The 142,119-nt window shown below is 45.9% G+C and overlaps 6 protein-coding genes, 6 non-coding genes and 2 pseudogenes across 12 annotated transcripts; 6 read left to right on the forward strand and 8 right to left on the reverse strand.

Annotated features, from left to right (window-relative positions):
• Positions 1-3,524: 3,524 nt before the first annotated feature.
• On the reverse strand, positions 3,525-8,976 carry Prss16 (serine protease 16). Its single transcript, XM_021260775.2, has 11 exons — positions 8,710-8,976; positions 8,141-8,240; positions 7,928-8,057; positions 7,361-7,484; positions 7,202-7,279; positions 7,084-7,131; positions 6,361-6,651; positions 5,596-5,737; positions 4,052-4,231; positions 3,829-3,974; positions 3,525-3,739 (listed from the first exon to the last, which is right to left on the reverse strand). Exons 1-11 carry the CDS (start codon positions 8,974-8,976, stop codon positions 3,668-3,670), a joined length of 1,578 nt encoding a protein of 525 aa, XP_021116434.2. The 3' UTR covers positions 3,525-3,667.
• Positions 8,977-13,098: 4,122 nt separating this feature from the next.
• Trnai-aau (transfer RNA isoleucine (anticodon AAU)) lies at positions 13,099-13,172 on the forward strand. The gene has a single exon. It is a non-coding gene; the product is annotated as a tRNA-Ile (tRNA).
• Positions 13,173-15,781: 2,609 nt separating this feature from the next.
• Positions 15,782-15,854, reverse strand: Trnav-aac (transfer RNA valine (anticodon AAC)). The gene has a single exon. It is a non-coding gene; the product is annotated as a tRNA-Val (tRNA).
• A 2,153-nt stretch (positions 15,855-18,007) lies between these two features.
• Trnal-caa (transfer RNA leucine (anticodon CAA)) lies at positions 18,008-18,090 on the forward strand. Its single transcript has one exon. It is a non-coding gene; the product is annotated as a tRNA-Leu (tRNA).
• Positions 18,091-29,699: 11,609 nt separating this feature from the next.
• Trnav-cac (transfer RNA valine (anticodon CAC)) lies at positions 29,700-29,772 on the forward strand. The gene has a single exon. It is a non-coding gene; the product is annotated as a tRNA-Val (tRNA).
• A 7,006-nt stretch (positions 29,773-36,778) lies between these two features.
• Trnat-agu (transfer RNA threonine (anticodon AGU)) lies at positions 36,779-36,852 on the reverse strand. Its single transcript has one exon. It is a non-coding gene; the product is annotated as a tRNA-Thr (tRNA).
• A 6,936-nt stretch (positions 36,853-43,788) lies between these two features.
• LOC101709003 (histone H2A type 1-H) lies at positions 43,789-44,264 on the reverse strand. Its single transcript, XM_087181701.1, has one exon. The coding sequence runs from the start codon at positions 44,214-44,216 to the stop codon at positions 43,830-43,832; it is 387 nt and encodes a 128-aa protein (XP_087037827.1). The 5' UTR covers positions 44,217-44,264; the 3' UTR covers positions 43,789-43,829.
• A 219-nt stretch (positions 44,265-44,483) lies between these two features.
• Positions 44,484-45,028, forward strand: LOC101723940 (histone H2B type 1-K). Its single transcript, XM_013073209.3, has one exon. It carries the CDS (start codon positions 44,539-44,541, stop codon positions 44,917-44,919), a length of 381 nt encoding a protein of 126 aa, XP_012928663.1. The 5' UTR covers positions 44,484-44,538; the 3' UTR covers positions 44,920-45,028.
• A 1,732-nt stretch (positions 45,029-46,760) lies between these two features.
• On the reverse strand, positions 46,761-47,159 carry H4c9 (H4 clustered histone 9). Its single transcript, XM_004847806.3, has one exon. The coding sequence runs from the start codon at positions 47,132-47,134 to the stop codon at positions 46,823-46,825; it is 312 nt and encodes a 103-aa protein (XP_004847863.1). The 5' UTR covers positions 47,135-47,159; the 3' UTR covers positions 46,761-46,822.
• A 2,963-nt stretch (positions 47,160-50,122) lies between these two features.
• LOC101708299 (histone H2A type 1-J) lies at positions 50,123-50,616 on the reverse strand. Its single transcript, XM_087181702.1, has one exon. It carries the CDS (start codon positions 50,569-50,571, stop codon positions 50,179-50,181), a length of 393 nt encoding a protein of 130 aa, XP_087037828.1. The 5' UTR covers positions 50,572-50,616; the 3' UTR covers positions 50,123-50,178.
• Positions 50,617-50,842: 226 nt separating this feature from the next.
• On the forward strand, positions 50,843-51,272 carry LOC101707572 (histone H2B type 1-K). Its single transcript, XM_004847803.4, has one exon. It carries the CDS (start codon positions 50,874-50,876, stop codon positions 51,252-51,254), a length of 381 nt encoding a protein of 126 aa, XP_004847860.1. The 5' UTR covers positions 50,843-50,873; the 3' UTR covers positions 51,255-51,272.
• A 13,703-nt stretch (positions 51,273-64,975) lies between these two features.
• Trnas-gcu (transfer RNA serine (anticodon GCU)) lies at positions 64,976-65,057 on the reverse strand. The gene has a single exon. It is a non-coding gene; the product is annotated as a tRNA-Ser (tRNA).
• Positions 65,058-75,517: 10,460 nt separating this feature from the next.
• LOC101723578 (vomeronasal type-1 receptor 1-like) lies at positions 75,518-76,405 on the reverse strand (annotated as a pseudogene).
• A 7,441-nt stretch (positions 76,406-83,846) lies between these two features.
• LOC101723221 (vomeronasal type-1 receptor 3-like) lies at positions 83,847-104,538 on the forward strand (annotated as a pseudogene).
• The last annotated feature ends 37,581 nt before the right edge of the window (positions 104,539-142,119 follow it).

Here is a 142,119-nt window from a genome sequence, read left to right on the forward strand (position 1 = left end):
GAGATTCTGAATGATTTCAGCAGCTAGCTGGGAGAGAAATTAAGTTTATATAGGGTTTGAGAAGTGGCCCATAATCTTAAGGAATCGGAAGTGGAATGTTTATGATTGAGGGTCCGAGGACAGTCAGCACAGGTGTGTATATAATACTGGAGTCTTTGGTGCCAGGGAGATTGTATATTCTGTCCTAAATTTTCTTTATGGCCATCCATTCTGTTTGTCCAGGGCAGCCTGCTGTTTGCTGAGGACTGCATGAGTGCTATGCAGGTCTCATTCAGGCTGGAAACAAAAGTTCTAACTCACATTTTTCTATTGACTAAACAGGTTGGGCAATGTTTTCATGTGTTTATTGGCCATTCATTTTTTAGATTGAAATAGTTACTCAAGCACTTTGCCCATTTGTTATTATCCTCTCTTTTTATTATTGGTTTTCAGAAGTCCTTTACTTAATCTGGATACAAGTCCTTTGTCACATATATGTGCTGTTCCTTCTTCCCCTCAGTTTTTTGTCAGTCTTTTCATTTCTTTTGTTTTTGGTACCGAGGATTGAACTCAGGACCTTGTACTTGCAAGGCAAGCATGGCGCCACTGAGTTAAACCCCCAGCCCAGTCTTTTCATTGCTTAAGATCTTTTGAGTAGATTTTAACTTTGATAAGATCTAGTTCATCTCTTTTTAAGTATTTTATTCTATTTTGTCCTCTCCAAAAAACACTTGCCTGGTGCAAGTTCATGAAGATATTTTCCCATTTTCCCCTTGATACTTGATGGTGGTGGCTCACATTTAGAGCTCTGTGTGCTGTGGATGGGTGTGATTAATTCCTTTCCCCAATTTTATCCAGGTGTTCTAGGATCCTTCGTTCAAAGGACTTCCCTTCCTTATGGACTTGGATCGGTGGCTTTATGGGGAGTTAGTTGATCATGTGTGTAGGGTAGTTTAGCTGTCTAGGGGCTAATACCCAACCACAGTGTTCTGGGTACTGGGGCTCCACAGGAAATCACCACCACCTCTGCCGATCACTGGGGGCACCCCGATGTTTGCCACTGCAAGCCTGGGCTCCAGAGGGAGCACCAAGTGGCACCAAGTGGCACTGCTCAGGCCCTGGGGTGTACACTGGGGAAGTGGGTGTCTGGATTCAGATGTCTCCCAAGCACAGCGCTCAGGGCGAAAGTGTCACTCAATCGTGTTTAGAGGTGGAACTGTGTGAGACACATCAGGGATCAGCAAGACATGATGCTTCCACTGCTGTTAATTCAAAATTTCCCATATTGTTGACATCACCCATAAATGAAAATAATAAACAGGTAAGCCACAGATCTACCAACCCCTCTGGTCCTGCCGAGAATTTTAAGGTCTTTAACCCAGCAGCCTGACAAGCATGTGGAGGAGAAGCCTCTGTGCACCCTATAGGTATGAAGCAGGGAACTCCGGGGGATGTTTACCAAATGGGCCTCCTGCTCCTTTCATGCCAGTCCAGGGTGCTGAGCCAGAGTGAGACATGAAAGAGGTAATTTTGGATGATGCTTGTAAAAAATAAAATAGCTAACGTGAGAGGGAGTGACTGGGTGTGAAGGCAATCAGGGTAGGCTCTGGAGGAGGTGACATTTGAGTTGAGTTCAGTGGCAGAAGCAGCCACTGCAGGGTCTTGAGAGGGGCAGCCCTCTAGGGAGAGGGGACAGCAAATGGCAGGAGGAAGCAGCTTTGGATTTTAGATCACAGGCACATAAGGTCAAGTGGCTAGCAGGCAGGGTTCAGGGGACAGGGTGGAGGGGACAGGACTGAGCTCAGAGGAGCGCTGGAAAGCCAGAGCGACCAGGGCTGTAGCCCTGGGGGTAGGGTGGACATCACATAGTTGTGTGCAAGGGATCTGAGCATGGATCTGAGCAGGGGATAGTGTGTTTGATTTATCTTTAGGAAGAGTCACCATGGCTGCCAAGTACAGAGCGGACAGTCTCGGCCAAAGGCTGAGCAGGAGCATCGGAAGGAAGTACATTGAAGTTTCCCATCTTTTTCGATACAGATGCAGACAGAAAGTAATGCCGGCTGTACAGGGATTGTGGATGAAAAGTTGAGATGGCTCAGCCCCCTGAAACATTAGGCCCCGAGCCCACCTCAGGCCCATGGTGGACCCCAAACACCAGGACAATCTGTGCCTCGGCCCGCCTTAGAGCTCGGCCTGGTGCTGTAAGCACACAAGAAGGGACCCTGAGAAGGCCAGCCCCGTGCAAAACCCAAACCCAGCCAGATGTCACACTGAACAGTCCTCTGTGAAAAGAGATGAAGAGAAGCAGCCTGGAAAATGAGGTGGGAACCCGAGAGCAAGCCCAGAATGTGGCTGGACAGAAGCATTTCACTTCTCAGTAGGCCAGAGCCCTTGGTGGGTGTCAGCCCTGGGGCTGCGTAGGGAGGGACTGAGTCTGACCTCAGCCTGAGGACTGCAGTGAAATCCAACCAGGCCTAGCTGGCCCCGGGAGCCCTGGGAGCAGGGCTCCGTCGTCCTCACTGGAGATCTGAGCTTCCAGTTTAGGAGGCAGGAACGGCAGGCGCCGACCTCACAGATCACGTTCACAGCTTCTCTCCCAGTTTCCAGCTGGCAGGGCTGGTGTCTCCTCCTGTGGCTACCCTGGTGACGGGACCTGGGGACCTTGGGATTGGTCCCCACCCCAGCCCTGGGGCAGTGAGAGAAGCCTGGCTCCTCCAGATGGAGGACGACACAGCGCCAGAAGTGGCAGTGGGTGACACAGGGCAGGAGACAGAGTGACAGAAAAACTGAGACAGAACCTTGGGGGAGGCGGCTATGTGTCCCCAAAGCCCTGTGTCTCGACAGTGCCCAGGTGAGTCCTGATGGATCCTGAAGGCTCCGCCCTCAACCAGGCGGCCACGCTGGGCTTCAGGAGCGGGTTCGGCCTCCCCCAGCCCCCCCGGGGCACAGCCCCTAGTTTTTGGCCGCCGTGGCCTCTGCACCACGGCCAGGCACATGCGTGCCGTGCGGTTCACCCGGCTGTGGTGTCCGCTCCAGCTGCACAGAGCGGCTACAACAAGGATGAGGAGGCAGCAGAGAGGCGGGGAGACAATGAAGGGAGGGAACAGGCAGAGAGAAAGAGGGAGGAGAGCCGAGAGGAGCAGGGACCACTGTGAGTCAGAGGCCCGGGGCAGAGCGAGCCGAGCGGACAGAGGAGCTGAGGAAGGGGAGGCGGCGAGGCGAGGCCTGATGTCCACAGAGAGGCCCGCTGGGGCAGGCAGAGGCGACAAAGCCCAGAGAAACAGCGGCCCGGGAAGACGAATAGCGACAGACCCGGGAAGACCAGACAACCGAAACTAAAGCGAAAAGGAAGAGCCCGGGACTGGACAGACGCAGTGTGGGGCCGCCAGGACTCGCAGGCAGGACCCAGGGGCCCCCAGGCGCCCAGAGGAGGAGCCGGGAGCTGAGGCCGGAGTTCGGCGAGGCCCGGGGTCGGAAGCCACAGTCGCGGGCTCTGCAGGGAGAATGGCGGCTCGTCACCCACTGAGCACACGTCTGCGCCGGCTTTTCCGTAACCTTTACTCGGGCCTTGCTGGGCTTGCATACAGGCGGGGTGCGGGAGGGCGGGTGCTGAACCCGGGTACGGGTTTCCTCCTTAGACAAGCTGCTTCCTTTTGTCCCGCGGTGAAGGAGGGGTGCGGTGTGGGCTTCAGGCTGGGACCCCCACCTGCCTCTCCTCCTGCGCCTGCCCAAGCCAGGCCTGCAGCTGCCGCAAGATGCTCTGCGAGGAGGCCAATTCCAGCTCAGACCCAGGGCGGGCGGAAGGAAGGAACAGGGGAGCGTGCGGCACCAGGGCCTCTCCGCACTCACCCGGCGCCCCTGGCGGAGGCTGGCGGGGTCCGAAGGCCTCTCAGGGGCCATGTCTGCGCAGTGGGAGGCCCCCGGGATGAGCAGGGCAGCCTCCGAGGGTCCCGAGGGCCTCGTGACGCTCAGCACCTGCCAGGGGTCTGTGTCTCCTGCGGGAGGGGCGGCTGTTGGGCTGGGCGGGGCCGGGGAGAAGCCTGCAGTGCCCGCGGGCGGGCGCAGTGCTCACCATTGACAAACAGCACCCGGCTGGCTCCTGGGGCCTGGGCCCCATAGTAGGCGTTTGTCTGGGCCACAGCCCTGGCTACTGATGAAGCTGAGAGCCCGAACACCTGCTCACACAACTCCAAGTGCGAGGCCAGTGCCGGGAGCTGGGAGAAAGGACAGCCAGGGTCCTCGCAGGTGACATCTGTGGAGGGAGACACCTGTGAGTGTGAGGACCCCGGAGCCAGCGCCCTGTCCTCCCCAGCGATGCCCTCGGTGGCCTCACAGCGCTGTCGGAGAGACCCCCACTTCCCCAGATAGACCCATCCTAGGGTTAGGAGCTGTGAGACACACAGGCCAGAATGTGGGGGTCCCCGAGGGAGTGACATGGGCTCAGGGATGGAATTAGGGGAACCAAGTCAGCAGTGGGAAGAGAGCAAACAACAGACAGAAGAACAGGATGTGCAGAGGTCCAGAGGTGGAGGGCAGGTGTCTGGAGTGACCGCGCCTGCCCTGCTTACAACCGGCAGCTCCCTGTGCTGCCCGGGCAAATCCAACCCCTGGCCTCACTCCAGTCCCTTCCTGCCTGCAGCACTGTGAGCAGCAGTGGTGTGCTCGGGTCCTGGCACCTGCTGGCAAGCAGAAGCCACAGGCTCTGCTGCCACAGGACTCAGGACGGACAGGCATGGGCAGTCAATGGCCCAAAAGCTCCCGGGAAGGCTGGGAGCTGAGAACGGCCAGGGGGTGGCAGGGATCTCCAGGTGGTGGGAGGTTTGGGGCGGGAGCTTGTGCTGCAGAGGAGGAAACTGGCCGAGGAAGGCAACCCAGCCAAGCAGGTGACCACACATGCAGCCTCCCTCTGCTGCCAGGGCACCTGTGTGTTAAGAGCGCCAAAGTGACAGCGAGCACTCATGCAGCGCTTGCTGTAAACCATGTCTTTCCTATCATGCTACACCTGACACTTCCTTCAGTCCTGGGAGTTCTGTACTGTCCCACTTCTGTTGGGAAACCCAGGCATAGGGAGGTCACGACAACCTTCTTACAAGCAGCATGTGTATGTTCAGATAGACAAGCTGCTCTTAATACATGCAACAATTGCTGACATTGTTGGTGTTCTGAAACTTAAATTTAGTTGTGCATCCTGCATTTTATCTGGTAACCCACCCTCGGGCCACCGAGAAGGCAGGAGAGCAAGGTCACCTTTGGGTGCTGTGTGGAAGTGGGGTTGTGTGGATGAAGCAACCCCTGGAGACCAATGAGGAGGCAGAGGAAAGAAAAGGAAGGGGAGGGAGGGACAGAGGCTGCCCCGGACGGACGGGCAGGACGCTGACTGAGACTCTGTGGATAGCGGAGGAGGCCTCTAAAAGGAGGCAGAGGGTGCAGACACCCCGGGAGTGAGCATACTTGCACGGTGCCCGCCCCTGCCAGCCCAGCAAGTGCGGGTGACACGGGCCTGGAGCCCGGTCGTGGTCCTGAGCAGTGCAAAGGAGTCCCGGCCGCCTGTCAGGCGTCTTCCCTCGGGCATGGCACAAATGTACGCCCGGGGTGTGGACGAGGCCAGTCACTCACAGAAGCCAAACTCTGTACACGTCTGGTACAGCCACTGCCGGTCACCCACGCCGGACTCCGGGGGCGCCGAGGCTCTCAGCTGGTTCACCGTCCGTGCTCGGGAGAAGCTGAGACACCTCTGCCCCAGGCTGTGCCTGACGACCTGGGAACAGCAACGTTCACTGCTCTGCGCCCGCAGGGCCTGTCCCGCCCGCCGGACCACATGAGTTCCGAGCCCAGTCGGGCTTCAGGCAGCGCGGCACGCAGGTCCCAGAGGGGTGAGGCCTATCGCCCGAGCCCTTGGGCCAGGGATGGTCCCGGACCTCAGTTTCCACTTCTGCCCACGGGGACAAGGTCGGCACCCGTCTCCCGGGAACCCAGTGAAACACAGGTGCAGTGTCTCTGACGCCCGGGCCAGCAGGGCCGGAAAGTGACCGTTGGACGGTGACCGTGGGCCCAAAGGCCGCGCTGGTCCCCGGAGAACCCCGTTCTTGGGCTGCAGTTATTAGTTCTTTAACTGCTAAGAGAGCTCTTGCTGCGCGTGGGCCACTGCTACACACCCAGAGGAGAGGGCCGACAAGAAAGGCAGCGGAACAGTGTCTGCGATTGGCATACTGCGCGCCAGAACGTCAGCCCCGATGGCGTCCTGTCCATTTTACAGACAGGAAAACTGAGGATCAGAGGGGCTACTCGCTCGCCTAAACTCAGAGGAGGAGGTGGAGCAAGAACTCTGGGCCGGTATGTGGACAGGTGCGGGGCGTGTGCGTGCGGGTGCAATGTGCTCACCTGCGCTGCCTGTCGCAGCCCACGGTAGGACTCGGGGTGGCTGCCGTTGTGCGCTCCCTCTAGCAGGAGTCCGCAGAGCTGGCGCACGCCGAGCGGCGCCCCCGCCTGCCCGTCGTACTGCACCGCGCCCCCGACCAGGGCCTGCAGTGCCTCCAGCAGCTCCGCGCGGTCCTCGGCGCGCGACAGGGAACCGCAGGCGCCCAGTTCGGTGCGCAGCGCCGCCCGCGCCGCCCCTCCCGCGCGCAGCCGCCGCTCCACCTGCTCGAAGGCCGCGGACACCGCCGCCAGGCACTGCAGGCCGGAGTGTCGGGGGCGGGCGGTGGTGTGGCCCCAGCCCCTGGCTCCGCCTCCAGCCATCGGGCCCCGCCCGTGGCCACGCCCCTCCCGGCTCCTCTTCCCCCCAGCTCCTCCCCCTGATCGGGGATCCGCCCTCCGTAGCCCCAACCCACCCGGCTCATCTTTCCCAGGCCTCGACCGGTCTAGGCCACCTCCAGGTGGCGAGTTCCGGCCCACATCACCGCCCATCTGGCTCCTCCCCCAGCTCGGCCCCTCCCATTCCCCCGCCCCTTCTGGCCCCTGTATATAAGGCGCCCCTCCGGGGCCGTGATCCGCGGGTCTTAGCCCGGAGGTCTGGTTGCAACGCTCTGGTCCTCTCCGCGCCCGGCTCCCACACCGGCTCCCACACCCTGCCCCTCCCGGTCCCTGGGTTAGGGCAGCTAGTACCTGGGGCGACCCGCCGACCACCGGGCTCGCCAGGCTCCGGGACACCACCTGGGGGCGCGGGCGGTTAGGGGCGCAGGAGGCCCGCCCCGCTCCTCCACCCAGCCTAGGCCGCGCTTACCGCGTTGTACTCAGCGAAGTCCAACGTGGCCCGCACCGGGGCGGAGGAGGCCACGGCGGCGGCGACGAGGTGCGGGAGCTGAGGGCGGGCGGGCGGGAGGGAGGGTGATGTCCCCGGGGCGGGACCCATGCCCGCCCGCCCGCCCAGGGCGCCCCGGACCTTCAGCCGGGCCCAGGCGGCCAAGGCGCCGGCGTAGGAGCCCCCGAAGCAGACCCAGGAGCTGGCGGAGGTCACGTTGAGCAGGCGCGACAGCGCCAGGCGGGCCGAGGACACATCCGCCAGCCTGGGCGAGCCGGGCGGTCGTCGGGCTCCAAGGACGTCCAGCCGCCCGCGCTCGCCGCCTGCATCCCCGGAGCTCGCGCCTGTCTGCCCTGCACCCTTCCGGAAAGCCCGCTTCTCCCGGGTCGGGTTGGAGGGCAGCGACTTCCCAGGCAGTTTAGATACCGGGAGGAGTTGGAGGCGAGCCGGGAGGGTCAGGCGGGCAGAGGCCCGCAGCGGGATGCGTGCGAGCCCGAAGTGGAGCGCCCGGAGCGGACAGAGGCACCCGGATGCCTGCAGCCGCTCCCTCCGAGGCCCGGTGGCTTCCCCACCCCGGGGATGGTTGCCGCTGGAGCCGGCTTAGCTGGGGAGCCTGCGGTGCGGACGCACCCGGAGGGAAGCGGACAGCGGACGTGGGCAGTGGGGGACCGCGCAAGAGGTGGCCAACACCCGCCCCCGCCCACTCACGCGTGGCGGCTGGACAAGTAGCGGAGCTGGGCCAGGCCCAGGCCCCCAGCCGGTACACTGAGGCCGTAGAACCGGTGCTCCAGGCCGATGATCAGGGCGCCCCAGGCCGGGGCCAGGGCTGCGGGGTGCCCTGGGGAGAGCATGGCCGAGTGGCTTCAGGGCCCACTGCCCTCAGCTGCACATGCAGCCGCCCGCCCTGTCCCCGACCCTCACCTGTCATCACGGAGCCAGGGCCCAGGCTGCCCTCACCCCCCAGGTGCAGGAAGACCGGTCGGTCCTGCCCAGCCCAGTGCCGGTCGTTGACCCAGTACCGCTGCAGGGGGCGGAGGGAAGGGCCTACTGAGCGCCCGCCGCTCCGACCCGCGCCGGGCAGGCAAGTGTGTGCTCATCCCTGCCGAGGCGTCCCGCCCCAAAGCAAGTCTCTTGGGCCTGCGGTCCAGACTGGGGGTGGCTGACGCCCGGAAGGCCCTTCAGGTTTACTCCTGAATTCCGGGGGGTTTGGGGGCTGGGCCCAGGTGCGAAGAGGGGGTGGGAGTGGGGGTGGGGGCTGAGCAGCGGGGTCCGTTCTTTCATCCGGGAGATTCCGATGCTCCCTGAGCTCCAGTCTGAGTCTCACTTCTGCTAGCGTGCAGGCCAGGATTTCGGGGTGATCTAAAGGACAGGCGGGGAGGCGGCACGGAAGGACAGCGAGAGAGGTACAGAGCGAAGGACAGAATGGGACCAGAAAGCCCGCAGAGTGAGGGGACAGGCGAGGTGCGGGGGGACTGGAGCCAGAGCCTCACCTGCAGGAAGGTGCGGCCGTCCGACGCGTTGAAGGGGTCCAGCGGCTGCTGCAGCCACCCCTCCCTGGGGCCCGGGTCCCCCGCGCTGCCCGGCAGCCGGCGCACGTGCTCGCCCAGGCGCCGGAGGAGCAGGGCTGCAGGGCGGGCCGAGGCAGAGCGGCTCAGGCCGGCCCGGAACCCCGCGGCCCGCAGCCCCTGCGTCCCCTGAGCCAAGAGCCCGCAGAGCCAGGGCAGGAGCAGAGCGCGCAGCCAGGGTTCCCGGGCCATGCCGCCGCGTGCGCTCCCTGGCGGGCTCTGGTTTTTTATCAGTCCCTCGGCAGAGGCTCGAGTTTCTCGACGCCTCCAGGGTCAGGCGTCTCTTGGAATCGCGACCGCGGGACAGGACGCGGGCGTCCGTACCCCGTCTCTGTGCCGGCCTCCCCTGCCCCGCTTGTCCTCCGGCTTCAGCCGCGCTGGCCCCGACGCTCCCGCTCCCGTCCAGCCTCAGCACCCTCTCGGCCCTGTCTCCCCCATCCCAGTCTCGGGTCTCACAAGCCCCTCCGGTCCAGCCGCCCTTCTGGCTGCTCAGCATCCACCAGCCTCCGTGCCCCTGCAGCCCACTGGGCCCCTGGGCAGCTGCTGTTTGTCCAGGAGCCTGGGGTCCCCCAGTCCCCTCGCCTCAGTGGCATCTCTGATGTTGTCTGTTCGGAAAGGTTCCACAATCAGAGTTTTGGAAATGTCAAGACCTGTGGCCCTGTACTCCTCTACTTCTATTCTGTATTCTTTTCCAAGGCAGTTGTCCCTATGAGGAGCAATCTACATATTTTTAAATTTATATGGTCATTGTCTCTCTTTTACAAGGAAGTAAGCACCATGACAATGGGGACTGTCATCTCTTTTGTCCAATATTTTGCCAACCAGCTCCTAAAACTGTGGGCGTAGTGGCCATTGACAAATATTTGCTGAGTGAATGGATAATCCATCAGGTAGCATTGCTGGTTTTATTTTAAAAGTATACACAGAACTTGATGCCTTCTCCCCACCTCCAGTGCTGTCAGTTCTAAGCCACTGTCTTAGTCACTTTTTTCATTGCTGAGACAATATATTGGACACCCACAGGAGGAAAGGTTTCTTCAGCTCACTGTCAAGGTTTTGGTCCACAGTCAGCTGGCTCCAAGGCAGACTGCCGCGTGGCAGAGGGGCATCGCAGAGGAGACCGCACAAGCAGCAAGGGACCTTACCATCTTCCTGCCCCTTCTATCTTATCCAGGCTACCCAGGGTGGGTAGTGCTCATGTCCTTACTCCTAGTGCCCTGGAGCCTAGTATTGCACCAGGATTCAGTTCCAGTGTCACACACTCTAGACCCAGCCACCTCTGAAGAAGCCCCACCTGTGACCGCACGAGGCTTTGGGCGACGTCTAGACACAGCCACAACAGCCACCATCATCGGACTTGGAGGATCCTAGGAAGCCCTTGAATTGTCTTTCCGCTCATGGGGCCCCACTAAACTCTTCCTGCCTGTGTGCACTCAATTCCCATTCCCACTCCTCTCCCTAGACAACCACGGATCTACTCTCTCTGTGGGTTTGCCTATTTGGAACATGTCAGATGTGGTACTAAGGATTAAACCTAGGGCTTTCACACTGAGCTACACCCCAGCCCCTTTTTATTTTGAGACAGGTTCACTACGTTTCCAGGGCTGGGCTCACACTTCTGATCCTCCTGCCTCAGCTTCCCAGAGTGCTGGGAATACAGGTGTGAGTCACCACTCCAGGCTAATGTGTGGTCTTATATGTTTGGCTTTTTTCCACTTTGCATAATGTTTTTGAGGTTCATCAATACTGTAGCAGGTATTAATTTTTTCTTTCTTTAGTTTTTTGTTTTTTTTTTTTGTACCGGGGATCAAACTCGGGTCCTTGCGTTCTCAGGGCAGGTGGCAGAACCACTGAGCTAAATTCCCGGCCCCTAATTTTTTCTTTTTATGGCTGAATAATATTCTGGTGCATGACTATATGACATTTTATTTATCTGTTGATCAGTGGAGGAACATTTGAATTATTTCTTTTTGCTGTTTTGAATAATGTTACTATGAACATTTATGTACAAGGCTTTATGTAGGAATATGTTTTCATTTCTCCATACATGTGGAGTTGCTGGATCATATATTAGAATTATATATAACTTTTCTTGTTTTTTGAGACAGGGTCTTGCTATGTAGTCAAGGCTGGCCTTGAACTTACAGTGATCCTCCTGCCTCAGCCTCCCATGTGCAGAGATTACAGGTGTGAACCACCACACCTGGCTGTATATAACTCTTTAAGAAACTGCTGAACTGTTTTCCAAAGTGGCTATGCCGTTTGTGTACCTGCTCAGACTTTGGAAAGCGGAAGCAAACAGGAAGGAAGGCCACATCTCCACACACGGACCTGCTGGGAAATGAGACTGGAGAGATATGGGGAAGGATCATGGAGTGGAGTCAGAGCGGCCGACTGTCCTCAGGCTGAAATGGGCCTGCTCACTGCAGGCCGCGCCTGCGCTCGAGTTCAGCAAGTCACCCACACCTGGGGCACAGTCATGAGGTCACTTGGGAGGGGCAGCCTATTCCCAGGACTACCTGTCAGGTCAGACCCTGCAAGTGGGAAAGTGCCTGATGACCTCTGTCAAGCTCATGAGCTAATGTCTAAAACCGGTTTGCTTGTTTGCGTTGAAAATCTCTCATCATTTTATTAAGGGTTTATGAAGGCAAGGAGGGGCATCCTTGTGGCCTAAGGCCACCATGAGAGGAAGGTCCATGGGGTGTGGCGTGACTGAGTAGTTCAGCTGGGCTCAGTGTGGTTCTAGCAACTGAGAAGTTTCAAGTTTGCTTCCAGCACCTCTGCGGGTTTTGTTCCCCTGAACTGTGGTTAGTGTTGCTAGTGGACGTCATTTCTCAGTTTTAGCTGTGAAAGCAGGAGCTGTCAATTTATCTCCTGAATGAATTTTCTTTTTCACCTGTTCACAGCCCTCTGTACCCATGCCCTCTGAGGGCTGGAAGCATAGTGCAGTGCGTTTTCGCCATGGAATCCTCAGTGCCTCATCCAGTGCACTGGCCTTTTGCTTCGTGTGTTTCCAAGAGACTTTGATTTCCTCCCAGCTGCTCTCCACCCTGCATCGAGGGAAGGAAGTCCCAGGTGCAACTCGAAGAAGGGAGACCCATCTGTCTGACAGCACTTCCCACCCCTGCCTCTTCCTGTTGGACTTTAACCAGGGTCGCCCACTCTGTGCTTGGGCCCTGTTTTAGGTCCCCTCTTCTGCATAGAAGCTGCTGCATTCTTCTCCAAAGCCTCCAACCTCCTGGAAGGCACTTGAATCTAAATGACTTCTTGTTATTGTGCAGCTTCTGATTTGCACCTTTTCAATGTAAGCCAGTGACCTGAAAAGGAAACAGGACTCAAAAAATAAGCCCTGGGATCCATCTGCAGTGCCTGCCAGGCGAACCCTCGTCTGGAGAAGACTGGAGCGGAAGCGGGTGTGGGTGTGGACAGGTGATGCGGCACCCGAAGCCGCGCGCCCCATGTCTCCGCCGCTCACTCACATTTCCTTCGCTCTGTACTAAGCATGTATGCAAAGGACTATATATGCATGATGTATTTAATGTTGCATTGTTGATTGATGTTCTGTGGAATATCTGCGACCCTTTTTGCTCCCAACGAACTGATCTGCGTCGCTCCCTGCTCCCCTGTAACTCTTTAGCTGGAGGGAGCGCCGAGGCTTGTTTCTGAACTCTCTTCCGTGGCAGGGCCGGGCCCTCTTTCTGGCCGGATCACGCTCCATCGCTCCATTAAAGGTCCTCATCCGCCTCTCCCCGCCGCACGCCGACTTCACTCCCGCGCTTCCTGGGTCCTGTTCGCCAGATAATTCATGTGTTTCCTTGCCTTGCTGAGACTGCACGAACGCCATAGGCACGAGTGTGAACTTGTTTCCGTTCTGATTCCCAGTACTGGCCCGGGTCACCTCCTGTACACCTGGCTGCCCGTTGGCCGTGGACCCCGGCGGGCCCGCCCTGTCGGTCGGAGCCGGGCGCGGTGGCGGGGCTCTCTGCCCTGGGGCCTGGACTCCGGCTCCTCCCGAGAGGCCGCCGGGCGCGCGGGTGCCCTGCCCGAGCCCACACGCACCCGCCCCCACATACACCCATCCTCGGGCTAGGCTGCGTTCGCCCGGGTGCAGCAGGAAACCGCTCCTCGCGTGTGCCGGGGACAGGCGCATGCTCCACCCGCCGCGGCGCTCCGCGCAGAGCAGTAGGGAGACGGGAAAGAGGTTGGGCGAGCGTGGCGGAAACTAGCCGTTTTGGGAAGAGGGAGAGCTTGCTCTCAGCCAGCCCAGATTATGCACAAACATTCCCAAATTAGAAGAACGACAATCTCACACATGGCCGGTTAGCTCAGTTGGTTAGAGCGTGGTGCTAATAACGCCAAGGTCGCGGGTTCGATCCCCGTACGGGCCAAGGTAGGTTTTTCTTTGTAAAAAACTGGCCTTAAGTTACAATTTAGAGTGAAGGAAATAGATCAGAGGACTGAAGAGGAAGTATTACTACTGGGAGTCACTTGCTTGCTCATCTAAGGTTTTCGTTTTCATTAAAAATTCATTTTACTTCAGCGAGGTAACTTTATTTGCTATTCCTCCAAAACACGGAGTACTCTCCACGTCCGGGTCTTTGGGGCACTATTTCCTGTCTGAAGGGCTCCCTTGGACTAATTTCTTTCCTTCAGATTTTTGCTCAGATATCACCAGTATTCTCTTTCTTTAGAGGTGGAAGATCAAACTCAAGCCCAGTGTCTATCCTGACAATTTTTCTCCTTAACATATGTTATCACATGATCTAACAGTTTACCTTCTTCTTAAAAAATTGCTGTAATTTTGCCACTAGAAAGAAATATTTTTTTCTGCTTGGTTCACAGGTATCATCCCAGGCCTAGTAAGCCCCATACACACAGAGCACGTCTACACGGGTTCACTGAATGAATGGTCAACTTCTTCTTTGAGGAAAAGAGCACATTTGCTTAAAGAGGGAGGGAGAGGGGAGCAACATTACCTGAAGCGGGGCCCTTCACATGACCCGTCCACTGGCAGGCAAAGGCAGCTTCCCTTTCTGAATTTCACAGGAGGGCCCACTGCTGTTAGCTCCTTCCGGTTCCCTTCTCTCCTCCCAGGATCTGGACCCCAAGTGGAGCTGGAGTCACTCCAGCTGGAAGGGTCTTGATTTCACAAGATCTCTAGCGGGTCTTGACCTCCACTGAGGACAGGAGTTTGCTGATCTGTTTTAGCAATTGGGATAGTTGGGAATCAGTAAATGTCCTGGGCTCACATCTCCAAATATCTCGTCTGGTTTCTAATTATCTTTGCTTTTCTGGTTCCACTTCCCCCATGAAAATCCACAAGGACTCTACCTCATAATCGAGTTTGGGGGGTGAGGCATGGTTTGTAGGTCTCCTTGAGGGACTACCTTTGAGAGTTGTGAGGCGAGTTGAACGGTCAGAGTCCCCTGTGAGGAAATAGGCCACTTCCCCAGAGCCTGGTCGGTCACTGTTGTCACAGGAGGCAGAGGCGAGCAGCGTCTGCTAAGTGGGATCAACCACAGGGCAAGCTGGTGATCACCAAGTCAGGTCCAGGGCAGACTCCTCACGAGCTTTTTTACATTTGAGCAGAGCTATTCCAGGGCCAGCCTTTGCGTCTCTGTCCTGAAAAGTAAAAATAGAAGAGAAACGTGGAGTGGAGCTGGATGGGCGACAAGTTGCTCTCAGAGTTCTCAAAAGTTCCTCATCTCCTCAAGGGCGTGTGGCTTCTCACGCCGGCTGTGAAGGAACTGTGGTTTGACTTCAGGACAGTTTGATCCTCACTGCATCCAGCAAGTTTATCCTAGCAGTTATTCCAGTGAACATGCAAATGTGCCGCTTGACCCTGTCTTTTAAAAGCTTCTCTGGACTCACCCTCTGCCTCTAGGTAATGGCCCATTTCTCCGATGACCTCTTTAACAATCTCTAAAGAGTTATCCACATTTACTAGCTGTGTTCTCTCCTGTTCTTCAAAACTTTCAGGATTTTGGTATCACCATTGCTCAGAGACTTCTGGTCCAGGTCACCAGGGAGCTTGGGGTGTGGCTGGCAGCAGAGTGCTTGCCTAGTGGTCACAGGCAAAGAGCAAACACAGAACAGGGCCTCCACCCCTAGTCCTGTCCTGTCTTCTCGAGACAACAGGTACTTTACCCTTCTCAAGACATTTTCTTTAGTTGACTCCTGAGACACTGCAGCCCTGCTTGTCTCTCGCCTTGCTGGCTCCTCCTCCTCAGTACCCTGGTGACAGTCCTGTCCCCTCCGATCCTTTGGAGCAGCCACCTTTAGCATGGGGTGTCTCAGGGTGTGGTCCCTATACCCTCTCTGGCTACCTCATTTATCTGCCCGGCTTGGATTATGTCTGCCGAGGTGCCGCTCATAATTCGAGTGCAGCCGACCATTCCACCGGACTCCAGCTTCGCCTGTCCGACCTGTCCATTCCTGCCAGACAGCGGGGTGCATGTGCTGGTCCGCAGGTCCCCAATATCCTGCCACTCCAGCTCTTTCTTGATGTGGTTACTGACAGCTTCATTTGTACAGCTTTTCTGGGAAGAAGCTTCCTCACTCTTTCTTTCACTCCTCACCTCCATTTTCTCAGGAATCCTCTTGGCTCTGCCTGGAAAACGCAGCTGCCTCAGCTCCTTCCCTCCCCTGTCCCTGGCTGAGCTTGGATGCTCTGGCCTCGGGGACTTAGCGTCTCTCCTCTGTCCTCTCTGTTTGAAACCCTCTCCCCAGAGCTGGTGCAGGGATCTGGCTTCCCTGCTGCAAGCCCAGCTCCCCATGTGTGCTCAGAGTAAAACACAAAGTCCTCTAGGGCCAGCCCAACAAGGGTGCCCTGCTCTGTCCTCTCTCCGAAGTCGTTGCCCTTTGCCTTTTTGCCTGGGGACAGGTGAGGAAGAACGTCTCCGTGTCCTGCTGCCCCACGCTGAAAGGGAAAATTGGTCTGAGACTTGGCTGAAATGGGAATAGATTCAGACCAGTGTTTCACAAAAGTTACAGCCTATGTTTCCGCCCGGTTTCGAACCGGGGACCTTTTGCGTGTTAGGCAGACGTGATAACCACTACACTACAGAAACACCCATCTCAGGCTTGCTTTACTTTTGTATGGTAGTTAAAAAGCGAACCTTAAATTTACCCTTCTTTGCTTGCCCTGTCCTCCCTCCCTCCCCCATCCTTCGAGCCCAGTTTGCCACCCGTGAACACAGCCCGCCACGCACCGTGCCTGTCCCGAGGGGAGTGAGGCTCAGTCCCTCGACCCGCGGTTCCTAAATGAGTCTGAAACAAGGGGAGGGGCAGTGTCTATGCAAGGCTGTGTGACAAGAAATCAAGAGTATGAGAGAGGAAGAAAGCTGAAGTTTTAAAAATGTCTGTGTAGAATGACGTGTTGCTACACGCACCCCTCCACTCCCCCGTACTCCCCTGTGGCCAGTATGATGCGCTGATGTCTCTTTATTCACTGTCCCGTTATGCCTTCAAGAGTGCATCTCCTTCTGAAAGACCAAAACACTGCTACCGCTAACATCCACATGGGGTTCGGCCTGGACCTGTGACGCTGGCTGTGCGGGGCCCTACACAGCTGGGAGGGGCGTCTGGGCGCGGCCAGTCTTCAGGGGCGTCTCCCTAGCGCACAGTGCCAGAGCGCTGGCGAGGGTATGAATTCTGCCAGCAGGATATGAGCGCTACCACATCCTCATTCCTGCAGCCATCGACGTGCAGCCCAGATTTCCAATTCTGCCAGTCTAAAGTAGCCAAGTAAGACCTCATTTTGTTTTGGATTTTATAAATTGCTGATAATATTAAGTGTTTAAAATGCATTTAATATTTTCTGAATTTTTTGATGAATCCCTGTTCCTATTCTTTACCTGTTTCCTAACAATCTTGATATTTTTTGTGTCTTCTTATTTATATATCGAGATCTTGTCATTTAAAAATATTTCCAGTGTCTTCCACTTTCACATGCCTATTTATTTTTCTATTGTGGCCTTCCTTGAACATATGTTAGATTTAGGTGGAGCAAACTGTATCAGTGTTTTGCTTAATTGTTGGCTTTTAAAGATTTTTAAAAAGTTATTTTCCGTCCTTTGGGTCATAAAGATATTTTCTACATGTATTTCTATTAACTTTTTGGCTATCATACATAGGTGTTTAAACTCTAAAAAAGCATATTTTATAAAATCTATACGTGATTCCACCATATGGAACCCTCCTCCTCCGACAGGTCCTTTCCTGCCCGAGGCACTGAAGGGTGCAGGCGCTGGGGACCCGGCGGTGAGCCTCCGAGCTCGGTGAGTTCGAGAAGCGCAGGATTCTTTCTGAGCCAGGGGCGCCGAGTCCGAGGAATTAATCTTCCGTACTCGCGTGGTGGAGCGGATGCAACCTTCTCCCCATGAAGCCCGTTCTTCCGGGCACCCAGATAACAGAGGGGCGCTTACTTTTGTTCCTCTGATGTTTGCACCGGAAATCTACCCCCACCCTGCCTCAGGATCTAGCTTCCTCTCTGGCTCTAGGGCTCCTCACAGACGTTCAGGTGCCTGGCGGGCCTGCTTCCCAGTGAGTTCCTTCCCCTGCTCAGCTTGCAGAGCTTTCCAGGTCCTCGAGGGCGCAGGGAGAGGTCTCAGCGGCGGCAGCCGGGACGCGGGGTGCAAAGGCGCGCGTGTTCAAATCGGTGGATTGGATTCAGCCTCCAGGGTGTGCACAGGGCTCACCACGGCGCCTCCGGGAGCTCCTCTGGGTGTAACGGGCGCCCCTGGGCCCGGACAGAGAGCCCTCAGATCCAACGAGTTTCCTTCGGGGGAGCTGGAACTCAGCGGGCAGAACTGTTTGGGGCAGCAGCACGAAGTGGGGTTCGGGGGTGGTCTAGGTGGCTGGAGTCCCCACCCCTTCTCCCCTTTGCTTTTTCTTCCTGGATCCTAAGTGCTGACAGAGGACGGTCTGGAAAGGTGACTATCCCTAACGTGTCCTGTGCTTTCTTGTTCTTAAAATTATAATCCTTATTTGACTGCAAGTCCCTGGGGTCAGGGATAGTTTGTCGTCCCCTAACACCTAGCATGATGTTTGGCAAAATGAGTGGTAAAATAGGCCTTGTTAAAGATGTTTCTTTCATTTCTTTCTAAAAGAAATATTGCAAGGTTTGTAACACCCCTTTGAACTTCAAGTTTCACAAACAGGACCTCCTTACAGTCCTTCAAAGATAAAAAATTACAAATAGAAAAGAAGCTCACTGGTAGTTACTGGGATGGTCAAGTGGTTAAGGCGTTGGATTCAAGATCCAACAGCCAGAAGTCTGCGTGGGTTCAAACCCCACTCCCGGTAGGAGGCGCTGCTCGCCGTTTTACTCATGGCTTTGCATACTCGAGTTTAAACGCTCTTAAAGCTAACGGTCGTGGACACGGCGATAGGGTACAGTTTCACTGTTTTGCCCAAGCGCCGGCGCACAGATTGCCCGGAACAGACAGCGGGGTGCTTTGGGGGATGGGACGGGGGAGGCGGCACCCGCCCCAAGCTGCCAGAGACCTGAATTCTGCAGGAATTTGGCCGGGGAGCGAGGTCCGAGCCCTTCCTTCCCAGGCGCGCCGCCCGGCTCCCCTCTTCGGAGCCGGGAATCCAGCAGCTCCAGCCTCGCCATGGAGGAGCCGCGGAAGGAGGCGGCGTCCGGGAGGGGGCGCCGCTGTGGGACCCAGGCCGACGGGGAGGCAGAGGGGAGCCGCCCCGGGGATAGCGGAGCGGAGGCCCCGGAAGGACAGGCTGCACCGCTCCGCTGCTCTGCCCCTCTTCTGGGCCGAGGGCTGCAGAGCTGTCACCGCCCCTCGCTGCTTTCGGGTCCCCTCCGTCCTTCTGCAGGGGCCACCTGAGCCGGCCCTGCCGCCTGGCCTCCCTAGCAGCCAAAGCGCTTTGGGTCCCCACCAGCAGTGAGGGTGAAGTCCCCTGCGTCCTCGCCAACACCGGGTGTTTTCGACTCCTAAAGGTGCAACCATTCAACTGGATCTGTATTAGGGCCTCGCTGTGGTTTTAATTCGCGTTTCCCGAAAGAGTGAAGCATGCTTTCAGGGGTTTACTAACAGTCATAAGTACTGTTCAAGAGTGTGCTCTAACATAACATGTGCCCATTTCAAATTCTTTTCTTATTGTTGAGTTTTGAGAGTTCTTTACGTTTTGGACACATCACAACGATCAGATATGTCTTTTGTGAATATACTTTCCGTTTAGAATATATTTTTATTTTCTCTGCAGAGAACTCTTTCATTTGGAAAAGGCCTAATTTCTCAGGGTTTGTTTGTTTGTTTTGTTTTGAGGGAGAGCAGTGCTAATCCCATTTTTTCTTATATTTTCTACAAGAATGTGCAAGCTCAGCTTGAGTACTTGATCCTAGGATTTCTAGAATTTCCTCTGTGTCCACACTTAATTGGAGCAGTTCATAAGACACTGAATTTTAGCTGAATTTTTCTTAGCTTCTTGAGTGGAGGACCCTTTTCATCCCATGCAATGTGTGAACTGTTATTCGTGTCTCATTTCTGCTTGGGCGCATCTGTTTTTCCTTAGATTTTAAACTATTTGGTTACTCTGAGACCTGAGCTCTCATGGGATCAAGGAAAGTTATGTATTTTTGCATTACCTGGATTTTTCTTTGTTAGGTTAGGAGCAACACTCTTTAGCTTTCTGCATCCTAGGTGGATGCCGAGTCCTGGAAGTTTTATATGAACAGAATGCTGGTGCTCTCTTCATGCCCACCCTGCCACTTTGCCCATCCTCAGCATAGTGGAAATCAGAGATAGACCAGATGGTGGACTAAAGATAGACCTGTTGTGTCTCTATCCAAAAGTCCACCAAGAAGGAAGAAAGGTGGGGGGGGGGGACAAAGGAAGAGGAGGAGGAGAAAAAGAAAGGGAAAGAGGAAAGGAAGGGAAGAAGGGGGAAAGGGTCATAGACACAAAAGGACAAAAGATGGGAAAATACAAAGTAGCAGAACATTTTAAAAATTAAACACAAGAAGAATTAGTGTGGTACACAAAGACAGCTTTATTTTAAGATAGAATTGGGGAAAGTGTAGGGAACAGGGAAAGGGTCAGGGTTAGTGACTGCCTAGTGGAAGAACACAGCCAGCCTGGCTAGGGTTGTTAGCTGTACTCAGTGTGAGGGATAGAGAAGCTATGTCCATTACATCTTTACAGCATGCAGTTTAGCATTTGTTTTTGCCCCAGTACTGGGGGTTAAACCCAGGGCCTTGCTCTGAGCAACACCCCTGGCCATTTTTACTTTGAGATACGGTCTGGCTAAATTGCTTAGGTTGGCCTTGAACTTGTGAACCTCCTGCATCAGCCTCCACAGTAGTTGGGATTACAAGTGTGTGCCACCACACCTGGTTAGTTTCTGATTCCTGGATATATGTGTTAAGAACTAAGGTCCCTACCCTCTTGCCAAAGGTGTGTGTTTAACTTGTAACTACCCAGTAGCTCAGGATGTGACTATACTTGGAGACAGGGCTTGCAGAGGTCATTAAATTAAATGACATCCTTCTCATGGGCCCTAATCCTGTAGGACTGATTTCTGTATAAGAAGTGATTAGGACACAGACAGAAGAAAGACCAGCCCAGACACAGGCAGGAGATGATGTGATAGTTAACTGTTTTGTCAACTTGAGTGAGAAACACCCAACTAACCGAACTAGCTTCGTTCTGGGTGTAGCTGATGGGAGTCACTGAAGCCAGAAGACCCAGACCCACCCCGGGTGTGAGTGACAGCAGCCAATAGGCCTGTGGCCTGAATGGAATAAAAAGGGGAACAAAGGAGGAGGGCTCTCTTCTGTTTCTGGAGAAGCTCCGGGCTGCACCTTCACCTTGGACGTCATCTCCTGGTGTCCAGCGCGGGGCCTTCTGCTTCCATTCAGACCCTTGGGCCTCCTGATGGGGATGCGCATGGGGATCTGCAGGGAGCTCCAGGCCTCTGACTGGAATCCTTCAGTGGCAGCAAGGAGTCACACACAGTGGCCATGGAAACTTGAGTTTCAGATCCGTGTGAACAGAGAAGAGCCATACAGTGATTTAAATAAGATGAAAGTAAATTTACTATAAAAGTACAGCAGATATGAGCATAGTCAAGTACACATTAACATTCATTGAGGCAGAGATGAGGGGAATCCTCTGGGGAAGGATCTTGTGTGAGATAGAGCCTTTGGCAGGCCAGAGAGAAAACGCTGTGTCACATCCAGTTCCGTAAGCATGGTGTTCAGACAAACGAGCCGGTGCTGGTGGGCCTGCGTGGCTGGAGGGGCTCAGTATCGGCTACAGCCGAGGACTCACACTGACAGTGCCACAGTGCCATCGTTGAGGCTCTCTGTAAATAACATTTCCTTCCCGCGGCGCGCATGTGGCCAGCCTCCCCCCACCCTGTGAGAAATGGCACGCAGCTGAGGTCAAGTAGCAAACACATGCACTTCAATGACTCGCTGTTGTGGGACTGTATGATTCAAAATTCAATTATTCCCCTAGTCTCTCTTGTGTTTAAAATTTAATGGTTAGAATGTGCTTGTTAGTCTTGAGATAGTAGATAAAATCTGTAACAAAGCAAAGTTCCTAAGTAAATCATTCAACCCCTTGTTTGTCCGGAGAACGAAAATTCCCAGACCCACTATCGGTAGAACAATCCATCACTGTGTCTGCTGATCATCAGTACGTGACGGTCGTGACCATATGGTCGTGACCATTACTGTGTGTCTGCTGACCGTTAGTACATGACAGTCGACCACCAACCTTTGTTCCTTTTTTTCCGTAAATCTACATGTTAACCTCCCCCTCAACCCCCTATAAAAACAGCCTTGGACTCTGAGCCAGTTGCCTCTCTTAGCCACTTTGCTTTGGGAGTGCCGTCTGGCCAGACTAATAAAGGTCTGTTTTATTTTCCAACCTGTCCGGTGTGTTCCTTCCCGGGTGTTCGTCGCCGCAGTCAGCTCCTTGGAGCATTTGGTAAGGCCCTCGGTCTTACACTGTTTTAGCCCTTTCCCTGACACCTTCGGATCTCCGCACGTGATGGACCTTTCCTCCCTTCCTGACTCTGTGGGCGGCCATTGTAAGCCTACTTGTAAATCCTTATTTATATGTCTTATATTAGATCTGCTGCTCTAGCGAGCACTGACTGATATGGATGGCCACCTCCTGATCAAGAACTAGGCTTCAGAGGCAACCAGCCCAAGTGTGGCATGGAGGACAGGGAGGCATGGGATTGCAGATCCAGCACTCGGGAGGCTGAGGCAGGAGGACTGGCAAGGCAATATACTGAGATCTGTCTCAAAATAATAGATACAAATATAAACAAATGCAGAGTGAAAGAAAGACAACTCTGTTGATACCTTAACTTGAAGTCTCCAGGCTCCAGAATATAAATTTTAAATGGCTGAGCCCCCGGCACTCTGGTAGTTTATTATGGCTGTGCTAACAAACAATACAATGTGTGTGGTGCAGAGACTGCCAAAAGAGAGATACAAGAGGAAGGATTTTTTTAAAAAAAACATTTACAGTAAATAAAGACCATGGGGGAAAACTTTATGTCATCACATATCATTCATATTCTCAGAGTGGAAACATTTTATCTAATAAGTAAAGCTAAGATCTAATGAAGAAAAACTTTCAGAATTTTTTTTTTGGTATCAGGGATTGAACTTGAGACCTTGCGCTTGTGAGACAGGCAGCAGAAGCACTGAGCTAAATCCCCAGCTGACAAAAACTTTCATGAAACAATAAAAGAGGTTAGGGAAAGGAAGAGCATGTTAGTAGTAATTTAAATATTCAGTACGTGAATGTGGTCCATAATAAAGTGTGCGAAAATGCACGTTTGTTTTCAAGTCTAGTCCGACTGGCAAACGGGGAGGAATCTTAGGTAGCTTAGATCTGGTCCGCCGATTCAGCCTTTCCCACTGCGGTTTTGCAAAGGGACGTGGGTTTTCTTTTCTCTTGGCAGCTGGACCTGGGGCTTCTCAGTTGAGGGTGCTGGGGCGGGGGGGGGGTCCCCACAGCCCCAGATCGCTGCCCACACCCCACACCGCTCCCGTCTTTCGGCCCCACAGATCGTGGGTGAACGCGGCGTGGGCACGCGGCGGCTTCAGTCTTCTGCCTCCCCGCGCCCCTCACGATGCAGTGCCCGCGTGGGTAAGCTTTTGGCCAAGAGGCACCGTGCATGCTACAAACCGAGGTCTCTTTGGCTTGTGTTCGCTCCCCTTGATTTCCTTTCCACGCGGCACCACTCTGCCCCACGCGCCACCTGTTCCCGCGGCCACTTCGGGCCTGGCTTTCACCCTTCTTCTTTCAAACGCAGTGTCTCAGTGTCCTTCCGCGGTGAATTGTCCAGACCGACGCGCGCGGATGCAGACCGGGCTGCGACCCCGCGGACGGACCCGGGAACGTGCGCGTGCGCACCCGGGCTCGTTCACGCGCACGTGCTCGTGCACGGCGGCCCTGCTCGCGCCCAAGGGCCGGCTGCGCACGCGGAGAGCTCGGGGACGGGAACGCAGCGCGCCAAAGCCCAGCTCCACACGCGCGCGTTGGACGGTTTTCCTCGCGCGGCCTTAGTCGCGCATCGGCCGACCCTGTCTCATCTCAGGACATTCCACCTCCCCCAACACGAGCTCCGCGACCACTCGGCTGCCCTGACGACCGCGGGGCCGTCCGTGTCTAGCGCCGCCCCTTCCCGAGAGCCCCGAGACAGGATCGAAGCACGTGGCCTTTCTGTCTGGCTTCCCGGCGTGGCTCTTCACGGTTCGCGTTTTGTAGCTCGCATCCGAACGTCACTCTCTTCTACCGTCGGGTAGCGTCCTACGTTTGACTGTTGGGGCTGCCTTCAGCAGATCCCTTTCCTCAATATCCTGTTAATTCTCTTCAAAGAATTTGTTTGTGTTAGTATTTTTTTCATGAAGCTATATTTTACTTTTGCTGCTGTTTAGTGTTGCATCGTCAGAATATACCAGTTTATTTTTATTTTTAAATTCTTAGCGGTACAGGTTTGCAGCACATAACGAGATCACATTCCTCGTGGGCAGTGGGCGCATGCACATCACACACCTTCATTCTTTTTCCACAGCCCTCCATCTCCCGGTTTCCTTCCCCTTTTGCAAAAGACCTTCTAGGATCTCTTATTTTGCTCTTTATACTTTGGGGCTTTCTCATAAGATAATCCATTAGATATTTAAGTTCGTGTGTATGGTCTATTCCACTTTAACATTGTCGTCTCAAGGTCAATTTGAGCAGCACACAAAGAAAAGTATGTTTCTGAACATCGAGCAAAACCCAAAATTCAAGGGTCGAGCCAGCCAGGAGTCAAACCTGGAATCTTCTGATCCGTAGTCAGACGAGTTATCCATTGCGCCACTGGCCCGCCTGGTGGCTTCTCGGCCGCTCGATCTTAGAGAAGACCGGGTCCGGCGGAAACCAGAAATGAGAACAAGCCTTCTGTTTGCGTAGGGCGCAGGCCCTTGAAACCGTCCTGTTTACTGCGCGGGCAGCAGCAGGTGACAGCGTGACCGACCCGCGTGCCCCGCTGCCCCGCGCAGCCACCCTGGAGCCAGACCCGGATGCTGGCTGCCGGTCAGCGCGAGCGACCCGCAGACGGCCCACTTCGGCCTTAATTAAGGCACAGGAAAGTGAAGTCCATGCGCCCTTAGGGTAGCAGTCGGGGTCCCCACGCCCCTCCCCAAAGTGCCGAGCAGGAGAAGGCGGTTCCAGCACAGCTGCCCCCGGACGCGGAAGAGGCGCCAGAACCCCGCGAAGCCAAAGCCGCGCGGCGCCCCGCAGGGACGGACTCCGGTCCTGACCAGAAAGCGAGGCCGGACGTCGCCCAAGGCTCGAGGGGACGGAGTGGGCCGGGAGGGACCCCGACGGGAAGCGCGTCCTCCGCCGCATTTCTACCCGCCCGGCGCGTCCCTGACGGGTGTTTATGATCCTAGGCCTTCCGGTTGCCGGTTGCCGCCAGCCGATGAACTCTCTAAGGGAGCTACCTGCACTTGTGTTAGCTCGAGCAGTTTCACTCTAGATTTTTTTAAAAGGAAACTTTCCTCAGTTGCTCCTAGCCACTGGGGTCCCTCTGGGTTTCCACATGTAGAAGTCTCATAGAAAAATAAGCCGCTATTGTGAAGGCGGAATCCAAGCGTTGGTGCGGACCGTGACGAAAGCATGCGGTGGCGCGCAGGGAGGGCAGAGCGGACACAGCCGAGGGTCAGGGGGGCGAGAAAGGCAAGGGACCAGAAAAGGCCCGGAACTGGGGCCAGGGATTTAGCTTAGTGGTTCCGCCTCCTGCCTTGCCCGCACAAAGTCCCGAGTTCAATCCCCGGTACCAAAAACAAAACAAAAAACAGAAAAGGCCCGGGGCAGTACAGTTAGCTGACCTCTCGTTTTGAGGATTGCGTGTGGATAAGAGGAATAAAAGCACTTCCCCAAGGCAGGGAAGCTCCGGGCATGGAACTTGAACCTGCGCAGGGAGGCCCCACTGCGCTTCACGTCCAACACCTTAACCACTAGGCTGGCCAGGGGAGTCTCTAAGCCGTCTCGGAAGTCCACACTCCTGGGGCCCTGAGTGCCCCCCAGCCGGATGCCGCCAGCAGGAGCCGGGCTGCTGGACCTCACCCTTGGGAGAGTGTGAGGGATCCCTGCTTTAGGGTTCTTCGGGTCTTTCTTCCCGTTTTCATGGATTGCCTGCTTTTTCTTAAACTGTGGCCGGGAGTGAGCGAGGCTCGTGAGGAGTGGCCCCGGACCGCTTTCTGCTGCGCCAACCTCAGAGTTCACTGTGTTTCTGCTACACAGGACGATGGGCAGTCCAGTGCACCCCTGGTAACTCCGGGATTGGGGAGCACCTGAGAAGTTCGGGTTTATTAAATAGTTATCTACTCACTTATCAAATAATTCCGAATTATTTAATTAGATAAACTGTGGCACAACTACACAGTGAAATACTATGCGTATTTCACAGAAAATGAGAATGCGTTACGTGCGTGTGTATGTACGCAAGCAAAATTCAGGGCAATGGGGTCAGAGCGACAGTGTGGGAGACATACTCATGCTCGATTGTGTAAATATTGTAGAAAGTACCTCTCCAAGAACACGAGATCAGTAAACACATGGCACTTAGAAGATGGCTTCTTCCACGGCTTTGGAGCTTTCAGACGGCTGACAGCAGGATTTCACACTGGGGCAGCGCCTCCCACATGAAGAAGCTGAGCAGGAGAATTCCCTCTCCGAGTGCTCTCATAAGCCATTGCATTATCACTTTTGGTGCTGCAATGCAATATCCCCACTTTGAAAAGTGTAGGGAGAAAGTTGTTTTCTCAAGGAAAGAGAACTGGGATAGCTGGGGCCATTTCAATACAGCAGCCAGGATCTCTGAGTCAGAATATTCTGGTCGCTGCCTGCCTATTAAACACAGTAGACGCAGTCAACGTGAGCTGCCCAATAACATACCACAAAGCGGCCTGCAAAAGACACAAGCGATTTTCTCCCATTCAAGAGGTGAGCAGGGAGCTGTGAGGCTGGTGCTGGGGAGCCTCTCCCTGGCTCACTGAGGGCAGCTCTCTCACTGCCTCCCTCGGTCCTTTCTCTGTGCAGAAAGGCAGGGTGCTGGGACCTTTCCTCTTCTTAAAAGGACACTGGTCCTATTGACTAAAGTCCCACTCTGTGACCTCACTTGACTTTCATTAGCACCCTAATGATCTGTTAGGGTTTATAACTCATGTCCCCGCAAACCTTGTGGACTCTCAGGTGGTGCTTTTGGTAGGTGATTGGATCAAGGGGGCCTGATTAATCAGTAGTGTGTTCCCCTGATGAGTTTGTAGCTAAGTGTGGTGTTGGGAGGACTGCCAGGTTGGAGGAGGTGGGCCCTGGGGCAGTGGCCTAGAAGAACCTGTCTCCCTCCTCCCCCCTTGATCTCTCTTTGTCTCCGGCCCCCATGCTGTGAGCTCTTTCTCCTCTGCCAGGCCACCCTGGCTTGGAGCCAGCCCAGTATGGACTGAAAGCTCTACAAACTGTGAGCTGAAATAAACCTTTCCTCCTTGAGGTTGTGGGTGTCCAGTATTGTGTCTCGGCAATGAGAAAGTAAGACAAGATCTTAATTCCAAATGCAGTAACATTAGAATTAACCAGGGCTTCAGTAAATTTGGGGGAGACACTTTAGTCCGTAACAACAGCAGCTTGTGATCAGTAATTTGGTGCCAGCATCGTCGTCTCCTTTGTGATAGGAATTCTGGCTTCATGGTTGTCAGTCCCACTGTAACTTCCAGCCTACAGGGAGGAGCCATGCAAGGCACACGAGGATGCTGGGGCTCCACTCAGGAATTTGTTTTTCAAGACCGTGGTGAGAGGTCCTCTGTGAAGCCAAGAGCGCGTGAGAAGGTGTCTCACCCATCACATGAGCAGTCTGAGAGTGTGCACTTCCCTCCGCTCTGCTCTGCTCTGGGGAACATCAAGGGGGCGCTGATAACTCCATTTCCCTTTGGGGCACACCAACATTGGACCCATACCTTTACTGACCAGGAACGTGTAGAGCTGTTCATTTTATTTTATCTTATTTTTATTTAGTGAGACAGGGTCTCACTGTGTAGTTTATCCTGGCCTTGAACTCACTATGCAGCCCATGATGGCTTCAAATTCATAGCAATCCTCCTGCCTCAGCCTCCTAAGTGCTGGGTTTACAGGTGTGTGCCACCACACGTGATGTGTAGAGCCATTCTTGTCCCTTGAAGCTGTAATGCTGAATCGGTTTGCTTTGCTCAGTAAGCTCAATTCCAGTGAATTTGGTCTGATGCAACTTTTCATTCCTTCATCTTGATAATTGACAAAGTCCTACAATTCTTTTGGTGTGGGTCACACCTTCCCAAGGATCTCACTCTGTATCTGACCCTGTGGAATCTCAGAAGCAAGAGATGTTAGATCCTGAGGAATACCGGCAGAGCCAGCTACCTCAGAGAGGCAGGTATTCAGGCTGGAGGCCCTAACCTTCTCAGGTAGGGTGGAAGGGCTGCTTCTACCAACTAGCCCTGCAGTTCTAGTCTGGGAATGAAGAATGATTTCTGTAAATGAACTTGAGAAAGTTGATAGCTCCCACCTTCCAATGTTATTTCATTGCAGAAAAACGAAACAAAACAAACCTAAGGTCTTCAGAACTCCTAATGTTTAGCAGTTCTCAATATGGACCCATATCACTATATTATTATGCACTTGCCCCTCCTCCTTCTCCTTTACTATTCTTCTCCTACCCAAACTCAGTGTGGGAAGAGATTTTTCTTCAGTCATCCCAATGTTCATGGCTAGGCCTCTAAAACAAGAGACAGACCAACAAGAGAAAAGCACACACATTTATTTAATATAAGTGTAAGTGACATGGAAGTTGTGTTAGTTACTTTTCTCTCATTGCTGAGACAAAATACCCGACCCCCAAAGTTAAAGGAGGAGAGGTTTATTTGGCTCACAGTTTGTAGAGGTTTCAGTCCATGTTCGGCTGGCCCCGTGGCAGAGTGGTATATGGCACAGAGGGCGTCACAGAGGTGAAACAGTTGATGGTGGCCGAAGACAGCAAAAGCAACAAGAGCCTTAGCAGCGTCTTTCTGCCCCTTTTGTCTCATTCAGACTGCTTCGGGCTGGTAGCACTCACATCTTAATCCTGGTGCCCTTGGGCCTAGCACTGCACCATGAATCAATCACGCACTCTAGATTCAGCCACCTCTGAAAAAGCAGGAGGCTTTGGGGGGGGCGGTGCATCTAAACACACGCCATAGCACACACGTCTTCATATGACAGGAAGATCCAAAGAAACAGGTAAACTTGTGTGATTTTATGCTAGGTTAGAAAAGAGGTGGATGATATGAAGCAGCATGGCTGGTTAACAAGTTCAGGAGCTGTACCTGTCAGGCTCTCCACTACTGGGACAAAACCCCCAAGAGGGAGGAGAGGTTTACTTTGCCTGTGGTCCTCGGTTGGGGGCTCCTAGGCAGAGCTGTCAGGGTGGAAGGGCGTGGTGGGGCCAGGGTGCGGGTTGTGGCTGCAGAGAAGGGAACAGAATGCTGGGGAGGAAGGGGCGGAGCTCAGATGCAGCCTCCAAGGTCAGGCGCGGACCCACAGACACCCCGCAGGGCCTCATCGTCCAGTCAAGATGACGGTCATGGTTACGGTCTCGGGGTACTCAGCAGACTAAGGCCCCTGTGTCCAGGTGTAGGGAGGGCACCTGGTGAAGTCCCCTGAGCTCCTGGGAGAAGGGTGGGGGAGGAAGACTCCGCCTCTGCCTCCCTGGCTTCTCTACGGTGCTATATTCGGGGGCTTGTCCTGAGCCCCGCCTTCCAAGACAGCATCTTACGCTCCACGCGAGTCAGTTCACTTTTGCACAATTTTCAGAAAACCCTGTTCTGTTTCAAGAGTGACTGCGACCAGTTACGTCTCATAGCCAAATGTTCCTTGTATTACAAGGTCTTCTTCAATGTCACGCTGGAGAGAGCCCGGGATCCACGAGCGAGCGACCCACGAGCTTGTGTTGCTTCTCCCCCGCACCAGCGCTGAGTGGGGGCACGGCCCGGGACAGGGCCCTTCGCGACTCCAGGCTTCCTGGGGACAGAGCTCCGAGAGGGCCGCGCCTTCCCGGCCTTCCCTCCCTGCAGCGTTGGCGCCGTCTCGAAGGTTTCCCGCGCTTCCCGGTGACTCCCAGAAAGCGAATTTGAGCACCGGCCGCGCCGCAGCCCCTGGCACCTTCTACCGACGTCGCTGTGGTTTGCGCGCTTGGGTCTGCCAGGGCCTGGCGCCCCGGCGAGCTGTGCGTGGACCGGAGCTGGGGGGTCGGGGAACTGAACGCGGGCGAGGCGACACCCGGCGGGATCCTCTCCTTGTCCCCTCGCTGCCCTGCACCAGTCCCGGCCAGGCCGGGGCAGCGCCTTCAGCACCCGCCCGGGCAGGGTGCTCACGGCGGTTTCCGTAGTGTAGCGGTTATCACGTTCGCCTCACACGCGAAAGGTCCCCGGTTCGAAACCGGGCGGGAACACGTGTGCTTTTGTTCTCTTCCACTTTACATTTATGAGAAACAAAACTCACAAACCATCGCACTTGTTCTTTGAAGGAAAAGTGTATGTTTTCCAGAGAGCCCTCTGCTGCAGACCTCGCCCTCCTTTCCCCGGCCGGCTGTCCTCTCTTGGGTCCCTGGATCCCAGGACAGCGCAGCCGCTGCTTCTGGATTCCGGATTTCTAGGAACCACAATGGCTCCAGCTTGCAGGCAGTGAGGACAGCTTGTCTCTCGCCAGAAAATGCACCCGAGCCCGCCCCGACGGCGAGCCCCGCCCAGGAGCGACCTAGGGGTCTGGGGGGTTCCCCAGTCGATCGCTGCCCCGGGCCGCACAGTGTTCTGCAGTGCGCGCGCCGTGTTAGCGTGAGTGTGTGCGTGTGTGGACGGGCTGCAGGCACACTGGGCCCTGAAGTCATGTCTGCCCCGGTTCTGCCCGTGGCCGGGCCCAGCTGCCCGAGGAGGAGGCGCAGGGGAGGGAGGGAGCGGCGTCCATGTGCTGCTCCCAGTCGCCGGTGGGGCTCATCCCAGGCAGGTGTTCAGAGGTGAGGGGACTGGGTCGTGGGTGGGGCTCTCGCTCCTCAGTGGGTCAATTCCTCGCGAGTTTACAGCCCAGCGGGTTTGTAGGAGGCGGGGCCTGATTCTGCGCAGCCGCCCGGGCGCGGCTATGCCGGTCTTTCGCCTTGGCCGCAGGTGAGTGGCTTTCCCCGCTCTGTCCGTGTGATCTGCCACCGCTCCAGGCCTGAAAGGAGACAGCGGCCCGAATTGAAGCCTGAAACCGTGAGCCAAAATAGGTTCCCCCTTGGAGCTGTTTTTTGAGGCTGAAAGTTGACCCACACGGAGACTTAGCTGAAGAAAATCCCAAACCAAAACAAAAACCAAGGCACAGAGGCCAAAAGCTATGCTCTTAGAAATGGTGAGGATCCTCTTGGTCCTACATGTCTAGAAAACGTGCTGTTTGGGGGTAAACTGAATTTAGGGGTCACACGTGTGGGTGTGGAGATGATGTTCTCACAATTTGGGCTAAGAAGCAGCAGCGATGTGGTCTGGGATTGAAACAGAGGAGAATCTCCCGAGGCTTTCACTGATTCTGAAGGAAGGAGATGAGAGAAAGCGAGCTTCCGGAGCAAGGCACTGATGGGCGATGGAGGCGTGTGTGCCAGGCTGACCCAGGTTATAATTTATAGACTATGCAACATTTTGTTACTACTTTGGAGAGCTCCTCTGCCTTAGCATTGTGCAGTGGCTCTGGTGTCTTTGTTGGTGTGCGGATCTCCATGAGTAACAAAGATCTTCATGTTAGATGTGTCCAATAACCATCATTTCTTGCTTGCTCCAAATGTCTGTACCATTGATCGGGAGGTCTGTGGGGTGCCATTTTCCAGGTCAGAGGGTGATGGCCTTGGCGAGTGCCCGGGAGTCTGTAGGGTTAGGGATGACTTAGATATAGGTGTTTCATGGCTGATACAGCTGCGATAATTTCTGCACTTTGTGCCAACTGATCAGCGGCTTGGTCAGTTGGGACAGTAGCATTAGCAGGCTGAAAGGAAGTGGCCTTCTGGTGAACCTTACTGTTGATAGAGTCTGACACCCTGCCCATCAACCCTGCGTGTTGCAGGAGTGGGTGGAGCAAGGTCCCCAGAGACAACAGGGTCATGGGGAGCCACTGCTGGTAAGAGATTGTCCAGCGGCACCACTTCCACAGCGTGGATTTCCTCGGGAAGGGTTCAAGGTTGCTAGCCTGACAAAGGGCCTGTGGGCTGGGGATTTAGCTCAGTGGTACTGCTGCCTCCCCTGCAAGCGCAAGGACCTGATTTTGATCCCTGGTACCTTAAAAAAACAAAAAGGTCCCAGGGGCTGATATGCCATTTCCATAATGTGACCTTGGGGTCCAATTGTTTTCCCCGTAATTCAAGAGGTGTCATTTGACCCACTGGAGCACAGGAATGTATGTCCGATTGTGATTTCTGGAGACAGAATTGTGGAGGAAATCTGTAGGGCTTAATAGTGTCCAGATACATTTTTCAAACAAAGAGGACTTAGTTTCTGAGTATGGAAACCCTTTACAGCAGGGTGTTTTTTGTGTGTGTGTGGTACTGGGGATCAAACTCAGGACCTTTGCTTTCGAGGCAGGTGGCGGCACTGAGCTAAATCCCCAGCCCTTTTACACCAGTTTTGATCCAAACTGCCCATGTACCATAAGTATTAGAAAGTAAAACCTTTACATGACAGGTTGATTGTGTTTTGGTAAGTGCAATTTATGGAATAAGGTTATATATTCCTTCAGTGCTTTAAAAGCATTTCTTGTACTGCATTCTATTCAAAATCCTTTGCCTTTCTTGTTACTATATAAATAGGTTTCAGTATTAAGTTTAAATATGGTATGTATTGCCTCCAAAACCTAAATAAGCCAATTAATTTCTGGGCTTGCTTTTTATTTCCTGGAGGGCCTATTAAGATACTCTGGTCCACTACTTTTTCAGGTATATTTCTGCCCTTACCGGACCATATTATGCCTAGGAACTTTATAGACTCACATGGTTCTTGTACTTTATTTTGGTTAATTGTCCAACTATTATAGGCAGCCCAGTTAGAAATGTTACAGGTAGTCAGACCGGGCTGGCCCCTGAAGTCAGTGCAGAAGATAAGAACACATCACAACTGTGGCTGGAGGTGGAGGTGCATTTGTTGCAGACCGGGCCTCAAGATAAAGATGGAATGACTACACCTACATACTTCCCCAAGGGGAATAATGACTGATACTGTAAATAGGCGTCAGTCACCTTGGGTGGGGGACCAAAACCTCCTGAGCCATCCCTTCCAGGAAAGTATGGAGGTCAGTTGTCGAGAGCCCTGGCCATGGGTCACAGTCTCCTTCCAGGCAATACAGCGCAAGCTAAGAAGAGCAAAAGTCAGAGAAACAAGACTGGGAGAGAAAGCTGTGTCTGGGGCTGGTCCAAGCTGCTCTGGGCAACAAAGACAAAGGCATCAAAGACATCCAGTATTTATTGATTACAAGTGTGGGAAGAAGGAGAGTGGGATGTGCTTTTGGTGATGGAGTGCGTGGCATCTGTCCATACCGGGTATGCAGGCAGGCCTGTGAAAGGGAAGCACTGCTTATCTTGTGAGAGCGAACAAACGGGTACCAGGACTGGGCCCTAACTAACCAGCAACGGGTCAGGTCAGTAAGGGAAGCCAGAACTCAGGGGAAAAGAATGTCATTGGGTCACACTGACCCCAGCTGGAAGTTAACACAGCAGGACCCCTCTTCACAGTCTTCGGCCTCGGCAGCAGCCACTAGCAGAGGAGCTGTGCTCACCCACCTCTGCTCGCTGACGTGCTCCGTGAGTCACGCAAGGCCTCAGTTGGATCCCTAGTATAAAACAGCAGAGTTATGGGCAAGCACGAAGCATGTGCCACACACAGCCTGCGATACTGGGCAGGGGTGTCAGCCACAGGAGAGGCCCTGTTCTTCCCGTGCACACTGGCTCCGTGACTTGCTTCCTCCTTGGATCGATGTTATTGAAGTGGCTACATTTGTGATCTTATTGGTTGACCATAGTTTTGGCCGCCTTCTGTTCACTCAATTTTGTACCCACCTCTAGATGACCCTGTCTGCTTGTGGGAGGGTGCTACCGTCTGCTTAGGGTTTGGGTTTAATGCTCTCAAGTTACTACTGTTAGTCCTTTAAGAGCCATCTGTTTCTCTGACTGGCCAGCCTGGGATACTATATGTATGGTTGTGGACAACTTCTATAATGTCTCCTTTTAGTAATTCTTTTATTTTTTATTAATTTCTTTATGCCCTCACTTTAGACAACATTACTTTATAAAGGAGATTGGTTTAGGCAAGGGATTTGGTTTAATTTTTAATCATTGTAGATTAACTTTAGCTGTTTTAACCTTTTTATATAGAATTAGTTTTGGCAAGATTTTGGAAATCCAGCCACTACCTAGTATATCTCCAGCCCTGCAATGACACATCATTGAACAATGCACAGCCCCTGATGGTCATGCTGTTACACCACCCGACCATTCCTTGGCTGGAGAGCATGGAGGTGCTGTTGCTCCCAGCCCTTCAGTTACGAGAGGTTTGTTTAATGTCATGGGCTCCGGGTGCATGAAAGAAATCTGACTTCCTGTATGTATCACAAAGTCTCCTGATATAGAGGACTATTAGAATTTGAGTAAGAATTCTTAAATATATATATGGGTCCCTTATCGGCTATTGTATGGATTATTGTTGGTATCTCTGTTTGTGAACCTGTTTTTGTCAGGTTCGGTAACCCATTCCTTTCTTGTAGTTTTCCTTTTTATGTCCCCTGGGGATTGCTGGTTTTGGACCAGGGAATTTATCAGCCATGGAAGTTGTCGGGGTCCTGTTTCTGTAGTGCCTGTCAGGTCTTGAGAATCCCATCGAGGGGCCTCTTGGGGTCAACTAAAGTTCACCTGGAGTGGCAGAGCTGGGGACTGGGGCCTAGGCAGTGGGCCATAATTTGGGTTGAAACTTGTTCTTAGATCTGATACATTTCTATCTGTTCTGTTCATTAGTGATTACCATTGATGGGGTAACAATCCCTTGATGTCATGGTGCACACCACACAGGATGTTACTGAGTGCACAGGTGTGAAGCGCCCTTGGGCTGTGCTTTAGTAGTAGGCGGTAAATCACATTTAACCTGCGCTCTTTTTTTAGAGGGGATTTTGATGGTGTTATTGAAAGGCACAGCCTTGTTGTGCCTAGTGATTGATTATGGAATTATAATTGTGTAGTTGCATTCATAAAGGTCATATTAGGACCAAAAGGCTTAACACAACATAATTTTAAGCGGTCGGGCACCCTGGGCACAGCTTCTCTGAGGCCCTGTCCGTGGCACGGGCTGGTGGCCACTGGCTGTCCTGTTGCAGGCGATCTGCTGCGGGGCCAGTCCTTCAAGGCTACACGGTGCCATCTTAGGGGGCTGTCACACTGTGAGCCCTAAGGGGAGGGATTCCTCCCCTGCCGTTGCTCTCCAACCCCATAGAGAGTTTGCCTAAGCTGTGCCTGGGCCAGTGTCACTGGGGTTTGGCTCCTCTGCCAGTGAGGAACCTGGGCATAATTTTGCTCCGCTGGCAGTGTGTGCGCTTCTCCCCGGTAACCGTAGCATCCGACCGCCATCACTTGGGGTCATAGCTGTAGGGAGGCTTTGCCATTTTTGTCTGGCCTATTCTCTGTTTTCATTTACAGTTTGGGGCTGTCCCTGTCCTTGGTTGTAACCGATGCCCGTTTTTCTGCTGATGACTGGCCTCGCGAAAGAACAGCCGCGAGCGCATGCGTGCCAGGGTGGAGGAGCTCGGCGGAGTGAGGTCGCAGGGCAGGTCAGGGTAGGCCAGGGCTTTCTCGCCCCGGATTCTCCTTCCGGGTCTCGCCGGCACCGACTAGTGCTTTGCGCGGCCAGGCTGGCTCCTGCATTGGCCCTGCTTCAGAGGGTCTGCATGGTCTGCCCGGGGGCCTGTCGCCCTCTCTCGGGGCACGGGGCGAGGTCCCCCTCCTTTAATATTGGCTTAGTATGCCTCTGTTTCTCATTTTAACCTGCCACTTTCTGCTTCAGGGCCCTCTTAAAGACTGTCCTATAGCTGCCCGGATTTTGGGCAAATTTTTATCAAGGATCCTCAGTGATGTATATTATAATATCACTTGTGTCTTATAAAAATGCCACTCTAATTTGTTAGCACTCGGTATTCAAGTCTCAGTCTCCGCATTCTTCCTGCTAAGGATTCATCCGGGACCGCGCGTCCCTCTCGGGACCCACTCGCGCTTTAGTTTAATTTTGATTTCACCGGCAGAATCCGCCAGATGTCGCAAGCAACCCCGAGACAGTGCGAGGCCGTCTGCGCTCGGACCCCCGTGAAGAACACTGCAGTCAGAGGCAGCAATCGCGGGTGGGAGCCGTGGAGCTGCGACCCCGGACATTCGAGGATCTGAGCCCCGCTTCCACCTTCCGGGTGGGTGTGGGCCTTCCTCTGCTGTCTCTGCCGGAGGCGGGTGGAGAAGTCTGCACGTGAGCTTCAGCAGTTCGCGGAGTCTTGGAGCAGGCTGTTTCCAGCTCAGTGACCGAGATGGAGTCGGTGTTGCTCAGTGCGCATCCCCAACTCCTGTCCGGGACAGCAGCCCGCACAGCGCCATCTTCGAGGAGCGCAACCCAAGGCAGAGGGGGGCCCCTGCCGGGACCTGAACCTCGGGTCAGGACTGGCGGGTTCAGCAAGACTCAGTTTCCCCGGGAGAGGCAGGTTCACGTGTGCTGGCAATGAGGAGCTCGCTTTTTCTTTCCTGTGTGTTCCCTTCCTGGTGGAACAGCCGCGGGCAGCAGCGAGCGAGGTTTCAGGGCGCTAGGCGGCCCGAAGAGAGCGGCGGTCGGCTGGTTGGAGTGTGGTGCTCCAACCCGAGGCCCCGGGTTCGGCCCCGTGCCGACCTCTTTGGTTGCAGCCCTGGGCGATGCCAGGTCCCCCGTGGGCGGCCTGCTGTGCTCCCCTGCGGTCCGGGGTTCGGCCCGGCACTGCGGGGCGCCCTTGCTTTTTTCACTGAACGCGGGGCGGGGCGACGCCATGGCCCGCAGGGGAAGCCGGGTGCGCCCCTGAGCACGGAGCACCGGAGGTGGCTGGGCTCCTTCCTCGGCCCGGGGCTTCGTTGGCCGCGCAGGGGAGGGGACCCGCAGGGCCGGCGGGCGAGTGGGAGTGGGGGGGGGGGGTGTCCCTGGGCCCAGCTCCGCTGGGGCCGTGCAGAGCCTTTCGGGAGCCCGAATCCACCGGCGCCCGCCGCTCCTCACGGTGCCTGAGGGCGCTCACCGGCTGAGGTAGGAGCCAAACTCTAAGCCAGAGTGGGGAAGAATTCTGCACCCGCAGAACTCGGCTTTGTGTTTCCACCGACTGCGGACCGTTATCCCAATCCTGGCGATGCCAACCTCTGTGTGGAGCACGGCAGCTTCCCCGAAAATAGGAAAACCCAGGGGAGCAGGCCCCGCTGGGACTCGAACCCAGGATCTCCTGTTTACTAGACAGGCGCCTTGACCAGCTAAGCTACAGGGCCCCTCTTGGACTTGTGTCCGGTTACATCACATGTAACACTTTTGTATGAAATGTGGCAATTTGCCGGATGTTTATTTGATCTTGTTATAAAGAAACTACATCCACGCTTCCAAATTCGTCCCAAATCAGAAATTCCATCATTAAACCAAAAACCAAACCAAACCAAAAACCACCTTCAATACAAGGTTTAAAGTTGACTTCAGAGCCAAACGAATGCCCCCCTCTATTGTGCGACGGTCTCCCCCTAGAGGCCGTATCGGGCATCGCCACCTGTTTGGAGTTTATTTCTCCAGTAATTGGTTTTGTCATCCCTGTGGTGCTTTTGGGGTTCCTGGGTGCCCGAGGTGGAGCAGCGAACGAGATGGCGAAGTTTCTACCGATACAAAGTTTACATTGGACCGGGAGAAGAAGAGCAGAGGTCGCCCTGCAGGGCCCCGTGTCCGGGCCTGGAGTTCCACACGTGGGGCCTTGGCTTTGTTCCAGCCTTGGTTGGCCGGCCAGTAAACAGACTGAATTCGCGGGGACCTGGCCTGCAGCCATGCACGGCGGAGCGCATCGGCAGGGTCAGCCCAGTGCAGCTCAGAGGGAATTCGAGGCGAGGAGCCCAGAGCCCTGTGCCGTGGGTAAGGCGCGGAGGGCCTTGAGGGATGCCTAGGAGTTCTCTGTCCCAGATCTTGCAAGGCTGGCCTTCCTAGCTCATACGTGACGTACTTGTCCTCAAAACACTTCAGATTTGTTCCTGTTCCTCGGCCATCCTGCTTCTTCCCTAGGCGACCTTTTCTACCTTGTTGTTGTGCATTATTGTGATTATTTGTATTTGTGCCAAGTTGGCATTTCTGTTTTACGCACATGTATTTTAATACACATTTACATCGATGGTGGCACAGTGCGTATTTTAAAAAGGCTCAGAACCGAGGGCCTTGCCCTGTGCACGCCACCCCTCCTACCGAGGCCGGCCAGCACCCAGATGGGCCCCGCCCCACCCCCTCCCTGGCCGAGCCCAGCGTGAGTGGCCCCGACCACCTTCTCCGGAACCGATCGCCTTCGCTGTTGCTTCTCAAGAGGCCCAAGGAGGACAGACCCGGTCCTGCGGCTCTCCCCACCTGGTCAGCTGCGGGCCCGGACGCTCCGCCTGCCACACAGGCCCGTGGCCCCCTCTCGTCGGTGTTCATGTGCAAAGTGTACGATGGAGAGCAGTGCTCACCAGCCCCCATTGCCGTTTGAATCCAGCCTCCTCGCTCTGTCAGATGTCACGTTTCTTGGTCGTCGCCGTCGAATCTGTAGGACCCAAACCCACACGTCCAACCAGCCGTGGATTACACAGACCGAGAAGAGGAGGAAGCCGTCTCTACCGCACCAGGGCGGGTGGAGTTTTGCTCCTTGGCCACTTGGGGTCGCCTGGGACTTGTCTCAGGGTGGTCGTGAGCCCGCCCCGCCAACCCAGCCCGGCCAGGGCCAGGCCCTGCGTTCCTGCGCGCTCCTGCGGAGGCCTGTAAGTTCAGTCCCGGACAGGCGCGTATCTGCAAGCAGGAAAAGCCCTGGCCGCTTCGGGGAAGGAAGCTTTCCAACGTGCGGGCTGACACTGGGCACAAAGGAGGTGCGGAGTGGCTCAGTCCCCACAGACGCTGTGCCGAGGGACACGAACGCTCCGCAGCCCGGCCTGGGGCGCCGTCCGGTTCTGAGGCCCCTGACAGCCGCTGATCCTTCTGCACTGAGGCCCTCCGGGGGGCTCACAGCCTCTGAAGCGGAGTGAGAGGAGCCCGAGCCGCGGGTGGGAAGTGTCCTGGAGTCCGGCATCCGAGCTCGGTCCTCCTCACACACACGCTTGATTTTCTTGTTGCTGTGCTTCAACCCCTGCGGCCACAGATGGACTTGGCCACGATCTCGCCCATCCCCAGCGCCTGACCTCTCTCCAAGGCAGGGCCTCAGTCCCTGGATTCAGGGTGTCCCGTGCACCCCACCACCCAGAAAGCCAAGAGGAATGGTGCCGGCCACTCGCAGATGCCGAGCGCAGGCCTAACGGGCCTCCTTTGAGTGAAAAGGTGAGAGCCCTTGACTTAATACGCAAAGAAAAAAACGGATGCTGAGGTCTGCAGTAAGAATGAAGCTTTTACTCGTGAAATTGTGAACGAGGAAGTGTTGTGGGAATTTTATTGTCACATGCCAGAGTGTAGAAGTCTGAGTCACAGCGCAGGAAAGTGCTTGGTTAGGACGGCAAAGGCGCTGACTTCGTTCGGGGCTACAGCAGTTTCAGGGGTCCCCAGGTCTTGGAAAGTGCGGATGAGGTAGGGCACTGCATCTTCACACCAGAGTCAACCCGGAGCCCAGAACCCGAGCCGGGGCCATGCCGGGCTTGGATGGCGCAGGGCCGCTCAGGAACGGGGGTCCCACCCGGGAGGCGCTACTGGAAAGCTGAGGCAGTGACAGGAATTACTCAGGGAGAGGCCGCCTTCGTATCCGATCAGGGCCTAGGAAACAGCAAATGCGAAGTCTCAGGAGCGCGGGTTCCAATCCGGCAGGCCAACCTGGGAACACCCGTCCTAGTTCTAGTCTGATGAAGTTATGAATTCAAAAACTTTTTGGGCAAAGCATAAAATGCAGATTTCAAAAATGTAGTTTAACAATTTTGTTGTGTAATAAGGTCAGCTATGATATCAGAAACCTACGTGTAAAATTCTTGTAGTATTTTCCTCTTTATTATGCCAAGGGCTCTCTGGTGTCTCAGGTTCATTTACCAATGGCCGTTTGGGGCCTAGGTATCAGTGGTCAGCCCTGCAGACAGTCAGAGCTCCTCCTTGGCACTTACACTGGCAGCCTGGGGACCTAGGTCCCTCCCACGAGGACAGGTCAGCAGTCAGCCTGGTATTTGGGGTCTCATCCTTCACACGTTAGATTTGACTTTGTGATTGTTTCCCACAGCCAATGCATGCCAACGACTCCATCTAGTAACAAGGTCTGAAGACGTGCAGCTGAAATGTGGACCCTAGGAAAAGTACATATGCTTATATTTAAAAATTGTACGAGTCATAAAGTGTATTCTTAAAAAGTATGTATCTTAAGTGTGAGGCCCATTTTCAGGAATCTTTGGTTATTTATTTTATATGGTTGTACACACTACTTGAATAAAGTCTAGTTTTATTCTGTCAGTGGTATTTGTTAATGCAGATATAACTATGGGGTTCTCTGCCTAATCCCCCAGCATCTGTCCCCAGCCTTCACACCCAAGTTTCTACACAATGTTAGATAGACACAGTGTGTGGAGCCACAGTTAAGAGAAAGCAGCTGTGTGTAGCTTCTCTACTGATGGAGATGCCCTAATGTTTATTTGTTTTCTTTGCCATAAGTGAGAATCTGATCGGGTAAGTAACACCATACTTTCTTTTCTAAATTGGAGTTGGAATAATACTCACCTCAGAGATCGTGAGTTTAATGAGCACATTCGTGTTACCTATGTTGCTCATAAATGGCTGGCATTGTATATGTTTTCTGTGCTTTAAGGGTGCACCCTCTTCTCCTTTGGGCCTCCAGATTCATTTTGAAGTTCCCACCCTGGTGCACAGCTGGGTGATTCCCCAGTGTCGGTGGGGTACAGAGATTTGGTGGATCTGGGGGCCGGGGAGGAGGTTGGCAGAAGACGCCTCTCTCTCTGTTTCTATCACTGTCACCTACAGCTTATGTGGCATCTAAAACTCTCATGAGTACCTCAAGCTAATTAAGATTTTTAGAACATCTGTCTGGTTTTTCATTTCTTGGAAGTTAAAACGTCCTCTTTGAATTCCCTGGTGCAAGCCAAGCAGTGCCCAGCAGGGTGCCGGGGCACAGCCAGAATTCCTGCACTTGGGTGGGAGCCTGGGCAATTTCATGGGATTCTGGCTTAAATTCAAGAATAAAGGGCTGGGGAAAGATTAAAACTAGACCTATATCTCTCACCATGCATCAAAATGGATTAAAGATCTAAATATTAAAATAGAAACGCTGAACCGGCTGGAACAGAGGTTAGGTAGAACTCTTGAAGACATTGGTGTAGGAAAAGATTTTATGAACAAAACTTCAGTTGCTTGTGAACTAGCACAAACAATCAACAAGTGGGATCTCTTCTTATTAAAAATCTTCTGCACAGCAAGAGAAACCACCAGCAGTGTGAAGAGACAACCCACAATGCGGGAAAAAATTTTCACCTGTTCCTCAGACAAAGGTCTACTATCTAGAATCTATAAAGAACTTTAAAAAATCAGACCTCCCAAATTTAAAGACCCAATCCGAAAATGGGCATCTGAAATGAGCAGACATTTCTCAAAGAAGTAGAAATGGCAAATAAACATATGAAAAAATGTTCAACATCACTGGTCATTCGAGAGATGCAGATGAAAACAACACTGAGAGTCCACCTCACCCCTGAAAGAATGGCTGCTATCAAGAAATCAACCAATAACAAATGCTGACGGGGGTGTGGAGAGAAAGGAACCCTTCTCCGTTGTTGGTGGGAGTGCAGACTGGTACAACCACTGTGGAAATCCATATGGAGATACCTCAGAGAACTAGAGCTAGTGGGCCAGGGATTTAGCTCAGTGGTTTCGCTGCCTGCAGCACAAGCGCAAGGACCTGAGTTCGATCCCCGGTACCAAAAAAAAAAGAACTAGGGCTAGAGGTCCCATTTGACCCAGCTATCTCCCTGCTGGGTATCTTCCCAAAAGAATTAAAAGAATCATACCACAGTGATATATGTGCACCCATGTTTACAGCAGCACAGTTTGTAATAGCAAAAGCTTGGAAACAGTCCAGTTGCTCATCAACTGGAGACTAGATAAAGAAAATGTGGGTTTTTAATAAAATGGAGTACTACTCAGCCATAAAAAATGAGAAATTAGAGACATTTATTGCTAAGTGGATGCACATTGAGGCGATACTCTTAAGTGAAATAAATAGGACACACGTGTAAATACCAAATAGTTTCTCTAGTGTGAGAAACTGAAAGTGTACACGAGGACTAAAAGGATTAATAGATAATGTGAAATAGGAAGAAAAGGGGAAGGGGAAGTGGGAGGGGTAGGGGAAAGGAAAGAAGGGAATGGGTTTAATATGAGAAAAAGAAAAAATGGAAACAAAGTCCGTAAATAGGGAGGGGTGGAGGGGGTGAAGGGAGGGCAGGGGAAGGGGGAAAAATAAGAACCAAGAGAGATTATGTAAAGGTGCAAATTTCCAATGATGAATGTCATTATATTGTACACCTAAAATGTACCAATAAAATAAAATTTAAAAAAGAATACAGGGCTGGGGATGTGGCTTAGCGGTAGAGCACTTGCCTATTATGTCCAAGGGCCTAGGCTGAATCCTCAGCACCGCCAGAACCTCAAACAACCCGAAAGGCCTGATATGGGGGCACAGTTAGTGCAGAGGTCCTGGGCTCCCGCCCTGATACGGAAGAACCCAGCCACACCAGGTGCTACAGCAGAGTCTCGGACCCTCAGACGGGTCCACACTCCCGCCAGCGCGGGTCAGGTTCGCTGCAACACTGCGGAGCCCCAGGGGAGGCCTCAGCCCCGGGTGTGCGACGTCCCGGGGGGCCTCGTTCAGCGACCCGGTGAACGCTGACAGCACAAGGCCGGGCCCAGCCCTTTCAGCCCAGCCGGCGGCTCTGCGGTCGCCGCTGGGCTGAGCCTTGGGCCCTGGAGGCAGTCGGACGCTTTCTGCTCGAGCCTAGGTCCCCCCCCCCCCGCCCCCCGCACAGGTGTTGAGCCCCGATGAACATCTTGGCCCTCTCATCTCTGCGTCTACTCAGAGAAGCCGAAGGGCTTCACAGCGGCGCAGTGGTTTCTCCTCCCGGGCCACTGCACTTTACTCAGCAGGGGTCTGCACCCAGTGGGAAAAGCAAACGCGAGAACCGAATCACAAGCTCGTCCCATTAAATCTTTCAGTTTGTGAGCCACACGACGAATACTATTTTACGGTGTCTCTAAAAAGGGGTTTGGTGCTGGCCATTTGACTCCCACCTGTATCCCAGCACTCTGGCAGGATGAGGCAGGAGGATCAGTTTGAGCCCAGCTTGGGCTATGTAGCAATTTAGTAAGACCCTTCACAAGTGAAAACTGTAAAAGGGCTGGGGGGTGTAGCTCAGTGTTAAGGCCCTGGGTCCAACCCCCAGTAACCCCCGACCCCTTCTAGGTTTTCGGTCCAGCTAATTTGTGTTATCAAAATTTAAATCTCAGAGTTGCTATTGATTTTAATTGTCCACATTTATGCTCTACACAGCTCCGTGATTTGGGCCCCACCCCTCCATGGCTTTTCTTTCCTAGCGTCCTAGGTCTTGCTCGTCTCAAAATACTGAGCACTTTTGTCTAAATTCTCGGAATTCAATTCCACGCGAAATACTTTTCCCTTGAGAAGCTGCCTGTCTCGTTTTTTCTCCAGTTTGTCTCTGATCAAGTAACACCTTCAAAGTCACCCTGGGCTACTACCCAAAGCAGTGGTTCCCATTATACTCTTTATCTTTTAGATTTTTTTCACAGGACATGCATCACCTGGCATATCGCCAATTTGTTTTTCTTCCCCACCCAGATATATTTTCTATGGAGGCAGACTTTCTGGGTTACAGTATCATGATCAGATTAAACCAGTAAGTGTTCCAAAGAAATAGGACCCAGAACTCACTACTACAGGAAGTTCTGCTAACAAATCAGCTCTAGACTCTCCCGCTGCAATTAAGTTCTAGGACAATTAAAGCAAATAAAAATTAACAATTCCAACTGGTGGGTAGGGGTGTAGCTCAGCAGCACAGCACCAGCCTGGCAAGCTCCTGGCTGATTCCCGGTACCAAAAGCAAGACAAAACAAAACCCCTCGAGCTACCGAGTTATACTCTTTAAACTCAAGTATCCTTAGAAAACTGGCCTGAGTAGTCAGCACCGTGCACCAGCTCCTTCCCAAGATAGTGAAAGTGGCTCTGAAAAGAGCCGTTGTTTTCTTCAGGCACTCGAAAAGCTCACTTGGCCTTATGGTGGCTCTCGGTCTTCTTGGGCAGCAGCACGGCCTGGATGTTGGGCAGCACGCCGCCCTGCGCGATCGTCACCTTGCCCAGCAGCTTGTTGAGCTCCTCGTCGTTGCGGATGGCCAGCTGCAGGTGGCGCGGGATGATGCGCGTCTTCTTGTTGTCGCGCGCCGCGTTGCCCGCCAGCTCCAGGATCTCAGCCGTCAGGTACTCGAGCACGGCCGCCAGGTACACCGGGGCGCCGGCGCCCACGCGCTCAGCATAGTTGCCTTTGCGCAGCAGGCGGTGCACGCGCCCCACCGGGAACTGAAGCCCGGCGCGAGACGAACGTGTCTTCGCTTTGGCTCGAGCCTTACCGCCCTGCTTGCCGCGTCCAGACATCACGGAGCAAATACACGATCAAGATTTTTCCCTAAATGAAAGCGCGTGGGGAGCACTTTTTATAGCCATTCTTGGGCGCGAAAAAGGAAGACGTGTCATTGGTTAAAATTGTATCTTTATTTAAACCAATAGCAATACTTCGTTGGAATTTGTACATTCTGATTGGCTAAGAGTAATCCCTAACGTCTCTCTGTGTAACCACCAATCACACATGAGGCCTTGACACTTCACTTAATTTGCATACCACGTTCTATATAAGAAGGATACCTCGCGTTCTTTCTCGCTCCTTGGTTGGTTGTGGGGTTGCGTGTGTGTTACCGGTATGCCTGAGCCCGCGAAGTCGGCGCCGGCTCCGAAGAAGGGGTCGAAGAAAGCGGTGACCAAGGCGCAGAAGAAGGATGGCAAGAAGCGCAAGCGCAGTCGTAAGGAGAGCTACTCGGTGTATGTGTATAAGGTGCTGAAGCAGGTGCACCCGGACACGGGCATCTCGTCCAAGGCCATGGGCATCATGAACTCTTTCGTGAACGATATCTTCGAGCGCATCGCGGGCGAGGCGTCGCGTTTGGCGCACTACAACAAGCGCTCGACCATCACGTCGCGGGAGATCCAGACGGCCGTGCGGCTGCTGCTGCCTGGCGAGCTGGCGAAGCATGCCGTGTCGGAGGGCACCAAGGCCGTCACCAAGTACACCAGTGCTAAGTGAGCCCGCGAGTGAGGGTCTCGCTGCCCCCAAAGGCTCTTTTCAGAGCCACTTAAGGCTGTCAATATTGGGTGCTGTACACGTGGGGTGTAAGCTGTGGTTCGTTCGGAGTACAGAGCTCTGTGACCGGATAAAGGGAATGCTGCTGTCTAAGCGTGGTGCTTGCAACGGCTGGGTTATTCAGGGCGTACATATTAATTTGCTGTTGTAGCAAAATTAGCTGCAAGTGGTGTGGCTTGCTGCTTGAGCCCTGATTACTGCGTTGCGCATCCGTTTTCCTCCCCGGTGCGCAGTGCATGGTGAGCACAGTGGCCTCCCTTGGTCTCCTCGGCTGCGTCCCCGCAGCTCTAGGCAGCTGGAGTAAAATTACAATGCGGGTGAGGCCGTTCAATTGGCCGAATGTGGGACTTGAACGGCGGGGCGCCACTGGGCTAAATCCTCGGGCCCCGCTTGCGTTTCCTTTGCCATTCCCAAGTAGGTCGGGAAGATGCCGGAGGGAGGACCGAGCAGGAAGGAGCCTGGGAGCTGAGCAGCTTTAGTCTTGAGCAGAGAAACAAGTGGGGTCGAGTGTCACTTGGCCAGTTTAAAACAGGAATTCTTCGTGATCAGATTCCAATCGGGCTCCTCACTTGACAAGCACTGCAAAGATTACGGAAGTTGGAGTCTAAAGACAACAGCAGGACTAGACTTTCACTGAGGCGCAAAGTTGGGCGGGGGTCGGCTGAGCAGTAGGTGGGGATCTTTGTTTTGGCTGGGAACGACATGGGCCGTGGGTGCCAGTAGTGAGCTGAACTTTGGTCGAAAAGAAGCGCTAACTAATCCTAAACTCGGCTGTGACCTCGGCCACATTTAGAAGTGAAGGCCAGATTCATAAGAAAAGGGATTAATGCAATTTACAGACACATGTATGCATGTATGTATGCACGTATTTGTAGGTGGTTTTATTAGGGTGCTCGTTTTGGGGGGAATATTGACCGTATGTAATGAATTGCTTGCCTTGCGATAAGTGTGGGGATTAGCAGTGTCTGTCTTAAGGGTTCTGTCTTCCTCTACAAGTAGCTCATCGATTATTTTAAGAAATAAATGATTAACACTTGAGTGTATCAATATAACCTAGTACTAGCCCATGTGTATGCTGTGGTATGTTAACTCATTTATGCAGATCCAGAAGGTAGATTCTACTAGGCGCATTGTCAAATGTGGAAAGTAACCTACAAGTAAATGGGAGAAATTTCGAGTTATTTTCCAAAGGGAACAAGCATTGGGAGAATAGAGGATGTGGCATAATTTGAGCTTTCTAGAGTGGTTTCCCAAAGACATCTTCCACTCATGTCTAACACCTGATGGTGTTAAGATAGCAAAATCGGAATAACTCCAACAGCTGAGGGGAGTAAAGTATCAGTAGTGGCACTTATTTAGATTTTATGGAAAAGTGGGAAATTAAAAATACATCACATTACTATGTTTTCTCCACTACCATACTAAACTCCAGCTACGCAAGATTTGGGTAGTTTGCCTAAAACACCCTGTGGCAGAAATGAATTTCACTTTCAGGTCAGTTGTTTTTAAAGACCACTGCTGCAAAATCGGCACGTATATACTTGAATCACTGCAACTGGGTTGCAAGGCTTGCCCGAGGACAGTGTTCCCCTCCTCACGGTCTGCAAGGTGGTGTGAAGTCGGGCGACCAGAGCCCAGCTCTGGGGCCTGCAGCTCTATGCTAGACAAACCAGCCGCCAGGAACGATAAGGGAAAACCTAGCGGCTAACACCTTAGCCCTCAAATCGAGCCAAATTAAAAGCGCACCAGAAAGATGGGCTAGTCAGCAATCACAGCTCTCCCAGGAAGAGGTGGCGGCCCTGAGAAGGGCCTTTATGTTGCGCGTGCGGGGAGGGGTGGCGGGCGCTCAGCCGCCGAAGCCGTACAGCGTGCGGCCCTGGCGCTTGAGCGCGTAGACCACGTCCATGGCCGTGACCGTCTTCCGCTTGGCGTGCTCCGTGTAAGTAACGGCGTCACGGATCACATTCTCCAGGAAGACCTTCAGCACCCCGCGCGTCTCCTCATAGATAAGGCCGGAAATGCGCTTGACACCGCCGCGCCGCGCCAGGCGGCGGATGGCGGGCTTGGTGATGCCCTGGATGTTGTCACGCAGCACCTTACGGTGGCGCTTAGCACCACCCTTTCCTAAGCCCTTTCCGCCCTTGCCACGTCCAGACATGATGGTGAGCAAGACAGGGAAGCGTGGAGCCGCTCCTTTTTCTAGTGTGCCTGCGGACCTGCGTGAGGACTGCGGCGGGAGGCGGGAAGCCCGTCCGGGGGGAGGGGCCCAGAAGCCGAACGCGCCTGCGTGTTGGACTCATTGTGAGTGTTCACCTTTAATCTTCTGGATCCGAGGCTATTTTTGTTTTTCATTTAATGTGATTCCACCTCTGTTCGTTAAACAACAGAAATTTCACATTATTGAAATTACATAAAATCCAAGAAGTAAAATATTGTTTTTACTTCTACATGTGCACATGTGTTTTCAACAGTGTTTAAGATTATGCTACTGGTAACTGCTTTCCCCTAATACACAGTGGAAATTCGGTGACTTCCTAGAAACAGAACAAGACGGATATATGAACACAAACTTTTAAGATCTTTCAGGTGTATTGCTAAATTCTCTTCCGCCAAAGATAAGTTTGCGCAAAAGCACTTTCTGTCAGGCCTTCAACCTTACTAATGCCGGGTGAAACCGTTAAAAAAAACTAATAGCTCACACCTGATTCTCTGCATAGAGAATTAACTTTTAAGAAATTTAACCATCCGGTTAACAAGTGCAATATATTAAATACTACTCTCACAGATCTGAAGAACTATCTATCACATTGAACATTTCACCTAAAGTTATTTTAAAATTTTTTATTATTCCTCTGATCAGTCTACGTGTAGTGCTGAAATGTTACAATTATTGGTAATGCTGAAGACAGTGCTTTCCCGTGTAATTCACAGCTTATAATTATTCAATAGTCTGTTATCATTTATTATTGAAATTACAACTCATGCAGTTACAACAAAGAACTCTTTTAGAATGTTAAAACTTTACAGATTTATTACAAAAACAATTAACTCATTATGTAAATAGAACACAAGGAAAAGGGTATGCTTTAGGAAAGCTTTTCATTAAAATAATTACTGTATACCTCATATTTTTGGTTGCATATACTTGTTTTAAGAAAATTTACTTTGCTTACATTCGAAGGCATTTTAATGACTTTTCCCGACATCTGTGTGCAATCTCCATTGCTTGACGATTTTCTTGCTACTTTTTTGTAATGATTTCCTTATGCTTGCATTACAGCATTTCCAAGGTTTTCCACTTTAATTTCATAAAATAAATGTATAAGAAAATGAAGATAGGCTTTTCAATAAAATTTTTCAAAAGTTTTCCATAGTTAAGTTGCAATAAAAAAGAACTTCCCAAACACTTTTTGAAAAACAAAGCTAAAGGGATTCAGATAGCAGCAGCTGAATTCAGTATCAGTGGTTGAAGGAGTCCGTAGTACAGGTTCATGGACCAAGCTAGGGCAAGGGCAACGCTGAATTAAAAATAAAAGCCTTAGTTCTCTGGTGCCAACAGAAGAGTCTTCCCTGTCTTTCCTGTCTCTCCTTCAGAATTTCTTTCCTTACCTTTTTCATATATAAGTAAATCCTTTGAATGGCTGACTCAGCCTTTTCCGACTAAACTGGGATGTCTCTTCAGAAACCGGAGGGCCATGTCTGCAATGCAGTGACCAACATGGAAGGCGGGCCCGTGTCCCTGGCCCAGGAGGAGGCGGGCATGACAGCCAAAAGGCCAAACACAAAACCCCTCTAGTGTAGCTGCTCGGAAGAGCAAGATTTCTTTCTGCTTTTGCAATCTCGTTATAAGATTGCCTGTGATGTTTCATTCCCTGGTTTAATGCTTATTCGATTTGGAGGCGATTTTAATTTTATTTTCTCAGCATCAGTTGTTACTCGGAGAACATTTTAAATGACATTTATACTTTAAAAATTAGTAAAATTTCATGACAGAAAGCTCCCTCATCTGAATCCACACGTTTTTTTGAAGCAGTCCATGATGACAAGGGCAGCAACCAACAGGACAGAAACTGAACAGAAAGGAATTCTGTACAAGCAGACCCTGTCACTAAGATTTTTACTATCCTTTAGCCTGCCCACAAACTTTGTTGCTCCTTCACGGATGTTTTAGTTTTCTCTATTAAAGTGGCATTTAGTGTTTGCTACTTCTTTAGGTCTTCATTTTCTTTCTTTCTGGTAGGTGGTGGTGGTGGGGTCGAACTCACAACCTTGCCAGGCGGGCGCAGCCCAACTAAGCTAAAACCCAGGCAGCTCTTCCATTTCTTAGTAGGGTGCCTGTGTCCCATAAAGTTTAAATTCATTTGGATGGTTTTCTCTTGTTAATGTTCTGTCAGTTTAATTCTGAGGCCCAGTCACCAAAAACCCTGAGGATACAGGTAGAATTTTGTCTTTCCTATAATGAATACCTGAAGTTTGTCAGATTCTTTAGTGTCTCAAATTGAATAGCTGGAGTGTTTAATTTTTGTATAAACATAGAATATGTAATTTAACAAAGGTGATGGTATTCAACTTTTTCTGGTACCGGGGATTGAACACAGGGCTTTCACAAAGAGTTAGATCTCCAGGCAGCGTTTTATTTTGTATTTTGATACATGGTCTTGCTAAGTTGCCTACACTGGGTTTGACTTTGGATCCTGTTCCCTCAGACTCCCAGAGGCTTAGTCCTAATAGAGCACCTACAAGATAAATAGTTCAGTATTTTTCTCCACTCTTACGTACTTTCACATTATGCAACAAATCTGCCTACAAACTTGCAAAACGCACCATCTAATCCTTGCACGTTAAATTTAATAACTTGGATGACATTCAAGGACTAAGGACAAATTATGAGTCGCATAGCTTCTGAAAATCTACAAAACATAACGCTGGAGTAGTGTACAGGAAGGGGTGGCAAAGTGCCTTTACCAATGCTACATGCTGTCAGCCTTTTTATACTCCAGAACCTCATTTATACTAGCATCGGAAGTAGTTTTAGCAAAGTAGAAAAAAAAGGGCATGGATATTTCCTAGCTGTCAATAAGACTGAAGTTGAATCAGGACAAAGGGCCAAGAAATATTAAGTTCTTTTGCTGAAAATGTGGGTGGCTCTGAAAAGAGCCTTTTGGTTTAATAGAAAATTTGAGTTTCCAAGTCCTGCGGACCTCACTTGCCCTTGGTCTTGTGGTGGCTCTCGGTCTTCTTGGGCAGCAGCACGGCCTGGATGTTGGGCAGCACGCCGCCCTGCGCGATCGTCACCTTGCCCAGCAGCTTGTTGAGCTCCTCGTCGTTGCGGATGGCCAGCTGCAGGTGGCGCGGGATGATGCGCGTCTTCTTGTTGTCGCGCGCCGCGTTGCCCGCCAGCTCCAGGATCTCGGCCGTCAGGTACTCGAGCACGGCCGCCAAGTACACCGGGGCGCCGGCGCCCACGCGCTCAGCGTAGTTGCCTTTGCGCAGCAGGCGGTGCACGCGCCCCACCGGGAACTGCAGCCCGGCACGGGACGAACGCGTCTTCGCCTTGGCGCGAGCCTTACCGCCCTGTTTGCCGCGTCCAGACATGTTCAAAAGCCCAGCGGTGGAGTCACTCACCAGTGTCCCGAGAGGGACAGAAAGCGCTCTTTAGGGCGTCGTCGGGGTGCGAAAAGGCAGCCCTGCGATTGGCCATTTTTCATTTTGGTTTAGACCAATGGAAGGCGGCCGTGCGGGCCGCGAAAAATTCAACGGGCGAGCCTGGATTGTGACGTCACAGAAGCGCAATCACCAATCGCCGCAGACCTTCTCCGCGCCTCATTTGCGTATCGCTCTCTAGATAAGGCAGCGCGGGTTGGCTGGCTCCTCATTGCTCTCCTTCTCGGTCCAAGATGCCGGAGCCGTCGAAGTCGGTGCCTGTCCCGAAGAAGGGGTCGAAGAAGGCGGTGACCAAGGTGCAGAAGAAGGATGGCAAGAAGCGCAAGCGTAGCCGCAAGGAGAGCTACTCGGTGTACGTGTATAAGGTGCTGAAGCAGGTGCACCCGGACACGGGCATCTCGTCTAAGGCTATGGGCATCATGAACTCTTTCGTGAACGACATCTTCGAGCGCATTGCGGGCGAGGCGTCGCGCCTGGCGCACTACAACAAGCGCTCGACCATCACGTCGCGGGAGATCCAGACGGCCGTGCGGCTGCTGCTGCCTGGCGAGCTGGCGAAGCACGCCGTGTCGGAGGGCACCAAGGCCGTCACCAAGTACACCAGCGCCAAGTGAGCCCGCGAGTGAGTCTCACGCTGCCCACAAAGGCTCTTTTCAGAGCCACCATCTCCTCAGAGAGAGGGCTGCCATTTGTCTTCTGTGCCGATCTTTGGGGTGGCGGTGTTTCTGTGTCCTCACTCACGAGCAGACCAGTACCGTGGGACGGGATGTGAGTTCATTCCCTGGGCGTTGGCCACTTGGCTAGTACAACCAGGCGTTCCTCGCTGGGCGCTGGCCTTAGTGGGCAGTTTGAATTTCCCGGGCAACTCCTCCGTGTTGTGATTGGTGGTCGCGGTTCTCTGGGCGGTTCTTCTGGCCAGGCCTGAATTGGTCGCCACGTCCCGGAAGTGGGAGCCAAGCGTCCCGCCCAGCCAGCTCAGCGCGCAAACTCAAGCGGCTGCGAGTTGAGGGTCTTTTTCTTTCCCTTTCAGTTCAACACTATTTCTTTCAAGATGAGATTGATTGCCTCTTGCTTTTTGTTAAAGATACGGGAATGCGAAGGGCTCAGTCTTTGGTCGGGGAAAGATCAGCCCCTTATGTGCAGCTGGGTCCCAGCCGCGCGCCCGGGCTGCAGTGCGGCTGCGGCCGCGGAGACTCCCGGCTCTGGAGACAAGTCCGCCTGATTTTACAGGGACTCTTGTTGGGATTTTAAGTTTTATGATTGTGCTTGAAATCTGAGGGAAGACAAGTTCTGAGTCATTCAGGTGGTCTTAAATGAGAACCAGTCACCCCCAAGATAACCTTTCTAGATTACAGCTTCAAAGGTGTGTCTATTTTCAGGGGGAGAAAAAGAGTTGAACAACCGTTTGGAAGCTTCCAGGACTGGTTTTGGTTTAAAAGGGAAATAAAGCATTTTAAGTTGTAGCCTAATTTAAGTAAGTATCTAAACAAGTATTTTCTTCAGCTTACTGTGAAGTCTTACCACTTTTTCAGAGCCCACGTAATCCATCTTACTGCTCTGAAATTTCTACTTGATTTGAGCTCTAACACCTCGCCCAGCTTTTGACTGGATGGTTTGTTGGTTTTGTACCGGGGATCGAACTCAGGACCTGTGCTTGCAAGACAGGCACCAGTGCCACTGAGCTAAATCCCTGGCCCTCGTCCATTTTTTCGAATTGGCCTCCGTATATTCAGCTGCACTTTTCTTGTGTACATCCAGTTGAGCGTCTCTGCCCTTTGTTGTATGTACTTTCCTGTAGAAATGAACATTAAAGACAAAATGAGCAAGGGAAAAGAAAAGGCAAAACGTTTTTTCTCTTACTACAGTTGACATCCTACACTAATGACATAACAGACCTGTGACTAAACAACATAAATGTCATCATCATATAATTGTTATGTCACTTGAGCCTCTGATAATTTCCATTACTCCAGATAATCAGACGATCGTTTTCAAGCTAATCCTTGTTTGTTTGTTTCTTTGTCTTACAGGATAAAGGTATCTGTAAGAAGCAGACTTTGGGGGGAAAAAGATGGACGACTCACAAATATGCAGTCCAGCCACAGGTGAAAATGTATAAAGACGCAAGTTTGGGAAAAGAACCCTGCTCATTCTATTCCTTAGACTACACCGCCTAAGTGGTAAGTAAACCAGACATTCACCTTTTGGGTTGTTTGCATCTTGGTAGAGTCTCCTCAAGGATGAGGGTACTGGAGTTTGGGGAACAGCCCAGCGGTACAGCATGAGAGTTCAATATCCAGTGGGCGCACATGCACACGCACAAAAGGGAGTTTAATCCTTTGCTTGAAAAACTAAATGTCAATTCAACCCATTGCTAATCAGCTCTAAAAGAATTCCTTCAAAGATAAACAATCATAGTCCTTTAAAAGAATGAACATTGTGATGTATTTTATATAGAGAGGTAGGGAGGTAGGTATCACAAAATAAGTGAGTAGGTTTCATTCATAATACTATAAGTCTTCCCTACTGATGACAAGCCAAAATGAGGCCTATATAGGGCATAGCCTTAAATGAAATAGAAACAACTTTTTTAAGGAACCCTTCCCCCCTAAGCTATTCCAACTGATATTTCCTTTTTTCCTATGCACATATTAAAACAAAACTAATCTGCAATTGTTATTGTAATAAAATACCCACTGCCCTGGGTAGACAGAGATGTATTCACAATGTCCACTGAAAAGTAGGTGGTCCTAGATCTTGATACCATGCAGCTATCTATCCTTCAAACCATTACCTTTGATGTGCTGAAATTAGCTTAATAATACACATTTTCCTCAAATTTTATCTTCAGTTTTTGATAATATGTTGAGCATATATGTAACAATAAAATATTTACCAACTATCCATTAATTTGAATGACATTTTAATTTGGAGTGTCACTTTTCCTGATATTGTCCTCCAGATATATATATATGTATAAACCCTGTTTAGAGTCTGCATTATTTGCATTCTGCACATGGAAGTGTAGTTGAATTTTTAAATTTTAATATTAAAAAATCTGGATTCTTCCCGAACTTGAAATGTACCTGTAGTCATTTATTATAGAACCTGCACTGGACACTGGACAGGCAGAGGAGCAGGTCCATCCTTCCCACTGTTACTTGCAAGTTATTAGCTTATAAGCTTATATTAGGTCTACAGCCTCATGAAGTACATAGATATCAGCACTTGATCGTCATAGGGAAGACCCAGCCTGAGTGGTTACTGAAGGAGAAAAGAATTGCTAGAGCAAGTAAGGGGCCCACATTCCAGTATTTCTACTGAGCATTGTGATTAAATGACATGAGGAATTTTTTGTGAATCATTGAGTGAGACTGTCCAGGTTTCAAAGTTGTCCCTGCCATGTACTACAAAGCATTGGCAAATTATTTTCTTTGGCTTTTTTTCTGCCCCTTATTAAAAGTGGGAATGTAGTACTGCCTCAAGTTAATATTTTTAATATACTTAGAATAATGGCCTGCATGCAGTAAGCATTCAACGAATGGGAGCCATTGCTTCTGCCACCATTATTACAGCAGGGGTAGACACAGTGGGCGAATTGAGCAGGAGGAGAATCCCTGCCCCTGGGCAGATTCTGGAGCATTGTTTCTCTCTTTTCCTGGAAGGAGACTGATGTAAGATGCTGACCTCACTGACCCGTGTGTGGCTAGTGGTTTCTCTGGATGGACTGGGATTTGAAATGGACCACGATGGAGGTTTGTTGACAACAAGTTATGGGGACAAAGTGATGTGGTTGAATTTCCTAGAATGGTCCCAGAGGATCAGAACAGTGTCCCACGTGAGTGCCGACCCAGAGGCGCACTCTCGAGTAGGTATCAGTGACCAGGTATAACCTCAGCCCTGAGAATGTCAGTCTGTCCCCCAGCCCCCACTTCCTGTCCGAGCAGTCTGTAAACAGAATGACCAGGGTGGCAGTGGTAGAGGCGTTTGAGGTCTGCAGCAAAGACTGAGGTCATTAAGGCTGACTGGGACGCTGATACCACCAAGTGTCCCAAATGCCAGGGCAAATATTCTGAGTGTTCTTTCAAGTATTTTGTCAGTGATGAGGCAGGGATTTCTTTTCACTAGGACAAACATTTATTCTAGATTTAAATGTGCTTCACTTTCTCTTGTGCTGGAGCTAATGAGACCATCTGTATGATTATTAAATAATTTATATTACCACATTTCCCATCTTTTGACCCATTTCTACACATTGTAGAGAAAAGGTTAGGCCACACATAGGCCACAAATGACCAGAGGACTCAGTCCTTTTGTCTTTTTAATTTTCCGTGCTGAGGGTAGAATTCAAGGGCTTGTGCATGTGAGGCGGAGTGGTCAACCCCTGAGCTTTACTCCCAGCCTCCTCCTTAGCTCTGTGTCACATCCTTCATAAGCACACGTCCTTCAGTTTTGGAGGACCCGGTCAAAGTGGCATGTAGGACCCAGCACCCCCTCAGAGGGCTGTTCTCTGGATGCTTTATGCGTGCTGAGAAGGTGTGAAGAGTAGATACAGCCTCTCCCTTTGCCAAGATGCAGTGGCTCTTACATCTGCTAGTCACTAATGTTTAACCAACTCGGGAATGCCTGCTTCTTACTCTCGCGTCTTAGGGCTTTCTCTGATGTTTTTAGTTTTGGAAAAGGAGGAATGCTTTCAGTGTTACAAAGATGCCTATTAAATTTTACTGATTTACCAAAATGATTTATTTTTATGTTAAGTTAAAGCACTTTTAATTATATTCTTTAGCTGGCATTAAGAGAGCCATGGAAAGTCTTGATTTAAAGGAGTCAGGTCTTTGGATTCCTTCTGTTTCCTAGTTTTCTGTTTTCCCTCATCCCCTCTTCTGGTTTGTATCGGTCAGTCCCTCTTTGGAGGATAGGCAGAGTGCTGCCCCAGAGATAATTGAAATGTTTCTAAAAATGCTCCCAAAAACGACACATTGAAAGTGGGCTAGCTAAATTGTCTCAAATATAATTTCAGATATAATTTCAAATACAATTTTTTTGAAGCAAAACATTGATGCATTTTACATATACATAGTGAAAACATTCATGGTGGGGAATGTGTACCTGTACATGCTTCTTTTTTCCCCATCTGCTCCCTATGGCCTCTGTTCCCCTCCTTATTTACAAAAGCTTCGTTTCTATTTTTTCCTTCTAGTTTCACTTGTTTTCTTGTCCCTTTTTTCCTTTCCCTACCCCCCTCTTCCCCTTCCCATTTGAACATTTTCTTCCCTTTCCCCAATATCTGTTACACATCTCAGTCCTTATTTCCACTTTGGTTTCTCACACCAGAGAAGCAATGCGGTATTTAAACACGTGTGTCCGATTTATTTCAGTTGAGTATGGTCTCAAGGTCCATCCATTTAGCTACAAATGTCTCAAGCTCATCCTTTTTGGCAGAGTAGTACTCCATTGTATAAAAAAACCACATTTTCTGTATCCATTTGTCAGTCGATTGGGCATTTGGGCTGTTTCCAAGCTTTAGCTATTACAAACTGTGCTGCTATAAACATGGGTGTGCATATACTTCTGTGGTATAATGCTTTTAATTTTTTCAGGAAGATACCAAGAAGTGGAATAGCTGAGTCAAACGGATCCTCTCATTTTAGTTCTTTGAGGTATCGCCATACTGATTTCCACAGTGGTTGCACCAGGCTGCACTCCCACCAGCAGTGGAGCAGGGTTCCTTTCTCCTCACAGCCTCACTAGCGTCTGTTACTGCTTGAATTCATGATAGCAGCCATTCTTTCTGGAGTGAAGTGGAATCTCAGCGTTGTTTTCATTTGCATCTCTCGAATGACCAGTGATGTTGAACATTCTTTCATATATCTACTTGCTGTTTTTACTTTATCATCTGAGAAGTGTATTCATTTCAGATGCCCATTTTTGGATTGGTTCTTTAAATTTTTTTGGAAGGGGGTCTGGTTTTTTTGAATTCTTTATATATTATAGATAGTGGTCCTTTGTCTGAGGAACACCTGGCAAAAATTTTTTCCTCACACTGGTTTGTTTGGTGGTTTCTTGCTGTGCAAAAGCTTTTTAATAGGATGAGATTTCACTTGTTAATCTTTGTGATAGTTTCTTTGTGATTGGGGTTTTGTTCATGAAGTCTTTGCCTACACCAATGTCTTTGAGAGTTCTACCTATTCTGTCTTCCAGCAGATTTAAAACAGTTTCTGTTTTAATATTTAGATCTTTGATCCATTTTGATTTTAGTTTACTGCATGGTGAAAGATATGGGTCTAGTGTAAATGTTTGACAGGTAGAAAGCCAATTTTTCCAGCACCATTTATTAAAGAGGCTATCATTCTTCCAGTGAAGGTGTTTGGCTCCTTTGTCAAAGATAAGGTGGCTGAGGGCCAGAGATTTAGCTCAGTGGTTTCGTCGCAAGCATAAGGACCCAGGTTTGATCCCCAGTACAAAAAAAAAAAGATAAAGTGTCTGAGTATGTCTTGAGTTGCTTCTGCATCTTCCAGTCTGTTCCATTGATCCTCGGATCTGGTTTTTGTTTTTGTTTTCTAGTACCATACTGTTTTTATCACAGTAGTTTTGTAGTATAATTTCAAGTCAGCAATTGTGATGCCCCCACCTGGTCTTTGTTGCCCAGAATTGCCTTTGCTGTTCTAGGTCTCTTCTGGTGCCAAATGAATTTTAGGATTGTTTTATCTAATTCTGTGGGATATGCTGTTGGAATTTTGATCAGAATTGCATTAAATCTGTGTAACAATTTTGAAAGTATGGCCATTTTCACTATATTGGTTCTTCCTTCCCAAGAACAAAGGATGTCTTTCTATTTTCTAATACTCTCTTTGATCTCCTTTTTCAGACTACTATAGTTTTCAATGTAGAGTCTTTTACTTCCTTTGTTAGATTGATTCCTAGGTATTTCATTTTGTTTGGATGCTATTGTGAAAGATGTTTTCATAATTTCTCATTGAATTTATTTTTTATATACAGGAAGGCTATTGATTTTTGATTGTTGACTTTGTATCCAGCTACGCTACTGAATTTGGTTATTAAATCTAGAAGTATTTTGGTAGTTTTTGAGGTATTCTATGTAGAGTATCATGTCATTTGCAAATGATAATTTAACTTCTTCCTTTCCTAACCTTATTCTTTTTATTATTTCTGTTGTCTAATTGTTCTGTCTAATGTTTCCAGAACTATATTGAATAAGAATGGTGGACATCTTTGTCTTATTCTTTTTTTTGGTATTAGGGATCAAACTTAGGAACTTGTGCTTGTGAGGCAGGCAGCAGCACCACTGAGGTATATTCCTGGCCCTCTTGTTCTTGATTTTAGAGTGAAAGCTTTCAGTTTTTGTCCATTTAGTATGATGTTGGCTGTTGGTTTGTCATATGGCTTTTACCAGATTGAGATAAAGACTATTCCAATTTTCTGTAGGGTTTTTATCATGAGTGAGTGTTGGATTTTGTCATATGCTTTTCCTGCATTTATTGAGATGATCACATGGTTTTTGTCCTTGGCTCTATTGATATAGCGTATTACATTGATTGATTTGTGTATGTTGAACCATCCCTGCATCCCTGGGATGAATCCGACTTGGTCATGGTGTATGACCTCCTTGATGATTTGCTACATTCTGTTTGCCAGTATCTTATTGAGGATTTTTGCATCTATGTTCATTAGGGAGATTGGCCTCAAATATAACTTTAACTGTACTTATTGAGGCAAACTACTATAAACTTATAAACCTGTTTAGCCTCCACCTTCCATGCTGAAGACTGAACCTAGGGCCTTCATACTGGGCCCTTTTTGATTTCGAGACAGGATCTCCCAGAATTGCCCAGGCTCAACTCGAATTTGTGAATCCTCCTGCCTCAGGGTCCCAGAGCACCGGGATTACAAATGCGCACTACCATGCCTGGCTACAAATAAAGTTCTAATAATTCTTAAAAGCTCATGACTTGGTGGAATGTTTTTATATAACTGACTTTGGGAAAACTGTCTTGATTACTGTATTTTCTCCTTTGATATTTAATATATATCTTTTCTGTTTAACCTAATCAGTCACCTCTCTCCCTTAGTTCAGGGAACACCACAATATTACATTCTTCTATTGCACTTTTTTTCTTATTTTAGCGTAGATGGAAACTCCCCATTCTTTTTTCTTTTTCTTAATTCAGAATAATAGTGTTGAGATGTCTTTTAATATTTTGTCTATAGATACAAAAATTTTTTACTGCAGATGGAACTAAGATTTTATATATTTCAACAATAAACTCAAAGATGTTCAGAACTTTTTAAGTTAAATGTAAAATGACTTCACTGACTTTTTTTCTATTTAGAAAATAAACATTTTTTTCCCCTTACAGTTTTCAAATAAACAATCTAAAAGCCATGGCAAGCCATGGTCATTTAGTCTCTACCACCCATAGTAGGCTGCCAGTTCCTTTTTTAAGCATACATAACTACTCAGAGATTGGGTGGGTAAATGTTATGGATCAAAATTTATTTAAGAGGAATAGCAACCAGATGCCGTGTGCGGAACTGTGGAGATTCACACTCAGACCAAACCATTGTAAGAAAGACATTTGAGTCAGAGATTTCGTAAGTATTAGGTAGGTTTTGAACAATGTTTCCGATCATTAAATTTTTTCCTTAGGTATGAAGTTTTATCATGCAGCTCCACATCCGCGTCTGTTAGGTGTCTGTGGATACTTTCCTGCTGCAGATGATGTGCTGGGCCTTGCCCCTGCCTGGCGTGGTGTGTACGCGAGGGACACTGATGTGGGTGACCGCTGAGCCCTGGGTGGGGTCCTGGGGTGCAGTAATCCCAGTGCCTCGGCCTGTACCAGGCTTCAGTACTTCCACAACCACGCTTTTCACCCCCCGGCAAAGGTTTAAAAAGGCCCAGGTTAATGGACGTGTTTCTCATGGTCAGCAGGGGAGCACCGAGAGGAATCAAGCATCACTTAGGGGAGATTCAGGCCCCTGAACCCAAGGACCCAGAAGAGGCTGCTCGGTTCCGTCCAGTGAGGCCAGGGCGCACTGCAGGCCCTCGCCCACCTGCTTGCCAGTTGTCCCCATGACGTTGTCGCCACCTCGTGGGCGTTGCGGGTAATGCAGCTGAATTGGTTTCCCTTAGGACTTTATTTCATTGCTGGGGTTTAATGATTGCATATACACGGTTCCCACAGTCGCCAGCTGTCCGCTTTCCCAGTTTACTTGACAGAAACTCCAGTTTGGCTCCTCTGAGCCCTCTCCCTAGCCCCTAACCTGAAGAAACACCGACAGCCACAGCCCATCCCAGGCGGACCCACATCCTTCAGGAGCCTGCCTGAGGGGGATGCTCTGTTTCAGTCAGCATCTGAATTTAGGCCCGGCCTCTGCTGAGGGACAGGCATCTAACTCCGGTAAGGCCAGGTGGGTTTCACGAGGACCAACACTTCTTCCACTTTCACTGTTTGTGATTTTTCACCGCCCCGACTCTTGCCCCCCGCCCCGCCCCCCCCTTCACTACCCGAACGCCTCGGTTATATAGGGCCGTTCGTTATTAAATAAAATCTGTTTTCACTGCTTTGACTTGTGTCTGGCTGACTTATCTTTGACATACTGGGAAAAGCCGCACTTACTAGTTTCCTGTGCACTTGTCTGGAATGTATTTATAAAAAGAAGAAAATACAAATGTGGACTCTCCTTGCTCCCTTTAATGTAAATGGCCGGTGTCCCGTGTTCCTCTACCTGTGGCTTGTCTCACCTGGTTTGTGAGGATGCAAACGAGTACTGCATCTAATGAAGAGCAAGGTCCACAGTTGCGTTGGTGGTTCTTTCTGCAGAATGGGAAACAGAAAATGATTTCCTTTAATGTGTGTTTCTGAATTTCATTCTGAATGTAAAAAATACGCAAAAAAGAGATCTTAAAATGTTTAAACATGCCAGCAAACAAGCAACAGAGCTGACAAACTGGGAAATATTTTTACTATGTAAAACTGAAAAAGTCAATATTTTGTTACAGATCTCTTAACACTACGTCGATACTATGTAGACATGAAAATTTGTGAGTCTTTTTCTCCTGGCTCATATCACCGCCCAAATACTTAATTCAAAACTTTGTAAGCCCTAATAAAATGGGGACTTCTCGAGAGTAGGTGCCCAGCCCTGTCAGCAGATGTCAGTGAGAAACTGCTGCGTGCTCTGCGCGCCTCCGGTCCGCAGCTGTGGCAGTGAACCCTGAGATGTTTCTCCTGACCTATCAGGCTGAGGCCCCACTGTCTGCATTCTCATAGCTTCATTCGGTTCTTCACAGCACATGGGAAGCTTATAGCAAAGAATCTTCTAATGATTGCTTAGCGTTTGTTTTCCAGACTCTCCCGAACTCTGCCACTGTTTCAGAGGAGCAGGTTCCTGGGTGCACATTTTCCTTTCTACACTTCTCCACCGCCTTTAGCACCCAAACCGAGGGACTTGTAGAACTAAGTTTCCAGACGTACGTTTCTCACCACTTTCCCGAGTCTGCTTGCCGCAGGGATATGCTTATTTGGTGGCTTTCGATATTCTTAGGCCTGTACCAAGGCTGTTGGATTTTAAGGCCCACGAGTCCTGCCGCTCCCCTTAGGCCTGGTTCTGCAGCTGACACCCTCCTGTGTGTCTTTCTGAATGGGAGAGCCACATGTTAACATGGCTCTCGTATCTTGGAAAGCCTACAATTTCACATCTTTTCTCTCACTTATTGTCTCAAGAATCTGAAAGGTGTAAAATATTTTGAATATGAAAAAAATGAGGAACTGGAAGATTGGAATGGAGCCCACTACTAGGACCCTTAGGTTCCTTCCAGCGCACGTGGCCCCTTGTAGGGATCAGCTTGACATCACTGCAGCTGTCTCACCCATTTTGCCTGCATCCCCAACCCAGTAGGAAAAACACACTCGGTTAGACAGTGCACCATTTTCTCTGTCTTTCCATCCTTCACCCCAGGCCCTAGCACTGGCAACCACTGCCAGCTGTCGCCCCAGTTTCTCGGAAGTGCTGGACCTTGGTGCCCTTCCACCAGCAATTAGCGAGAGTTTCTTGTTGTTCCATATCCCGAGTAGCATTTGGTGTTGTCAATGTAAAATGCATTTTTAAACAGTTGAGGAAATTTGAACTAATCTGATTATTAGGCAATACTGCAGAATCGCTAATAATGTTAAATGCAATTACTCATAATACCAGGACAGATACTTTGAGGAATAATGTGAGCTCAATGATCCTTTTCCCATAAGGTGTTGGTAACTCTGAAGTGAGTAGCTGGTGTGCAGGAACACATTCTTTATGCCATTTTTTCTACTGCTGGATCTATTGGACTTTTCCATCATAGAAATTAAACAAGCAGTGTTATAACACCACACGAATGCCAAACAATGCTACAGAGTGACCGTGCTAGGTGGTGGCAAGGACACGGGCCACCAGGAGTATGCCCAAGCTGCTGGGAAGATGCAAGCCTATAAGAGTGCTTTAGGAAAAGTTGGCACCTTTTTACTAAAATCAGCATATCTATAATTTATGACTCAAACTTTTGCATATGTAAGTATGTATCAGAAGAAATGAACAAGAATTTTCCTAGTAACATAATTTATAACAGCTACAAATAAATATCACCATTGCAACGAGCGTGGTAGGCAGCTTCTCAGCCAGTCCCTCCAGAACCCCAGCTCCTGTTATTCATGTCCCATGTGATCTCTTGAGTGTGGATTGGACCCACTTAATCACGGCCAGTAGAATAAAACAGTAAAAGCAATGGGATGTCACTTCTGCAAGGATATTATAATAGATGGTGACTTCTGTCTTGCACCCTCCCTGGCTCTTGCTGCTTTGGGGAGACGAGCTGTCCTGTGGAGGGATCCAATGATAAGGGGCCGAGAGTGACCTCCGGACAGCAGTTGGTGAGTGTGCAGAGCCTCAGTCTGGCATCCCGTCGCAACCATGTGTCCAGGCCCGGGGCACCAGTCTCTCCCTCCTCTAGCCTTACAATGAATGGCTGAAGCCCTTGCCAGGACGTGATTGGAGCTTTGTGGGGAACACTGAGCTGAAGCTCAGCAAGCCGCTTCTCTCCTGGAATCCTGACTCTCAAGTTGGGGGATGATAAATGTCTTAAGGAAATTTTAGGGTGGTTTGCTTCTCAGCCCCAGACGATGTATACAAGGCATAAATAAATTGTAGCACATTCACACTACTGTTGTCGGGTGGAGGTCCAGAGTTGTCATCTCGCAGGACACCCTGAGGAGTGACAAGATGGTGAAGAAGGCGCACTTCACAGGGTGGGACCCAACCAGCCCGGAGAGTTCCAGGCCAGTTGGGGCAGCTCTGGATCTCTGCTGCCGGGGCTACGGGAGGCTCTGGGGCTGGGGCTGGGGCTGGGCAGGGATTCTGGCCCACGGGGACCCCTGACTGCTCAACTTTGGGAGGGGAGTTTTCCCCCACACAAGGTTTTTAGAAGCAGGTCCTGGCACCCAGGGTCCACGGCGGGGTCAAAACCACAATGTAAGTGAGGCTGGATGCAGACCAGGGTCCGTGCTTCTGGGTTTGCACATGGCTGGGACTCTGGGGGGACAGGTTGACCTCTGTTGACTGATTTTTTGACATCGTTGTCCTTGTGGTTTCTCGATCCTCACCCCACATCTTCTTGCTGTTCGCTCGTCTTTGTTCCATCTCCTACCTCACTATGGCAAACTACACAGAAACAGAAGTGGGTAAATCACTTCTATAGCAACAGTGATGAAGCCTACTGAGTATGGCTAATAGAAAAGTGGGAAAATACATCCTATTTACATGAAGTTCAGATATAGGTAAGTATTGGTTTAAGAATGAAGAATTAAGAATGAAGTAAAAAAAGCAAAGTAGCAGTAACAGGGAAAGCCAGTTTAGGGTTACCTTTGAGGAGGGGAGGGGGTATGACTGGGAGGGACCTTTACTTGGACCCTGTCACAGCCATGCAAGTGTTGGCTTTGAAGTTGTTTGAGTTGGCATATATGTTGCACGAACTTCTCAGTGCATGCAGAGTTTCACGGCAAAATATTTAAAAATTATAAGTTTTGTAAAACATTTAAAATATGTGATAAATAGAAATTCAGAGATAATTACATGGCTGTTTTATACTAACAAGCTTCAGTGTATTTTTTTTTTTTTTGGTATCGGGGATCAAACTCGGGTCCTTGTGCTTACATAGCAGGTGTTGAAACCACTAAGCTAAATTCCTGGCCCCAGCTTCAGTGTATTTTAAATGTTTTGTGACTGAATTATTTAAAAACTGATTTAAAAAGCGGGAAAATATTTTTACAGTAAGTTATTCTAAGGATGGATAGGTTTATGCAAATAAAAGGATAACTAGAGAATGGAATTTGAGAAAATTTTGGTCATCCTACTTAAAAAAGACAAAATACATATGAATACATAGCATAATGTAATTTTATGCAAATATAAACTATAATAATTATTCAAGTCTTTGACTACTTCTCCAACAATCAATCTGAAGTCATTAATTCTCCTAAAAAAAAATTGATTTCAGGCCGGGGATTTAGCTCAGTGGTTTTGCCGCCTGCTGCTCAAGTTCAAAGACCCGAGTTCGAACCCCAGTACCAAGAAAATTGATTTCAAAAATAGAAGAATGGCTAAAGCAGATTACGATGTCCACTGCTCTGACTACCACGAAGTTATTAAAATGATGATAGGGAAGACTGCATATAAGTGAAAAGGGCTTGTGAGGTACAGTTCAAAGAGTGCACTTTAATTCTGCACCGTTGTTTGAGGGTTTGTAAACATGGCCAAGACCTGGGAAAGAGGACCTGACCTTTGTAAGAGTAAATTTTTGGTTTGTGTGGTTATCACTTAAAAATGACAACCCAGGTTTCTTAAAAATTCGCTCAAAGCCTGTGGCCATGACTTCAGTGCTACAGGTTTCTTCAGTCTTTGGGTGTCAATTTGTTTCTGAGAATCGAAGGAATCGGCTTTCTGCCTCGTTACGTTTGTCGGGGTTGTCTGTTACTCCGAGCGTGTTTCTGCTGATCTTGTCTTCATGGTGAGTCACCTCTTCTCCCTCTCGCAGCCAGTTTCTTCCCTGTCTGCCACACTCTCCCTGTCCCTGAGGCCTTCTTTAGGGAGGAAACTCACCAGGAGGAAATTCATTACAGGATCAAGGAAACATCTCGCCTAATAATGGTGTCCAATTACCCGTGAGGGTGAAAATCCAGGCAAATCACAGCAATATCTGTGGAACAGAAAAACTTGATTCTCACGAAGTCAAGAGACTTAAGTTACATGAAGTACCGCTGGACACGAACTAAAAGGAGCCCGCCGACGAGGGTGGGACTCGAACCCACGCGTGCAGAGCACAATGGATTAGCAGTCCATCGCCTTAACCACTCGGCCACCTCGTCCGGATGCCGGCGGCTCCGCGCGGTCGGCCTGGAGCACGCGTGCGCCCGACGGCGGCTGGGAGGACTCGGGCGGGGCGGGGCGGAGCCGGGGTCGCAGCCGGCGGACGGGCTGCTTCCCGGGAAGGCGCAGTCTGGGGAGGTCGAGGCTGGGGCGGGGCCCGCGCCCGCCGGGAGGGAGCAGAGCGGAGCTGGAAGCGTCCGAGGGGCAAAGTCTGTGGAGGAGACGACCCGGGAAGCGAGGCGGGCAGCGCCGGGGGCCCGGGGCTCCCCCTGCCCTTGCGGCCGGGCTTTCTCTGCGCTCCTCTTCCTCCCCGGGCGGCCGGCCGGCCCCTCTCACGGAGCGGAGCGCGGGCCCTTTCCTCTGCCTGGCGCAGTCACTTGCCCAGGTGTGGGCTCTCAGTCTAACCCTTACTTTTAATTAAATACTCTGTTTTGTTTTTCTGTTGGTCGTGTTTGCAGTACCGAACGACCACAAGCCTCGTGGGGCGGCTGGGCCGTGAACACACCGGACCCAGGATCTGAACGTCAAAACCGAAAGGTAACCTGCTGGAAGATAAAACAGTCAAACTCCAGAACACAGAGGCATAAGCGAGGGCTTTTTGAACAGAACCCCAATTGCACAAGAAATAGTATAAAAAAATCAACAAACGGGAACACATCAAATTAAAAACCTTCCATGCAGCAAAGCGGACAGTTCAGAGAGTGAAGAGACAACCTACAGAATGGGAAAAAAACTTTGCCAGCTATTTCCTGGGTCGAGGACACACAGTACCTGGGATGAACTCAGAACCTTGCGCTTGCAAGGCAGGCGGCAGCACCACTGAGCTAAATCCCCAGCCCTTTAGAATATAGTTTTGATCAGAGTTACCACACGTTTTAGACGCTCAATCACTTCACAAATATGTGCAAGAAAAACGCTGGCTCTCTTTCTCTTGTTTTGCTCCCTTTGGGCAGCCATTTGCCTTTTGCTTTGTGTTGCTGTGGTTTTCCAGCGCGGCCCCGAACGGCACGTGCCAATGACACCCTCAGACGGCCTCAGGGGCTGTTGGTCTTTTTGGGTCTTTGTTACCGGAAGACACAAAATTGTGTTCTAATACATGTTTTTATTGTTAGTTTTCAATTTTTTTCTTTTTTTGGTACCTGGGATTGAACTCAGGACCTTGTGCTTTTGAGGCAGGTGGCAGAACCACTGAGCCAGATCCTCAGCCCTAGTTCTTGATTTTTTAGACTTAGTGTTTTTCCACCACCTCTCTTTCCTCACCTTCATGAACTCCACGCATAGGAATTCTTCCAGTCATTGTTTTGCCTTCCAAATATATCATCATTTTCATTGAATTTGAATTCACTGTCTATAAATGTGATGGGCAAATATTATTCACCCATCTTTTCTTTTCTGAATATAGTAATCATTTAAAAAAATCACCTCCCATAAATAACCATTAAAATTTTTGCATGAAAAAGAAATTATATAGCAATTACACATGGCTGTCAAGCGCCCATCCTGTCTTCCTCCCATCCTAGTATGCGTTCCTTTGCCTGCCTTTGCCTCAGATGCGCTGTTTCCCAAATCTTTTCCTGTCACAATAGGGCTTCTTCTCACTTTGGTGAAGCACATTGTAAACTAGTTTCCTGAAAGAGAGTTTATTGGAGATGAGACTTTAAATATTTTTAGGGTTAGAGAACATCTTTTATACTTCTCTGACTTCCTTGAATGATTGTGTAAGGAAGGCTAGGCTGGGGAATATTTTCTTTCAGGACTTGGAAATTTATTTCGGGGTTATGGGAAAGTTCTCCGTGTTCTTCTAGCTTTCAGCTTTGCTTTCAAATTACTGATACTTCATTTGCCACTAGCATTTATTTCTCTTGTTCAGTAAGATTTCTTAGCCTTAATGCTTTGAAATAAATGTCTGAAACATAAACCTTAAGGTATTTCTAGTTTTATTATGCTGAGAACTCTTTTACATTACTAAATTATTTTAGTTTGGGAAATTAGCTTGATATTTTTGTCATTTATTTTCTCAGTTCTGTGTTCTCTGTTCTTCCTTTTCTTTTTCTGGAACTCCTCTTACTTGAAGTTTGAACTTCCAGGATGTTTCCTCTGCTTTCTGAAAATTTCTTTATTTTATGTTTTTTACATTTTAATGAATGGATTATTTTAGGTAGTTTTAGGTTTACAGAAAAAATGATGCTCCCATTTTTCCTTCTCTTCCTGTATAGCTTCCCCTATTATTTACATGTTATATTATGGCAGTACATTTGTGACAATTGGTAAAACAATATTGACACATTTATCAACTAAATTTTACATTAGGATTTAATCTCAGTGTTGCACCTTCTGTGGGTTTTGAGAAATGAATAATAACGAGTGTCCCCCGTACTGTACCATACAGAATGGTTGCATTGCCCAGAAACTCCCATGCTCCACTTCTCCATCCATCCCTCCTTTCCCTAAGGAAACTACTGATCTCTTTATTGTCTCTACAGTTTTATCTTTCCAATAATGTCGTCTAATTGACTTATACCTACATTATGCAGCCTTTCCCTATTGGCTTCCTCCACTTAGGAAAATGCATTGGAGCTTCCTCCTTGTCTCCGTGTGGCTTGCTAGCTCATTTCCTTTGCTTGCTAATATTCCATTGCACCACTCACCTACTGAAGTACATTCATCTTGGTTGCTTCCAAGCATTAGCAGGTATGAATAGAGCTGGTATACACATTTGGTGCAGATTTTGGCTCGGACACAGGTTTTCTGTTCGTTTGGGTACTTACTAAGGAGTGCAACTGCTGAAATTCCCTTTTATGTTTTTACTTTACATCCTGGACGATGACTTTCACCTTTTCATTCTGATTTTTCTATTATATCCTCTCTTTCTCTCCCTGTCTCTCCCTCTCCCTCTCTCTCTCTCTAACTTTCCTGAGAAGTTTTCTTTCCTCTACCTAATATTTTCCTTGTTTTTTTTTTCTCAGTTTATTTTTTATTTCTGTTGCTCACATTTATTTCCGATGTTTAGTGCCCTTTGATTGCTGGTCAGCAATTATCAATTAGGTCTTAAAGCAATTGGACACTGCGACTGTAAGTGCAGTTTACTGACTCTAGGCTTCATTTTAGGATAATCTGCCTGTGTCATTTACTATCAGACACTTACATGTGAAAATGTAACTTCCCTCTCTTGGGATAGCAAAATTTCTCGAAGAAGAATTATTTAAACTTCTACCTAAATGGCATAAAACTGACTTTCTGAATTCTGAGAAAACCCTTAAAAAAACAAGCTGGAGGAAGTTCTTTTTAAATTTCAAACTTAATGGCACCTTCTATTTCAAAGTATAAAATTATATCAAATTACAAATAAATCATAAACTTATATTTATATAAAGACTGCATTACTTCTTAGCTCTAAACAAAGACCTTGCAACTTTATACTTGGCGGGCCCTTGAAACTGGGCAGAATTAAGACAAAGAGCCCCACATTCTTTCGGGATACTAAGGTGAGCAGGGCAAGCTGAACCTTGAAGCACAAAAGAGATGGAGAAGGAAGATTTCAGTCTTGGGTCTGTTATGGCTCAGGTCTAAATGTCCCCTCAAGGCCTCATGCAGTCATAGGTGGGGCTTTTTCAGAGGTGGCTGGATCTAGAGTGTGTGATACTGGGATTGAGGGTGGGTGATTACTAAATCAGTCCACTGATTGGTTGGGCACACCCTGCCCTTGTGGCCTAGCCAGAGTACAAAAGGGGCAGAAAGAAGCTACTGAGGCCCTTGCTTGCTTTGCTACCTTTTGCCCCCCATGAACTGTTTCTCTTCGGTGATGACCCTCTGCCACGTTGCCCTGCCTTGAAACCAGCCAACTATGGAATGAAATCTCTACAGTGAGCTAAATAAACCTTTCCTTCTTTAACTTTAAGTGTCGGATATTTTGCCTCAGCAAAGAGGAAAGTAACTAAGACAGCAACAACAAAAGCAAACACCAGGTGATTCTGAAGCAGCACATTAATTTAGCTAGCATGAGCCAATGGGAAGGGGCTGGGAGGCGGGTGGCGGGCAAAGGGATCTGGGATGATCAAGATGTGTTATATGCATGTTCCATTCACCCCAACGTGGACTGTTGTGTATTACAAACATACACTAATTATAAAAGAGTTCCATGGAATAAAATGCTAAATTTAGCCTACACATCATTGCTTTCTTCACATCTGGCACTGAGGTGCACTTGGTATTCACTGAATTCTATAGAGTAAAAATCTAGTAACGCATCGGCAAAACGCAGGGACAGAAAGACGCTGGAGTCTCAAACCCGGGGAGCAGAGCTCACTTGACTTCCTGGACGCGCGCGCGAGCGCACCCTGGTGTGAGAAGGGGGGATTACACTTCGGTCGGTGGCTCCGCCGTTCAGGTCTCTCCGCTTGTAGGAGGACAAGCACGCACAGGAGCAAGCACACGCACGGGCTACGTAAGCACGCATGCACTCACGCAGGCGCTAAGCGTGGCCAGAGGATCCAGGAGGGTCCTCGGCGAGGCTCGCGTCTGTGTGAAGTCCCAGAGGCCTGGAAGACAGTTCCATGTCCTGGCGCGGACAGTCGGGAAAGCACTTCGTGTACCTGAAGTCTTCTTAAGAGAAGATGAAGCGGACTCGCCGGGGATTTGACCCTGGACCTCTCGCACCCGAAGTGAGACCCCTGCCCCTGCACCAAGCAGCCACCCGCCGGCCTCGCGCCCCACCGGGTGCGGAAGGAGGAGGTGGAGGGCTTGGCTTTGCGTCTGGATTCTCGGGGATGCCCGCCCCCGAGTGCTGCAGTAGTTACCCTCCACGCGCCACCCCTGAAGGGCAAGGTCGGTGCCACTGCCCGTCCCAGCTGAAGTCACCAAGCGCCGCTCGCTTGCTTGCAAGAAGACTAACCCGTGGGAAAACACCTCCTTTCTATCTTTTCTAAACTGTAAGTAATTTAACTAATTGCCATGAAATTCCATTAGAAGAGTGACGGTCCCGCTGGTTTCCTCACCTTCTTCACTCTTAGAAAGTGGGTGCCGTTCCTGAGTGACGTCTGGACCGTTTGGTCTAACACGGATTATTTTGGGATAACAAGTTATCGGATCTGCCCCGTCTCAGCAAAGGCCCAGTGGTGAGAGATTCCGTAACGTTATGTTTTCAGAGGCACGAAGAGTTCAGGACGTTACCAAAACTGCTTGAACACAAACCTTGCACACCAGGCGTTAGGAGACACATCTAAACCACCGTTTAAGTCCGTTTTAGATGTATATGTTGAACTAATGCATAGTTTCTGTTTCATCTTGGTGTACGGAATTTGATGCATTTAAATTTTGTTTTCAAAAGTCAGGCCAGGCATTTAGCTTAGTGGCATGGTGCCTGCCTTGCAAGCGCAAAGTCCTGAGTTCGATTCCCCCTCCTCCAAGTGGCCCTTATTCAGTTCATTCTTCCACTTATTTAACGGTTATTTATAGGGTGTCTGTTACCAAAAATGGAATTTTTTGTAACCACAAGTAAAAATGGTGATTTTTTTTTTTCATATGTGAGAAGAAAAGTCAGTCTTTCGTGAAAAGGAGTCTAGATTTAAACGAGCGCTCATTTGAGTTTTGACATGGATTTACTGACTGGTTCCACATGATTACAAAGTTACTGGGCTTTTCTCTATCTGTTTCTGCCCTCTTTACTAATATTAGAATAATAAAATATTTTCTTGCAGTCAAACAGCTTGCTTTGTATGCTGAAAGTTTGAAAAATCTTGATTAGTTCCTCTTCAATAGGTATGTAAGAGTAGAAATAATTCCTAACAGACCCCAAATCAGTGTTGCCTGTGGTCCTGCCTCAGCCTTCTTCTTTCATGAAAAGAGGTTCTCTTCTTGAAATAGCATCTAATGTTTACGTAAGGATGAAGCCCAACACAAGACTATGCCGAGATTTTAAACCAAAGGTTGAGTACTTCAGTGTGGGAAAGAAGTATTCGACGTAAACCCAAAGGCTTGGCAAAGAATCAGTCCCTTGATACATAACTTGGAGCATTTCTGTTCATCCTGAAATCAACTGAAGAGATTAGTTTCCTAATTTGGGAACTCAGTGCTGTGGTCTTGGGGTTGCACACTTCACAAAGCCCATTCCTTTTTTTTTTGGTACTGGGGATTGAACTTGGGACCTTGTGCTTGCAAGGCAGGCACCGGAACCACTGAGCTAAATCCCTGGCCCTAACAAAGCCCATGCCTTAGCTCTGGGTTACCTGCATATTCCAAAGAGAAACCTTATGAGAATTCATTAGCAAGCAGGAATGATTATCTCGAAAGAACTGAGAGTTGCTGGTATTGGATCGGCTTCTAGAGGCTATTTTTTTACAGTGTCAAATGACTGAAGGATTCTGTGTTGAGTTTTAGCAGAATATAAAGATTTCAGTTACGAAGCAGATACACTAATGATTTTTTGGGTGCTATCCTGTTTTATTTTAGGGTACCTGATATTTATTAGTCCATGTTCGGAGTACATAATGTTTATATTCCTTGTGTGGAGTTGGCACATGTACATAAAACATCTTAATTCATCTTTTCACCTTCTTTCCCTCCCTTTTCTACCTTCTCCCTCCATCTGTTGATCCCTTTCCCATTTGGGAAAGCTCTATCTCCCTACTTCCCATTATCTATCTTTTAGTTTGCTTTTTATTTATAATTTGGGTTTCTCATATAAGAGAAACCGTGTAAAATTTAAGCTTGTGTGTCTAATTTATTTCACTTAACATTATGGTTGTAAGATGTATCCATTTAGTTACAAATCACTCAAGTTTACTCCCTCATGTACAAATGCCACATTTTCTTTAGCCGTTTATCTGTTGATGGACATACAGGCTGATTCCAAGATATAGCTATTATGAATTGTGCCGCTACACACATGGTTATGCAGGTATCACTGTAATGTGATGATTTAACACTTTTTGGAAGATACCTGAAATTTCTTAATTGAACTTTTTTATTGTAAATGTTTAAGGTGTGCACCATGATGTTTTAATATGTGTGGTGGAGTGGTTACTATAATCAGGCAATTTAACATTTATTATCTCACATAGTTACATAGTTACTTTTTTTAACGTGTGCTAAAAGCAACTAAAATCTAGTCTTAGCAAATTTCAAGCATATAGTACAATATTACATGTATTATCTTTGTGTTTTACGTTAGATCTGTAGACTTCCTCATTTACATATCTACAACTTTGTGTGCCTAAATAGACATTGCTCCATTTTCTCTGTATCTTACTATTGTGACTAGAGCTACTATAAACATGGTAGTGTTGATACCTTTTCAACCTATTGATTTCGTTTCCCATGGATATATATCTTGCAGTGGGATTTCTGGATCATATAGTAGTTCTATTTTAAAATTTTGAGTAACCTTTATACTCTTCATCATAGCTTTACTGATTTACATTCCCACTGCCAATTTGCAAGAGCTCTGTTCACATGCCCACCAACTTGTACTCTCTTACGTCTTTTTGATGACACCATAGCCATTCTAAGGGGTCTGAGATACCCCCTTTGGCTTTAATTTTCATTTTCCAAATGATTAGTGATGTTCAATATTTTTCATAGATCTGTTGACCATTTTATGTCTTCTTTTGAGAAATGTCCATTCAGATCTTTTGCTTAATTCTTTTTTGGTACTGGGAATCAAACTCGGGACCTTGTGCTTGCAAGGCAGGCGCTGGAAGCACTGAGCTAAATCCCCAGCCCCTCTTTTGCTTAATTTTTAATCAGGTTATTTTATTTATGTGCTGTTGAGTCCCTTATATATTTTGGTTATTAACCCTTTAGAAGACGTATGCTTTGCAAACACTATTCTGTGAATCTTTTCATTTTTTAAATTATATTTATTTTATTTTTAACTGACAAATATCTATGTATTTACCATGTATATGTTGTTTTGAAATATGTATACATATATATGGGTGCACTAAACTCATGTATGGATTACTTTGCATAATTTTCATTTTTTCTGTGATATAAACACTAAGTTTATGCTCTCAGGTTTGTGTCTTTCACCAAATTTAGGAAGATTTCAGCCATTATGGCTTCAAATTTATGTAAGATTTTACAGAAAAAAATGATGCAGAATACATCTTCCTATTTTGACTTTATTGGTTACAAATCTATACGTACAAGAGAAATGAAGAGTAGTTGTGGTTACGAACCACATCAGTGTTTTCTAAAATTCAGTGTTTGCAGTTTCTCCTACCTTTCTTTTATTCCTCTAAAGTGTGTAACAGTTTTAATGATGCATTTCTCTAGTTGTAATTGTTTTTTGGTTAAGATTTTAGATTGAATTTACATTTTCTCAGTTCAGTTCTGACTTTTCAGAGGGAAGCTCCAAATAGCCTCCACTTGGCAACTCAAATTCCAGAGCACCCTTAATAGTTTTGTGCCACTGGTTACCCAGCATCTCCTATTCATTCAGACAGTTCCTATTCTTACTGCTAAATCGTTTCTTCTTTGTGATTAAAATTTTAAGTACTGTTTTTTATTACATGAAAGACTTTTACATCCATTCTTCTGAGTCTGTTACTAGAACCCAGTCAAGAAATATTTACTTTATTGTTCTTTATGCTCTCTGCTGGGAAAAAGTTGTCCCAGGAATGCTACAAAACTAAGATATAATACACTCCTTGCCTTCAAATAAGTCACAGTTATATAAGAAAGAGAAATCCCAGCATACATCATGATGCAGCATAACATAAATAACTTCAGAAGCTGCGTGGAAGGCAGGAGGATCATGGCTAGGTGGAGGCCAGCCTGGACTACATAATGAGACAGACCCCATCTGAAAAACCAAAAAGCAAAACAAACAAACACCCAGACCAACCAACTAACCAAACAAAAAAGCTATGTGGACATAGGACAACCAATCCAAAAAGAAATGAATGCTTAGTTATTGTTTATTAGAGTAGTAGAAGTCCAAATATTTACAAAAATCTTTGTCTTCATAAAGACAGAAATATGGTAGAAGGATTCTTAATAAAGTGGTAGAAGTCTAATTACTCTAAGATTTTGTACTATCAATGAGTTGTATTAGCTTTCCTGTCACTGAGACACAATACTGGTACCCACAAATTAAAGGATTAGAGGTTTCAGGGAGTTCAGTCCATGGTTGGCTGCTCCAAGATAGACACATCGTGGTGGAATGAAGATGTTTGGTTCATGTTAGCCAGGAAGCAGAGCAGGGGAAATGTCCAGTGACTAAGGGGCCAGGGGCCATCTGTAGTACCCAAGGTCATGCCTCCAAGACTCACCCAGACACACCCAGAAATGTATTTTATTAATCCCCTAGGTGGTTCCCAAGGGAGCCAGGTTGACACAGTTAATCTCCACATGTGCATGAAAGAAAAAGAGCATGAAATGTTTTTTAAAATGGCTTGATCAATTATCTTACTGATAAAGCTATACATACATTGTGGCCAAATATGTACTTTGGTTCCATTTAAAAAATTAAAGCCAAACTCTTTAAATAATGCAGAACCAGATTATTTTTATAGCTCTAATGAGAGAAAAAATAGTTGATGATTGTGGGGAGTGCCATAGCACTAACAAATGATTTCTAGAAACAAGTTATAAATTATTTTCTCAATTAATTTAGACTTTGAAAACAATGCTTTTACATGTTTCAAAAACCAGAAAATATAGAAAGGCTTCTACTCACTGTGCCTCCATTTGCCTAGTTTCTCTCAAAACAGATAACAACTCTTACTTTTTTTTTATTCTTGCAGAAGATGATGAAGATAAAAATCTAATAATTTTGTTCCATTTTGAATTCTATTATTTTCACATTACTTTTAATTTATCCATTAAAACACTCTCAATTATTATTTCATATCAATACATTTTGAATTTACCCATTCTTTCATAAATACCAAAATTTCAAATGTTTTTGTATGGACAGATACTTATGATTATTTTCTTTTTCCTGTTTGGTGCTGGGTATGGAACAAATGGCCTCATGCATGAAAGGCAGGTGCTCTTTCCCCTCAGGTACACCCCTAGCTCCTGAGTATTTTCATGTAGCTAACAAAATAGCACCTTCTGCTGGAGAGTTAGTGTTCCTATAATAAAATACAATATTTTGCTATTGAAGTTCTTAAACTAGTATGTGTCCTGACTAAAAGGTGAATGCTTTAGTAATTTTGCCAAATTGTTCTCCTCACTACAGGAAGCCTGGTGGTTAAAGAGCTATTGTACATATATAAATGTTACACCATATTTTGAAGGGTGGCAGGATGGAGGATGAAAAGATGATCTCTGATGATCTCTGTTATCAGGTAAGGGCTAGCTGCTCAGTAGGTATATTGCGTGAGGATGAACTTTTAGTTGTTTAAGCCATTCTTACTTGATTTTTAAAATATAAAGCTTAGGAAAGCCAGTAGTTATTTCAAACTTCCTTACTGAAGACATCAAAGAAATAGGCATTTTTCTGAAATCATTGTTAAGCATGCCAATATTCAGCTAGGCGTCCATCTCTGTGAATCAGCACAAATGGACTGACGATCGCATAACCAAGGGTCAGGAATTCTTGAACATTTACTAAGAAATATTTCTCTGAGGAGGTAATTACATATAAAGAAATGGCACAATCTGTCCAATAAAAGAAAAGAGAACTCAGCATCAGAAGGAGAACACTCTGAATGGCTTTGAGCTCGGGGAATTTTGCAGAAGACCTTGTTCTGCGGGTAGAGAACCTGCTGGTGGTGCCTGTGGAGAAGAAACGCTATGTAGACACTGGCCCCACCCATGACACCCAGAGACACAGTATCTCTCAGAACCATGAGAATTAGAAAAATCCAGTTTTTTGCCTGGAGTTTTAGTAGAAAATAACAATGGATGTCACTTTTACTAGCTTGTGATGTGTTCCTGCTCGGGACAGAACAGATCACGTTCATGCTTAACAAAGGGTTGAGAATCCAGAAGAAGAGAAACAAGGGAAGAATGTGCCATGGATCCTTTAGCTTGAGCCTCCTCCACCCGGAGTGTCCGGGACTCATGGTGTCGGCCTGGACCCCCGTGAGGAGACCGCTGGTGCAGATGGACAGGCCCCGGGCACCTGCTCCAGGCAAGCCACAATCTTACAGCCTGTGTCATTGAGGAAGTTTCCCAAGCCGAACACTGCCATTGTCTTTAGGGTTCCCTTGGAGAGAAGCTTTATGATATTTGTAAAAGCCAAGTGGATGCGAATAAGATGTATAGATTTCTTCCTAGGGCCCATAACGAACATACACATATAATTTACAAAAACAAATACATTCCCCATTGTGCCAAGTCCAGTTAGAAGAATGAATATTGTTATTTTGATAACGTTCAAAACCATTTCTAACTTCTTGGACAGAAAAACTTTGGATCTTTCAAATATTGTTGGAAGAAAGAATCAGTAATGATGATATGTATCTGCAAAATGTATTTCATAACATAGCGTATTTCTGGCATATAGCGGGCAGTTCTGATATACGCAATAGAGCAGACTTTTGTCCAGAGAATGTCATTCCTTTCCCTGGCGCTTTTTCTGGAACATTCTGTAACCTTATGTGCCATCTGTGGAAGAAGATACAAACGTCTAAAGGTGTAAAATAGACCTCTTTGATACCCATATCAGTAAAACTAAACACCCTTTTAAAATCTTTACAATCCCTTATATTTGTAGTGTTGTGTGGTGAGTTAAACCAAGAAATTCCTCCAACCTGAATGTCTCTCCCTGGCCTTTTTTTTTTTTTTTTTACTTAAATCTATCACATTGCCTTTGGCCAATTCCAAAAACCGGGCCTCAGCGTAAGTCCTTGAACTCTTCTAAACCCAACATGTAGACACTTGTGTGATCTTGTTGCTTCAAGTTCAACAGTTCTCAAATGTAGAAACATTTTTCTTCTGAAATTCCTCTTCTTCAGAATATATCTCTCATTCTAATTAGCATAGCAGTCCCTTGTTTGTGTCCTGTTACCAGATTCTCATATTTTGATTCATAAACCTTTCTGTTCTAGAGTTGTCTTTTAAAACCTTGAGCTGATTCTATGATTTCACTGTCTACACATTTTTGGTGGGTTTTCTTTGATTTTTAACATGAAATCAAATAGCATACTACTTCACTTTAACTGTTGGTGCTTAATCAAAAAGAGCTCTGGAATAAGCCTTTGGTCTGAAAATATATTTACCTTATGCAGCTAGGGAGAGTGGAAGGAACCATGAGATGCTCTCTAGGAAGGGCTTAGGAGCTGTCAGAGTTCCCACCGAGGGACCATAGAAGCCTCTCAGGCAAGCCTGGATCAGTTCTGGCTGTGCTTTAGGGAGCTCAGGTCTTTTTAGGTATTGTGTGCTCTCATGAGACACAGGCGGTGTATGAAGTAGGAATCCCCATTAATAACTGTATAGCAGAGTGGGAAATTGGTAAGAAAAGTGTCATCACTCAAATGGGGGCTCATGACACAGCTGCTGCATAAACATGTTTCCAGACTCGCTTTTGTCTGTTCTCTCAATCTTTTTATCAGCAAGGCTGCTTTGACTTTTAACAGTACAACTTAATTATTTTTGTTGTTGTTGTTGTCAAAAGTGCTTTTAAAAAAGGATTTGAGAATAATGACTACCTAGGAGGTGACAGCAAGGGTGCCTGCCTCCGAACTGGTGCTGGAGAAAAGCAGATTCCCTGAAGTGAGAGAGAAAGATAAAGTCTGATAGGCGAGAAGCAATGAAAAGAAAATGCAGCTGGACTAAAATCCAGTGCTTAGAGTGTATGTGAAGGGAAACAGGACCCCTGGATCGGGGTACCCTGGCCCCACCCCAGACCTGCCCTTCACTCCATCTTGGGAGAGGATCAGACTGCGGGAGGAAGCTGGCCCTTCATTGCTGCCCTGGCTGATTGAATAGCCTCACAGTTACTCTAAGGCCCCCACAAGGGCATGGAGAAGTGAAACATATTCCACCCAGGGATCCAGCTGAGCTGAAATCAGAACAGGGCGGAGCAAACTGCCGCGCACCCATGCACCCACCTACTGTAAAGAGTAGTGCTCCAGTGCTGGTGACCAGTGGGATTTACCCGCATCTTATAAAAAACAGTGCACTAGAGCTGGCAGGTGGCAGGACTTGAGAGAGAAGGCTTACCTGACACAGAAGAAAAAGTCACCCGCTTCTCCCACATACAACAGGAGTGCTATACACAGGACATTCGGCACCCTGTCCACGACTTTGTCCATGGTACCTGAAGGGGACCTCTACCCCTGCTAGTGGGGATCTGCAGAGAACAGGGAAGCTGACAAGAGCAAATTAGAGGAGAGATCATAGGAAGTAGGGAGAAGTTCAAATACTTCTTCAAAGTACTCCATTCCATTCCATTGTTTTGAAAATATTTCAATACATATGTTAATTTGTTTCATTTATATGAATAGTTAATCTTAGTTTGGATTTGTGTTATCAGTATTTTTTGGTAGGAATCTTTTTGGTTTTTTACTTTGAAGATAGTGATACACAGTGTAATAACCATTGTTATTCTCTTATTATTTAGTTATGAAAATTTCTTTACTTTTTTGACTAAAAATATTGATTCTATGCTAAATACACAGTGCAGAGTCCAGCAGATGAGATCTGTGAAAGGAGAGAGTGGCTTGGCAGAGCCACAACACAGCGGATCCCTCCTGTTGCTTCCCCCAAAGCTGGACAGGCCTGGGACAGCATGCGGCCTGCCCACAGCTGTGCACTGGCACAGGGGCCCCAGCTGGGCCTGGGAGTGGCACAGGCTCTGCCGGCCAGGTGGGGCAGGTGGACAGCTGTGGGCAGAGAGACAGTGAGCAGCACCAAGGACAGTGGCTTTTTGGCATCTCTTAGGCAAGGACAGCTGTAGAGGGAAGACACAGACACTGTGATATTCACACTCCCAAGTCGGCTAAGGCACTAGATCCACGGAGGACTGTAGGGGCCATGGCCAGAGCACAGCGCGTAACCAGGCTGTGCTTGGAGAGAGCAGTGGCCCTTGTGTGTTCAGGCAGGCAGTTGTCTGGCCCACGGGGCACTGCTTGGCGCTCACACCGTGAGGTTAATGTGGAGGGAGCTGTGTGGCAGCTCTGAGTTGACACTACGACAGTGTGTGCAGCTTTCTATTCTTGGCTCTGTTTTCTTTTGTATGTAGGTATTGTGTTCTTGCTTCCTTTTTGGAAGTGGGTCACCTTGGTCCTTTTTAAATTTTTTTTAGATTTTAATTTTTCTTTTCTTCTGATTTTTGGTTCTTTACTGATATTGTTTGGTTATTATACTTTAATTTTTAAGGTTGTCCCCTTTGATATTAGTATTTTTGGATATATTTTAATTTTTCTCTTCCTGAGTTTTGTTCTCCTGTCTTCCTCATTATCTCCTCTCCTTGCTTTTCCCTTCCTCCTGTCCGTCTATCTAATGGCATCAGTACACCAGAGGCTTGCACAGTGCATTCAAGAATAAGAATTAACCAGTGCCTTACACTGAAGACTGACTTTCAGGGGCGTTTCAGGGTAATCTTCAATAAAATAGGGCCTAAAGGTTCCAGACGAGACCACCTACAGAAGTATGAACAGGTTCTGACAATCTCACAGCCTGTGTCCATAGCTAAATACATTCTCACCCATCTGCATACCTCCTCCTGCCTACACACACCCTGTCAGAATCCCTCAACACCAGCCCTTTACTTCAGCTGTAAAGATAATTCCAACAGAGTTCAACTTCTTGCCTTTTACCAACAACATTTCACTTACCCCCCCTTCCATTCACGTACCTCCCCCCATCCAGACAGACCTCAGATAGCAGTATACTACAATCTGTGGTACTGAGAAAAGCATGAAATTATCAAAACAAGTTTTAACATTTATGATTGATGTAAGCTTGGATATATGGGCACTGTTTTAATCAGTAGAAATTCTCTCCTTATAACACAGCAACAGGGTTCAATCCAATTAAATCAAATACATTGTAGTGATAAACAATACCTCTGGACAAATAAAGTCACAGACACATCACTGGAAAACAGAACCTTACCAAAGAGATCCTCATATCAACAACAGACTCTCTTCACTCTGTTTAACGTCAATATTCAGCACAAAAAATAGGGACATGAAAAAGCTAAGCAAATATATGCCTCCAAAGACTCCCACCTCTCCCAAAGCAGACCCAAGGGGCACCAATGGAGTGGTAAGCAAATACAAGTCGGGCTGTAGGAAATGATTAAAGAAGATGTAAACAGTCTTGGAGAATTCAAAGAGGACATAACCTAAAAGGCAGTGGAACTATCATACAAACTGACCAACGTGGTTATAGTAGAAACAAATAAAAATTTAGAAGAGCTGACCAAAACTGTTCAAAATATAAATGACAAATTTACAAAAAATAAAAAAAAGACTTGATGAAAAGGTGGCAAATACATATTGCAGAGATAAAGAATTCTACAAAATTTATAAACAGCAGAAACAGCCAATGTTAAGGTTCAGAAATCAAAATCTTCTGATAGAAAGAAATGATGATTTACACAAAGAAACCTGAAAAAGCATAAGAGAGTAAGAAAATTTTTTCCAATAGCTATTAGATGATGCTAAGAAGATAAATACAGGGCCAGTTGAAGTTAGATAGAACATAGAATACAGCACAGATGGAATAAAAAATCTGTTTACAGAAATCATAGCAGGAAATATGGAGAAAGAACTCAACATACAGGTAAAGGAAGCTTACAGAACACCATAATTATGATGAAGAAAATCCTGTTAAATGAGGAGACTAAAATCTATACCGACACAATAAACAAAGCACATAACTTGATATGCACAGCCTATAGTGAAATAAACTACAGGCCATAATAATAGGAATAGCAGTATTAATAGGTTTGGAATAAGAATTGATTCAAATTTTGTCAGATACCTAGAATTCATAAAAAATGAATGTCTAGAACATTCTTCAGTACCCTGATGTCCTTATCAAATATTTTCGGGCTTTTCTTATTTTTGTCTATGTTTTTCCATTAGTCTGGTCCTCTTCATCTCTCAAAGGTTCCAGAGCTCTGAATCAGATTTGAGAGCAACTCCTGAGACACCTACTACATCACTTGAATTTCTTTTTAACTAGACTGTATGAACAATATCAGGGGATGGAGAGGTGAACAGTCTCAGGTTATTTTTGAGTCATTATTGGAAACTGTATTAAAGGACATGTTTTGCATTCATGTGATGTATAATGCCCCACCTAGATCTGACACCTAATGAGTTAGACAGGTAATCACATCCTTCTCAGCCCAGATTTCTCAACTAAAAGTGAAGTCAGTGCACTCTGTTACATAATACTAAGACAGATTTACAGTGAAGTACATCAAATTATACTAACACATAACCTAGTAAAAATACTAAGAATTTTCTAGACTATAAGTTTTAGTCATCATTACTTTTAATAGATGCCTTCGTCAAACTGTCATAAAATGCACAAAGTTGACTTACACATATAATATGTTATATATTAGATCAGGAAGAGTTTTAAACATGGATACGAAACAAAACCTCCAAGACACACACACACACACACACATATACACACACACACTCTTGAGGAACTAACAACTCAGTGGGTACAGACAGAGGTGACCCTTGTGTAAAACACAGAAGTGCCACAAAAAATGAGGTGAAAAAATTTTATGAATGCTAATCATTGCGACAGTCATGATTCCAGGGAAAATATGCACTCAAAAAAGAGTTTTTCTTAGAGACCTGAAAAGCTCCTGTATCATTCTGATTCTTGAAAGAGAGCAAAGAGGTAATCATATGCTAAGACTTCGCAGCCACTTCCCATGGCATCAGATCCCAAACACAGGACCTGGGTGCTGAGGGGCTTCTAGAGGGATATCTGCTAGGACCGGTCTCCTTCAGCTTTCTGGCCCAGGTACATACCTTTTCAAAACCAAAAGATGAATCAAGGTCCTGAGCCTCACAGATCATTTCAATTAGTCAAAGGCAAAAGCAAATATTAAGCTTCTCAGGAAAATTTTCAGGGCACATATGAGTAAATGAAAGACGTGTCGGCTCTCCTCACGTTGCCAGCTCTGACGCAGACAAACTCCGGGTTGGTCCTTCTGGCAAGGTTCGGCTCCTTAGGTCCCATTTGTACCTGCAGGATTGCAGAGCATTTGCATATCATAGACTGTCACCAAGACTTCAAGTTCTACAGCTGTCATGCTGTCAGGGTAAAGGAAACCCTCTATGAATCTCAGTCCCTGATGTACAACTTTCCTAGTCCCTCCACAATTACTGTGTTTGGCTCAGAAGTTATTGCAGCTCAATTCAGACTTAATTATTTTAATAGAAGGGTTGCAGTGAGAAAGTGAACAATCAGCCAATTTTCTGTGACCATTCTTCAGTCCTGTCTTCCCTTTCCTGAAGTCCCTGGCCAGGGGAAGTCACCTTCCTCTTTCTGTGCACACTGGCAGTTCACAGTTTTGCCATTAAGTGCCTGGTTTATTCTAGGACTATTAAGCAACACATGGCATCAAACACACTAATTCTGTCCTATCAGAATTATATCCCATTTTCCTGGAAGTGGACTCGACACATAATGGACACTAAAAAGTGAGACGTAAATGGAAGAGAAGCCTTTTTAATTTTCATTCACCATTTTGAAGGCAGAAACCCAGACACAGCCTTTGAGTCAGTTGCCCAGTGCCGCTTGCAAGGGTGCACAAGAAGGAGACGTCTGACTTCCTCCGGTGCAAAATGGGGATTGATCCTCCCTTTCCTTAGGGTATTTCTTTAGAAGTCCAGAGATGTAAATTTTCTCCTTGCCCCTTCGAGAGATATGAAAGTCTTTGAAAGCTAGGTAATGCTCTTGCAAGTTCTTTGCCCCAGAATTGTTTCTCTGAAGGCCCTGGAGTCCTCTTTCCCAATTGAATCATCAAGGCACCTCATCCCACATCCTCCAGTTTCTGTGGGTGGAGAGTCTCAGCTTCCTGGGACTTACTCCAAGTTGCAAAACCATCCCCTGTCATTGAGATTTGAGAAATTCATTTATTGATAAAAGTGATACATTAACACAAATGGCCAGCCAACTCTCCAGGTGACTTCAGGGTGAACTATGTTTGATCTTGTAGTCAAGTCTTACTACTTGAAGATGAGTTATACTTTAAATGGAGAACATGTATGTACTGGCTTGTATATGTTAGGATATAAACAGGGATTTTTTTCTTATAGTATCTATAATAAATATCTTTTGACACCTATCATAGTCTGGTTTAGTGTTTTTCAATAAGAACATCGGTTTTCGCCTTTACTTTTACAGAGAGATTTTGTGGTTTAGCATGAGACACTCTTTCCAATTATCTTATTTCAACCCAGGTATTAGCTGAATCAAGAATTGAACGTAGAGGATCCACCTTCTGCCTATTGCTTTCTGTGTCTGTCTGGGTCCGTCTGTCACACATCCTTGCTGTCTTGGAGCAGGGGGTCACTCCGGCTGGCCGTGACTCACATCTCTCACAGACTCTGTGTACATCTCTCACTCCCTCTCTCTGCATCCCTAGGATTTTCTGCAGCTCACCCTTCTACTGGTTGTAATTTCGACTTTGAACAGCTCTGGGCATTCTATGTGGACTTCAGGGATTGTTGGCTGGAGCACAATGGATGAGGGCCATTGGGTTTATTTTCTGTTATGTAAAATGGCAACAAAACAGACCTATATTAGGGTTTAAGGAAGAGGTTACAGATTGATAGTCAAGAAATATTTGCTAGCGTGCTCAGGGGAGGTAAAAAGATCTGAGCAGATGAGCGCATCTGCATCTCTTGAGAATGGACCTGTGGGAGTCCGTGCTGCCAGCTGCTCTCGAGCAGGTTCTCGCCCTCATGACCGGTGGGGTTCACTGCACCACTGACCGATCTGTGAGAGTGATGCAGGCACTCCATGAAATCAGCCAGTCTTCGGGCTAAATCGTCAAAAGTCTGCATTCCACCTGCCTTTCCCCCTGTAAAGGATGCTCAATGAAGTCTGCTCTTTTTGTGAACAGGATGGACAGAAGATCATACACAAGATCTGATGATAGTGGGTTGGACAAAAAATCCACTAGGAGGGCAGAGGTATACGGGCTGGACTGCAGGCTCCCAGAAGGTACTCACGTTGTCTGCTGGCAGCCAGCTGCACTCCACAGGGCTCTGCCCCACACACAGTCATTACAGGAATGGGTTTCACAAATTTAATTATATAAGCAATGATCTCAGGAGCTAGCATGTTCCACTGTTTGGCCAGTGTTACAAGGAACAGAAGATGAGCATGTGGTTCATTTGCCCAATGCTCAGGGTCTTTCAGGTAACATTTACCTGAACAGCTTCCTGCAGCTATGTTGCAGTGTCTCTTAACTGGCAAGAGTTTTGTGAACACAAAAGAAGCATTTGAAATCCACGGTGGAAATTGCCCTAGTTTTTCCTGGGATGACATAATAAGTCACCTAAAAAATGTGTTGCCTGCTTCAACCACAATCTATAATTTATTCCAAATAAACAAGAATAATAGTCAAGATGCTACAGTCATTGAATTGCATCTGTGGAACGCACACAGGTATTCACCTGGGTGTTAGGGCCAAGGGGGCACACACATCTGAAGGAGGAAGGGACTGTGACAACAGAAAGGGGGACCACCCTGGTCCTGAAATGAGTTCGATTTATGAAGCTTGTTTGTTTGTGAACTATCCAATAAAATTATGGTGAATTATTTATTTTCCTAGACTAACTGGCAAAATTTCCCTGCAAACAACATGCTGTTGTCGGGGAGGATATTCTAGGGATGAAGGGGTCTGTACATCACAGGGGACATCACCATCAGCTAAGCATTGTAGTTGGGAACTTGGTAATAATATTAAGAATATGTACACAGTTTTACTCAGTGATTTTTGGGGGAAATAAATCTTATAGTCATTTGTTTGAAAAAAATGTTCAATGTCCCGATGTGCACCTCAGCATAGTTTGTAACTTCAAAGAATGGTAACAACATACATGTATATTACTAAGAAGCCTGCTTGAATACACTAGGATACATCAAGCAGTAGAGTGCCATGCAGACTGAAAAACAATGTGAAGTTCTCAATGTGCTAACTTAGATTTTCACGAGGTATCATTAAGCGAAAAAGGAAGGGGCATGAGCATTTACACATCTGGTATTATTTACATAAAGAAAGGAAAATGTGAATGACATGCTTCTAAGAGAAAAAATATGAGTCATAGTGCAAAAGCCAAATTGGGCCCCTGACAAAATTAGAGAACTTTTCTTTTTTACTGAAAAGTAATTTAGATCTTTAGGAACATTCAAATGAATTGCTTACTGAAATATTCAATAATTTCAATTTAGAAAATTGTACCATACATCAAGAACTGTGTATGACATTCAAAATACTAAAAGAGCTTGCAAAGAACATAATTCAAAATACATTTTAAATAGGAGATCAGATGAATTAATTATTTTAATAACATAATTTTCACCAAAATACTAAAAGAGGGATTATAAAATCAAAATCTTATAGTCACCAAATAAATTAAACATATAAATACAAACACTGATGCAAAATATAAAAATAAAATTCCAAAATCAAGAGAATTTGCTGGTGAATTCTTCGAAACATTTATTTAAGAGGAAATATCTGTCTCACATGAAGACTAAAATATGATATAAAAAGAACACCTCCACACTCATTTATAAAACCTGGAATAAATTTGATTTAAAAATTCTTTTTTTCTTTTAATTAAATTCTTTTATTAGTACATTGTAGGTATACAACACAATTACATTTCTCATTGGGAATTGTACCTTTACATAATGCATCTTGGTTCTTATTTTTTCCCCATTCCTAGCCCTCCCTTCACCCCCTCCACCCTTCCCTATTTACAAAGACTTTATTTCCATTTTGTCCATTTCTCATCATTTTTTCCTTTCCCTTCTTTCCTTTCCCCTGTGCCTCCCACTACCCCTACCCCTTTGGACCTTTTCTTCCTATTTTACATTATTGATTATTCATTGTAATCATTGGTACATTTTAGGTATACAATATAATGACATTCATCATTGGAAATTTGCACCTTTACATAGTCTCTCTTGGTTGTTTTTCACCCTTGCCCAGCCCTCCCTTCAACCCCTCCAGCCCTCCCTATTTACAAAAATTTTGTTCCTGTTTTTCCATTTTCTCATATTAATCCCATTCCCTTCTATCCTTTCCCTTAGCCCTCCCACTTCCTTCCCCTTTGCCCCTTTTCTTCCTATTTCACATGACCTATTATACATATAGTCCTTATTTACACTTTCAGTTTCTCACACCAGAGAAACTATTCGGGATTTACACATCTGTGTCCTATTTATTTCACTTAAGAGTATTGCCTCAATGTGCATCCACTTAACTATAAATGTCTCCAATTTCTCATTTTTTATGGCTGAGTAGTACTCCATTTTATAAAAAAAACACATTTTCTTTATCCAGTCTCCAGTTGATGGGCATTTGGGCTGTTTCCAAGTTTTAGCTATTACAAACAGTGCTGCTATGAACATGGGTGCACATATATCACTGTGGTATGATTCTTTTAATTCTTTGGGGAAGATCCCCAGCAGTGGAATAGCGGGGTCAAATGGGATTTCCAGTCCTAGTTCTTTGAGGTATCTCCATACTGATTTCCACAGTGCTTGCACCAGTCTACACTCCCACCAGCAGTGGAGCAGGGTTCCTCTTTCCCCACAGCCCCGCCAGCATTTGTTATTGGTTGATTTCATGATAGCAGCCATTCTTTCTGGAGTGAAGTGGAATCTCAGTGTTGTTTTCATTTGCATCTCTCGAATGACCAGTGATGTTGAACATTTTTTCATGTATTTATTTGCTATTTCTACTTCTTTGTGTGAGAAATGTCTGTTCATTTCAGATGCCCATTTTTGGATTGGGTCTTTAAATTTGGAAGGTGTGATCCTTTTAAGTTCTTTATAGATTTGAGATAGTAGACCTTTGTCTGAGGAAGAGCAGGTGAAGATTTTTTCCCACATTATGGGTTGTCTCTTCACACTGCTGGTGGTTTCTCTTGCTGTGCAGAAGCTTTTTAATAAGAAGAGATCCCATTTGTTGATTGTTTGTGCTAGTTCACAGGCAACTGAGGTTTTGTTCATAAAATCTTTTCCTACACTGATGTCTTCAAGGGTTCTACCTAACCTCTGTTCCAACTGGTTCAGAGTTTCTACTTTAATATTTAGATCTTTAATCCATTTTGATTTTAGTTTAGTGCATGGTGAGAGATACAGGTCTAGTTTTAGTCTTTGGCAAGTTGAAGCCCAGTTTTTCCAGCACCATTTATTAAAGAGGCTATCTTTCCTCCAGTGAGGGTGTTTGGCTCCTTCGAAGATGAGATGGCTGTGTGTGTCTGACATTGTTTCTGCGTCTTCTAATCTGTTCCACTGGTCCTCAAGTCTGTTTCTTTGCCAGTCCCATGCTGTTTTTATCACAGTAGCTTTGTAGTATAGTTGCAGGTTGGGGATTGTGATACCCCCTGCCATGTCTCTGTTACCTAGAATTGCTTTTGCTATTCTGGGTCTCTTCTTGTTCCAAATGAATTTTTGGATTGTTTTCTTGAGGTCTATGAAGTATGCTGCTGGGCTCTCAATTGGAATTGCATTAAATCTACACAGCAGTTTTGGAAGTATGGCCATTTTCACTATATTAATCCTTCCTACCCAGGAGCAGGGGATGTCTGTCCATTTTCTGATATCGTCTTCAATCTCTCTTTTCAGAGTGCCATAGTTTTCAGAGAAGAGGTCTTTGATTTCTTTCGTTAGGATGATTCCTAGGTATTTCAGTTTTTTGGATGCTATTGTGAAAGGAATTATTTGCCCTATTTCTCTCTCAGTGAGTCTGTCATTTGTGTAGAGGAAAGCTACTGATTTTTGTGTGTTGACCTTGTAACCAGCTACTTGCCTGAATTTGGTTATTAAGTCTCCCAGACTTTTGGTGGAGTTCTTGGGATCTTCTATATAGAGTATCATGTCATCTGCAAATAATGACAATTTGACTACTTCGTTTCCTATCTTTATTCCCTTTATTTCTTTTTCTTGTCTAATTGCTGTGGCTAATGTTTCCAGAACTATATTGAACAAGAGTGGTGATAGTGGACATCCTTGTCTTGTTCCTGATTTGAATGTGAAGGATTTCAGTTTTTGACCATTTAGTATGATATTGTCTGTTGGTTTTTCATAGAGGGCTTCTATCAGTTTGAGGTAGAGAACATCTATTCCAACTTTTTGTAGGGTTTTTATCATAAATGCATGTTGGATTTTGTCAAATGCTTTTTCTGCATTTATGGAGATAATCATATGGTTTTTGTCCTTGGCTCTATTGATATAGTGTATTACATTAATTGATTTTCATATATTGAACCATCCCTGCATCCCTGGGATGAATCCCACTTGATCAGGGTGTATGATCTTCTTGATGATCTTCTGCATTCTGTTTGCCATTATCTTATTAAGGATTTTTGCATCTATGTTCATTAGTGAGATTGGCCTATAGTTCTCTTTTTCGGTTGGGTCTTTCTCTGCTTTGGGGATCAAGGTGATGCTTGCTTCCAAGAATGAATTTGGGAGTATTGCTTCCCTTTCAATTTCATTGAAGAGTTTAAACAGTAGTGGCAGCAGTTCCTCTCTAAATGTCTTGTAGAATTCAGCAGTGAAGCCATCAGGGCCTGGGCTTTTCTTAGTTGATAAGTTTTTAATTACATTTTCAATTTCATTGGTTGATATTGGGTTGTTCAGAATTTTTAGGTCTTCTTCATTCAACTTTGGTAATTCATATGTGTCTAGGAATCTGTCCATTTCTTCTGTGTTGTCCATCTTATTGGCGTATAGGTTCTGGAAGTAGGTATTGATGATCATCCGGATTTCTGCTGGGTCTGTTGTAGTTTCACCCTTTTCATTCCTAATTGCATGGATTTGGGCCTTTTCTTTCCTTTTTCTGACAAGGTTAACTAAAGGTTTATCAATTTTGTTGATTCTTTCAAAGAACCAACTCTTGGCTTCATTGATTTTTTGCATCGTTCTCTTAGTCTCCATTGCATTGATTTCTCCTCTGATCTTTATAATTTCTTCCCTTTTATGAGCTTTGGGGTTGTCCTGCTCTTCTTTTTCTAGAAGCTTGAGGTTCAGCATCAGGTTGTTTAATTGAGCTCGTTCTGTTTTCCTAATATGCATATTCACTGCTATGAATTTCCCCCGTAAGACTGCTTTCATTGTGTCCCATAGATTCCGAGATGTTGTATTGTCATTGTCATTTAATTGAAGGAGCTGTCTGATTTCTTCTTTAATTTCCTCTGTGACCCATTGGTTATTCAGAAGTGTGTGGTTCAATTTCCACGTGTTTATGAAATTTTTTGAGTTTCTTTTGCTATGGATCTCCAATTTCATCTCACTATGGTCTGATAATATACAGGGGATAACTTCAGTTCCTTTGCACTTACTTAAACATGTTCTATGTGTGAGTATGTGGTCTATTTTGGAGAATGACCCATGTGCAGCTGAGAAGAATGTGTATTCTGATTTTGTGGGGTGGAAGACTCTGTAAACATCTGTTAAGTTCATTTGTTCAGGAGTTCAATTGAGTTCTAGTATTTCATTACTTATTTTTAGTCTAGTTGATGTATCTATTTGTGACAGTGGGGTGTTGAGGTCCCCCACTACAATTGTATTAGTGCATATATGACTTTTCATGTCTGTTAGTATTTGTTTTATATAGTTGGGTGCACTAGTGTTTGGTGCATAGATATTTATGATTGTCATCTCTTCCTCTTGGATTCTTCCCTTTACAAGGATGTAGTGTCCTTCTTCATCTCTCTTAATTAGTGTTGGTTTGAAATCTACTTGATCTGCCAAAAGGATAGCTACTCCTGCTTTTTTTCGGGTTCCTGTCACATGCAGTATTGTTTTCCACCCTTTAACTTTCAGTCTATGAGTTTCCTTTTGAATGAAGTGTGTTTCTTGTATGCAGCATATTGTTGGATTTTGCTTCTTGACCCATTCTGCCAGTCTGTTTCTTTTGATTGGTGAATTGAGACCATTAATATTGATGGTTATAACTGAAACGTATTGACTTGTCATTGCCATGACTTTTTCTTTTTGTTGGGTTCTCCCCCTTTACATTTAATTTCTTGTCATGCCAGATGGGTTCATTTTGCTTTGCTTCCTGGGGTTGTGATCCTCAATGTCTGTTCCTAGGATATTTTGTAAAATTCTTTGGAGTGCTGGTTTGGTATTCATGAAGTTCCTAAGGTGCTCTTTGTCATGAAAGTATCTTATTTCTCCATCAATTCTGAAAGATAGTTTTGCAGGGTACATCAATCTGGGTTGGAGGCTGTTTTCTTTTAGGGCTTAGAATATGTCACTCTAAGCTCTTCTTGCCTTGATGGTTTGTGTTGAGAAGTCTGGTGTGATTCTGATGGGCTTTCCTTTGTATGTGATTTGTTTCTTTTCTCTAACTGCTTGTAGAGTTTTGTTCTTCTGTTGGGTTTCTGGAATCTTAACAATTATATGCCTATGTGTAGATTTTTTTTGATCAAGGCTAGTTGGATTCCTATATGCCTTGCTTATCTGTATGTCAAATTCTTTTCCCCTGCTTGGGAAGTTATCTGCCATCACTTCTGTGAAGAGATTTTTTATGTCATCTGCACTCTCTCCTGTTTCTTCATTGAGCCCAATCAGTCTTATGTTATTTTCTTTGCATCATCTAGCAGCTGCTGGATTGATTTCTCGTGGTCTTTTACAATTTTAAAGAATTTTTTCCCTTCCTGATCACTAATTGCAATCTTATCTTCTATATCAGAAATTCTGTCTTCACATTGGCTCATTCTGCTGCATAGACTTTTAATGGAGTTTTTAATCTCCTGGAAATCTCTTTGCATCTGTTTTATGGATTCAATTTGTTTCCTATGTTGGCATTCCATCATGTTCCTCAGCTCCTCTATTTTTTGTCTGTATGCTCTCTAGATTTATTAATCATGTCTTGCACTATGGGCACAATCTTTGCTGTTATCTGAGTAATTATTTCTGATTTCATTTTTTCCAGATCCTCTTTTGTTGCTAGTTCAGGGAGTCCAGTTAGTTGAGTATCAGAATGTTCCATCTCATTTCTTTTTGGGGTTGCTGTAGGTTATCTGGAAGTCTGGTTCTGAGGCTTGTTTACCTGTCTTCTCATTTTGATGGGGCAGGGGGGAGTGTGCGGCTCACCTCCTCTGTGCTGGGAGCTGTGGCATGCCTACTTGGAAGCCTCCTCCAGCCTGGGAGCCAAGGCATGCCTACCGGAAGCCTCTTCCATGCTGGGAAGGCACACCTACTCAAAAGCCTCCTCCTGGCAGGGAGCTGTGGCAGACTGACCTGGAAGTCTCCTTTGGGCTGGGAGCAGTGGCACACTGACCTGGAGGCCTCCTCTGTGCTGAGAACTGTGGCACACCTATCCGGAAGCCTTCTCCTGGCTGGGAGCTGTGGCATGCTGACCCAGAAGTCTCCTCTGGGCTGGGACCTGTGGCACGTGTACCTGGAAGCCTCCTCCAGGCTGGGAGCTATGGCACACCAACCTGGAAGCCTCTTCCTGCCTGGGAGCTGTGGCATGCTGACCTGGAAGTCTCTTCTGTGCTGAGAGCTGTGGCACGCCTACCCGGAAACCTCCCCTAAAACCCATTTGTTAGCCAGGCCATCCTCATGAGGCTGGGTGTTAGGAAAAAGCAGGAGAAGCTTGGTACTGCATTGTATCTCTTTTTGGAATGCTTGTAGTACAGGAAGATAGTCTAATGGGGTTAGCCTCTGGGCTGAGATGGGACCCAAGCAGAAAGGTGTGGCCATATAGAAGCTCAAATAGACTACTCCACAGGTTCCTGTGGAGTGGCTTGGGTGTGAAGGAGAGCTCCCCTGCTGGGTGAGGGCCCATCCATGGTGGGAGCTACCCCCTACCCACCAGGGGATCAGAGGACCCTAGTGGGTCAGAGGAAGAAAGGAGATAAGAACACTCGACTGACAAATCCTTGTGTTCAGGGCTGATGAGAAATGACAATAAACAAGGAGGTTATAGAGATGAAGGGAAAGTAAAAGAATTAAGATGTGATATGTACACAGTACATTTCAAAACTGCATTATGAATGTATTCAATATTTATTGCAAACATGTACCAATATAAATTCTAAAAAATAAAAAAGAAATGTTCTGAAAAGTTACATTCCAATGCAGTGAATATTTACAAGTAAAGCATGAATTTCTGCACACATATAACCTAACAAAATAGAATCAGGAGATTATAGAAAACCTGAGTAGATCAATAGGAATCAGTGTGATTGAAGCACTATAAAAATCTACAGACGAATAAAATCCCAAGATTGGACTAAAAAGCTGCCGAATTTACCAGACTTTTAATAAAAAACTAACACCAATGTGTCTCAACTGTAATAGAAAGGGAAGGAATATTTCCAAAACAAGCAAATATCATATTACAGAAACCAGAAGGAGACTCAAAAAGAAAGAAAACTACATGTCAACATTCTTTTTTTGGTACCGGGGATTGAACTTGGGACCTTGCGCTTGCAAGGCAGGCACCGGAACCACTGAGCTAAATCCCCAGCCCTGATGTCAACATTCTTGATGAGAATAAATGCTAAATTGCTCAATGAAATTTTTACAAATAGTATTCAACAGCACATTAAAAAGATTAGACACCATGATCAACCCCATTATGGTTTAACATAGGCAAATGAATAAATATAATACAGTAATAAATAGAATCAAAGTTAAATTCATATGATACCTCAAGTGATTCAGAAAAAGTCTTTGACAAAATTCAACATTCTTTCAGGATAAAGGCCCTGAAAAAAAAGTTATATAAGGACCTTGCCTCAAAATACTACAGGGTATATATGACTTGCTCACAGACAACATCATCCTGAGTAGGAACATTTTGAAAACATATCTACTAAAATCAAGAACAAAGAAAGTTCTCTTCTCTCACCACTCTTCAATACATTCATTGAAATTTAGCCAGAGCAGTTGCCCAGAATGCGCCGAATCAGCCCGCGCCCTGGCAGCAACCCACTGGACCCCCCCCCCCTCCCCGCTCCTCTGGCCTCTTCTCTGTACAGCCACCTGGTTCCACACTACAAAGACGCAGAGGACATTGGACCACCAGGCCACTGTACTGGGTAAGTTGGAGTCATCCTCACCTCCCATCAGGACCGGGACTATCTTCAGGGGAAGGGCAGCTGGCTGCAATACAGCTCTGCAGAGTTCAACCCTACGGGAGGACAGGGAGCTCAACTTGGGACTTGCAGCCAGAAATCTGCCTGAATCTCATGGGTCTGTGACTGGCTTGCTGAGACCCACTGACTTATATCTGCACACTGCAACCCACGTTGTCTATTGTGACAGCAGACATAGCCTGAGAGGCCCTTCATCTGCATGATTATTTTTTATTCCCAAAATTAGTTTTATTATTTTGGGTTTTTTTTCTCTTTTCTTTTCTTTTGCTCCTCTTATCTTTAATTTTTTTCCCTACTCTTTGCAAATATTTGTTTTTCTCTCCTTTTTTTCCTTTTCTTTTCTTCTTTCTTTTCTCTTTCCTTTCTATCTCTCTTACACTCACTCTCTTGCTCTCCCACATTGTTCATCTTCCCTTTTTGTCCCTGTTTTGGTCCTCAGTCAGAGTTCTTCTTTATTTTCCTATCATTTTCTTTTTCCTTCTCACCTGTGTTCTCTGGCCACACTGCTAACCTTCCCCTATCCTTCTTCCCATCTGTCCCTCCCTCCCCAACTCCTTCTAACTCCCCATCCCAAAGGGTAAAGTTGTTATATATTGAAGAATTTATTCACTATATGTTGGGTTGGTCCTCGATCTTGATTTAAGTCACACAGCTAAAGGTGATAGATTAATAACTACCACAAATTGTCATTCTTTAAGGGGTATTTGATGCTATGGCATTGCTGATTGTATGACTTGGGCTAACGTGTCGTGATTGATCTAAACAGTTTTCCTTCCTGGTATAATGAAAATGAGATAGCCTCAGAGTCATTATAGACTCAAAACCTAAAGAACAGCTATATCCGGTAGATACCTCTGAGAAGGAATCATTCCTTAAGGGTTTTAAATAGATCAACAAAGATACTTACAATAAACAACTTCATAATATCAACCCAGGAACTAAACCAGGGACAGTACCAAAAACGAAAATGAGAAGGCATTTAACCAAGTCACAAACCCAGACTTCCACCCCACAAATGGCAATTTCTGGGGGAAATGAGGTGCAAAAGTCTGATAATCAACCACCTGGACACCCTGAACTGATAGCACAGGAAGTAACAAAACAGATGAATGAGGCTCTAGAAAAATTCAAAGCAGAAATAATCTCCCAGATATCTGCAGAGATGGTGAGCAGAGTGAAAGATATGATTAGAGGATCTAGAACAGAAACAGATAAAAAAAATAGATGAGCTCAGAAACATGCTGGAAGCCATGAATACCCAGCATAAGAAAGAAATGGAAACCATGATTGCCCAACATAAGAAAGAAATGGAATCCATGAAACAGATTCAAACAGATATTCAGGAGATCAAAAACTCCACTGAAAGTATCCACAGCAGATTAAGGGAATCTAAAGATAGAATATCAGATATAGAAGACAGGATCGCAGTTAGAGACCATGAAAATAGAGATTTCTTAAAAATAGTAAGGGACGATGAGAAATCAATCCAACAACTGCTAGATGATGCAAAGAAGAATAACATAAGACTGATAGGAGTCCATGAAAAAACAGGAGAAAGCACAATTGACATTAAAAAAACTGTTCACAGAAGTAATAGTGGAAAACTTCCCAGACAGAGGTAGAGAATTGGACATACAGATAAATGAGGCATATAGAACTCCAACTAGCCATGATCAAAAAAAAAAATCTAAATCTAGACATATAATAGTCGAGATCCCAGAAACCCAACAGAAAAATAAAATCCTACAAGCAGTTAGAGAAAAGAAACAAATCACCTACAAAGGTAAGCCCATCAGAATCACAGCAGACTTCTCAACACAAACCCTCAAATCAAGGAGACCCTGGAGTGAAGTATTTCAAGCCCTAAAAGAAAATAGCTTTTAGCCTAGACTGTTGTATCCTGCAAAATTATCTTTCAAAATCGATGGGGAAATTAGATACTTCCATGACAAAGAACACCTGAGAAATTTCATGAACACCAAACCAGCACTACAAGCAATTCTAAAAAATATCCTAGAAAAAAGCAATGAAGGTCACAATTCCATGAGGCCCAACAGAGGGAAGCCACCAGGCAAGGTAAGACACTAAAGGGAAAGGGGGAAAAATAAGAAATAAAAGAGCCAACAAAAGTAAAACATCACAACAAAAACAAATCAATATCTATCAATTATAACCATCAATGTTAATGGCCTCAATTCACCAATCAAAAGAAATAGACTGGCAGAATGGATTAAAAAGGAAAATGCAACAATATGCTGTATACAAGAAACACACCTAACTCAAAAAGAAACTCATAGACTGAAAGTAAAAGGATGGAAAAAGGTTCTCCACACCACAGAAACCCAGAAGAAAGCAGGGGTAGCAATCTTATTTGCAGACAAAGTAGATTTCAAAGCAAAACTAATTAAGAGAGACAAAGATGGTCACTACATCCTTGTGAAGGGAACAATCCAAGAGGAAGAGATGACAATCCTAAATATATATGCACCAAATATAAATGCCCCCGACTATACAAAACAATACTAATAGACATGAAAAACCAAATAAACACTAACACAGTTGTAGTGGGGGACCTCAATACCCCGCTATCACAAATAGACAGATCATCTAGACAAAAAGTTAACAAGAAAATTCTAGAACTGAACCGAGCTATTAAACAAATGGACTTAATAGATGTTTACAGAGTGTTCCACCCCACAAAATTGGAATACACATTCTTTTTGGCTGCACACAGGTCATTCTCCAGAATAGACCACATGCTAGTTCATAGGACATATCTAAGTAAATGTAAAAGAATTAAAGTTACCCCCTGTATATTATCAGACCATAGTGGAATAAAATTGGAGATCGATAACATAAGAAACTGCAAAACCCCAACAAACACATGCAAACTGAGTAACACCCTCTTGAATAACCAATGGGTCACAGAAGTAATTAAAGAAGAAATTAAACAGTTTCTACAAGTAAATGAAAATGCCAGTACAACATACAGGAATCTATGGGACACAATGAAAGCAGTTCTACATGGGAAATTCATAGCAGTGAATGCCCATATTAGGAAAACAGAGAAAACTCAGATAAATAACCTAATGCAGAGCCTCAAGCTCCTAGAAAAAGAAGAGCATAACGAATCCAAAGCTTGTACGAGAGAGGAAATTATAAAGATTAGGGCAGAAATCAATGCAATGGAGACTAAGAGAACAATACAAAAAATCAATGAATCAAAGAGTTGGTTTTTGAAAGAATAAATAAAATCGATAAACCTTTAGCCAACCTTATCAAAAAAAGGAAAGAAAGGGCACAAAAACATGCAATTAATGAAAAAGGTGAATTCACAACAGATCCAACAGAAATCCAGAGGATCATCAATACCTACTTCAAGAACCTCTACTCCAATAAAATGGAAAACACAGAAGAAATGGGCAGATTCCTAGATACATACAAATTGCCAAAGTTAAAAGAAGAAGATATAGAAATTCTAAACACTCCAATTACAATGAGTGAAATTGAGAATGTAATAAAATATTTACCAACAAAAGCCCAGGTCCTGATGGCTTCACTGCTGAATTTTACAAGACATTTAAAGAAGAACTAACACCATTACACTTTAAACTCATCAAGGAAATTGAAAGGGAAGCAATACTTCCAAATTCATTCCTGGAAGCAAGTGTTACTTTGATTCCAAAACCAGAGAAAGACCCAACCCCAAAAGAGAACTACAGGCCAATCTCCCTAATGAGCATAGATGCAAAAATCCTCAACAAGATACTGGCAAACAGAATACAGAGGGTCATCGAGAAGATTATACACCCTGACCAAGTTGGATTTATCCCAGGGATGCAAGGATGGTTCAACATTCATAAATCAATAAATGTAATACACCATATTAACAGAGTCAAGGACAAAAACCATATGATCATCTCAATAGATGCAGAAAAAGCATTCGACAAAATCCAGGACCCATTCATGATAAAAACCCTACAGAAAATTGGAATAGAAGGTCTTTATCTTAACCTGATTAAGGCTATCTATGAAAAACCAACAGCCAACATCATACTAAATGGTCAAAAACTGAAAACTTTCACGCTAAAGTCAGGAACAAGACAAGGATGCCCAATATCACCACTCCTTTTCAATATAGTTCTGGAAACATTAGCCACAGCTATTTGAAAACAGAAAGAAATAAAAGGAATAAAGATAGGAAAAAAAGTTAAACTGTCATTATTTGCTGATGATATGATACTTTACATAGAAGACCCAAATAACTCCACCAAAAGACTTCTAGACTTAATTGGCAGATTCAGTAGAGTAGGTGGATACAAGGTCAACACTCAAAAAGCAACAGCCTTTTTGTACACAAATAACAGACTCACTGAGAGAGAAATTAGGGAAACAATTCCTTTTACAATAGCATCCAAAACAATGAAATATCTAGGAATCCATCTAACAAAGGAAGCAAAAGACCTCTACACTGAAAACTACAGCACTCTGAAAAAAGAGATTGAAGAGGATACAAGAAAATGGAAAGACTTCCCTTGCTCCTGGGTAGGAAGAACCAATATAGTGAAAATAACCATACTTCCAAAACTACTATATAAATTCAATGCAATGTTAATTGAAATTCCAACAATATACTTCACGGAACTAGAGAAAACAATCCAAAAATTCATTTGGAACCATAAGAGACCTAGAATAGCTAAAGCAATTCTAAGCAACAGAGACATGGCTGGAGATATCACAATCCCCAACTTGAAACTATACTACAAACTTACTGTGATAAAATCAGCATGGTACTGGCAAAGGAACAGACCTGAGGATCAGTGGAATAGATTAGAAGATGCAAAAACAACTCCAGACATGCTCACCACCTCATCTTTGACAAAGGAGCTAACCACCATCATTGGAGGAAAGATAGCCTATTTAATAAATGGTGTTGGAAAAACTGGATTTCAACCTGTCAGAGATTGAAACTAGACCCATACTTATCACCATGCACTAAACTAAGATCAAAGTGGATTAAAGATATAAATATTAAGACAGAAACACTAAACTTGCTGGAAGATAAATTAGGTAGAACTCTTGAAGACATTGGCATAGGAAAAGACTTCATGAACAAAACTTCAGCAGCACGGGAACTAGCAGAAAGAATCAACAACTGGGATCTCATCTTATTAAAAAGCTTCTGCACTGCAAAAGAAACGACCAACAGAGCCAGCAGACAACCTACAATGTGGGAAGAAATTTTTATCAGCTGCACCTCAGACAAAGGAATACTATCTAGAATATATAAAGAATTGAAAAAAATCAGACCCCCCAAATTGAAAGACCCAATTCAAAAATGGGCATCTGAAATGAACAGACATTTCTCAGACAAGGAAGTAAAAGCAGCAAACAAATATATGAAAAAATGTTCAGCATCATTGGTCATTCAAGAGATGCAGATGAAAACAACACTGAGATTCCACCTCACCCCAGAAAGAATGGCTGCTATCAAGAAATCAACAAATAACAAATGCTGGAGGGGTTGTGGGGAGAAAGGAACCCTTCTCCATTGCTGGTGGGAGTGCAGACTGGTGCAACCACTGTAGAAGTCAGTATGGAGACACCTCAGAGAACTAGGACTAGAGGTCCCATTTGACCCAGCTATTCCCCTGCCGGGTATCTTCCCCAAAGAATTAAAAGAATCATACCACAGTGATATATGTGCACCCATGTTCATAGTGGCACAGTTTGTAATAGCTAAAGCTTGGAAGCAGCCCAAGTGCCCATCAACTGGAAATTGGATAAAGAAAATGTGTTTTTTTTATAAAATGGAGTACTACTCAGCCTTAAAGAATGAAAAACTAGAGTCATTTATAGCTAAATGGATGCATATCGAGGCCATACTCTTAAGTGAAATAAATAGGACAGAAATGTAAATACCGAATAGTTTCACTAGTGTGAGAAACTGATAGTGTAAACCTGGGTTAAAATGATTAAAATGAATTATTGATAATTTGAAATAGGAAAAAAGGTCCCAAAACGAAGGAGTGAAGGGAGGGGAAGGGGAAAAGAAAAGAGGGAAAGGAAAAACTATGAGAAAAGAAAAAAAATGGAAATGAAATCTATGTAAATAGGGAAGGGTGGAGGGGGTGAAGGGTGCACAGTTAATGGGGAAAAAAAAATAAGAACCAAGATATATCATGTACAGGTACAAACACCCAATGATAAATGTAAATGAATTGTATACCTAAAATGTACCAATAAAAGAACTAAAAGAAAAAAAAAAAGAAAAATTTACCCAGAGCAATTAGGCAGGAAAAATAATGAAAGGCATCACAAACAGGTAAGGAAGAAGTTAAATTATCTCAATTTGTAATATGATCCCTTACTTAAATGATTCTAAAATTTTCATCAGATGACTTTTAGATCTGATAGAAAAATTCAGCAATGAGGCACGATTCAAAATCAGCATACAAAATTCAATGTTTTCTATATATCAATAATAAACTCACTTAGAATAAAATGAGGACAAGAATTCTATTCACAAGAGCTTTTAAAAACATAACCAAAGATGTTAAAGACATCTGCAATACATATTATAAAACAGTGAAAGAGATTAAAGAAGATACTACATGTTATTCAAGAATTGGCAGAATATTGCAAAATGGCCCTAGTGCTGTGAGCAATGTACAGATTCAAGGTAATCCCCACCAAAATTCTAATGGTATTCTCTACAGAATTAGAAAAAAAGTCTTAAAATTCACATAGAAACACAAAAGTCTCAGAAAATCCAAAGCAATCAAAAACAACCAGAGCAATCCTAAAGCTATCAAAACACCAATTAAAAAAATATACGCCAGGGCCGGGGATTTAGCTCAGTGGTTTCACTGCCTGCTGCACAAGTGCAAGAACCTGAGTTCAATCCCTGGTACCCCCCCCCAAAAAAAACAACTAAAAAATATACTGCAGCTGAGGATTTAGCTCAGCAGCACTGTGCCTACTTCACAAGCACAAGGTCTTGAGTTTGATCCCTGGTACAAAAAAAAAAAAACTCTAAAAGAAAAAATAAAGAAACAAAACAAACATGCAGAAAAATATACTGCAAAGTCATAGTAATAAAACCAGCATGGTAATGACATTAAAAAAAGTAAGCTAATGAATTCAATAGAGGACACAGAACAAACTCACCACAGCTATCTGATTCTCAACAATGATGCATATTGGAGAAAGACAATACATTTTAACAAATGGTGGTGCCAAAACTGGAGATACACATGTAGTGGATTAAAATTAGACTCCTATATTTCACCTTGTACAAAAAACAACTCAAAGAGGGCCAAAGCCCTAAATATAAGATTTGAAAGTTTCAAGATCCTAGAAGAAAAGTTCAGGGTTTGAGCTCCATTGAGTGCCCTACCTTTTGCACTGTACGTGGGAATGTGAATTAGCAGAGATACTATGGAGCTCAATACAGAGGTTCCTCAATAAAATAAAAGTAGAGCTACCACTTGCCCCAGCTGTGCTCCTCAGTATATACCAAAAGCAGAACTTACATTTATCACACTATCCAGATAACTGCATGCTTTATTGCACTGTGATTCATAATAACTAAGCTACTGAAACAGCCTAAGTGCTTATTAACTGGTGAATGGATAAATACATATGGTATATTAGAAAATAGGGAAAGATTTACTCAATAAGAAGAAGAATGTCATGTCATTTGAAAGAAAGTGGTAATCAGGTAAAGCATAGAAGCCAGACTCCAAAAGAGAAAGAAGTATCTTATGTTTTTTCTCATACATAGATCTTAGACAGTGGATGAGTAGTGGAGAAACTAAAAGAGAAGAGAAAGGGAATCAAGGTGAAGAACAGAGGAAAAGGTGAAGTGGGTGAGAAATGACCACATTATGTTATATGCATGTATGGATATGCCAAAATTAAATCCAGTATTCTGTATAACTATTAAGCTCTAAGAAAAAATGTAAAAGAAGAAAAAGAGAATTTCCTCCTTAAAACAGAATGTGATGCATGCCATAATATATCCATTAAAAACACTGAAAAAATAAGAAAAAAGAGAAATCTTTTTTCTCAGTGGAAACTGTTAGATCCAGCGAGAGAGAACCAACCAGAGACCGATATTAAATCCACACAAGAGTTTATTACTGGCTGGGACCCGAGCTGAGCATTGGACTCAAGCCCCGACTCGGGGGGGGGGGGGGAGACAAGCATGTTTTATACACCTTTGAGGCCAACAGTTCCTAGGCCCCTCTAGATAGAACTAGCAAAGCAAGCAAAAGGTACAGAAGCGGAACGTCCTGCCGTTAGAACATTTGTAAAACAATAGTTCATTAATTGTTATTTCTAAAGAGACTTTCTAAGGGGAGGAGGTTTTTAAGCTTCCTCCTTCTGAGTTCATCTAAAGGGCAGGCAGGTGGGTCAAGCAGCAATATGGAGTCTGTCTTGCTAACTAGGGTCCTTCAGAAACAAGCTGGGACATACATGTCCCCAACATGAACCCTAACTGGTGGTCACGTAAGAAGCCTTCACCACACCACTTATCACACAGAGTCCAACCTGAATCCAACTGGGGATTTGGCTGATTCTCTGCATTGCTAATTGCCTTTATCAAAGTATAAATAAATAAATTCCTCATAACTTAATGACAGAGGAATGAGAAGAAGGTGACCAAGCACCTGAGACTCCTCTCCTCGTACAGAAACTGGTTTTCCTTGATGATCACATTTTAAAGGCAGGGTCCTGGCCTTGAGAAAACATTGTTGGGGGAAAAACAGGCAACAGGATGATCGAGCTTCCAAAACATGTCTACACATCTCCAGTGGGTGATGAAGGAAGCTTAAAATCATTTGAATTCTATAGAAAATTCTCAAAAAAAAAGAGGATAAGTCTCATGATGTGCACCAAATGAATTTTTCATTCTTTTACTCCTGAATGTGTCAATGGGCAGCTAACTCATGCACTGTGCCTGTTTCCTGATTTAAAACTGATGATGAAAAGACCAGGCTTACAGGAAGGCATTCCAAGTTTACAAAATGTGCTAATCCCCTGGATTTGATCAACCAGACTGACTTAGTTTATTCTGGCTAAATTGTCCACATTTGACTAAAATTGTGGTAGAAAGTGACACTGGATCTCTTAGATGTGAGAGAGTAAAATCCTACCCAGGTCTGAGTGATGAAATCAGCTGGGACTGATAGAGACCACAACAACTCTATTGATAGGCATGCTGGAGAAATGGCACTGGTGTGCGGCCAGCTGCAAGGTTAGCTGAAACACTCTCCCCTGGGGGGAAGCAACAGGTGTAAAATGCCATCCTGACACTACCTGAGGGATCTCTTTTCAGACCACTGATGCCCCAATCTAGTTTGCTGCACACAGACAGTATTGGGGATATTTAATTAATAAACTGTTTTCACCTCATGACCACAAAACAGCTAGTTAACCCCTTCTGCGGATTCGCCTTGATAAATCTCAAAACTTCTGCACCTGATCCAGGTGACCCTCAAATGCTCTGAGCTCACTCAGTGAAGTCAGACCTCTCTCCTAAGTCTCTTGTAGATCCTTGTAGCAGGGTTCTTCTAGACACCATCCTGGATGCAGCCAGTTGATTATCTGACGGGTTTTTAGGAAAGAGACTTGCTCCTACATATCTTTGGCTGATCTTGTTTAAGTTTTTGGATCATGTCCCCAGAAGTTATGCTGTTGAAATAATGAAGACAACAAAAGAAACCACGTAATATTTATAAGCAATGAAATTACAGAATCAGTGTAAAGTATACAGTTATTAAGGTATAGGTTTTGAATATAAAAATATCAGAAGCAAAAGCAAACCTGAAAGTTGTTACGCTAGTCCAAATGAGAGATAGAACAAAAAAAGAGGCACCATGTAAATATGCTTAAATGTGAGAAATGTTACAGAATTTGAAGCTACAGGATTGTACAGCTGTTTACTCTGGAGTGTGAGGAAGACTGGCAGGTTAAGTACAAGCATCATGGTCTCGGAACGGGATGATGATACAAAACGAAAAGCACAGAGAAAGTTCTGCTCTGGGGGAGTTTTGAGTTCAGTTCAGCGATTCTGTGAGTAAACTATAGCTGGGATATATAGGGATTTAAACATGTAGATTCGTTTTGTTGTTTTGGTACTTTAAAAATCTGGGCTGATTTTTTTTGAGGATTGTAGTCAGTGTGTACTAAAATCTAGGTTGAAATTTTAGTTTTAAATTGTATTCCCAAAGATGACGTTAAGATTATATAGAATAACATATAATAAGTGCTTTTAAGACTATATAGAATAACACATAATAAGTGCAACATTAAAGGAATGAAGTCTTTTGGACACTATCTGTCTCACTCCAGAGACCAATCACAACACAAAATATTTTTTCAGATATATACCATCATTACACTTGGTTTATTCAAAAAATATTTGCTTGGCTCAAATTTTTCTCCCTCAGATGTACTAAATGGAGTTGAACCTTGTCAAGGGAACAGTCTTCCTTTCTGATTGGACTGGGCACTGTGGGGAACATCTCTGTTTCTGCGAATTACCTGCTCATGTTTGCAGGGACAGAGAAATCCATACACCAAATTCTCATCCATTTGGCTTTCACAAATGTCATAACACTTCTTTCCAAAGGAATGCCAAGGACAATAGCAGCTATGGGCCTGAGAAACTTCCTAGACTGTCTCTTACCTGGACAGGGTGGCCCGGGGCCTGTCCATCTGCACCAGCTGTCTCCGCATGGGGGTCCAGCCCATCACCATCAGTCCCAGACACTCCAGGTGGGGAAGGATCAAGCCCAGGTTTGCATGGTACCTCCTTCACATGTTTCTTCTCTTTTGGGTTCTCAGTTCCTTGAAAGGCATGAACTTAGTCCTTTACATCACAAGTACCAGCCTGAACACATCAAACTTATGAAGAGTGACAACTATTTTTTTTAACCAGAAAATCAGGAAATGAAATGGGTTTTTCTCACTCTCATGGCCCTGCGTGATGCTGGGTTTCAGGGTCTCATGGGTGGGGCCAGTGGCTACCTGGGGTTTCTTCTCCACAGACACCATCAGTGGGTTCTCCCCCTGCAGAGCTCCAAGTCCTCTACAAACTCCTGAGATCCAAGCTGCTCAGAGTGTTCTCATTCTGATGCTTTGTTTCCTTTCCTTTCCTTTCCTTTCCTTTCCTTTCCTTTCCTTTCCTTTCCTTTCCTTTCCTTTTCTTTTTTTCTTTTCTTTTCTTGGGTAGATTGTGTTCTTTCTCTATTTAAGATTGCCTTCTTGGAGAATAATTCCAGAGTATTAAATATTTGAGAATTTCTGACCCTCAGTTATGGATTGTGAGCCTGTTTGTGCTGATTCACAGGGATGGACACCTGGCTGAATATTGGAGGCCTCAGTCGGAGAGAGGAGCCATAGAGAAAATGTCTATATCTTGACTTTTTAAAGTAATTTTAAAATAACTGTCAGTGTCATTGTGCTGTAGGTAATAAGAAACCAAGTGAGAGTAATGAAAAACACAGTCATATTTTCATTCAACAAAGCTGGTGACCATCATGAGCCGACACAGAGGTCACGTAAAGAGGACTCAGTGTCTCCTCTTTCTAGCCTCCAGCCCTGCAAGCAATGAGCAGCACTGCACTTGTAGGATGGAGCCTTCACTGTGCTTGCTGCTGGTAGAAAGCACAGGGAGGGGCGTGGTCAATGCAGGATGAGTGGTGAGTGGGAATTAACAGCAAACCGAAAGGTGCACAATCCATAGGTGTTAATAGTTATTTCAAAATCAACAGATTATACCACTGTAAAGACAGAGAGAACCAATTTAGCAAATTCTATTAAAATTACTTAAATATTCATCACTGATCCAAGAATTTCACTTCTAGGCTAGATCTTTCAAATACATTTTTACATAAGACACACAGAATAAAAAATATTGATTTTACTGTTGGTTTCTAAATAACCCTAAATATGTAATTTTAAAAAGTCATTTGCATGTTATATAAAGGAATTTATAAATATCTATCCACTCAAGGGCTTTTTACTGAACTTGAAGAAGGGGCAAGTTTAACCTGTATTACTATGCAGTGATACCATTCATATTTTATCTGTAATTAATTTTGACCTCTATGTAGAGTAATAGTATTTAAAAAGAAATAAAGATTTCTTTTTATGTTTATATTATGAACATCTGAAAGAATACAAAAGTTAAAAAAAGAGTAATTGTCTCTTCATACTGTCTATGAAATAAAAGCATAAGCAAAATTTCGTTATTTTCTCTACATTTTCTGATTCACTAAGCGTTTAAGTACATTTTAAACAAATGGATGAAATAACTAATGTTAAACAAAATTTCTGAGTTATTTAAAGACATCATTTTACTGCTTTTATGTGACCTCATGCCATCTGTCTCTCTGTCTTTAGAGATCAACAATTCATGTTATAGTTTTGAATAAAGAATTTGCTTCTTTGCCATGAAGAAGGATAACTGAGTCACTTGTAGGAAAGTGGATGAGACTATAATTTTAGATGGAATAAAGCAGACACTCAAGTTTAAATATTGCATGTTTTCTCTCATATGAGAAACCAAAATATAGATAAAAAGTAAAATAAAAGATACATAACTGGGCCAGGGATTTAGCTCAGTGGGTCTGCTGCCTGCCCCGAAAGCACAAGGACCTGAGTTTGATCCCCAGTACCAAAAAAGAGATAGATAACAAGGGCCAGAGATTTAGCTCAGTGGCACCGTGCCTGCCTCACAAACACAAGGTCCTGAGTTCTATCCCCAGTACCCCCAAAAAAGACAGGTAACAGGAAGTGGGGAGATAGACCTGCTTCAAATGGGAAGGGGACCAGGAGATGAGGGCAGGGGTTAAAAAAGATTAAAATGTTCTATGCACATCTGCTAACTGTCTACAATGAATGTATTCATCATGTACTACAAACATATGATAATAACAATAAATAGAATAAAATAAAATGGCTGAGGGCTGGGGATGTAGCTCAGTGGTTTTGCCGCCTGCTGTGCAAGTGCAAGGTCCTGAGTTCGATCCCCGGTACCAAAAAATAAAATAAAATAAAATGGCTGAGGATGTAGCTCAATGTAATATGCTTGCCTAACATGTCTGGGTTCAATCCCCTATACCACAGGGGAAAAAAGCTGCTTTGCAATAGCATAAGCTCTCTCAGCACAAACAAAATCAGAGAAAATGTGGAATGCATAACATAGTCAATTTGCTTAGGATGTGATGCACACAGTATTGAGAGACACCTGACACATTCATTTCCTTTGTGAAAGCTTTTTAAGAATTTTTTAAAAATTCCCTTGAGTATTCTTAAAATATTTTTGGTGAGCGAAACAGCAATCTTAGCAAAGTTCAATCTTGGTAACGGCAATCAGAATCTCAAATTGTTAGGCTTAATGGCCATGTAACATTAAAGACACAGTTTATTAGCATTTATTTCTAATGAAAGAATAGCCATCACCACTGGCCTAAGACTCTATATAATAGTCTGATGAAATATCTGGTCCCAGAGTTTTAGGAAATGAAAATCTGGATGAAGATGGAATATTCATCAGGAAAAGGGTGGGAATTCACCAGGCTCTGTGGAACTGTCTGTTTATGTCATTCTCAGCTAACAATGAAAGCTGCTTCAGTGAGTCATATGGGCTTTCCTACCGAGTACTGTCAGATCTAAAATAATGATGAAATGTGAACACAAAATCTCCACTGAGAAAAGTTGAGATGCTGCATTGTATTATGAAGTAAGTCTTCATTTCCCACATTTTTATATTTATGCAGTATTTTCCCAAGAGAAAAATTCTTAGCTATTTTAAACTTTAGAAAGGTCTATCTATATAGATCCTAGAATCTTCTATAACACCTCTTATGGCTCTTGCGTAAACACATAGTGTTCATCAGGCTGATAATCGGTGAGCTGATTACCAAGATCAGGTAACTGGATCAAACTTCCATGGGAGATGTAGACTACAACTTGACAGGAACACTTTAGCTCGCTACCATAGACACGGCAGCAGATCCATTTCCTAAGGTAAACACTCGCGATCTCATGTTAGGACAGGTAACAAGATCCAGAAACCTTTTAATACCACCAAAAATCCTTTAACTGGACAGACTAACTCATTATTTTATGTTTCTATTTATCTGCATACTGAGGAATGACCCCCGGGCCTCCCACGTGTTAGGCAAGGACCCTACCGCTGAGCTAAATCTCCAGCAAGTTTCTATTTTTTAATTTGAGATAGGATCTAGCTAAATTGCCCAGGCTGGCTTTAAACTCATAATCCTCCTGCCTCAGCCTCCTCAAAACCTGGAATTACAGGGATGGGCCACTACACCCAGCTAATGACTCGTGATTTAAAAGACAACATGCAAAACAAATATAGGATTAAATTAAAATTTATTGTAAAGTACATATAAATATCATCTTGCCTAAGCAAAGGGAAATGTTTAATTTACTCAAAAACTTCAAAAGTGAGCAGAGCCTGTCAGGTTCCTGAAACTGGAGGCATCAAGGGTCAGATTCATTTTAATCCAGCCTGAATCCAAGACTCCTGAGGCTGATTCTTTTCCTATGCCACTCAATGACATGGGAAGTTCATTTGAGCATGAGCATTCTGTTAGATTACTTCAAATATTCAGTTAAATATCTGGCGACAATTTTCAATAATGACAACTACTTTAGAAAGAGAAGGCCACTCTGGAAGGTCACAGGGTCACTTTGCTGGAAGCCACAAACAGTCTCCCTGGAAGGTCGAGAAGAGAGTGTCTAACATCCACTTGACCAGAAGACTCAGAAAGTGCAGGACGAGGGTACCACAGAGCCGGAGCTGCCCACGGCAGGCCCAAGGGTGGCTTCCACCATCCAACCTCGTCCTCCACACACCTTTTGGAAACTGGGCACAGCTGAAATTGAACTGGAGAAAACTGGTAACTGTGTGCTTCTTATCCAGCTAATTCACAGAAATGTGCACAGGCAACGCGTCATGGTGAACAAGGGCTACTCTGACTCCTCGAGGCTCCTCCATCTCCAGCCCTGCCCACTCCATGTTGATACTCTTGCTTCCAAATGCTGATTTGGCACAGGCGCCAGACTGGAGAACCTCTTCATGGGGAAGGAAACATCCTGCACTCCTCAGTCACCCACTCTGCTTCACAACTCCACTCTCTGCTTCCAGGAGAGGCTGATCCAAAACCCTTCTCTTCATCTGAAGACTCAGCTAACAAGGAACAGGAAGTGGGGGGATCCACTCTCCAGAGTGGGGCAGAGGTAGCGGAGACTGGAGGCCCTTTGTCCTGCTCTTGTTCTTTCCCACAGGTGCATGGTGCATTAAGTGAAACAGGTGCTGGGCAACCTCTGAAAAGCCATTGCAAACCATGGAGCAAAAAGTGTTTTCAAGAGGTACAAGATAAGAGGAACTAGTCAAAGGTAACTGGGAAAGATTCGCTGGTGTAGACCACTGCATATACTTACTCTCTGCAGCCTCTTACCCCAGCTGTGTCTCCAAGGGAAGCAGCTGCTAAAAATCTAGGCCATCAAGCAAGGTGAACTAGGGAGAGCACCGTCTGGGGAAAGCCCCTCCATACCACCCGAGCACCCTCTGCCACCTACTCAAACAGCTGGACTCCTGTGGTTCTTTTCTGTTGTAAGGTTCTAGAAGGACTTGGACCTCTTCTAACTCAACCTATTATTATCCTCATTTCAGATGAGAAATAGCTCCACATTCCTGTCTAGCTCTAGCAGGATACAAACCAGATATGGTCTGTGCGCTTCGAGAAACTTACCGTCTCCTTCAGAACTGTGTGCCACATTTCCTCCTGTAGCCCTGCAGACTCCTCTCCACACTTTTCCACAAGAAGAGGCTGAGCAGACAGCAGGCCCCTTGCGCTTTGTCTTCCAGGCAGGTTCATCCAGCAGGGATCCTGAAGGAGACGAGAGGATCCAGAGCCCCTGTTATACGGGGGCTACTTAGGTCCCAGTTGTCCCCTCCTTTCTCCCTGTGACCCTTTCCACTTCTCTCTCCCTCTGGGTGCTGGGCTCTCCGTGCAGTTAGCAGTGATAAGAACTGACCTGTCACGACAGATGGAGTACAATTTTACTGCCCACTGCGTCTCCATGCGCCCCACCACACTTTATAAAGAGGCCCCTTTATAACCCTGCACCACTGCCCTCACCTGAGTGACTCATCTGATGGGACCCCTAAACATCTCTAAGTCCTTCCATCTTACATAAAACTGTATAAGAAAAAAGAACATATGGATGTTCAGTGTTGGTAAGAACTATAGATTTCAGACATGGAGGATTGGATGGAGAATCTTCCTGAAAGACCACAACCAACCCCAAGTGTCAACTTACTGGGCCATGTAATTCACCACCGGCCCAGCTTCTATGTCCCTCTAAACCTCCTGGAAAGGATGATAGGAGGAATAATAATAAAGAAGAATAAAGAGGCTTTGGCTTTCCATTTCCTGACCTTGATGTTTTCCTTTAGAGTGGACCTTATACACAGAAGAACAGCATTAGAAGTCACTACTACAGGATATAGGGAACCAGGTATGTTTTCTTGGGGCAGAAGGTATTTTAAAGCTTCCGACGGTCTCATCTGCCTTCCAGGAGGAGAATGGCAGCGTGGGAGGAGGATTTAGGAAGCAAATCTGGCAGATGGAGTTGACACTGCCCACGACTCTATAGTTGTCTGCCAGGACTGCCTTGATTTTTGGAATCAATTTTTAAAATTTACTTTGTGATCATTTTGACTTTGGATAAGAGCCAGAAGTTGACTGGTGCTGTATCTGGAGGATAAGGTGGCTGAGGACGCACTGTAAGGTTTTTACAAGCCTATCTTTCTGAGGGGTAGCTCTTTGAAAGCAGCCTTGACTGTATTCTTATCACGCCTCATAAAGACCCTCATGAAAAAGGACTTCCAGGACTGCTTCAGAAAGTGGTGAGAGAGATGGGATACATGTGTTTGATGGAGGTGGTCTGGCTGGGGTTGAGATGGATTAACGACAGTGTCTTTTGCTGCAATAATTTTTCAAATTTAAACATTCTCTCTATTTTTGATCAGCCCTCCAGTGAAGAATGAGACTTGCTGGAGGGTGGAGAGAAAGGGGAGGAGAGAAGGTGAGGAGGGACTAACGAGCATCAAATGATCAAGAAGTGTGGAGCATGTGCTACTAACACACACTAATTTTTGAAATGCCTTTTCTAAAGAAAGAAAAAAGACGAGTTATTAACCTAACATGTAACCAACAGCAGCAGCAAGTGACAGCTAATGTCTACTGAGGAGTCCATGTACCACACACTCCTCTAGGCTCCTTCCAGTACTGACCCATTTAGTCATCACAACTACTCTGTGAGCATGTAACTTTATATTTTCCATTTTACAGCTGAGAAAATCGAAGCACAGAGAAGTTAACCAGTCCGTTATCACTGCACCTGGGTGGCACTGTTGGAATAAGCACAAGTAATCATCACTCTCCCAGCCAGGATTCATAACCAGCAGAACAGGCTGCGTATCTTCAAGAGGAACTCATGAGTAAGAATAAGTCACTTTGCTGAAACCATGCAGCTCGTCAGTGGCAGAGCTAGGATGCTCACCCAGCTCACTTCCAGACACTGCTTGGGCCTGAAATAAAAACGTAGATCCAGGAGCCATATCAACCCCAGAGGGGCGTCCTTGTCCTGCCCATGGTATCTGAGAACTCAACACGGTCACCCTAGATTTGTAGCTATGCTTGCAATTCTGCCTGCCCAGTGGCTGCTGCAAAGCCACCTTGCTCTTGCCCAGAAGTCATACCGAATTCCTGGGACAGGAAGGGGGCTGGTCACTTCAGCACAAAAGACAGAGAAGTCGTCACAGTCGTGCTCCCAGGTCTGAGGACAAGATTCAGAGATGGGGCTCTCAGCCAAGGGACAGGGAGCCGTCTGTGTTCAGTTCCTGCCACTGTGTGACTCGAGGTAGCCACTTACCCTCGAGGACCATTTTCATCAGTGGGAGGACAGGACTCCTCCTCTGCTTCTCATGTCTCATCTATTTCGAAATTTCAAGGCACACATTTCTCCCTCTCGTTGGAGAGCAGGAACTTTTTCAGTGCCCATCAGTCTCTTCCTTGCCCCTAATGTATTCTACTACCCTTGGCTGCCCTTCAGCCCTGCTGGGCTTTCCCAGTAAGTCACACATCGAGACGCCATGCCTTATGTGTAATTCCCACTGGGCTCCGTCCCTATCGATGACGAAGTGCAGTGCGCTTATATTTTTATCAAGGAAGTTAAAATGTTAGCTATCCAGTTAATATTTCTTTTCTCCCAGGTTTTCATGCCCTAACTCTCCTAAAACGTATGTCCATTGTGAAGGGCCCCAACCATCATCTCTCGTAGAAATGAGAGACTGGCCTACACAGCATGATCTTGCAAGCACCAATCTTATTTGTGCATGGTCCATAGGAGCCTGAATTAGCTGGTGTTTCACTTACTTAAGTCAACAATTATTACATTTTTCGAACACCTCTGTGTGCCAGGCTCTGGGGCTAAGTACCAAGAGGATAAAAATGAACGAGGAATATGGTCTAGAGAGAAAGACATACTGTGTGAATGATCATGTAATTCGTACTGTAATACATCAACACTCCCGAGCAAATGATAAACCCCTCTTGGGGAGGTCCAGGAAGGTTTCCAGTGAGACAGCATTTAAACTGAGAGTCGTGTCTGGATTTCAGCCCACAGACAGTACTTGATGCTTTCTCTTCCCCACAGCCCTGGGCCTGAGTTGACACAAAGAGGCCAGTTAAGGTGGTGAAACCAGTGTCTTCTTCACTGTTGAGTGGCAAAGTGTCCTCTAGAGGGAGCCCGAGGACAGAGAGAGACAGAGAGAGGGGAAAGAGAGGGAGAGGGAGAGGGAGGGAGAGAGAGGGAGGGAGAGAGAGAGAGAGACCAGGAGTCTCGAACAAGTAGCAGAGGCTTCCCCTGCAGAAAGTCCTTACCTGAACTGTGGTTATCTCCAACTCTCAGATCATCACACGCGTGTTGTCAGTGAGCCTACAAATGGGATTTCTTTTCTTTCCAAGAAACATTAGTTCTCCTGACTTGATATAGAAATGAAAGCTGGGGTTGCTAATAGTTCCTGACTGTGGGTAACAATTTCAGATCTTTCAATGAAACTGATCACCAGGCCTCGGTAGGTGAGGTCCTTTCCTCACTGGAACGCTGGCTCTCACATTGGCTTGCCCGTATCTCTGAAGTTGTTTTCAGAAGGACAAAAGAAGTCTTTGAGACCAGCCTCTGAAATCTTGTGATTCAGAACTCAGTTCACTTTTTTCTCCTTTGGTGTGATTCAGAGAAAGGTAGTTTAAAATGAAGAGGCCCTACCAAAATGACATTGAAAATAGGATTTCCTGAGCTCCACTCATCTCCCATGTGGCAGCTGGTTCCCAGGCTGAGAGAAACAAAACTCTACAAATGACTACAAATGTGAATGTGTCACACAAAAACCTTCGTGGTCCAGAGATTTGATGACCCAAATGCAAGGTGTAGTTGATTGTCAAGAAGTTTCTAAGAGTAAAAGACAGAAAGTGAAAAAGTACATCTTGTTATCTTAAGCCCAGGTTCTGGTTTTAAATTTGGTCTCCACGTAAAACTTCAGAAACAGCCCCTGTCCTGTGACAGTGACTGAAATTAGAAATTGCTAAATACCTCCTATGACTCAAGGCCAATCCTTTCTCCTCAAAGGACCTGCCTGGGGGGTGGAGGGTGAATTTCTCAGCTAGCCAGAGTGCCTTACAAGGCTCTGTTTGTAGGTGTTTGTTCCTATAGGCCACACTCTACCCCCTGAAATCTTTCAGCTCTGTGACTGTTTCTTCACCTCTTCTACCTCTGTTTTCTGAAAGCTTTATCGGTAGTTCCCCTTGCTGGCCCCAGTGATGGCTCTCCCAAGTCATTCTGGTGACTCACTGCTCTATGCCAAGAGGAACTTGGCTCCGATGGAGGGTTCTAAACCATGCCCCACATTCACAGTTGGCCACAGTTCCCAGGCCTCTTCAGCAGCTCCCAAACTGCAGAAATCCTCGTACTTTTCAGAAGGAGCTGCCTCCTCGGGATCCCTCAGTTCTCTGAAATCACCATCCTTTCTCTTAACAAATGATCACAAACTGGATGGCTTCAGGCAGCAGAGATTTTATTCTGTCATTGATTCTGGAGCCCAGGTCTGTAAGATCAAGGCACTGTCAGAGTCAGTTCCTTCTGAAGGCTTCTTGTGGTTTGGTGGCCACCCCTGGTGTCCCTTACTCCTGGCTTTGCTGTCCCATGGCATTCTCTCTGTGCATATCTATGTCTGCACACTTCTCCTTTCTAGGAGGACACCAGTCATACTGTACAAAGATTCGCCCTAATGACCTCATTGATTACCTCTGTAATGACCTTTTCTCCAAAAAAGGTCACATTCAGAGGTACTGAAAGTCTGGACTTTGACACAGGAATATCTGTTCTTGTAGCAGACTCAACTCATGACACTGGCCAAGCTAGAAACCCACACTTAGATCTGTGTCTTCCCATGCTCTACTCGCCAACTCCAGCATTTGCATAAGTCCCATTCTTCCTACGTCCACACCCACTGCACCTTCCTCTGCAGGTGATCTCTGTACCCGGATTCATCTTCCGCTGGTCTTCTGCATGGTTCTACAACCTTAAAGAACTGTTCTTTTACATTGCTCCCTAGTCCTTCCGCCCCTGGGAGGTGTCCACACCTGAGGAGGTGGCTGTTTCTCAGGGACTTCACAGGCCAGCTGCTTCCTGGCACGGCTGATGCTGGCTCACTGCTTAGAATGCTCTTCTCTGCTTGCTTCAAACCAGCACCTGCTTTAGAGGCAAGCTGGGCTAACTTCTTCAGTGACAGCATCCCTTAGAACTTCACCAAGGCTTTGGCCAGTGCCTTCCAGCCCTGGTACTAATGGATTCTGCCCTTCAAGCAGGCCGTGAGCTTCCTTGGGGAAGCACCATGCCTGGTACTGCTGCTGTATCCTCCTCCCACCATGCATGTGCCTGAGATGTGCAAGAGATGCACGCGCCTGCGACCTAGTGACTGAGTGAATGGTTGATGAAATGACAGTACTAAAGTCAGAGCATGGAGCCTGCTGGGAGCTTAGCCGTTTGCTATGGTTGCTGAACTAGGCTCTCCTCTTCCTTGGAGAGATGAGAGGGCCCCAAGAGTGTTCCCTGGCTTGCTGGGGAATGGAGAGAGGCCTGGAGGCCTACAGCATCACACACACCACCTCACTCCCTGCCCCCACATGCTTTCAGAGTACTGCATTCTTCTCTTCCAGGGGCTAGGTTGGATGCAGTCATCAGCGGTAATGCATGGATTTGGTCACCATCCCTGGAAGTGACTCACCTGAGCCCTTGATAGAGGACTGATTCACTATTTCTCAATGGAATGCCCAAAGGTCAAAGTTCTACCTGGCCTGTGTTGAAGGTACTGTAACAACATGGCTCAAGGACACCACAACTTCCTGAACACCCTTAGCAACAGGAAGACCACTGGCCGGCCACAGGATGCTTGAGTGCAGAGGTCAGTGCTCTCCACACACCCTCCTCAGCAGCCCTCTAGACCTTAGCCATTTCTCCTTGACTATCTGCAGCCCTGTAGCCCTCGCCAAGCCAAACACAGACGTTACCTTGCAATAAACATGCAAGCAAAGAGAGGAGGCATTTTTAGCCTCCAGAAGAGAGAAGAGCTCTGGTCCTGTGCAGTTCATGCTGGAAGCCCCAGAGTGTGTGCTGGCATGGGAGAAGCTTGGTGCTGCTGAGCCTGAGAAGACAGCAGGAAGGAAACATAAGGCTGTCTCTTCTTCCAAAGAGAGATTTGTGCTTTAGTTTGGAACAAAGTTGGCAAAGGTGGGATGTTTGCTCCAGCAAAGTGGGCCACCTAACGACTAGCATGAGAGAACCGTTCTCCAAAGCGATCACTTCTGCCCAAAAAGTGGCCTGAACCAACTACATAATTTGCAGAGCCTAGTTCAAGATGGAAATGAGGGACCCCTTGTTCCAAAGCTATCAGAATGTCCGCATGGTGGCAGCAAGGCATTCAACAGGCTGTGTGCTTTTGTAAGTGCAAGGCCTTGTGTGACAAACAGCCCCAGGATCCCCCCTGTGAAGCCAGCCCCGGCCCAGCATGTGGAGGAGCGCACCACTCAGTGGAAACCTCCCGTGGTGGCCTAGGCTTGCCTGCCACAGAGCCTATGCACATGAAGCCACCTGGGTGAACCAGAAGCTTGGTCCTCCCTGCAGCGCCCTGGCTTCCCCTTGGATGGTGCTAGGGTGTCCACTTACAATAATGTGCTAAGGGAACAGTTTCAGTGCAGGTGCTATTTTGTGTTCTGTGTGATGATCAAATCTCCTTAATGAAAAACATCGACCTCATTGCTCAGCTCTTATTTGAAGCAAGTGACCTATAGTGTGACTCGGTGTGGATCTTCTCGGGAGTGGGAACGGAGCCCTCCAGAAGCCAGGATAGCGAGTGAGGAGGAGAGGCCTGGAGTCGTCATGGATCTCCAGGACTTGGAGAGGAGCAAGCCTGCTGGAGTCCAAAGACTCCAGGTGAGCGCGAACTGCTGGCAGGGACGGCGTGGGGTGGCTCCCGGGCATGAAGTGACAGACAGCGCCAGCTGATTAAACGATGACAGTGTTACCTATTAGAGGGGTGTTGCCCTGTGACTGTGTGCGTTAGGGTGAGTGTGAGTGTGTAGAATCGAATAATTCCCAACAGAGGATGACTGAAAACTGAGAAAGGCAGTGTACTGCGCCCTACCTGTTGGGCTATGACTTTAGAGCCAGTTTAAGTTCAGACCTCAGGGCTACCACTTTCCCACTGGATGGTCGCAGCAAAATTCCGGGCCTCAGGTTTTTCATCTACTGTAAAATAGGAACGATAATTGTTTCCACATTTTAGGGTCTTTATGTGAGGGTTAAGTGATTTAACACACACACTCTGCCTAGGTGCCTGGGATAGAGTAAACGCCCCCCCACATCACCCCTTATTACTTGGGGCCATTTGGTGTCCGAGAAACCTCTGAGGCCGGAGGTTGCGCACCGGGTGGAGGGCCCTCGTGACCCGCTGCGGGGCAGGGCTGTAGAGAAAGCCGGGCAGGGGAAGATAGACGGAAGGAGAAACTCACTGGACCAGAATCCAGCATCAGGGTGTCCAGGAAGGGAAGCCGGAAACCCTCCAGGTCTGGAGTCCGCACAGCCTTGGGACAGGGTCGGCCGGCAGAGGGCGGATCTGGACTTCCGCTGTGGCCGTGCTGACGGGCCAGGCCCCCACCCACTCTCCCCAGCCACAGGGAAGAGGACCCCTGCGAGGGAGACGAGGGAGACAGGGAGACGCCTCCGCCCAGGCTGCAGGGAAGCAGAAAGCTGGGGACACTGCCGCAAACTAGCGCTCCGCTCTGATGAGCTGAGTCTGAGCCCCGAGAGCGCTGCAGGGGTGGGTGAGAGGCAGGACCCTGGGGAGGAGAGGCTAGGCCGACGCCCCGAATTAGGCACCCACTCCTTCCCGGACACCAGGAGTGCAGTGCTTACGGGGCATCCTGTGTGCCGCCCACACCCGGGCCAGACCCACGAGAAAGCCGCAGCACTCCCTGCCAGGATGTGACAACAGGGAGCCCTGGGCCTTCAGCCGGTTACACAGGGATCCTCCTGGGAGAGTGACAGAAAAGGTCCACGGGTAGAGAGAGGGACGGAGAGTGGAGCCCGGGTCGGAGGGTGTCCAGGGATGCACAAGGTGCACGATCCGTGGAGGAAGAGCACAGAGGCAACCGCAGGATTTGCCTGAGCGAGAGGGCCCAGGTGGAAGTCGGTGGAAAATCAGGTGCCTGGCGGTCACACTACACCCTCCCCTCCCCGAATTAACTGCAGGTCTGGTCGGGTCTGGGGACAGAGACAAAGCCTACAGTTAGCCACGCCCAGAGCGCTACCTGCAGCTGGGCGGCCAGGCCAGCGTGGTCCACAGGGACCGCGCTCCGTGCCCACAGAGGGGCAGCCAAGCAGACCGCAGGGCAGCTCAGAGGCCTGCAGCCGCGCTCAGGCTGCACCCGGAGGGACTGAGGGGCCCTGACGCTCTGCTTTTGGATCTGTGCCAGGTCTTAATTTGGTCATCGCTTTTTAAAATTTTATTTATTTGCTTTTCTCTTTCAGGATTTTTTCTTTTTCTATTCAGTCTTATTTTTTCCTCTTGTACTTATCCCCTTATCTTCCCGCTCTTTCCACTTTTAATCTAGTATATATACAGAGGCTCCTGTATAAGCACAAAAGAGAATTAGAAGTAACCAGCACTTTAACTTGAGCCCTGCCTTTCATGTCAGGGGAGCCATTACCAAAAGTGTGCATGGAATTCTAAGCCACTGACACAGTAACAGGTTCCAGCAATCTCACAGCTGCCCTCCGTCTCTGATTGCACTTCCTTCCCTCTGAAACCCTCCTCTCACTCCCACAAATGATCTCTCAAACCCCTACAACATAGTCCTTTACTCCAGCTATAAAAATAACTCCAACAGTCTAACCTCTTGTTTGTTTTTCACCTACTGATATTTTTCTTCTCTCTCTTTTCTTATCGTCTTATTCCATTCCTTTTCCTCTTTCTTTTTCCTTCCCCTCTTTCTTTTTCCTTCCCCTCTCCCTCCATATCCCAGCATAACTGTTAGGAGCAGTCTAGTACAGCCTGCAGCAGCACTGATAAAAAGGTAAAATTGGTTTTAGAAGTTCTAGTGTCCATAGATGATTGGTGTATGGTTGGATTCATTGACAGCTGTTGTTATTAACCAGTAGGAACTCACTCATTACAGCACAGTGACTGTGTCCAATCCTATTAAACTGAGTAGGTCAACAGGCACATAACACAAAGGCACAAACAAAGCCAAGATCACAATACGGGAAAGCAGACATTTATTAAAAAGATCTCCATACTGGCAATAGAGTCTTTATGCTCTACTCGTTCTTCAACCCCCAGCACACACACAACAGAAAAAGGAACATGAGAAAATGAGGCACAAAATATCTCCCAAAACTCACAACTCCACAAAAGCAGATCCAAGGAAATCAAACACCAACAATGCAGTTTTATGAAATGATAAAAGAAACTCAGCAAACTCAAGATAATATAACTAAAGAGAAAATGCACTTAATTTTTAAAAAACTGACCAGCAAGCTTAAAGAAGATACAAATAAAAAAAACTAGTCGAGCTAATCAAAATGAATCAAAACACAAATGACTGATCTAGTGAATAATTAGAGCTCATGAAAAGGTACCAAACAGAAATCTAGGAGATAAAACAAAATTCTATTGAAATTATGGGCAGGAGCAGTGACCAATATAAGGGATGAGTGTCAAAACTGAGAAAGAGCTTATCTGCGTGACCATATATTCAGAGGTATTTTAAAAAGAGCAAGGAAAGTTGATCCAACAACTGCTGGATGATACAAAGAAAACTAAGCTAAAATTAATTAGAGTTACAGTAAAGACAGAAAATAGCACAAATGATATAAAAAATCTGTTTCCAAAAATTACAGTGGAACGCTTTCTAAGTATGGGGAAAGAATTCAGCAAACAGGTGAGCAAGGCACATAGAACTTCAAATAACCAAGACCAGAAAAGAACCTCTCCATGAGGCATCATAGTCAAAATCCAAGTAGTCCAGCACAAGGACAGAATCTTACAAGCTATTAGATAAAAAGCAACAAGTCATTCATGAAGATAAACCCATTAGAATTATAGCAGGGGTCTCAACACAAGCCCTAAAGGCCAGGAGAACTTGAGTGAAGTATTTCAAGCCTTAAAAGAAAACAATTTTCAACCCAGACTAACATATCCTACAAAAGTATCTTTCAAAAACTGCTGGAGAAACAAGAACCTTCCACAACAAAGAACACCTTAAAAAATTCACGACTGTCAATCCATCCTATCAAAAGCTTCTCAAGAATATCCTAAGCATAGATAATGAAATCAACAATGTGAAAAAAATCTAATGGAAAAAATACATCAAGTGTGGAGAGCAGTTAAAGCAAAAAGGAAAAATAAAGAAATCAGCAACAGAAAATACAATGACAGGAATAAGTCAATATCTTTCAGTAATAATTCTCAAAGTAAGTGTTTTCAACTACCCAATTTAAAGACATGAATTGACAGATTAGACCAAAAAACAAAACTCAACATTATGTTGCACATAAGAGTTACATTTAATCCCAAAAATTCACGACTTAAAAATTAAAGGATGGAAAACAATATTCCATACAATGGGAGTTCAAAAGGAAGCAGGAATAATTATCCTATTTTTAGATAAGGTAGACTTCAAGCCAAAACTGATTAAAAAGTCACTACATATTGGTTAAGAGAATAATTCAACAGGAAAAGTTTACAATTGTAAATATATATGTACCAAATTCCAGCACACTCAACTTCATAAAACAAATACCACTGAACATAAAATATCAGGTAAACATCAGCACAATCATAGTAGAAGTCTTCAGTACTTCACTTTCATAAATACATCAACTGTGCAAAAAAAAATCAAAGAATTCTCAAGAGTTGAACACACCCTTGAAGAAAAGGGCTTAATAGATATCTACAGTGTCCTAGCCTACATCAGAATATGCATTCTTCTCAGCAGTAAATGGCACTTTCTCCAAAATAGACCATATGGAAACCCATAAAGCATGCTTCAACAAATAAAAAAGAACTAAAATTATCCCACATATATTATCAGATCAAAGTTCAATGAAACTACAAATCAATAACAAGAGACTACTGAAATTTTGCAATCAGATGTAGATGAAATAATATGCTCTTGAATAATCAATGGGTCAGATTAAATCAAGCAGGAAATTAAACAATTCTTAGAATCAAATGATAATGCCTGTAAAACATACCAGGATCTATGGGACACGGTGAGAGAAGTCCTAAGGGAGAAGTCTATTGCTGTGGATTTCCACATCAGAAAAACAGAGTGAGCACAAATAAATAATATAATGATGCACTTCAAGGTTCTAGAAAAATAAGAACAGTCCAAATCCAAATCTTGTACAAAGAAGGAAATGATAAAGATCAGAGCAGAAATTAATGAAATTAGAACCAATAAAAGACAAAGACTCGATGAATTGCACAGCTAGTTCTTTGAAAGAATAAACAAAATAGACAAACACTTAGCCAATCTTATAATAAGAATGAAAGAAAAGGCCCGTATTGATGCAACTAAAAATGAAAAATGCAAAATCATAGTGGATACCACTGAAATCCAGATTAGTAACTACTGCAAAAACTTGTACTCCAATAAGTTGGAGAATCTAGATGAAATGACAAATAGCTAGACACACATGAATTACCAAAATTGAACCAAAAAGATATAAAAATGTTGAACAATCCAATAACAGGCAAGGAAATCCAGATAGTAATAAAAAAATGTGCCAGCTAAGAAAACACCATGACCAATAAATGTATTTACAACTGAATATTCTGAAAGAAATAATGCCAATAATGTCTCAAACTCTTTTATGAAATAGAAAGAGGAGTACTGCCAAACTCACTCCAGCATTAACTTGAAACCAACATTAACTTGATTCCAAAACCACAAAAGGACTCAATTAAAAAAAAACAAACAACTACACACCTATCTCTTTAATGAATATAATGCAAAAATCCTCAAAAAGATAGTGATAAACAGAATGCAATAAATCCTCAAACATATACATCATGACCAAATAGGCTTCATCTTGGGGATGCACAAGTGGCTTAACAAATGCAAGTCAATAAATGTAAAACATCACATAAACAGAAGCAAGGACAAAAAACATGATCATCTCAATACATCTAGAAAGGGCCTTTGACAAAATCCAACACCCACTCATGACAAAAACTCTGAAGAAAATAGGCATAGGAGGGCCTTATCTCAATCTGATAAAATCCATTTGTGGTAAACCTAATGCCAATATCATATAACATGGGGGAAACTGAAAGCTTTTCTTCTAAAATCAAGAACAAGACAAGTATGTCCACAATCATCACTTCTGTTTAACATAGTACTCAAAATTTTAGCCAGAACAATCAACCAAAAGGAAGAAATAAAAAGGATACATATGGGAAAGAAATCAAACTATCCTTATTCACAGATAACAGGTTTCTATACACAGAGGAGACAAAAAGAATTTCTGACAAGAGACTCTTAGAACCAGTAAACAAATTCAGCAATGTAGCAGGATACAAAAATCAATATACAAAAATAAATAGCATTCCTGTACACCAACAAAGAACCCATTGAGAAGGAAACTACCAAAACAATACCATTTACAGTAACCTCAAGGAGAAAATAGAGCTTTAAGAATTAACATAATCAAGAATGCAAGACTCCTCTAATGAATGCTACAGAGCTATGGAAAAGGAGATCTAAGAGGGCATCAGAAAATGAAAAGATATCTCCTGTTCCTGCATAGGCAGAATGACTGTTATCAAAGTGGCCATACCACCAAAACTGATACACAGATTTAATGCAATCTCAATCAGAATACCAATAGCATTCCTCACAGAACTAGAAAAAACCCTAAAGTTTTGAGGAGACCCACAATAGCAGAAGCAATCCTGGACAACAAGACAAAACTGGAGGCCTCACAGTCTCAGATTCCAACTTGATTTACAAATCTACCATGAAAAGACCAGGATGGTATGGGCACAAAAACAGGTGTCTGGATCAGTGGAACAGAATAGAGAATGCAGAAACAACCCCAAGCATGTTCAGTCCTCTGATATTTGGCAGAGGGGCAGGAAATATATACTGGAGGAAAGATAACCTCTTTAACAAATGGTCCTAGGAAAACCTGCTATAAAAGGGAGGAAGATTGAATCCAGACTTAATATCTCTCACCATGGGCTAAGATAAAATAAAAATGCATCAAAGGACTGGGTATTAAAACAGAAACACCTAATCTGCTGGCAGATAAGACAGGTAAAACTCTTGATGACACAGGCACAGGTATAGATGTTCTTAGTAAACCCCAGTTGAACAAGAGATAATAACATCAAGAATCAACAAATGGAATTTTATCCAATTACAAAATTTCCTCACAGCAGAAGAAACAACCAATAGAGTGAAGAGACAAACTGCAGCGTAGGAAAGTAATTACACCATTGGACAGAGGACTAATTATCTAGAATATATTAAAAATTTAAATGATTTGACTTCCCGAAAGTAAAAGAACCAATTAAAAAGATGGGCACATGCAATGAATGGACATTTGTCAGAAGAAGCATAAATGGCCAATCATTATATGAAAAAATGTTCAACACCATTGGCCATGAGAGAAATGCAAATTAAAACAACACTGAGATTCTTTCTCACTGCAGAGAGAGTCGCTATCATGAAGAATCAAATAATAAGAGATGTTGGTAAGGCTGCAAGGGAAAAGGAACCCTTCTACATTGTTGGTGGGAATATAAACCACTATAGAAATCAGTTTGGAGATCCCTCAGAAACTAGAAATAGAAAGTTCATTCAACTCAGCTATTTCCCTTCTAGATATCATCTCAAATGGGTTAAAGACATCATATTACAATGATCCATGCATACCCATGTTTATAGCAGCACCATTCATAATAGCTAAATCTTGCAAGTGGCCTAGTGTCCATGAACAAATGAGTAGACAAAGAAAATATGGTATTTACACACAGTGGAATACTGATCTGCCATGAAGAAAGAAATTTGAGTCATTTGTATGAAAAAGGACATACCTTAAGACCATAAATCAGACAAACAATCACAAATATTTCATGGCTTTTCTTCTATGAGAATTGCAACAAACATATGATTTAAAGAGCAAAATAAAAGATAGATAAAAATAAACAGGGAATTAGATCCTCGATAGTGCAAATGGGGCTAGAGATAGAAGGGACAAGAAAGGGAAGGCAAGGGGAAGCAAAGATTTAAGATGTGTCATGCATGCGTGCCAACCTCTCGTGATGAAAGCAATCACCGTGCACAGCATATGTGTTCTCATGAACATACAGAAGGATTATGTGACTGGGTCGGTAATTGCTGCCTTGCAGTTTTGAAGAAGTGCACACCTTGGGACATTCCCACCGAGGAAGGCCTCCCACATGCAGAGGCCGATTTCCCTAGAACGTTGTGACCAGTCTTCCAGATCCGTGACACTCAGAAGAGCACCTTGCACGCTTTGAAAATGAACTTCCCCAATGCACATCTGCTGGGTTTTTCTTCCTCTCTCTCTCCTTTTTGTTTCCTTTTTCTCAACTGTCTTTTAACCTCTAAAGCGTATTAACATGTTGAGAAATTTCCCCAGTCCTTTTTATCCACAACATGATTCAGCAGACTTCTGATCATTCTTAATTTTGGATATGTGGGTTTTCTTCACATTTTTAAAGGAATCTATTTCTATGTGTTTGTCTTACATGACTTATGTGACACTGGAAATAGACTTTGCAATTAATTGTAGTATGGCTTTTTTCTAAAGCCACCATCACATGAAGCAGCATTTCTCATTTATTTGATATCTTTGTCTACTTTTCTGTTGCTGATTATCAGAGAGCCAGGATACAAAGGAAGTCTAATCCTGATAAGGACAGCGAATTGCTCACTGAGAGAAGGTGCTTAAGACAACGAAGCAACTTGGAGATAAAACTGATTTGATTTCCATTTTTTTTTTCTTTTTTTCCGGAGACGGGGCCGTGGAGATACCAAGATGAAGAGAGCTGGGACCCCGGGCTGGGAAGAACACCCGCTCCCCCTCCTATCGCCCACTGCCCCAGAGAAAAATAACCAACTATGGGGAGCAGCCGAGGCAGCGACTGGGGCGCAGGGGAGGGAGGCACGAAACCCGAGGGCGGCAGTGAAGAGACCACGCGTGTGCTGGGAGGACCCGCGGCGGCGGCGGCGGCGTCAGTCTGTGTCCTCCAGGTCGGCCTGTATAAACACCGACCAGCTGTTCTTTCTCCCCCTCCCTCTGCGGCGCTGCTTGCCCCCATCCCAGCGTCTTTTCACAGGAAGAGATGAGTCGTCAGCGAATTGCGAATTGCGATCAGAGCCACGTCCATCAGCTTCTGGATCTTCTGCACCATTACGAGTTAAGTGTTCGCTGACCGCCTGGGGGTCCTTCTGCCTCTGCTCCAGGAGGAGTCGCATGGCTGGGTCACTCATTACCTGCTGCACGCCGGGGTCAGCCACGGCCCGTCGCTTCACATCCTCAGGGCTGTCGTGTGTGTTGTACTGAGCCATCATACAGCGCTCGTATCCAGCTGCAGCCTCCTTACAGCTGGAATCCAGGTCCAGTGCTTTCTGGTACACATCCATGGCCTTTGCGTAGTCCTTCATGGCTTCCAGGGCAGCGGCTTTCCGGGTATAACCCTTGATGAAGGTCGGCTCCAGCTGGATACATTCTTCGCAGTCCTTGAGCGCCAGCTGGAACTCCAGTAGTTAGCAGGCAGCTCAATCGCTGTACAGCTTGGCATCTCGTGGGCTCCGTGTAATGGCTTCTGTGTAGTGCTTCATGGCCTGGGGATAGTCTCCTTTCTGAAAACACTCATTGCCCTTGTTCTTTTCCTTCAAAGCCAGGTCTGATTTCCAAAATTTTAATGCATTAAATTCCATGCAAGTAAAAAAATGTCATGAAACACAAGATGGCCCTGTTATTTTGTTATGGTGATATTATCAGGAGCCACATTCTTCTAGGGTATCTGGGGTAGAGCCTTTGCAACCATGTGTGACCAGCAGAGGTGAGAACAGGCATCTTGGATAACAGCCCCTTTGTTTCATCAGGCTGTCTATTCGCCAAGAGTGAAGGGCATTTTAATGAGTGTGAAACAAGGAGATTCAAAGATAACTGTTCCTAGATGAAAAGCAACTAAGAATTAAAGGGCAGTAAGGAATCCCATTCAGTGTTCTTAAGTGATGACAATACATAATGAAATATAAGGGGAGAGATATCATAATACTGGTAAACAGGTAACATTTGACATGTTTTAGCAAATAAATAAAAATAAGTTGGAGGACTCACATATCTGATTTCAAGATTACTATGAAACTTCAGTAATTAAGACCACATGGCATATACTACGTTTATAATCAGCTTTTGTCTCTGAAAATTGTATAATTAATGTTTTTCCGTGTCACTGAAAGCCCCCACCCCTTCTTCGCTGCAAGACCATCCTCTGGGCTCCAACACAGAACACAGCTGTAAGGCAGGGGGTCAGTAAGAAGCTGGTCCCTTTCAGTGGGACTTCAGAAACGAGCTTGCTGTCCTGTCCCGGCAGGGTGGACTTACGATAGTGCTGCTCCTTCTACACTGCCAAACCTCGGAAGTGTTCTGGAAAGTCATGTATCTCATGCAGTCTTCAAAAGAAAACTGCTCTGTGAGTCCTCTGCTGTAACCTGGGGGACAGACTCTTTCTACTATCAAGAATATTTGTCTTTTTTCCACTGAAATTGCCACACCTGCTTTCCAGAACCATGACACCCTGCAGTGTGTATGTGTGTGCCTACTGCTGCCTTGTCCAAGAGCAACATAAATTGCAATTTAAAAGTTACTTTGAATTTAACCCTTTATCCTCACATCAAAGATGTCCTGGGTGTAGGTGGTTAGACACTGGCAAATCTGTTATGGGAAATGATCATGTGACTTCCTTCTAGCAGGGAGATATGTGGGAGAGGGAGAGCTTTGACCCAAGTCCAGGGGACACTGAGACATAGTTAACCTCTCATAATCATGAGATTTTGAGGTTGAGTCGGAGGAGCTCTACTCCTCTGTGCGGTCGTGATGCAATACTTGATTTACTGGGTAGAGTCAATTCTGTTCTTTGTATCACCTTCTCTATCTGAATTGACCTCCATGAGAACAGAGATGGGTCACATTGTTTTTGTTTGTGTTTATATTCCAAGCATTGAGGAGTATGCTTGGCATTTGTTATTAAACAAAAGTGCATTAAATGGCAATAAGTGAATAGATAAATGTATGTATAGATGGATGGATGGATGGATGGATGGGTAGATGAGTCAATACATAGGTGGGTTAGTGAATGGACATGTGGGTGGATGGTCAGTGAGTAAGATGACTTTTAATTAGTATTGTAGTTCCATTTAAGTGCTTTATTGAAGTGAAGAAACCAGGTTTTGCTCCCACATAACTCAAAAACCAGTTTCTCTTTAGACAAAGTTTGTTCTCAGTCAGTAAGGAACCAGATAACAATCTCTCCTGTGATTCCTTTCATTCCTTGTAAACCCTCCAAAGTTTCTCACTAACAACATCAATAAAAACATTGAACAACTCTTCAGGAATCGCCAAACTGACAAGGTTCATCTGCCTGACAACTTGCATTTGTCCATCAAGGTCCATCAAGGTCCATCAAGCCAGTCGCCCTGCATGGGCCCACCAGGTGTCAGCCCTGAGGTGATGCTATTCCAGGCACACCACAAGACCATCGGCTCCTCTAACACAGGGCCCTGGTGGATGACCTTCGTCCTTACAGTCTGGGACCTGTGGCCCTCTTTAAATGCCACTTAGCTTCCTTTGTCAGGAAGAGAAAAGTTTATAGGGAATCCCAGCCAAAGTCAAAAAAGTGAACTGCTTTAGGGATCATTTTATTATATAGATAGTAGCATGGTGCCCTGGCTTCTACAGAGCAAGCCTCTCATTACCATCCTGACACATCCTTCAGGAGTCTGAGCATATTTCCACCTTCGGAAGGAGCCCGCATTCTCAAGCGTAAATACTTAAGAGATGCTTGTTTTTAGTTCAATTGAATAAAAGTTTGTCAAGGGCTGAGTGTGCCAGGCACCGGGAATAGGAATCCTTCCTTAAAGGGAATGTACAGTTCCACCCAAAAGAGAAGATCGTGTGATCGGAGAATAACATGAGGCAAATGTATTCGGGACAGCCTCACATCCTCATAGTCCACAGAGAAAGAGTGCTTCTCTCCATCTCCAGGTAGAAAATAATCAGCAGCTCCTGAAGTTAATCTCTCTATTAAAAGGGAAAACCCCAAAAATGCAAAACCAAATTAAATTCAATGGCTAGGTTCAATGTTGACCTCATGGGGAAATTTGATTAGATTCTCATCAATTTGGTTTGCAACCAGAATTGTGGAAAGAATTAAGTTATTGAACCAAGGTACCACTGTAGTATCACACAGAGACCCATGACAAATATGTGGAGGAAACTTAAGAAAATGAATTAGGATCATCTACAAAATAAAACCTTCAAGGAGCCTTTAGGCAGTGATTTCAACTATCTGAAATTTGGTTGCAAGTTCAGGAGTAAATAAGAGCTCTGAAGACAGAAATAGACATAATCCAGTGTGGTAACTGCTCGTAACCGAGCCTCCCCTTTCCTCAGAGTCTGTTTGCTCCTTCTTTCCAAGCAGTCTGACAAGCATGATATTCTTGCTTATTAGCCATAAACTAACAGAAGATAATTTAAAAAAGAAAGAAATCTGGTAGAGATGGAAACTCTGATTCTAGAGGGGAAAAGAAAGACAGATGTAAGTAAGGAACTACACAAAACTATTTTAAAGTATTAGACAGAGGAATTCACAAGAGTAGAACGTCAGAATAGTCAAAGATAAGTTACTAATCAAACAACCATTCTAATACTTTCATGGCTCCTCAATGTACTATTTTATTATAGTAAAGTTCATTCTAAACATTATCCGATAACCTAGTATGGGGTGTTCCACCTAGAGCCAAGTATTTAGAAGGCTGAACATCTTCTCTTAGATACAGTGGTATAAATAATGGCTTTGCTCCCAGATCAACCCATAAGAGTCAATGAGCTCTCTAGCACAACTTCAGTGTTTATAAGTCACAGAAAACTGAAAACAATTCTAGAGCCACTGTTTTCTTTAAACATATGAAAACCACTTGGCCATACAAATAAAATGAGCTCACAGCTGAAAATGCTCCCCAAGCTGCTGGTCTAGTCCAGGGCCCAGGAATATTGGGTGAAAACTGAATCTCCTAGGACCAGTTCCTTTGCCCACCTTCGTAAGTAGAAGATGGGAATCTGGAAAGTGGGAGTGAGGGAGGCTGGGAATGTTTTCTGGGAGAGGATAGAGCACTAGTGCTTTCCTCTGCAAGGCCAGAGGAGGGATCTGATTTGCCATTAGGACAGTATCGAAGGACATTGGCATTAATTTAGGGTACTGTTATTCACTAGATTACTGTGGCCAGATCCAACCTCCACTGTACTCCCAGAGCCTACTGCCTGGGACACCATTCAGAATACATATTTTTTGAGCAAATCCAGCAATGAATGGACAATTCTATCTTTTCCTAAAGAGCAGAAGCCACTGAGACAGAACAGTCAAGTCAGTGTAGGGATAGGGATATAATCTCCCCACTGCCTGCTCCCAGGGTTTCTGGGCTGTGGGGCTGGAGCCACGGAACTGGCCAGGGAGAGGCAGCTGTGAACCACAGTGAACCATGGCATCCCTGCAGCAGGAAGCTCTGGGGGCAGCAGCTGAAGCGCAGGGGGAAGAGCAGAGGAGGGACCTTGTTCCCACAAGGAGCCTCAAGGGTACATGTGCCCCTGGCGGTGGTGTGGCTGCTGGAAGGTGAACTGGCTGCCAGGGGGGACACAGTTACATCAATGCCCTGTGAGAACACATAGGTGCTGAGGAACATCTCCCATCTTAGAAAACAGTTAAACTGTGCTCTACATCCTCTACAAGACAGGAAAATATTCTAAGCACTTTAGAAAAAATGCCAGCCAAATGAGTAAAAATTCTGCAAGAATAGTTACTTCTCAAGGCAGGACATTTCCCTTAATTGAAAACACACTGAAGGGCTGACACTGTGGCCAGGTGGAAGAGCACCAGCAGGTGTGAAGCCCTGGGGTGATTCCCAGCACCACAAAAGAAAAGAACAGGCTGATAAACGAGGTCTGTGGCTTCGCTGTTATTATCAGGTCACCCAAGTTGAAGGTTATTTTAACAGCCAACTAGAAAAAGTCAGACTCAGTGGTAGGGTAAGCCTTCAAATCTACTATGAGGCTATACCTGGGAGAATTTTATTGTAATGTCTCTTAATTTTCAGGTTACATGGGAAAAAATCTTCAGCTACGCCCACCACAGGAAAACAGCTGTAAAAATAAAAAAGACAAGACTGTGTAACACAGAGAACCAAAACTAATACAACCAAAAGTAGCTTGTGCTTTTCAGGTTTAGTTCATCATTGAAGAGGTTTTCAGTCAAGGAAGAGAAAGTAGATAATAAACCAATGGCAGGATATGGTGTGTTTCAAAATGGTCAATTTGACCAGCCACAAAGACACTGCTATTCTCCATCCTTCATGAGAATCTCACCAAGGGCCACAGTTGTGGGATATGAAGGAGTTTGGTTAGTGTCAGCCTTGCTACTTATTCCCCAATAGATCAGATAGGACAGTAGAAAACAGCAGGTGATGAAAAAAGTACTTACAAAAAAGGACTCAAATCCTTAACAGAAAAGACTCCTTAAAGTCAATATGAAAAGTAAAAACAACTAAAAAAATGAGAAAGCAAAGGATATAATTGGTTAACATACAGAAAAATTACAAATAGCTAATAAAGATTTTGAGATTTTTTCAACTTCCCAGATAGTCGGGGCTATGTAAATCTGATAAGAAGACACCATTCCCACTTAATAGATCAGCAAAAGTAAAATAGATTGATAATACCCACTTTTAAGGAGAATGTAAGGTGTTCCTTCTCCTGGTGTGACCTAAGGACCATCTGTATCAGAACCATTTGGTGGGCTCATGTAGAAGGCAGATTGCTGTTGCCCAAACCCAGAAGCCATGCAGAGGCCCGTCAGCGGGTGAACTGGTGAAACGTCACACCACAGAATACTACTCGGTAATAAAAGTGTCAGTGTCAAGCAAAAAATTTGAGACAAACCTCAATTTTAAAAAAGAGTTATTTGAGATTTACAAAGAATAGGATTATACTGCAGGAAACACATTCACAGGTCAAGATGGACTCTGGTTTGTCTGAGGAACCCAAGAAAGGCTGGAGTCTTAATGGGAGAGAAAAACTGCCTGAGGAGTCTGGAAAGAAATCCCACTGACACGTTTCTTCACCAAGAGCAGGCAAGCACTGATGGGTGAGTGACTTTAGTTTAGGCATAAGTTGTCCTAAAGTCATAGCACCCCCTTTCACTGGACTGGGCTTTTGAGACCGTGCACCGGCAAATGGCTTTGTATATGTGGCTAGCTGTCCCCAGATCTGCTAGGGTTCCCATGGGGGACTCCATTCTCAATTTGATAACCATCACCAAAGGAATGGACTATTCACATAGGTAATGAATTGCATGAATCTGGAACACATTATTCGAAATGAAAGAAGCCAGGTTCAAAAGCTCTGGTATACAATTCAGACATGGAAAGAAAGAAAACGTGACAAAGAAAATACCAGTGTTTACCCATGGTGTGAGGGGGGAAGGGTGTGACTATAAACTGGTAGCAGAAAGTGTCTTTGGGTGTTGATGGAACCCTTTTGTATCCGTTGTGCTGGTCACAAAAATCTACTTGTGTTAGATTTGTGAAAACTACATTCCACCCTCACCTCCCCAAAGTCAATTTACCATGTGAAACTCAAACAAAGAAACAGCACTCATATGAGCTCACCTCAGACCTAACAATCAAAATCTCTGCAGTGACAGAGATCTTCTCTAACAATCTCTCCATGACTCTCAGGAATAAGATGTGTGGAAATTCATTAGCTATCGTAATTATTGGTATGAGTGTTAAGTTTGTACCAGACTTTGGAGTTTAACTAGAAATATCAAAATGCACAACTTCCATACACTTTCCTGGGTGTCATGTTTTGGATGTGACATATTTCTCAACAGGCTTGTTTTGCTGAAGGCTTTGGGGAAGTGGCTGGATTGTGAGGGCTGTCACTTCACTAAAGAATAAACCTACTGGTGAGATCATCACTCAACGTCATTATTAGGACAGTGGAAACAGGAGCCTGGGCTTGGATGAAGAAGTCGTGGGGGTGTGGTTTAGTAAGCTGCAGTAAATGATACGTGAAAGCCCTCCTTTCATGACCTTCCTCTGGGGCTATACCTGGTTCCCTGCCCTTCCTGCCCAGCTCTGCCTGCTTCTCCTCTGCCTCCTGGCTGCCATGAGCTGAGCAGCTTTCTTGTACCACATCCTTCTGCCATGTTCCTACCTCACACAGCCATGAAAGAACACAGCCAGCTCATATGGACTAGAACATCTGAAAGCACCGAAATAATTCTTTCCTCCTCTAAGCTGATTTTATCAGGTATTTTGTGACAGTGACCAAAAGCTGACTAACACATAGGGCAATCCACTTGGTAGGAATTTATTGTATGGATATAGTCACATGATGAATTTAGAAAAGCATGTATGTATAAACATGGACACAACATCAATGCAGTAGTGAGAATTAGGAGCACCTTAGACTGCCATCAACAGTGTACAGTTAAGTAAATTGCATTATAGCCATATAGTGCAGTAGTAGGTGTGCTGCAGAAAAAGAGGAGTACGTAGAATCTTAGGTGTAGATTTGCATTCTCACATGTCTGGAAGATCTATCCAGACTGCTGCTGGGCACAGTGAAGGTCCAAGGAGTACCAGTTCCCATCCCACCCACCCATGTTCATTTGACCCAAAAAGGGTTTTTGTTTTTTTCTAAAAATGAGAATGTGTTACCTCCATTAAACAAATAAACAAATCTCTTGTGAAATCCAGATATATACACAGCAGCACAAACCATCTGTTCATACTCTACCAAAATATTAGAAGTGGACAGGGTCCACCTTAAGGGCCTGGATCTTCCCTGCAGGGTCTGGGAGAGATCCCTTGGTTTTCCACAACCACTGTCCTTCTGATTGGGCCACCATCATTCTGTTTGGTCAATTTCCTTACCACTACCGTTGTTAAGCATTCCGGATTTCACCTTGGTTAGAGTCATTTGCTATACAATTACTTTCTGATATGTGGCATGTTCCCCCACTCTCTTTATTCTACAGCCGTACCAAGCTGTCCTTTCTTCAAAGATTGCCCCTCACTGTTCCTCTGTCTGCATTGACCTCCTCTCTTTCCTGTCCGCCTAAGAGCCCTTAGAGCATCTGAGCCCAGTGCAGGCGTCCTGTAGCTGCCTCCACGAATCTGTGCTTGGTAGACCAGCCAGGGGTTCTAGCCATTCCTGCCCTCCTTGTGCTTAACACCCTTTCCCTTCAATTTTCCAGAAATGGATACTATTTAACACTCAACTACTTGTGCAAATGTGGAATCAAACTTTATTAATGTTTCTGCTGTGAGACTTTTTTCTCCCCACAAAACAGTTTTATAAATTACCAAAGAAAGCCCATGAAAGAAAGGGCCCAGAGAAAACAGAAGAGTGAAAGCTGACTCTGTGGCTCCCCGGTCACCCGAGAAACCAGACCTTCTTCCTCTCTCCCACGGCTTTCCCCTGCCCTCCCCAGCACCAGCCCTGTAATCCCAGTTCCCCTTAAGGTATCTCCTGGGTATTTCTGTTGTTTGTCTCATTGCTTCCAACTCAATGTGTCAAAACTCATCGTCTTCGTCTTCCCACTCAGAACGCACGGCCATCTTTGCTGCTGACCACAGTCATGGCTGTCTCCCGTTTCCCTGGCTTTGACTCCCCGGCCTCCCAGGCTTCCTTCCCTGTGTGTGTGACTTGTCACTAAGTCATTGTATTGATGAGATGCTTCCTTCTCAGTGAATCTTAGATTAGCTCTTTCCTCTTTCACTTCCCCAGCCACCATGGAGTCTGAGTTTCTCTTAGGCTCAGACACATCTGACAATAAATCTTAGCAAGACAGAGCCCCAGTGCCACCTCCAGAAGGGCTTCGTGGTTCTGTGATCTTCCGGTTCCACCTGTGTTATATATCACTAAACACCTGAGTGTCTGCTGGTCTCTAACTGGGAGGTTTCTCAGGGCCACGTATTGTGTTCTGTCCCTCCTAGAAGTGGCAGCACATTCAGATCAGATGCTCCTTGATCATTTGTGGAATGGACGTTTGCTTGTGAGACATCAGAGTGGGAATCACATGGATGGTGAGCGGAGGGATTTTCCAGGAGAATTCTCACCAATGCTTCTGTTTCCTGCTTGAATCCCAGCTCAGCCCAGAAGCACTCCACCTGTGTAAGGCCTGTGGTGAGCTCATGGGTCCCTCCTTAGACAGGAGAATAAACCACAAAATGATGAGTACGATTTCAAGGTCACAGCCATCAACCATCGTGGAGGCCTAGCCATAATTTCCAAGTCAGAAAATCCTACTTATTCCCCACATCTATCTGAGCTTGTTACTGCCAGCTCAATCCTTGTGACATGTCCAGAAACTACAACAGAAATGTCCTGTAGCGCGCAGCACATCCAACCTTTTTGTCTGCACGTTCATGGCTCCTGACTGACTGCTACTGCTGTGCCTATCCACGAGTACCTCCCCGCCTTGGGATGGAATCTGGCCATCCACGCTGCCCTGTCACAGCCTCTGAGCACTGCGGCACCGGCAGAGCTGTGGTCACGTCGCCATGCACTCTGCTCACAGCCATGCGGCCACTGGTGCTCTGCGCAGTGGGCTGTCTGGAGCCCGCGATGCCTGTGGGAGGCCTACAGAACAACTGTCCTTGGTGGACTCACTTCTTTCTCCTTTCAATTCATATGTTGTTTCTTGTAACCAACAAGTGGTTCGCTGCAGGGCTGATTGTAACCCCAAAGGGTATGTGGAGGTGGCGAAACTCCAAATTATACATCTTCTGAGCTTGGGGAAATGGTTTGAAATATCTGTATGTCTTCAGTGGAAATGTTTCTTCAACACCCCTTCACTTTTATCTTTCAGAATTCTAATGAGTGCTGCATTTTACTTTGTGTTATGTCCAAGTGTTCTCAAATACAGAAACATCTAAAATGATTTATCACAGAGTAAAAAGAATGCTGTAGGAAAACATCCCTCAGTCATGCAGCAATTCTACATCTTCTCCAGAAGAGAGCCCGGCTGAGGACGGAGGCCCTCTCTTTCTGTTGTACTGTGCCATAGGAATGATGCTGATAGGCCCTCTCAGGAGGCAGGCAGGAGGCAAGACATGCAGACACATGGTGCCCTGGGTGGGCAGGAAAAGACAAAGAGCAGGAGCAGATTTTCAAAAAGGGAAGCTGAAGATGAACTTCCCAGATGGGCCTTGCAGTCTGAGCTCCAATCCTTGGCAGAAGAAATTGTCTTGTTCCAGGTTTGCAGCCGCCAAATGCTTTGCAGGATCAGACACGCTCCTCACAGTAGCTCTGTGAGGTACACAGCTTGGTTTCTATTTTACAAGTGTGAATGCAGGACCAAAGAAGGAAGGCAGTCGAGCCCTTGACTAGCATACCCAGTGCCCTAGGTTTAGTCTCCAGCGCTGGAGGGGAAAGGCACAGGGTCACCTGGTCACTCAAATAAAGGATTCAGACAACATCCCCCTACCGAATCAGGTGTTTCTTTCCCTGAAGTGGGGTTCCTGTCCGGGACCCCAAATCCCTGAAGGATATAGGCATGCTAGAAGAGTGACAAAAGGCTTTATGCTTTGCTTCCTCTCAGAAAATCAAGCAAGGAGGTTAATGGAAAACTAATAGTCAGAAGGTTAACTGGAAGCCAGCATATCCTTTGACTCTGTATCTTTCCTTGGCTAGATTAATCAGCAGACGGACAGCAGGAATCCATAGATTTGCTGGATATCCATGCAGAGTAGGGACTGTCATTCCTGAGTCCTCAAGCCCCACACCTGAACCTGCCCACCTAGTTTTTGCTTAGCTGGTCCAAATCCAGAGTCCCATTTCAAAGCAGTCAGGATGTCCAAATAGTGCTGGAGACTGACAGGAAGAAAAAAGGGAAGAGCCAGGTTCTAAAGAAAGCCCAAGTGCTCCTCGTCACATGACTACTGTTCTCCGCAGAATACATCATCCTAGGTGGGGGCGTGGGCTGAGGAGCGGGGGCTCCTCCCAGGCTCCCCCGTGAGGGTCACGACACTGCTGCAGCATTCTCTCCTTTCACTCCTCTTGGCCCTCCTGGCCCTCCTCCTAGGCAAAAGAATTCTAAAATGGAAATAGTAGCCTGGCTCAATAGTTTCCTTTGAATCTTGAGCCAGGAACCTTGAGTAACCTTACCTCTATTCTCGTCCACTTGTCATTCCCATTTCCAACCTGAATCAACAGTTAGTTCTCAGATTGGGGCATGTGTGTGTGGGGGGAAGAGTCTATCATTTAGATCTTTGCTGCAGAAAGGTCAGAGGTGTCCCATGGTGGCATCAAAGGTGTGTGAGCAGCTCATCTATAGAGCTGTCCCTGGGGCTACAGGGCCAGTGAAGGAAAGGTCAGACTCAAGACTTGCTCACCAGAGAAGTCTGGGGCTGCCCTGGAGAGACTTCTGGGAGGACAGGAAGCAGACACAAGGGCAGAATTCCTTTCAGACCCACCAGGGAGCCTTTCTCTGCACAGGGGAAATCACAAAACTGACCACTGTGTAAACGGCTACATGGCACATCGATTTTTGAATATTGAGATCTGTGAAAAGAGAAAGGGTAGGGGATAGCATAGATAGCGAAACCACACGATAAATAATGAAAGCACCAGTCACCCCCAAGAGCGTCTGTTTCTAACTGACTTTTGCTGGTGAGTGCAGGGAACCAGCTATCAGCGAAAAGAGCAAGACCCAGGCTGCAGTAGCTTTGCCTGAGCAGTCATTGAGTACTACCAAGCATTCTCCAGGAACACACAGGAAGGGCCAAGTGCACGCTGAGGTACCCTCACCCTTGGTTTTGTGGCTCCACTCCCTTCTTCTCCTCCCCTTGGAGATCCTGGAGCCCCTCCGATGATGGTGTCTCCGAAACACTGGGGCTTTCCCAGCTGTGATGGCTGCCACAGCAGGCTCTCTGGCTCTCGGTTCCCTCTGTCCGTATTCCTCTCCTCTATACAGACCCAAATATGAAAGCCATGTGTCTAACATGAATCCCACACCCCCAAACCACTAAGATGTGAGGTGTGTTGTAAAATACTGAAGTTCAGTCACACTGACACAAAACAGTGAATGTTCAACCACAGTGGACAGTCAGAGGCTGCCTCTCTCCCTCCCTTCCCTGCTCTCACTGCCTGTTTCTTGGACCTGGCTTCCTCCTTTGCAGACCCCAGTCCTCTCTCTGCATCTTCTCTACAACACTTACTTTCCTCCCACTTGGCTTCCTCAGCTCTTCCCCCGGTGTCCAAGCCCTGGTCAACTTGGCTGTCCTGCCTACTGAAGACCCAATAGTGTCTCTACTAAAATAAAAGACTTCCCTGCCTAGCAATATAGAAAGACTGATAGAGCCTTCGAAGTTTTCTATGTTTCCTTTTCTTAGTTTCTACTTATTTCTCTCTGTGCATGAGGAAAAAATAGAGACTTTCCCTTTGGGAAAGATGTCAGTTGTGCCCCCTCTCTGGAATAACAAGTATAGAAAGTAGCGCTCATTTTGAATTCACCAAAATTTTTTTCTGTTTCTTTGATAAGTGAAAATGAAGAGTAGTTAATCATGCGGCAACCAGGGAGTCGAACTTCCTTGGCCGTACTCACCATAACGCAGTAGAGACCTTGGCCTGTTCTGTCTCCCCAACCCTAGGCCTTGCCTTCCCTGGCCTCTTCTTCTGCACCCTATTCCCTCCCCACAGGGTCCTCCTTCTTCATCATCCCTTCAAATGCTAAGTCCCATCCTAACAAACTCGAAGTCAGGTCACCTGGCCTTGCATGCTGCTGCTGTTTATTTCCTTCTTACTCTTTGATTCTTTCGCATTTCTTAATCTCCTCCCAGATGTTAGTGAATTGCTGAATCACAGGGTCTGCATTTTGCAGCTCCCACAATGCAATGCACAGACCTGAGTACTCCGTATCTTTTGATCTGATTTCATCTTAGCACCAGAAATCTACACTACAGCAGTGCGAAAGATGTGGAAATGGGATCCAGAGCAACATGAATGCCCTAAAAACCACCAAACCATTAAAAATGGTTGAAGTACTAGATTTTGTGTTGTGGATATGTATTGATGGGATTTCCCACTGTTGGGACAAAATTCCTGGCACCCGCTACTGAAAGGAGGAAAGGCTTACTTTTGGTTCATGATCTCATTCCATGATTTGCTGGCTTCAAGGCAGGAACATCATGGTGGAAGGGTATCATGGAGCAAAGTAGGGAGCAGAGCACAAGGGACAGCATCACAGAGGAGTGGGTCAAGAACTGGATATAGTATCCCAGGTCACACTCAGACACTCAGAAGTGTGCCTCACTGTGAGGGCCATGCCTCCATAGGGACACACAGAGAGGGCTTCGCACATCAGCCCATCATGAGTAAGTTAATTAATTCTCCAATAAGAACAACACATGGAGCATCAATCATCAACATGAGGGCAGCATCAGAGCATGAGAGGTGGAGCTGCAGCTCCAGAGCTGAAGAACTGCGTGTCTTTATTTCTTCAGCAAAAACAGCTACAGTGCTCTTTAGTTCACAGCAGGTATAGTGTTCATTATCAGTTTACTGGCACATGGTGAGACAAAACACCTGCTGCATGACCTTGGCCATGCTGCACATGCGTGGTTAAGTACGTTAAGTCATTCTTATATAACTGTGACCCGTTATGCGCATGCTCCTGAGAGTGGAGTGTGCCCTTAAGTGTCCTCAGGTGCACTTATGTCTCCCAGGCTTTGACCATAATCAGAAGTGGTTCCCCACACTCATCAATTCCCTAGGTGTCTGTTAACCCAGTCAAGTTGACAGTCACAATTAACAGTCCCGGTACATTTTATCACAAATTTTTTTTTTAAAAAAGAAAAGGTAGAGAACATTGAGAACTCATCCAATTATAATGCTTGTTTTCATAGATTCTTTTTCCCTAAAATTGCTAAATATTTGCCAGATGTTGTGGCCAGGACAAATTATAAATCAATAAACAACTTCAAAGAAATATATTATATCAACATAAATATTTCATTGTGAATGTTGTTGACTAAAGGACAAATAGGTTTTATTTAAAACAAGTAACCCAGTTCCAAGTACTAAATAGCCTTGTGTTACAACACAAGCTCAAATAATATAAATATTATGTCATTAATACCAAGCACATATTCCCATTGATACGAAGCACATATTCAGATAGAAAATAAAACTGAAAAGTGAAAAATAAAAACAAACAAAAATATATATGCGTGTGTACAGAACATATAGAGTAATCATCTAGTGCATTCTCAATGGAAGTACTCCTTTTTCTATGTAGATATGAAGCAATAAATCATTTACAGAAAAAAAAATGTTATCGGGCTAGAGATGTCATTTGGTGGTAGAGCACTTGTCCAAACTGGACAAACTCCTGAGTTTGATCTCCACTGCTGCCATGTACAGTGGTTGCTGAGTACCATGTGGTCCGGCTACTCAGGAGGGTAAGATAGAAGCAACTCTTGAGCCCACAAGTTTATGATCAGACCAGGATCATAAACAGTGTTTTAAAACAGTGAAGTTTTAAAACAGTGAAGCCATTAAAACACACATATAACTCCTTTAAAATTAAGCCAAATATTTTATCTCATATTACCCACCAATCTCTGCTTGAACTAAGCCATCTACAAAGATGAGGAGTAGCTTTCTATAACATAAAGAATGTAAGAAAAAAAATCCTGGCCTGGGGATTTAGCTCAGTGTTTTTGCCGCATGCTGCACAAGCACAAGGACCCGAGTTCAATCCCCAGCACCAAAAAAAAAAAAAAAAATCCTGCCTGTGTCTAGCACACAATTACTCAGCCCATCTGAGCCTGTCTTCAACTCCAATATGACAACTTATTTCTACCTCATGAGAAAACGCTAGGAATGTTGTCAGGAGCAATGCTACATAATTTTAGGGAAAAATCATTTGATTAGGCCTAGTTCTCTTGCCATCTATGGCATTTCGAGACATAATTCCATTTTGTCCTCTGGTCACAACTGAGACTTCAATGATCTGGTGATGCTGTGATTCTCCAGGGCAAGATTACAGCAGGTGAAAACATCCTGGGAGGAACAAAATCTTCATCTACTCAGTTCCTCGTTGTTCTTGGATTTCCGAGGCCCCCCAGTCATTTGTTACACTTTGTTTATCCCGATGTCCTGAACTCTCTGCAAGTCATTTGTTACATCTGTTTCTCCCTATGTCCTGAATTCTCTGTCCTGGGTCATTTTTTTCTCTCCATGTACTGAATAAAAGGTGCCACAAGCTCCGGGGCTTTCATCTTTGCCACCCAGAGCGGCACTGATCAGGCCCAAAGCTCAGCTTCTTCTCCATTTTTTGTACCTTTCCTGCATAATAAGTTAATTCTCCTACTCCTGCCATGAGACGAGGACTCACTGCAGAGGTTCTAGTATCGTCCCCTTCCCTGTTCCCTACAGAATATCCTTAGCCAATGTCTGTGACACAGTTAGGTATTCAGGTTGACAATGTCCTCTCCCATTCTGCTGCTTCCATGCCCCTCCTAATTGTCAAAGTCTTGGTTAATTTTTCCCACAGAGTTCATCACAGTGACTTCACCACTGCAGCATAAAGTTTATAGGCCGATCATATTTGTTTGCTCTGCATTTAGTTTCTCCTAACCCAGCAGGCTGCCTGACACCAGGAAATAAAGTAAATCAAAACCAACAGGCTCCTTCCATCCACGGTCCTCATGTGAAAGCACCGAGTGGCAGAGAAGCCCAGACACCAGGGATTCCAACAATAGACACCAATGGTTTTGTTTTCTGTTCTGTTTTTGGCTAACATGAAGGCCATTCTTTGGTGTTGTGAACACAGTGGTTACCTCTGCTGCATATACCCACCCGTAGCTCTTTCTAGTTGGGTTCAGATGCAAGAAGGCTACAGGAGATTAGAAGGAGGAGAGTGCTAAAGAAAGATGGCTTTGAAGAAGGATGACTAGGAGCTGGGCAGAGATTGTGGATCAGAAAGCAGCATAGCTACTGGCTTGACTTTTTAGCTTTTCAGCCATGATGTGTGAAGAGAGAACTTGTGGCAGCCTGGTTGGATTTCAGTCTGAGTCTGCCTCTGAGCTTCTGCTGCAGCACAGGCTGGCATGTGGCTCCTGCACTGACTCAAAGAACTGCTTGTGCCCTTCTGATTCATCAGTAGCTCTTGCTGTAGCTTTGTACAATGAGTCATCTCCACCCAGGTCAATCAATGATAAAATTCACAGCTAACAGTTATTGCACACCTTGGGTGTCAATTACCTAAAAGGTGTTGAATGTTATGTTGTGATATCATCACTACAACCCTACAGGGCACACTATCTCCTTGTTACAGAGGAGAAAGCCAGGCGGCCACATTGGGTAAATTGCCCAAGATCACACTGTATAGGTAGCAGCTAAAATACTCTGTTCAGAGTTTTTATAACTTCTTGGTTCAATTTTGCTAAGTCATGCATATTGGGGAATTTATTCATTTCCTCCAGATTCTCCAATTTATTGGAATATACATCCCTCTTAGCACTGCTTTCATTGTATCTAACAGATGCTGAGACATTGTATTTTTATTGTCATTTGATTCTAAAGATTTTAAAATTTCTTTCTGATTCTTTCTGTAGTCTGTTGATTATTCAAGAGCATATTATTTAATCTTGATATGTTTGCATGTTTCCATAGTTACTTTTGTTATTGATTTCTACTTTCATTCCATTGTATAGGATACAAGGAATTATTTTAACTTTTCTGCATTTCTGGAGCCATGACCTATAATTTAAAATATGGTCTGTTCTAAAGAGGTTTCATGAGCTGCTGAGAAGAATGTGATTCTGCTGTCATTGGGTGAAACATTCAGTAGATATCTGCTAAATGCATTTGTTCCATATTGTGATTTAGCTATAATGTTTCTTTGTTGCTTTTTTGTCTGGTTGACCTGTCTATTGGTGACAGTAGGGTATTAAAATCTTCCACTTTTGTTTTCTTGTCCTTTTTGTTTTATGAAATTGTGTGCATCAATATTCAGTGTACAGTAGTTACAAATTGTTGTCTCTTCTTGGTGTATTGTTCCCTTTAGCCATATATAGTAACCTTTTTCTCTGCTAAGTTTTGCTTTGAGCTCAACATTTTCAAGAATTAGAGCGGCTACTCCTGCTTCCTTTCAAGCTCTGGTTGAATGAATGGAGTATAGTGCTCCATCCTTTCACTTTCAGTCGTGTGTGTGTGTGTGTGTGTGTGTGTGTGTGTGTGTGTTGAGTCTCTTCTCTTGCAGGCAATATATACTTGAGTTTTATTTTTTGATTTAATCTGTCGGTCTGTGTCTTTTGATTGGCTAGTTAAGACCATTTACCCTGAGTACAATTGTTAAAACGTATTTGCTGATTCCTGCCACCCTATCATTCTCCAGAGCTTGATTCCTTTATTATTTTCATTGTTTAACTGCTTTTCCAGTTGGGTGTATTCTTTCCTTTTGAACCTTTTGGCAATCCTGGCCTCCTTGTCTCTAGTATTTAGGATTCCCTCAAATATTTTGTGCAATGCTGGTTTGGAGGTCATTTATTTCTCTAGATTCTGTTTATCACTGAAGGTCTGTTATTTCTCCATCCACTTTGAATAATCATCTTATACAATATAGTAATCTAGATTAGCAATTATTTTCTTTCAAGGCTTGAAAACTTCACCTAAATTCTTCTGGCCTTTAAGTTTTGTGTTGAGAAATCTGTTATTGTGATAAATTTACCTATGTGTGTTATTTGCCATTTTTCTCTAACAGCTTTTAGCATCCTCTCTTTGTTCCTCTGGGATTTTTGACTATGATGTGTCATGGAGGGCT

Source organism: Heterocephalus glaber, unplaced genomic scaffold (genome assembly GCF_053883595.1).
Source record: "Heterocephalus glaber isolate CG9 unplaced genomic scaffold, H.glaber_assembly_v1.0 deba00001472, whole genome shotgun sequence".
Taxonomy (NCBI): domain Eukaryota; kingdom Metazoa; phylum Chordata; class Mammalia; order Rodentia; family Bathyergidae; genus Heterocephalus; species Heterocephalus glaber.

Coding starts and splice junctions, on each gene's coding strand:
- Prss16 (XM_021260775.2), bottom strand. CDS start 8,976: ATGGCCCGGGAACCCTGGCTGCGCGCTCTGCTCCTGCCCTGGCTCTGC. Junction 7,280..7,360: donor CCGCCTGGGCCCGGCTGAAG/GTCCGGGGCGCC, acceptor GCCCGCCCTCAG/CTCCCGCACCTCGTCGCCGC. Junction 3,740..3,828: donor GCCTCCGCCAGGGGCGCCGG/GTGAGTGCGGAG, acceptor GCCTCCTCGCAG/AGCATCTTGCGGCAGCTGCA.
- LOC101709003 (XM_087181701.1), bottom strand. CDS start 44,216: ATGTCTGGACGCGGCAAGCAGGGCGGTAAGGCTCGAGCCAAAGCGAAG.
- LOC101723940 (XM_013073209.3), top strand. CDS start 44,539: ATGCCTGAGCCCGCGAAGTCGGCGCCGGCTCCGAAGAAGGGGTCGAAG.
- H4c9 (XM_004847806.3), bottom strand. CDS start 47,134: ATGTCTGGACGTGGCAAGGGCGGAAAGGGCTTAGGAAAGGGTGGTGCT.
- LOC101708299 (XM_087181702.1), bottom strand. CDS start 50,571: ATGTCTGGACGCGGCAAACAGGGCGGTAAGGCTCGCGCCAAGGCGAAG.
- LOC101707572 (XM_004847803.4), top strand. CDS start 50,874: ATGCCGGAGCCGTCGAAGTCGGTGCCTGTCCCGAAGAAGGGGTCGAAG.